Below are 121,896 nucleotides of genomic sequence, written 5' to 3'. Positions count from 1 at the left end.
GACAGAGGGATTGTGTGGATCACAGGAAGCACTGGTGCTGACTTTATTACACCATGAATTCTATTACAGGAGATGCTAGCAATTAATATTCATATATGACCTTAATTTCTAAAAAGTGTTCTTTGAATAGACTTTAGAGAGCTTGTGTAAATTCATATAAATTTGGAGTACTGGGGCTTACATCTGTTACCAACAGAGAGAAGCAAATTGACTTGTTCCATATTTAAATCAAGTTTGTCATCCACTTAGAAGCTTTAGAGGCTAACACGATCATCGCATTAGAGCCACCTCCACCTGAGTTATATGCATCGGTTCTGGAGCAAATATTACAAGAAGTTAGGTAACAAATGGCTTTGTTTTAAATGGCAGGTCATTATATTGTGACTCTCACAGGAAACTACTGGTTTCAAAGAAAAGCTGCTGCCCCCAAATTAGACTCTTATGGAAAGAGAGACTATTAGATACTAGAAAAGCACCTGCTCTCTGGGGAGGGGAGAATGTTAACAATCTGTTTCATATTATGATGATACTCCTCCATTGAGCTTCTTAGGATGGTTAGGTGGGCTTTTCCCCTTTTCTTTGAAAACGAATTAAACTTTTAATGTAATATAACAGATGTCAAAAGCTTGTTTTTAAGCTTGGCTTTGCCTGCAGCTGTCTGTAGAATATCTGAGTGGTTAGAGTTTTGGAATGCATTTAAGTATGTTCTCTAGTGTTTCCATTTGCTTATACAATCCACAAGTACCTATTTTGAATACTAGTGCGCTTTTTGCTGATTTGAATTCCGAGAATACAATGGTGGATAAATGAGACAGAGCCCTTTGTCTTTAAGGTGCTTACACTCAATTTTATCATCAAGCTGAGACGATAAAAAGGTAGCCATTCTAAAATCCGATGAAAGGGCTCTTCACAAGGAACAGACAGGAGGCCGGAAGCCCTGCTGCAAGAACAAGTTTGGAATGTTCAGTGGAATATGGTGTCGAACGGTGTACAGGTGTGTGGTGTGGGGAATGGAGGAGTAAGTAGGTCATGTGTACTGCTGGACTTTAAGACAGCTTAGTTGGGTATTATTGAACAGTAAACTTCCTGTATTGGTTTCCTCTCTCCTGCTTCTGGCCGTCTTTAGTTTGTAGACTTTTTCTTTTGATTTTCACATGGTATTCTCCCATTTATGTCTGTGTCTAACTTTTCCCCAAACACATCAATAGGGGCCTGTTCTATTCCAATTATGACTTAGTCTTAATTGAAATCTGATATATTAGAATTAGAATTTCATAGAAGAATGGTGGAGTTATGCAACCGAAACTGCATATATTTAAAGTGCACAACTCAGTGAGATGGATACATCCTGTGAGTCATCTTAAATCAAGATAACAAGTTTATCTTTCTAATGGCTCTCTTTCCCGTAGCCACCTTTCTCCAACCCTAGGCAATCATTAATTTTCTTCCTGCTTATATTTATTATTATCGGAATGAGAAAGCACATACTTACTCTTGGATCTGGCTTTTTTCACATACAGTAACTAGTTTAAAATGCATTGACCTCATAACTGTGCTAATGACTATTCCTATTTATTATTGACAACTATTCCGTTATATGTGCCATGACTTGTCACTGTGGACCACTGTTGTGTTGTTTCTAATTTTAGTTCATTACAAACAAAGGCTTTGTGAATGTTGGCATACAAGTGTATGTGTGCAAACACATGGTTATGTTTCCCTTGAATAAATGCTTAGTAGTGGAATGGCTGAGTTGTTTTGTGTGTGTATATGTGCTATCATGTTAAATATGATGCAAGAATAACAAAGGAAGGAGGTGGGAAAATGAGAAAATGCAAAAAATCAAGGTTAAGTAAATGAAAAGAAGAGAGGGATTTAAGAAGATTCTTACAGAAGTAAAATAACAAGAGATTAGAAAAAAGGGAAAAAAAACAAGAAGTGATTCCCAATTATGAGAAAATTCAAATGAAAATTAGATAACCATAGAAAGGGGAATAAAATAACATTTCTTTAAACAACAGCAGTAATAACAAATGCTACTAACAATACAGTAGAGGAGGGAAAGGGCAAAGCACAGAAGGCTTCTATGAAAGAAACAAACGGAAGGAAAATAATGAAGATTATCTGATAATAATAATTAAATAAAATTAGACAAATGTAAGAAGAATAAAATGTAATAATGTATAGTTGGAAGGAAACTTAGTATGTGTGTGGGGTGGGGGTTGATGGGTGAGAAACCTAAAAAATGAAGAGAGGGCAGAGGCAGCTTCTTTCTGGATTTTCAGATGTAGACTGCTGGTTATGTGCAGGGAGACGGGGAGGGTGAGTGGTCTGTAGATGGCTGTCTTTGCTGTTGCTTATCCTGACGCTGAGCCTCTTAGACAAGTGTCCGTGTCTAGAGCTGTGTTCACTTTAGTAGCTTCTCCTTTTTGCCCACAAGGGACCTCTGATGGCCATTCTTAGCTTTGCAGTCTGAGGGCTGGGCAAGTTCCCTCTCCCTTGAAACTCTCCTTGAAACGCCACAGATAAATTCCCTGAATGGCTACTGTCCTTAAGGAAGAGGAGTTAGCTTCCAATGGAAGGAGAAAGTGAGGAACAGTCAGAGCACTGAGATCTGTACAAGGGGAGGACCTGCCTTTGTGTTTTCAAACTCTTTTGTGGTATCAGTCACTGAGCTGGAGAGATGCCATAGAGGATAGCAACCAAATGCACCTGCGCTTCGGCTCTGGAACTCCACAGTGGTGGGTGGTGGGTGGATGAGATGAGGCCCGAGGCTTGTCTTCAAGGCAATACTCCTGGCCTTTCACGAGGGCCACCTGGTGGGAGGAGTCTTCTGCTTTCCTGAATAGCCAATTACCTTTCAAAGGTGCTTGACTAATAGTGAGACTATCTTCCTTATACTTAAACGCCTGCTTACCCTTCAGTCCGCAGTGGGCAGCTTGACTTACAGTCTGGTACAGGCCCACTGTGGTAAATTCTTTCCAAGTTTGCAAAACTGTATCCCCTACATGTCACCCCTTCTCTTCACTTTTGAAGGATGATTTCCAATGACTGAAGAATTTTTGAGGACTTCAGTTTATTATAGAATTTAATTTAGTGTCTTAGAATCATGACATATTCCTGAATTTGTCAAACCTTAGTTACCTTTTCAAATCGTTTTCACTGTGTCTCATTTAGAATTGCTTATATTAAATATCTTCAGCTTTATTAATCTTTTCCTTTGCAGTGTCTAATCTGTTACATATAGTCTATCTGTTACAGCATATTTTTTATGAGAACATTGTTGCTTTCATCTTTAGGAGTTAAGTTTTGTCTTTTATGCCTCTACTTAATCTTTCCTCTAATTACTTGAATTTATGGAAATTGGTTATAAAGTAATGCCTAGCTTATTGTTACATATTAATTCTTTTATGTATACCAGTTCTGGATCAATTCCAATTAGTCATTTTCCCTTCATTATGAATTGTACATTTTTGCTTCTTTGGATTCTTAGAGTTCATCTTTTTTAATTGATGCCCCATATTGTAGCTTGTTCCTTGTTGGGTGCATTCTGCGTGAGCTATGAGATTGCCACTGTGGCAGGCTGTCGAGGATACCGTGCTTCATCTCTCCCTATCCCTCTCCCTCTTTTTCTCTCACTCTCTGGTTAGCTATGTATAAAAATATACTAGAAACTAAGTTCTTGAATTAATGTTTTATGCGACAGAGGTACAAATCCCATAAGAAACAGCTAATTAATACTCCTCTTGTTACTATTCTTTTGTATTAGTGAATTACCTGGAATCACTCAAGCAAGATTTCTGGCATCTGACTTATATTTTTCCTACTTTCATAGTTATGTTCCTGCATAGTAACTTGTATTTCTTCTTCTTTTTTTAATTTTTGAGATAATAATTATAACATTTCTCACTCCCATTTCCTCTCCAAACACTCCCACATACCTCTCCTTGTTCTTCAAATTCATGACCTCTTTTTTTCCTGCTAATTGTTATTACATGCATATATGTATATGTCTATATATTTCTAAATATAACCTGTTCAGTCTGCAAAATGTTACTTGTATATGTTTATGGCTGACCATTTGACACTGAACAACTAACTGGTGTGCTTTCCCCTGGGGAGGACCACCTGGAGGACCACCTCTTCTACTAGCAGCCTAGGTGCCTATAATTCTATATGGGGATGAGGCTTTTTGGACTCTCCTCATCCACTTTGTAATCCTTAATGCACCATGAGGATGCAACATGTCCATGTTCAACTCATCTTTGGGCAGTCCTGTTGCTGAGACTGGCTATAGTTCCTAATGTTACCCAGAAACATGAGCTCAGGACTAACTGCTCCATCTTCTGGGTCCTACCATCTTTCTGCCCCCTCTTCCTCAATGTTCTCTGAGCCTTAGGTTAAGAGATTGTTTTGTAGATGTGTTTATTTGGACTGGGCTTCACAGCTCTGCATTTTGATCACTTGTGGTTTTCTGTTGTGGCTTCCATCTCTTGCAAAGAGAAGTTTCCTTGATTAGGGGCCAAGGTTGCTTTGTCTTTGTATATTTGTATAAGGACAAATGCTTAGACTGTTGTTAGGTAGTGTGCTGATTTAGTAACTTGACAGTTATAGATTCTTCTTCAGCATGGAGTAGTTAGCTTTCTAGTACAAGACAAGGCATAGAAATTAATATGTAGTTGATGTTTTTTGAAAAAATGTAGTCCCTGAACTGAATATTCTTGCTTTATAGCTGTCAAACTATATATCATTTGTGAATACATCCAGGCTGAGTCCTCCTTAATGAACTGCAACCAAATTTATTATGCACACTAGCTGAAAACCCAATTTAGTACAGTTGGAGGCAAATAGCTGTCTTAGTCAAATAGCTATCAGTCCTTATCAATCATGAGCAGCCGACTGGTCAGAACACACTCATGTAAGCTCCACTCTGGACAGCACCCATCAGACTGTTTCTGCGCCTTGCTCTGCTCTCTGTCCACAGATGCTCTGGCGTCTGGCGTCGCTGAGCTCCCCTTAGCTTTGTTTTCACAGGGCTGTCTGACTTGTGGATCTTTCTTCAGTTGAACTCCTTTAAATGTGTTTCCTGTAAGGTTTGCCATCATCCTTCAGGGAGAAGTCATATTTTGTCTCTAACTTACATTAATAATAAAGGTTAAAGTAAGTGAAGACAAACAGGATTTTCAATAACCCCTAAGAATATCTAGAATTTTACTCAACATCTACCAGATGCCAGGGGTTCTATATATCTAATACTCTTAGAACTCCTAATCATCGGAAAAGCCTTGAATAATCAGAGAAGGTTTTGCAAAAGTGGTGTTTTCTGAGATAAGCCATGAAAGATGAACAGGAGTTACCTGAGATGAGACATGGGATGAAGCCCTGGGCAGGTGTTCCAATAGAGGGAACAGAATAGTCCCAAACGGAAAGGAAAAATGAGACTCACTTGAGAAACTCAGTGCAGCTTGTCTAAAACCACAGGAAGCAGAGAAAGTGTGTAGCTTGGAAATCTAGGGAGAAGTGGGGGTTGGGTAGGCTAAGGGATACCAGAGAGTCAGAATACAGCATGAAGTCTGAACTTTTTTCTTTTTTTCCATTTATTTATTTTTTATTAGATATTTTCTTTATATACATCTCAAATGCTATCCCAAAATTTCCCTATACCCTCCCTCTGCCCTGCTCCCCTACCCATCCACTTCTGCTTCTTGGCCCTGGCATTCCCCTGTACTGGGGCATATAAAGTTTGCAAGACCAAGGGGTCTCTCTTCTCAGTGATGGCCGACTAGGCCATCTTCTGCTACATATGCAGCTAGAGACACGAGCTCTGGGGGTACTGGTTAGTTCATATTGTTGTTCAACCTATAGGGTTGCAGACCCCTTCAGCTCCTTGGGTGCTTTCTCTAGCTTCTCCATTGGGGGCCCTGTGTTCCATCTTATAGAAGACTGTGAGCATCCACCTCTGTATTTGTCAGGCACTGGCATAGCCTCATACGAGACAGCTATAACAGGGTCCCTTCAGCAAAATCTTTCTGGCATTGTGTAATAATGTCTGGGTTTGGTGGCTGATTATGGGATGGATCCCCGGGTGGGGTAGTCTCTGGATAGTCCATCCTTTCGTCTTAGCTCCAAACTTTGTCTTAGTAACTCCTTTCGTGGGTGTTTTGTTCCCTACTCTAAGGAGGAATGAAGTATCCACTCATTGGTCTTCCCTCTTCTTGATTTCTTGTGTTTTGCAAATTGTATCTTGGTTTGAACTTTTTTTCTGAGAGCAATTTAGAAAAGCAAGTTTTGGGCATGTTTAGTTACAGTGTGGTAAAAAGTGGGTTAAATGAGTAAAACATTGGTATAAAGACTAAGAAAAAGTGTATATTAGTTCCAAATTTTGAGTAATTATCTACACTTCCCCAGCCATTTATTCATTTAATGAATATATTGGCTAAATGTTGATCAAATATTTTTGTGTTATTGTCAATTGTTTCTTATGGAGTCCTTGTTATGTGTCAGGTACTGTAGATAAACAGTGATCTTCATTTTTCTCTGAGACAGGACCTGGGCTATATCTGAGACAGATATAGCCCATTCAGGCCTCAAACTCTCCACTCCTCTGCTTCCTGAGTTCTAGGAATAAAGACACCCACCAGCATGCCTTTTGATAGGTGAGGGAACTAAAATAAGCAGAACTCACGAGTGCTGACGTTACTAGTGAAGGGCCAAGACAGAATTTGATCTCAGGTCAGTTTGACATCCTGACAGATTTAGCCATGTCATTCAAAGAAACATTTCACACTAAGTTATGTTAACATACTCTAAAATTCAAGAAAAAAAAACAAATAAAAATTTTGAACTAAAATGTTTTTATTGTCATACATGGTTCAGTTGGCCTAGATTTCCAGAAAGAGGTTTCCTTTGCTTTATAGATGAATATGTACGAATCTCTACATGAGCAGGCAGACTGGAACACTCAGGCCCCAAATAAATTTGACATCTCAGGACTTTTTCCACTTCTTCTTCCAATTTAATGGCCTATCCTTTATAAATATGAGCAAATATTAATGTCTGTTATTAACATTACAGATATTAATAAAAGATATGTTTCAAATAGAAGAGAGGAAGATGCATGCTATAATAATGTCAGAGTTTCCAGGGAGAGGATATAGTGAACCTGTTTGTCTAAACAAGTTTTATTTGGGGTTCAGTATGAATTTTCAATAGATGCTTTTCAGATAAGAAAGCAGCAATTCGAATGCAATTATATAAACAAGAAGATCAGAGGGGAATTATCCTGAAGGGTATAAAATGAACGGAGAGTGGGTCATCACAGCAGTAACTCACTCATGCAAAGTAAGGTAGGTGTCTACCCTGTGCAGAACCTGTAAGATGAAGTGCCTTTATTACCATTTCACTGTGTTTGAACAATTGTAGCATTTATTTAAAAATTGCAAATGCAGAGATAGAATTTTCTCTGATGGGCTCTAAAGTTTTTAATTATTGCTCCAGATCCTGCAGTAGTGGGTGGAGAAGAGTGAGCGCATACGAGTGGAGAGGTGAGATTCCGTTGACTTAAAGGATAGAAGCAGCCCGTCCATTTCCTGATGAGGGATGAACAGTTACGTGACTTTCTCCTACCTACATTCCAACTTAAATGTCTTATCACCTGAATAACCTGTGTGCTTAACCCATGTGATTACTAATGAGCATCTTTGAGGAAAATATATTTTAGGGGTGTTTTAGAGTAAATTCAGTTTTGAGTATGTGCACGGGTACCAGCATTGTAAGTACTTTCAGGGACATTCCATGTTACAAGATATTTTTAATTATTTAATAGTGAAACTCTCTTGGATAGTATCCAATACCTATAACTTATTAATATAATGCATTTTTTTCTTTCTAGAAAAATATTCTGCTTCAGTGAAGAGCTGGGGTTGTTCAAAGGTGGAGAAAATTATTCTTTTCATTGTATAGTAATTAATTCAAGTAGAAAAAAAGAGGTAATAGATATTAGCAGAGCAGAGAGAAATGTGTTTAACAACGAAAATATTAAGAGCAGAAAGAAACTATGGGAAAAAAAGTAAAGGAAAGAACCCAGGAAAAATGTGGGGAAAGGGGCTGCATCAACACTGGATTATAGCCAAGGAAATCCTATGGAGTACTCACAGGATTACTTTACTGTTTTTAGGATTTTAGGAAAGAGTATACACAAATTAAAGACCCAAAGATATGGACCTGATCAATTAGATACAATCACAATTGAATCTGAGATCAGAGTTATAGATTGCTAATTCTTAGGGCAGGGGTCTGATGGTCACGGAACTCAGGTTATTTGTGCTATGAACACTTTCCTAATCTTTTGATGTTAAACTTTCCTTTTATAGATGAGGAAATTGAGGGCTAGGAAGGTTATGTGGGCAAAATTCTATTATTTATAATGAAGTAAAAAAGGAACCATTCGCTCCCAATGGAGGAGCTAGAGAAAGTACCCAAGGAGCTAAAGGGATCTTCAACCCTATAGGTGGAACAACATTATGAACTAACCAGTACCCCTGAGCTCTTGACTCTAGCTGCATATGTATCAAAAGATGGCCTAGTCGGCCATCACTGGAAAGAGAGGCCCATTGGACACGCAGACTTTGTGTGCCCCGGTACAGGGGAACGCCAGGGCCAAAGGGGGGGAGTGGGTGGGTAGGGGAGTGGGGGTGGGTGGGTAAGGGGGACTTTTGGTATAGCATTGGAAATGTAAATGAGCTAAATACCTAATTAAAAAAAAAATAAAAAAAAAAATAGTAAAAAAAAAAAAAAAAAGGAACCATTCATATCCTGTGTCTTCGCAGCGTTCTAGAAGAACCGTGGCTGGTGATCAAGTCGGCTTTAATGCTTTGCGTTTGTTAGCTTAAACTTCTGTAATTATAAAAGGAAGTCTTCCAACAGTGTCACTCTTGACTAGGACAACAATGAGAAAAATTACCATACAATTTCTATCATTAAAAAATTTAAAGGAGATTTTATTACTTTAAAAATGGGTATGCATGTGTGTGTGTTGTTGTGTTGTGTCTGAGGGTGCCTGTGTAGGCCAGAAGCATCCACCCCCAACCCCTGGAGCTGGAGACATACGGGACTGTGAGCTGCCTGACGTGGGTGTTGGGAACTGCACTCAGATCCTTGTAAGAGCAGCACTTGATCTTAGGCCTGAGCCATTCTTGGAGCCCAGTCTTACAAGGTTTCAAAGGGTCAGATATGTTCATCTGTTTTTATCCTGCAGGTGGGTAAATAAGATTACATGCGTTTACCCATTTCCCATGGGAGATTTCTGTTCCTTATGTTCCGAGCCAATATTCTGACTATAGGTACCACATATGCTATTTCACATAGAATTGTGGATCTAGAAGTTGTTTTCTGTGGTGAAAACCAGTGGACATCTGTGAAGCCAACGGGGGAGTAAATGAGCAGCAAGGGCCAGTGTTCTCGCGCACTTACCTGGTTGCTATTTTCAAGATTCTTCAGAGAATCCTCTAGACTTGCATCATTAAAGTAACAGAACCAACTGAATGCTATAGAGGGAGCTTGTATTTTATGAAACACTTGACCAAAATCAGATTCCCTGAGAAAGGAATTCCTATGATTTCAGCAGGGAAAGTGTGTCCTAGTTGTAGAGCTGAATCTGGGGCTCTGTGTGTGTGAGTCTCGGTTCCAGCCCCTGTGGGAGCATAAAACAAGATAACCAGGAATTCTTAGGCTTTCCCTTCTAATGCAAACGTTTAAAAAATACTGCAAGGGATGCTTACAAATGTAATGCCTTCTTAACAGAGTTTTCTATCAAATACATTTTCCTATACGGTTACTTCACTTCCTTGTCTATGACGTAACAAATGTAAGGAAATCTTTGCTAGCTGGGGGGTATCAGAGTCATGGCTTGAACTTTCAGAGAACTTAGAACAACCTGAAGTTTTACATCTGTGCTTATCAGGCTCCTCCTGAACTGGAAGGACTATATCAATACAATGTCCAGTGCTTACTCCAGAGGCTCAGTACATACATGTGTATCCAATTTCGGCACTTCTGGTGCTAGGAATAGGAGATTGGTTGAAATAGCTATAGAAGTAGACATTTAGAATTCATCCTTAGTAACTTATGTAAATAATTTTTGTTTATATATTTATTGGAAACAAAATTCTGGTTACCTGAGACAGACTGCACAAGGCTTCAGTAAGTAGAGAATTTAAAGCACGCAGCTTAAAACTGTTGCTGACACAACCGGCAGATTGAACCTTGATACTTCTTTGATAATTAAATAAAATGCTTTTTTCCCCCATTTATTTGGGGAGAGCACTGTAGCATGCATGAAGAGGTCAGAGGACGACTTCCAGGGAGGAGTCTGTTCTCTCCGTCTGTCACGTATGTCCAGGAATTGAACTCAGGCTATCAGGCAGAGCTGCAAGTGCTTTTACTTCTGAGCCTTCTTGCCAGCCAGCGAATAGTGATCATTTAATAAAATAAACAAACAGCCATATGCTTATAGATATCAATATTGCTTCAGTGGTGGATATATATATATATATATATATATGTTATACATTTATATATTTACTAACAATGATAGTTGAGAAGAAAAACAATCCAAACATACCTAGCTAGTTGAACAATATTAGTAAAAGGGAGTCAAAAGTCTCCTTCATCTTAATGGTGATCAGCCTACATCTAAAAGTCTGAAATTTGATTACCCTCTATCACCAAAATAAGTCATAACATCCCCAGATCATTACAATGCTTAACTGATACGGAACAGCTTCTGTATCAGACAGGCTCTCTGAGCTGCCGGGACTGCTCAGCGGGCCCTCTGCTGCCTCCCATACAGCCCGCTGCTAATGAATCGAACAACCCACGAAGGAGCTGAATTCTTGCCTGGATTACTCTAAATGTGTCACACTAATTTTCCCAGCTCTCTCTATGTTTTTAAATAATGAATGCCATACAACTTCTGTATAAAATGATCTTTTGTTTCAATGTGAAAATTTAAAAACTCTAACAGAATATCCTAAGGATTCAGAAAAGACCGTGTAGCTCGTGTTATTAGTTCACACCAGTCACAATTTTAACTTAAGTTTTCAGCCTCCTTGACAATCAACAGGTAGAGTTATAGAGAAAATCATATTTGCTGGGTGGTAGCAAAGTTTGCTTATGATTTTTTTGGTTTCTTTCCCTCTTTAATTATATGAACCAACTGAGTTATTGATTGAACCAAAATTTTTAGGAACTTTGATTTCTGGGAAAGTCCTTCCTAAAGAATACTAATTAATTTACTTCTTATAAAGACAAGTCCTTTTATTATAGCTCTGTTGGATGAATTATTTCACACTTAGTTAGCAGAAAGCTGTCAGTTTTCTGAGTGATGTTGCAGATTCGCCTGTCACTTCCCAGGGGAGCCCAATGGCATGTGTAGGCAGACTTCTAAGATGTGAGCTCCTGTATTATGGGTGTACACGGTCGTAGCTGCATCTGATCGTATATGAGGAGGTTTGAGAGGACTGGATATGCAAAAGCACCTTACGCAGGGCCCAGGGATAAGTAACCAGTCAGTATATTTTACCTGTTCTTGTTATTGGCTGTGTGTTTACATATGCACAGACATGCCTCTGAGCGTGGAGAGGACACTGTACTGAGCTCTTTGATGTTTCTCTCTGATTCAGCATGAGTGCTGCCGTCCTCCTCTCCGTGCTTTTTGCTCTTGCTTGTGGGCAAGCAGCATCCTTTTGTATTCCCACTGAGTATACAATGTACGTGGATAGGAGAGAGTGTGCCTACTGCCTGACCATCAACACCACCATCTGTGCTGGGTATTGTATGACACGGGTATGTTGTTCAATGCATTTCTTTTAGCTGTAAATTATATAGGCCTAAAGTTGTCTGTTAATATTTAGAAAGGAAGTGGGGATAAATCATAATGTCCTCTTTGGGAAGCCAAACACTGTTTTCAGAATTATAATGGTGTGACTCTACTCAGAAAGGAAAGTACAGGTGCATTTGTAACAGTCTACTCTGAAGAGTTTGTCCTCATCAAAGGCAGATGAGAACAAAGTGGCTTTTGTTTTTTTTTTTTTGTTTTGTTTTGTTTTTTGTATCTGATGGGTTAATTGTAGATGTGTGGGTAACAGAGCTCAGGAGTCCTTTATTGATCATCACTGATACAAAGGGATATCAGTAAGTTGTGGTCTTTCTATTACACTATCTAAAGTTGTGTGGAGTTTATCATGTTAAGATCTCTTTTCTTTCCACAGGATATCAATGGCAAACTGTTTCTTCCCAAATATGCACTCTCTCAGGATGTCTGTACATACAGAGACTTCATCTACAGAACGGTGGAAATACCAGGATGCCCGCACCATGTTACTCCTTATTTCTCCTTCCCTGTCGCCATAAGCTGCAAGTGTGGCAAGTGTAATACTGACAACAGTGACTGCATACACGAGGCTGTCAGAACCAACTACTGCACCAAGCCGCAGTCTTTCTATCTGGGGGGATTTTCTGTTTAACTTCAATAGCAGTGCAATCTGGTTAAATGTGTTTACCTGGAATAGAACGAATAAAATACCATTGAGACGTCTTGCCTGCCATTTAATCCATAGGTACAGCCGCACAGGCATTAGAGAGCTTACGAAGCTTTAGAAGCAGAGGTGTATGGAAGAGGCTGTCATGGTTTCCACACAGGGCAGAGCAGAGCAGAGCAGAGCAGAGCAGAGCAGAGCAGAGCAGAGCAGAGCAGAGCAGAGCAGAGCAGAAGTAAAATGGAAAGCAGAAACACTAGCTGCTGCTGCAAGCCAGCCCTGAGATCTCCTTACAGACAATAGGGGGTCTGTCTTGACCTAGAAAGCAAATGTGAGACTACTGCAGAGTTCCAGGAAGAAAGGACTGTCATCAGAAGCTGGAGGAACAATGGCATCAGGGTACTAGAAACATTGTCCCTTCAGAGGCTAGCATCAGGGCTGGAGTGCAGTGGTGAGACAAGGACAACATATGAAATCTGGCACAGAAAACTTTATCTTCGTCACTCAAGCCCTCTTCATAAAACTCCGCCAAAACTCAGCTGAGAGCATGGGCTCCGACGCTCTCTTTAATTTAATTACTTCGGTGGGCCAACTGACCGGTGAAAGGTATACCCCAGAAGGTCAGCGTATAAAGCCTCGAAAAGAGGCCACGATCATTTTACATGTGGAAGCCTAAATCCTTTATAGTCCCTCAAGTAATAAGAGATACTTTCCAGCATTTATACTGAAAGCAACTTGTGCTCTGGGGCTTTGGCTATCACGAAACGCTAGTACAATCACCACAGGTCTTGGGGTAGAAGAGAGAGGGCTAAGAGATCCAACGGAGTGGATTGCATTGTTTTAACCTTTGCCCTCATTCATAGTGAGGCATTGCTTTGGGTAAATAGGCTTAGCAGTGGGTTATTTTTCTTTTCCATCCTTAGGTGTTCCTTCTCAAGAGCTGAACTTTAAGTATGTCCTGTGGGCTCAACCTCAAAAAGACTATCTTTTATTCGGCCATGAATTGTCACCCCGAAGTTGAAAACTACTTGTAGGTCGGGCCATTTAGAGTGGCTGTGCTGCATAGCCATTGGTCAAGCTCAGCTGGGTGTTTTGTGAGTGCCTGCAGGCTGACAGAGCGACAGGGGAGGCGGTGGTGGTGGTGGTGCAGATAGAGTAGAGCCAAACCTACGCTTTGCCAAGGATGAGGGAATAACTGTGCACTTCCTTACAGGAGCCAGGAATCTACACTACTTTTACCTTACAATCTAAAGCTGACACTTGCAGGACCATTAAGCCTTAGGCCAGGACCCAGTGTTCTCATGTCACCAATAAGCACATTATTATTTAAGATTGTTTATCAAATATAGGCCCTTGACAGATGTGTAAAAATTTTAAAGTTCAAACCTAGCTGGCATTACCCTCAAATGATTCTCAGGCATGCTGAAGGTGGCTTTTGTCAGAAGATGTGAGCTTTAGAACGACGAAGTTGCTTAGAGACAGCCCAGCTTTGGCAGATTCTAGTTTAAGTTTTTTGAATTACTTTAATAAATTTCCTGAATCTGCAGGGATGGGGGCCAGCTCAGAACATGGTATAGCCAGCCTGCACTGTCACCAGCACAAGAGCCTCGAGGGGCTGCATGAGAGAAATCACTGAAGGAAGTCTATTGGGAGATGCACACGTGAAAGTGGGGCAGTCGAAAACACAAAACCCGTTAGGCTGGAGCTCAGGGGTTGAGCTGCGGAACAATTCACCTTAGCTGAGTCCATACACTTGACAATATGGGAGCTCTGTCTTGAGGGACCTTTGTGTCCTTTTGGGTTAACACAAGGAGAATGCATAGAGAGGCTCCAAAGTGGGAAGAGGAAGAATCATGGCTTGCAATGTGGGAGAAAGGTAAACACAGGAACGGTCCTCAGGTGTAGTCATTAAATCCCCTGCAAAGTTGAAAGGAGTCCGTTCTCACCAAGGAACTTTGAAACTCAGTGCTCCAAGAGGAAAAAAAAAAAGACCTTTCTTACTTGCCTGGAATATAAAGAGCTCTTTCATAACTCAAGGATTTGGGGTCACAGCTGCAGCAGTCTTTAATGGTCAAATTCGTTGAGAATAAGTAGAATGTACCAGAATGAATGTATTGCAGGTTAACAGCATAGCATGGTACTATTAATAATAGGAAATCCTAAATATATATATATATATATATGTAAAAGTGTCTTTAAAATGTAAGAGTAGCAAGTCTAAACTGAACACAAAGATTGAGGTAACTTCCTCTCTAGCCTATTTTTCCAATGATGTTTCTTTCTTGTGTGCTGTAGTTAATTTCTCCTTTTCTGTCTTTTAAGACAATCTGGAGTCAGTTTCTTCAGCTCTCCTTTATCCACTGTCATGGCTGCTTAGTAAACACGTCCCTCCTTCTGGTAGGTGAATGCCGATTCTCTCCTGGTCTCAGTGCTCTGCGTGGGGCTGATGGAGTTGGGCGTGGTAGTCAGGTTATGAGCTGGCCATATAGTTGACTACAATCCCTCCCCTTAGGAGTCATTCCCAGATCTTGATTTCACTTGTTAGAAAGGATTGCTTGGTTTTGGGGTTGGTAGATTGGGAGTTTGAAACTATTAGTGGCCATCTTTGGCATCTCTGAGAAACAGACAACATGTGAGAAAAGAGCCAGGCCAGAGGGGAATAAGAAAGCCCAAAGGGGAGAAACAGACTCCCTGATTACACATGAGTTTAATCTGAAGCCAGCATCACCCTTAAAGAAGCCCTACTATCCTCTCTAGACACTTGTACTTGAAAAGCTTTGGCTGGCTCAGTGGCTCAAGTTTCAGTCGGTCCCAATACCACCCCTCAGGTGGGCATCTTTTCTTGCTGCTTCTCATGCGTTTTTCCCTCGTCTTTGATTCTTCTTAGTGGGAAGCATCTATGATCTTCCTCACACACCTTGAGTTTTTTTTTTAAAGTCCACCATAGCAGCCACGAACTCGTTTACTTCACATTCTCTTGGTTTCTGCTCCTGTTCTCCTTTGAAGCAGTTTCAGTTAGGGTGATGGTGGCTAGTTACTGCTCCAACATACAGACAACTCTTGTCTTGACCTCTGTGCTTCCAAAGGGCTGTACAGAGCTACAACATTTATAATTTCTCATGTTGAGGATGAAACCAACTTCTTTCCATTTTACTTTGAGATGAAGCCTCAGTCTAGGCTGGCCTTGAACATGCTATGTAGCCCAGCTGGCTTCAAGATTGTGGTCCTCTTGTCTTTGCCTCCCAAGTGCTGAGATGACAGGTGTGTACCACGATGCTTAACCCAGTTTTTTTTTTTAAATGCATTTTCGTTTGAATCTTCTTTCTCAAAGATGACTCAAAATCTATGTTATAGTCGTTAACTGGTGATAGTAATGTAGGTTTGAACTGTTTTTTGGGGGGAAATTAAAGCTGCTATAGGTATGAAGATTCTAAACTTTGAAGAAAAGACTGATCTATAGTGGCTTTATATGTCTGTCCTGTTGGTTCTTTGGACACTGCTAAGTAAAAGCTTGCGTTTGTATTGATTGGTCCTTGGATGTATCCATTTCCGTTATCTGAAGCTGGCTTCTCCTTTAAGGAAATTGTAGCTTCCCTTTACTGTCAAACTAGAGGTGAGGTTAAATGTCAGTTGTCAGCTACTGAAGGAACACAGGTAGCGCAGAGAGTATTGATTTGCAAGTCTGAGGTTAAGAAATATGTGGGCAACTAAATGACTCTTGCAGGATTTTAACTTACTAGCATAGAGATCTCTAGTTTAAAAAATTTAGATTTATTTATTTTATGTGAATAAATGTATATGCAGCATGTATATGCCTGGTACCCACAGGTCAGAAGAAGGCATTGGATCTCTTGATTGTGATCCACCATGTTGAACCAAATCTGGGTCCTCTGTAGGAGCAACAAGTGCTCTAATTTCTTAAACTTAACTTTCTCAATGAAGATTAAAAAAAAAAACAAAATAAAAAGGGTTATTCTCTCTCTCTCTCTCTCTCCCCTCCCCCTCCCTCCTCTCCTCTCTTGGTGTGTGTGCTCCATGATGTATTTGTGGAGGTCAGAGGACAACTTGTGGAGTCTAGTCTCTCCTTCTACTACATGGGGTTTAGGGTTGAACTCAGGCTTGGTAATAAGTACTTTTTTTTTTTTTTTTATCTGCTGAGTCTCCAGCTTCAGATTTCCTCTTGATGTCCTGTAGGCATCTCCGCTCACACTGTTACCATCTGCTTCTCCTCCTGTGTATCTCTCTCGCAGCCACCAGGTCAGAAGCCTGGGTATTCGTCCAGGTTCTTCTCTCATGCTTCACTTCCTATCTCTGTTGTGACACCCTGTGAGGGTGTGAGTCTATCGCATCAGTTAAAAACTTTATGACTAGCCTTTGTCATCTAATCTCATTCTTCATCCTAGTTATCTTTAAAAGTCTTAATACTTGAAAGTTTAGTTAATAACTCACTGTTTAAAATTTTCTTCATTACTTTAGGACAAAAACAAAACTTGTATAAAACACGGATTACCAGTTACCAGGGTTCTCGTTAATTGTTAGTTTGAGACAGGCCCTCCTAAAATGTTCTCATGTGCTATTTCAGAGTCTTCTTGTGTGTTTTCCTTAGAACACAAAACCACACTTTTTATTTTCTCTCTACCTTGGCCAGTGTGTAAGATTTTTTTTTTTTCAGGATTCAGGTCAGAATTGCCAACATCAAGGAAGTCTCTCTCCTGACTACTCTTTCCAGTTTGAGTGGGCCCACTCTTGGCTAATGATTAGCATTTGCTTATAGCAATAGAGGCCTGCTTTCCCAAACTCCACTTGTCAGGTCAATATTATCCTAAGGGCTCATCAAATCACTAAGACAGTAGCCTCAAACAGTAAAAAATTAAACAAACAAATACAATCTCTGACACTATGTAGAATACATATTATGAAGAGCAGGCACAGAGAAAAATATACTGATGTCAGTTGTGAGTACTATATAGCTTTTGAATAAGACAGAATCGGGGAATGTATTGAAGGTTATTAATGAGTTCAACAAATGTTTTTAAAGCTAATTGGGATCATGTGGAACAATCTTCAGTTTTGCATGATTTTTGGAAAATGATTTATCCCAGAGACCTCTTTGTCAGAGTATCAACATAATTATAACAGCTAATATTCAGTAGTTCCTCTGTATTGTAAGTACTTATATATTGGTTATTGACTTATTTAATAATTAACATGCAATTTAAATTTCTTTAACTAATTTTTTTTTGTTGTTTAATAGGAGTAAAAGAAATCACAAAATATACAGGATAAACACCACAAAACACACAAAAAGGTTCCTGTTGTATTAACTCCACATTTCTGCAGCCAAGCTCTGGGAAGCACAGGGCATGTTACTTGTACTTGCTGTGTCTTCCCTGTTTCCAGGGGGCAGCGTCTGAACTGTGAATCCCTTGCTTGTTATAAGGACACCAAACAATAACATTTTGTATTGCTGTAGTATTTTCACTTTTAAAAGACATCTATATACAAAATACCTTTTATAGTAAAAAAAAAGGGGGGGGAGGATATTTAAAGAAAGTAGGAAATCTTTAGTCTTTAAAATCCACACAAAAACCAACTTGATTCAGATGAGCTTACGCTGGTTCTACCCTCAAGAGACATAAATTGCTCTTTCCTGGGTGTGGGGAAACGGGCTTGGTGTTCAAGAGCATGCCAGTGGGGCCTTGAAAGCTGGGCTGTGGGGAGTACTAGTGGCTTGCCTCTGGGCCATAGAAACCACCTTCACCTATGACAAGAGAGCAAATACCCTTTGAATATTCAGAAAACTTATTTCAGAAGGGAGAACATGCTATCTTCTTTATTGATTATTATTGAGATTATTATCATCTTTCTCTGGGTCTCATTCTCACCCAGCTACATCGGTTAGATTCCTCAGAGGGAAACGATGGCTGTTGGTACAGGAGAACCACACTGGACCCAGGATTAACTCGAAAGGCTAAGCCATAGGTAACCAAGTTTTTCTGGAGGAAGGAGAAACAATTTGGGTGAACTGGTGTTAGCTGAAACGCAACTATATGTAATTAGAACCCTAGGGGTGTTGCTTTTGAACCCACTGCACAACAACAGCATGAAAGGATTACCAGTTTGTTTTTACTATACTGTTTGGGTAAATTGGTAGGTAACACATTTAAATAAGAAAATGTGAACTTGTTAAGAAGATACACTAAGATTTTAAGATAACTCAAGCAGTGTAAGTACATAGAAAATTTAATTTAAAATAACTTAAAATGTTTGGGTCTGATCTCAAATTAGTTCAGGTAAACAGAAATAACTGTAAATGTATATACATGTACATGTGTATGTATACAAACATTTATCTCCATAGTTTCAAACGGGTACACATGTATTAAATTACATATCTCTTTAGCCTTAAGAGATATGTATTTAAGATATGTATAAGTTCAGGACATAGGGGTTATATATCTCTATAGATATAGCTTTATCCATTCACATAAAGATATATATCCATCTTTACTCAAAGATGGAATTCTCTAATTTTACCCAGCACATTCTTTGGAAAGCTTCACCCTCAGAGAGGTAATCACACAGGACATGGGTTTCTAGACTTATTCTTCTGCATTAAAAAATTATTTTACTCTTCTGTCTATAGTTACTGTGGTTTTCCTTAAACTTATTCACTCACCCAGGGAATGAAACTCACTTCTGAGGAACGGGAAATAACTCTGAGCTGGAGGAACCTGAGTACACACTTGAGCCTGTTCTCTGTCTTCAGGAAGACAGATAAACTAAAGCTATAAGAAGGACTGATCACTCTTTGTTTGCTTAAAAAGCTGGCATTTGTCAACCACTGGGGTATAAACATCACAGAGTGATTTTTTTTAAATACTTTTGCATACATAGGTAAAGTAGTCATACACAGTTATACTTTTAACTCCCTCAGTTTTTTTCTCCAAAGCTAGTAGCAGTAGCAAGAATATCTGAAAAAGAGAGAGGTGGCGCTCTGTGGGTGAGACATCCCAGGAGTTGTGTGTCCTCAGCAAAACACTTGGTAAAAGTTTCCTGAAGCATGGCACTTTGTTCTAGCACATACCAAAGTCTTAGGTTCTTAGCGGACATAGAAGCTAGCCTGACGGTTTCCAGAATTCCTCATGCCTTCACTTTTATGTGGTCAATATAATCCTAAGACTCCTTTATACGCTGTTCCATTATGACAAATACATCAATTTCGACCCTGCTGTGGGGTTTCCCACTTGCTGCCAAAAGGCCGAGCAGTGCCTGGGTTTCCCCACTTAAAATCAATCACTCAGGCTCCCAAAGAACCTGAGCATCTATTCATCCCCACAGGGGTTCGCTGAGAAAGAATATAGTTGTGCTGCAGCTGTATGCACGAAAGTACTTTTGATCCATTAACTTGCCTTTGTTGTGTGCATACATATTGAAGAAGGTGTTTATATTGGTTTAGACAGGGTACTCATAACATAATATCTGAGTTATGGGGCGATTTATTTATTTTAAAGAATAAAACTATGTTCTTAATCTATAAAGAATTCTCTGCACAGATAAATAAGAAAAATGGAAAAATATTAGGAAAGTATGTAAACTCAAGTCATGAGGTATTCCAGAGGTACAGACAGTGCCAGCCAGAGTCCCCCACTGTCACGCTGCACAGTGCCTGCTTTCCTCTGTCACCACATCTGAAAAAAACAGTAAGGAGGGTGAAGGAAAGGCCTTGTGGGAAGGCGAGGCCTTCACTAGTTCAAAGCAGAGTTGGCAGAGAAGAGGGAGAAAACAACGTTTGCATGTCATCCTATAGCAGTGTTTCTCCCCCTTCAAAGTTGTTAGTTTTAGTCTTTAAAGCACTCACTTTTCTGGGGCACATGCTTGTCTGTCTGCGTGACTTCTCTTTCCAGAGAGAGGCTTTCTGTTTTTAAATGCTAAGAAAACATGACTTTTTTGAATTAGATTTTTCCATGCTATATTTACTTTTACAGATGTGTTTAGTTCTAAAACTGTGGTTTACTGGATTCTGGGGAGAATATATGTATATATATATATATATTTCAAGAAATCTTTACACTCAACTCAGACACAGTCAATCTATGGCCCTTCAATTCTTCTATCTTATTGCTTCCATTAACTAGAAATCCTGCATTCTCTTTATGTATCTAATTTTCATGGCTAAAATCTGAGAAATGGACCCATTATTACATTTCCTGAATAGCCGAGTTTTAAAAATCTCTCATTGCTTTTTTTCTGGTACTTAAATAGGTTATTCTTGCATACAAGAACTAGGGTTTCCCAGGAAACAGATATCAGTATGTGCAATGCATATACCAGAAACAGACATTCACTCAAGGGGCAAATCAGTAATGAGTCAGACTTACATACATGTGCAAATATACAGTTGACAGAAAATTATTTTAGCTTCTAATATCCTGAATATTAAAAACGAGCCGAGAGAGCTCTTGTGATAATTAGCACGACAACTCTAGATTGCAATTTTCCTGATGAAGTATCATCAGATCACATCGCGTGAGTTCCGTATTGCACAGCAAAGCACCATGCTGAATATCATGCCAAAGATCTGCAACAGAAAGAACCGCTCATTAGCAACTTTCACATGTGGATTCGATAAAAATCAGCACACTGTGGCACTGCTTAGTTCAAGTTACTGACCAACAACACTGGCTGTAAATGACATTTTCATATGTTTCTTAAGGATGGCAACTAAGCAAGACGTCTGTGTCCGCTTTGCCGAGCTCCTATGTTACCTTCCTAACAGACACGTCTGTCTGTCTGTCTGTTTCTGGCTTATGGTTCTTAACAGTTATGAAAGACTGATATGTTTCTGGTTTTTGAATTTTACATTTAAGATGAATCTCAGATCTATTTTACTCACTCAGAAAATAGTTCTTAATTTCTTACGTAAAAGTGCTTATGGTCTAAGTGTCAGAAAAGCTTTCATTCCTATAGCCATGGAGCCCTGTCAAACAGTTTCCCTTCATTCTTGGTCCATTCCTACACAAATGATATGTGGCTGTTTAACTCAATAGTTCTGCCGGTCAGTGGTGATGCACGCCTTTAATCCCAGCACTTGGGAGGCAGAGGCAGGTAGATTTCTGAGTTTGAGGTCAGCCTGGTCTACAGAGTGAGTTCCAAGAAAACCAGGGCTACACAGAGAAACCCTGTCTCGAAAAACCAAAAACCAACCAACCAAACAAGCCAAAACCAAAACCAAAACCAAAACAAAGCAGAAAAATCCAAAAAACAAAAAACAAAAACAAAAACAAAAAACTGCCAGTAGTTCTAAAAGCGATTGAGCTATAATATTCCTGACTTCTTCTGTCTCTTGGATAGTTCTTTGAGATGCCGAGTACCTGGATGGAACCACTGTCCCTGTGGTTTGAAGAGAATACCAGAAGGTTCCCAGTCACCTCTACAAGCCCACAGCCAGAGGAGCCCTGTCTGTGATTTCTCAATAATGACTGGTAATGTGTGCTTTGAGAATGTGGTGCCATGCCTCTGGATCTCTCCTCAGCCCCGTCTAAGAGAGCTGAGGAGCTGAGGATGTTTGATGCATCAAGGCAGGAGTTATTCTAGGAGGGCAGAGGCAGATGGAGATATGGACTCAGCCAGCAAGGATGTCAGGCCGTCAGCCCCTGATCCCAATAGCAGTGTGTGGCAGGGAGATACCCAGTGGGCCTTCGGGTAAGTGATTACACTGCAGTCTCACCTTATGGAGCAAGACCTCTGGAGGAAACTCCTGGAGGAACTCAAGACTCAAGACAGACAAGCAAGAGCAGTTCTCCTTTTCCATGGCAACAGGTTCGCATGCCCCCCACCCATCCTGGGTATAGTCTGAGGGGTTCCTTCTGAGAGACTCCTTCACTCTCAGATCGCTGTGGTCATGAGTCAGGGCTGGCTGCTTCCATGCTATACAACTGTTAGTACAGTCTACTTGATACCTCCATTTTGTGGAATGTTTTCAAATTGCTGTGCTGACTAGTTTTATGTCATCTTGACACAAGCTAGGGTCATCTGAAAGGAAGGAGCCTCAATTGAGAAAATGGCCCCATAAGATATGGCTGTAGGTCATTTTCTTAATTAGTGGTTGATAGAGGAAGGCCCAGACTATTATGGGTAGTGCTATCCCTGGGGGATATAAGAAAGCAGGCTGAGCAAGCCACGATAAGCCAGCCAGGAGGCAGCACCCCTCCATGGCTCTGCGTCAGCTCCAGACTCAGGTTCCTACCCTGTTTGAGTTCTCCTGATTTCCTTCAAGGATGAATAGTGATGTGGAAGTGTAAGCCAAATAAACCCTTCCCTTTCCAAGTAGCTTTGGCCATGGTGCTTTGTCACAGCAATAGTAACTCTGACTAAGATGCTACTTCGGGCTCATCACTAGAGAGCTGTAGAATTGCGCTGAGGTTAGCCCCAGAGCTTGTTGGGGAGGGTCTGTGAGATATCCCTGAATTTGGAGGGCCCAGCATAGTATTTCTGTCATTGCCACACCCTGTGTTCTGGATATAAAGAATGGGAAAAGTCCTTGGGTATTCCCTAAGAACTACCAGTTGTAGATTTCTTCAAAATCCTTGTAGCCCTGCCTTTTAGACTATGAGATAATCCACACATAGACTAGCAAGAAAATTCTATCTTAACACTAGCTACCATTGCTCAAATTCAGTAGTCATTTCTTCGCTAGGCTCTGGCTTCACTCTCATCTCTTTCTAATCTTTCCTCATCCATTCTGCATCACAGGTCCTTCAGGCCTAGAAGATGCCTTTGGTGGTTTGAATAGGTTTGGCCCTCACATATTCATGTGTTTGAATGCTTGCCCATAAGAAGTGGCACTATTAGGAGGTGTGGCCGTGTTGGAGGAAGTGCATCACTATGTAGGCAGGTTTTGAGGTCTCAAATATGCTCAAGCTACACCCAATATGGTACCCAGTTTCCTGCTGTCTGCAGATCAAGATGTAGAACTCTCTCCTTCTCCAGCACCATGACTGCCTGCTTACTGCTGTGCTTCTGACCATGATGATAATGGACTAAGCCTCTGAAACTGTAAGCCAGCCCCAATTAAATGTTGTCCTTTATAAGAGTTATCATGGTCATGGTGTTTCTTCACAGCAAGAGAACCCTAACAAACACAGTGCCTGATATTCTGCCTCTCAGAAGAGCACAACAAACCTTCAATTATGTGGACCTGATGGCCTTCCTTGCCATTCTCACCGTACCTGTCCAGGGCTACCAATTCTTCCCATATGCATTTATTTTTATTTTTATATTTTTTAAAACAAGGTCTCATGCAGCAAGCCCAGGCATGTCTCAAACTTACTACATAGCAGGAGATGACCTTAAACTTCTGATCCTTTTGCCACCATCTCCTAAGTGGCTGGACCACAGGTGTGTGCAGTACTGGGAACTGAGTCAAGGACTTTGTAAATGCCAGGAAAGCACTCTAACAGCAGCTTTGTCCCCAGTCTCTCTCCCATACTCTCTTCTTTTGTGCTGTTAAAGGACTGAGCCACCAACGGCTGATGCTAGAGCATGCTTCTCTCCTTTACAGGTGATAACTCCCTTTGCTTGAATTCCAGGTTTGCCCAGAATAAAAGTATAGAGAAAGATGGTACTTATTAAATGCAACACATTCAGATTTTATGCCAATTAATTTGTAACAATAGGTTATAGGCAGTATCCCACTTGACCTTCATAATCCTGTAAGGCTGGTATGTTTAAAATTTATATTCTACAACTATAGAAGCTTAGGGGAAATTAAGACGCTCTCCTTCAACCCCAGGGCTTATAAGAAAGTAGTGGAGCCAGGAGGTGAATCCAGTTTGTGTGATACCAGTGCTTGCCCTATGCAGCCTGCCAGTGCTCAGATGAAGAGACTTGCTGTTCTGTTACTGTGAATTGAGATTACTTACCAAGGTTATGGCGGCAGGCTTACATGGGAAGTTGTTTCAGTGACAAATTCAAGGTCATAATTGGGTGGATACTGGAATTTGTGTCATATTTTATATAGTTACTACTGATGTATGTCATTAACTTTGTTCTTAGGAGATGTACTGTGAACAAAAGTCTTTACCCATTATGAGATACAGCCATCTCCAATTGGAAGAGAAATACTATGTAAGGGTTTACTGCTTCTTAGAAGGTAAAAAAAAAGAAGACATTCTAGAACTTTCTTACCGTGAGACCCGCAATCCCAATACCAACAATTCCAATGAGCTGCAGTTTAGCACTGATTACGGTTTCAATTTTGTCGATGCAATTCTGTTTAGAAAAAAAAAAAAAGCCATCCATAAAAACTGATTGTGTGACACATCCCATGACCCAATCCTTCCCTTTGCTATCTGGGTCTGTAAGTTAATGAGTGTAAGCTTCTGCTCACGTGCAAACCATCCCTCATGGGTAACGTCAGCCTGACAGCTGTGAAGCAGAAACACAGTGTCGGGCAAACACAAGTCTCTCTTTTTGGGTAAGATTATCTATTTAGGCCAAAGGTCTGCTTCAGAGCTCTGAAGTATGGTGCTACAAAACTTTCTAGTCAACTCCCCCCCCCCACCCCGACCCCCTCGGCATTCCAAAACTTAAGCCTTTTCTTACTTTCAGTAAAGAAAGATAAAATGCGATATTCTCTAAATTATAACCTCCTCTTTGTCATTTACAATTTAAAAGGAATTTTATACACTTGATGTATTTGACTATGTAAGGTATGCATAACTTATTAAGAGACTAAAAGTCTGCATGGGGTCAAATTAAATTAGGGAAAACCAATCCTTAGGAAAACCAGGTCTTGGGAGTCAGAAGAGCATTTCCTCCAGTGTCAGCTGGGCTGTGGTTCCAACCTTTGACCCTTAGGAAATCTGTGAATCAGGGGTTGGAAGAACATTCAGGGATTGGGGAGGCGGGGAAGGGTAGGAAGGTGAGGTAAGCTGGGCAGGAGGCAGAGGGGACTGTCTGTAACCATTACTAGCTTCCCAGTGACAAACACTTCCACTTGGAGACTTCCTACACAGAGGTACTCTCAGCCCAGATGCATCCTCAGGGCACACAAATCTTTAGCATCCTCTGACATCCGCATATGTTAGTTAGCAAATGGTAACCACTCTCATGCCTCCCCTTATATTTAGTGATTCTGCAGATCTCATCTAAGCCACTGGAGTGCGTTGGTGGGTGTGGAGCAGTAAGATATAGCTTCCTCTGCTCTCAGGGGCCTGGTGGAGAGGATGCAGACCCCCAGAGGAACGATAATGCATTCTGCTGAGAGCCTGGAGCACTGCTGGAGACAGCAGTTCCTGGCATGCCAAAGAAAGCCACAGTCCATCCGCAGCCCTTCCAGCCTTTCCCCCTTCACCAGGACTCGGGACTGCCTTCCCTCTGTGCCAGGCTCTGTTGAAGGTAGTGAGAGAGTGTGAAAAGGTACAAGAATCCCTTTCCAACTTCCTCTCCTCAGAGCCAAAGCATCGGTCTGCTCTGTGGAAGGTTAGCTCCTTCTCTGGCTCTGGGTCTCACTCTCTCAGGAAGCCTGCCAGCCACCCTCTTCCCTTCCTTCCCATGCACTCAGCCGTGTTATCTCCATTAACGTTTCCAAGTGACACCAGGCTCACTAGCTCACTCAGTATTTTCAATCTAAAGCAAGCAAAGCAACCTGTCTCCTGCTGCTGCCCCGCCTCCAGCTCTGCCAGCAGCCTGTCTTTCCATTCACAGACGGCTTCTTTTGTGAAAAACAAATTATAAAACATGTACTGGCTTTCCTTATTCACAAGGGAATGCAGAGTCATTGAGATTTGGAAAATAGACATTAATAACAAGAAAATAAGAAACATCTGTCCTCTGCTACGATCAAAACTAATACTGTTGATGATTCTTTGTGCATAAAAGGACCGACCCCCCACACTCGGTTCACTTTCATAGTGATCTGTGTGCTCTCACACTTAACAGAAGAGACTAAAAATATGGCCTTATATTAAATACTTCTGAAATTGGGATTCCTAGTGGCCATAAAACATATTCTATGAAAGGATCATAATTTAAGCAATATCCTGCTGTTGCCTGTTAGGAAATCAGTATTTGGTCATTAATGTATATGTCTTGTAATAAATACCACTGCACAAAAATTTCTATCTGCATTTTCCTCCATTTTTTTCCTTTGTGTGTATGTTTGCCACAGGGGCTGCCAATCTTGTCTTTTGATACTTGGTCTCTCACGGAACTTGGGGTTCACCAATTAGGGTAGGATGGCTGACCATCGAGCCCCAGTGATCATTTGCCTTCACTTTCCCAGCACTGGAATCGCAGGCAGTTCTACCACACCCAGATTTCTCTGCGGTACAAAGGATTAAACCCAGGTCCTCATGCTAGTGTGGTAAACAGTTTATCAGCTGAGCTATCTCCCCAGCTCCTGCACACATTAAAAAATTCCCTTTCTTTAGAATAAACTCTGAGTTTCTAGATGAAAGAGCCTGAGTTCATTTAAGGCTCTGGGTTACATGATTGCACTAATCTTTAGGACCATTATGCCAGCTTTTATAAAATGCTCATTTCACATCTTTCTCACCCATATTGTGTTATTAGTAAAAGGCCAATGTTAAACAATGGGGTCTTGTCATTTAAAGTTGCTTTCATTTCAGATAGCTTCTGATTGCCCATGCTTTTCACGCGTTTAATAGTCATCTGCATTTCATATTTTGTGAACTCATTTTTCTTGTACTTGGCTGACACTCCACAATTACTGCTCAGGGTGGTGGTGGCAGATGCAGCTGAGCTGTCATCCACACCATACTCTGTCTCTACCCCACAACCCTTTGGCTGGTGTCCCCTCCATGCCTCTCCTGGGCTCTTGGAGCACCACGCAAACTCTGTCCATACCCCCACTGTGCACTGTGTCAACGCTAGTGTTTCCATCTCCCATTAGACAGTAGGTTCCTTGTTGGTGGGACCTTGACTCATTCATCTTTGTATCCACAGTGCCTGACAGGCAGAATCAGTAAACACTTAGCCAGTCTCCTCTGCAGCTCTTCCCTCGAGTCTGACTCCTCCTCCTCCTCCCAGTGTCTCTGTTTGCCTGCTCCCCCTTTTGTCCAGTCTTAAATGGCATTGTTTCTTAGACTTTTATTCACGTTTTCTTTTCTTCAGAATCTCCTGAGTCAAATGCACATCCCCAGCTCTAAGAAGCCATCGATACTCTTAATGTCTCTCTTAAGCCACATGTCGGATTTTCCAAACCACAACGTTGAAAACACTGAATTAGGAGCTAGAGAAAGGCCCCTGGTTAAGAGTAGCAGACCTGAGTCTGGTTCCCAGCACCCTTGTCAGGCAGTGCACAGCTGCCTGTAGTTACAGTTTCAGGGGAATCTGACTTCTCTGGCCTCCTTGGGTAGCTACATCCATAGCACATCTACATCTTTCTTCTCCATATATGTGTAATTAAAACAGACCCTTTAAGACACTCAAAAAGCCCACATAGTGTTTCTTTTCTCTGTAACTGGTTATCTGTCCTCCAATCATTAATTCAGTGAACGACACCGTCTTCTGTGCAGGTGGAGAAGCCAGAACCCAGTGATGGCTTCTCATGGTCTCTGATCTCCAATGCTGCCTTCTCTTCTCCACTCCGTCCAACTTTCTCAGTTAACATCATGTGGGTGGCAAGGAGTAGCGAAGTCTTTTCAAAGGGGTCACCTCAACTTCAGGATATTCATCATCCATCAATCTTTCTCATTGCCATCACAGAAAACTCGATAAAATGAAAATCCAACCCCTTTCCATGGCTCTCTAAGCTAACAGCACAAAGGCCAGACTTTTGGTTTCACAGGAGTATCTAAGGCCCTTAGCTACACCTCAGAATTGAAAGAGTCCCTCCTGGAGAGAGGATTTTTTTCAAGGCAAACGCCATATTGCTTCTCAGTCTGCTGAGAGTGATGGCTTTCTCAAACCTCCAGCTTGTCTTTCCCAGAAACGTTAGTTCCTCTGGGTTCCTGTTCTCCCACAGCATGACCTTCTCCCGGCTGCCTTCTTGACCTCCCTTTGTCAAGGACTCATATCCTTCCACACAAGCTTTCCTAATTCTGCTGTATCTCCGTGTTTCCCTGGACAGACTTTTTGCATATTACCAGCTATGAAGCCACTGAGGGAGGGACTCTCTTGTCTCTTTCACTTATAGAATCCCCGACAGAGTTAAATTTATCAGTGCTGTGCTGTCCCAGAAAGATGTGAAGAACACAGAACTCTTGTCCTGGTGAACTCACTTCATATACCTTCAGCACATGGCATAGTCACTGGCAGGTGACCCATCATTCCCAGAGTATGAGGAACCTGCCAGAGTTGCTGTTTATTTCGTATGGCATGGGTAAGGCTCAGGGTCCACTGGGAAGCGGTGGGACCTCCTAGAATCCCTGGGAAGAAGGCCTGAGCCTCCCTGCCTCTACTAACATTCAAAAACCTCCGTCAGGTAGGGGCTGGGGAAGGGACCCTGGAACAAACAGCTTACCTTGTGGCCTGGGAGCTCCTTTGGACACGTGGGCTGGACTTGCTCAGAGCTTTCTTTTCCACAGCACTGAAACTAGAGAGCAAGAAGAGGTTTTAGGACACAGGAGGCAGGAGTGCTAGCCCCAGGGCTCTGTGTCATTGCTGGCTGGCAGTGCCAAAGCCGCAGAGCAGCTCTGAGGCCCAAACTGCTATTTCTGGAGAGCAAAGGAAGAATCACAGGATTGTGCTAGCAACCCAGAAACACGACTTCTCCAAAGCTGCAACAGTTTTATGCTATGAAGTGACTTGGGGCAGGGTAGGGCAAGGAGCTAACTGATGGTGCCCACCATGAAGAGCTGGGAGGTAGGAGCAGGACCTCCCATGCCAGCTCTATCACACTGAAGTCCAGAAACCTGCTGACGAGCAAAAGCTTTATGAGTTTTGGGAAGGGCTCATTAGCCAGGGACTATCTGAGATGAGAGGATGGGAGCCATGGGAAAGCCAAGGCCAGAAGAGCAGGCATGACTGCTGGCTGACAAATAGGCACCCTGCCTCAGGGCTGGCTGCTTAGGACAAAGGGATCTTTGTGCTGCTTGCCCTCTCTGGGGAACCTTCTAAGACACTCTTGTCATATAGAGCCAGGTACCGGGAAACATGTGGCCCAGAAGTTCAAAGTGACTTCTCCAAAATGCAGTGCTTAAGAAAACAGAACGACCTTGGTCTGGCTCATTTCCTCTATAAGCCTTTCTTGACTATATGTAGCTCTAAGCACAGTACTCTAGCACATTCCCATGGAACACTCTAGAAGGAAATATAGTTGTCTCCCAATGACCTCCATTTTATAGATGAGGAGTGAACTAAGAGATATCAGAGAGGTCTGACTAACTCACTCAGTGTCACAAAGCTGCTAAGAGACATCCTGGAGCTGAGGTTTCCTGGCTTGAAGATCACTGCGGTGGTTTGAATATGCTTGGCCCAGCAAGTGGCACTATTAGGAGGTGTGGCTTTGTTGGAGTAGGTGTGACTTTGTTGGAAGAAGTGTGTCACTGTGGGGGCGGGCTTTGAGACCCTCCTCCTGTCTTTCTAGAAGTCAGTCTTCTCCTGTTTGCCTTCAGAACAAGATGCAGAACTTTTAGCTCCTCCAGTACCATGTCTGCCTTGCTTTCTGCCATGATGATAATGGATTGAACCTCAGAACCTGTAAACCAGCCCAAATTAAATATTGTCCTTTATAAGAATTGACTTGGTCATGGTGTCTCTTCACAGCAATGGAAACCCTAACTAAGACAGTCACCATGCTTGCTTCTGTCTCACCACAATGTCACCTCTGAGAAGAATGGACACACATTTGGGTGGCTTTCTCAGTGTCCTGCTCATGCTTTTTGGTCTCTTGTGAATCTGTAGAAGGCCTCTTTCTAGCCAAAGGTCTACACAAAGCACAAACTATGGCTCTCATCAGAGTTAAAATCAAAGGCTACTGTTTCCATTTATTTTATTTATTTTTATTTTAATGTAGGTGATTAGAGAGCCTGGCTCATGCATAGCCAATAGAAAATGTGATGCCAGAGAAGAAGTTACTCACTGCTGAGTGGAAGGTAATGAGAGTTCCATTTCCTCTTGCCCTGTCTTTAAGGTAGTCGCTGTAGGCCTCCTCATACATGCTCTGTACATGTCGTATAGCCTGGAAAAACACCAGGGCACGGTGAGTGGGAAGTTGCAGACATTTTCATCTTACAAAGAAACTCCCCTCCTCTGTGTCCTTTGGCAACGCTGATTCCCCGCACACTCCTCTGTATTTTAAAAGGCCTCTGCACATATAGAGCAAAACACAAATTCAAGAGGTCCTGAGATGCTTCTGAAAATGGAAGGATAAACTGACCAAGAATGTTTTATAACATTAGAGCCACCTTTTGGAGTGGTTATTTGTAGGAGGGCTTCACTGTCAACTAGGCCCATGTAGGAGATCCTGGTGAGCCACATGAGGTGGACTCCATGACCACACGGTTCCCTGCCAACTCGCAGGCATGTGTCTACTGTCAAGGAAGATGTTCTGCATTTAGATGTCCCACACGGCTTAGTGGATGCTTTTTCCAGTGCAAAGACATATGACCCCTAAATCCACAGGCTTGAGCTCTATGTGGAGCTAACCTGAGACTTGTAACCTCTGGGTACAAGGAGCTGTGTTAAGAATGTCCCATAGAGTGCAGTCACTCAGTTTTCATGCTTATCAGTTTTACACTTAAGCTCACACACCCAGTATAGACAGCACATGAGTTCACTGGAAATATGACCCTCTCAAGGCTCTGCCCCCCAACCTTCTTATCCTTCCAAAAGGTCTCAACGCCCTGTGGACTCTCCTCATGACCTCTTCTGGGTTCTGAGGACTGCTACGTGCATGCAGCAGTCCAGGATTTAGCTTCTCATAACAGGGCAGGCCCTGCCTAGGCCAAGGATGAGAAGGTGGGTTCTTTTTCCTTCTTCTTTGCCCCATTCTTTTGTCTGTAACCTAGTGCCTGCCTCATTTTGAACTAGGAACAATCTTAAACTGGAAATCCTAAACAAACAAACATAGACTAGTTTATACATGAACTAGAAACTGCTAATATACGTTATGAGCTCTGTACACTACCAGGTTCAAGGTTCCACTTACATAACTTGGGGGGTTATTTTGTTTCTTAACATTTTGGGATGGGTATTCTATATCATTTGCCATAAGAAAGCTGCCTTAATAACCACAAAAACTTCTAGGTTTTACTTACTACATCCTTGCCTATAAATGCAAATACTCCAGTGGTTACTTCAGCAGCAAATATCACCAACAGACAGGTAAAAAACTGTGGAGAGAAAACACTACTGTCATTAATTTAGTACCCTTTCAATTTATTTAGCCCATTTGCACCCTCAGCTCTGTGATAAAACAAACTCAGCTCTGTGGTACACAAGACAGCTTTTTCAGCTTTATTTAGAGAAAGAAAGAACATCTGGGAGAGGAAACAGACATTTCACACAGCCATAGATGAGAAGCATCAGACAGACACGGAGAACCCAAAGACTGCTGGGAATGGGAAATGAGAGGGTCAGAACACCCTGCTTCAGGCCCCCTGTGAGAAGTCCAGAGCCATCTCTCTGATGCCCCTCACCTCCTTGAGTGTTTAGAGCATCATCCGAGCAGCAGGTAGCAGAGACTGCTTTTGTTGTTGCATTTTCAAACAGAAGCTGGGGGTTAAAATAAGGCACCAGAGGGATGTTTGGCTAAGTCATTGATCTTAACCAGAAATGCTTTCCTTGTAGATAACAGTTCTTTCCTGGCTGTGAGGATCTTTAAGCTGCCCCATCCACAGTGAAATATTATTTCTTAAGGAACAATCAATTCTGAAGCACTCTTCCCCAAATGTCTTTCCTCTGATGACCTCATTGTTTTCACATTTTCCATACGAGGCAGGAACAAAGATAATATTATTCTCATGCAGGAGATGGAGAAAACAGACACCAGAGAGGATCCAGTGCCAAGGCTTTATGTCCTAGAGGAGCTGGGTCTCCTGGCTCCTTCCAGGGAAGTCTGCCAATCCACCCCGTGCCCACCCTGTAAACCCTACTTACTGATCCGAGCACACACTGTGACTCACGCATGGCTCCACAGCACCCGAAGAAACCCACAGTCATCATCAGGGCCCCAGCACCAACCAGCACATACAGCCCTGTGGATGAGAGGCCAGGGAGAGCATTCAGAGCCTGACTGAAGACAGGGCAACCAAGCCCCGTGCAGCAGCCCACACCAGCTAGGCTCTGGCTTTCATCTCTGTAGAACACTCTGCTGCCACCCATACTGGTGACACTTATTGTCTACACTTCATACATACCCGCTCACCCAGCAAAGTAATCCTATCTACTTTCATAACAGTAGACATATCAGGAAACTGAACCTGAAGGAAGCCAGGCAACCTGTCTGAGAACACAGTCAGTGAGGGGAAGAGGCCGCCTCTACCTGCTGCTCAGAGCTGTTGCAATGAATGGCTGCCACCTGCCTCCTCAAGTCCAAACACTTCATCCTGGGCTGTGCACCTTTGTGCAGAGGAAGCACTACCATCCCCACATAGCCAATGATACTGCATCCAGGATAATCAGAAGCTGGCCTCACAGCTGGGACACAAGCCCAAGCCTTTTCTTGAGCCCCAGAACCCGTTGTCCTCTGGACCTAAGGGTTATCCCCACCACTGAAGGACTTGAACCCAAGGGTGTGGGAGGCAAGAGTGGCTGCTGGGTAACAGGGGAGGGAGTGGAGGGGAGGGGACAGAGCCAGGATGTGGGTAAGGACAGGAGCATAGGACACACTATCATCAGTTTGGTGTGAATTTTTTCCTCCTTTTGAGGGCAGTGCCACAGATATTGGACACACAGGAGGGCATGTTACAAAACAAAAATCAAAATCAACAACCCACGGGGGAGAACAATAAGGTAATAGACACCCACAATATCATCAGCAGTAACATGTTTGAACCAGGAGTTAGCTATCCTTGTGAGAATTTTAATACAATTGCTACGTGTGGGACAGGCTGGTCCTGTCAGGCGCTGTTACAGTCACCAAGGGCAGGTTTATTGGAGCAGCTCTCAAGATAGCTGTGAAGTACTGAACCACACTGTTACCTTCTTTTGTAGACAGAGGCACTGGGCCCCAGAGAATCAAGTTATTGTCCCAAGGCCACAAGTTGCTGCTCCCCCCAAGAAGCTGTTCTGCCCCCTAAGCAACAGCAAGAGCCTTACTTTAGGTTTTGGAGCTCTCACTTCCTAAGTCAAGCCCCAGGAGGATTTTCCTCACAGAGGAATGATGGCAATCTGGGAGGCCTGGGCCAGGCCTCCTGATTTCCTTCTCCCATCCTGAGATAAGAGGTTAGCACAATGCTAGGGTTGGGCCTGGCACTTGACTCACTGGGAGTAAGGCTAATGGTCTCTGTTTTTTTTTTTTTTTTCCTTTTGCATTTTAGTCAGATGAGTCACCCAGAAACCATTTTTATTCACCCGGAAGTGGTGGTGGTGGGGCACTTGGGTCCCACCCCTGTGGGGAACCCCTGACTCTGGCATTCAGGCACTTCCTGGGGGCTCCTCTGGGTTGCTCACAGCTGGTTTGTGGGCAGGTCTATCTGTGAACAGACCTAGATGGGGCTGCAAGCTATCAACACTGCTTCCTGCACCATTCAGTCCAGTCAGCCCAGACCAAAAGGGCCTCAAGCTACCTGTGGGTTCCTAAGTGGGGAAGGGTTGGCTGTGCAGTCTGGAGGGACCCCACATTTCCTGCCATTTCAGCTCCATCAATCCCTTTCTCTAAGAGGATCATTTCATGGGGAATGGATGTGGTTACAAGAGAACTGATACCATTTAACTACAACAGTGTTGTTGGCTCCACTGCCTGAACACCATCTTGTCCAATGTTGTCAGTTTTCAAAGCTCTTTCGTTTCTATCATCTCCTTGGTTCCTCAAAGCAGCCTGGTTGGGTAAAGAGGACATCCCTGCGATTTTACACGAGGTCAGAGGCAAGAGTCCTGATTCCCACCCTATACTCCTTACAGAGGTAGTTGAATAAGGGGTGGTAGTAGCAATAGAGGCAGCAGCAATAACAACATCCTATCAGCACTTTTCCATAACGTCTCAAGGGAGAGCCATGTTAACACACTGACTTCTTGATTACAATGTCATTGCCTCCGGTCACTACTACTACAACTGCTGTTGGATCCAGTGTGAAGAAAGAGTTGGGGTCACAGCCTATGGACCAGCTCCCTAAATTCTCATCTATTATATACTACACTCCAGGCAGCTGGTGACCATGCCTTGTTCTAGTGTGAATTGGACCTTTGTAGGTTCCTATAGTTTTCTGAAGACTGCAGGTCTACAAATCTTCAGGTGAGAACCTCCAGTCAGTATATATTTCTCCAGTGGTCAGTGAAATAAATTCAAAGTCCCAGAGTGACTGCCTCATCCCTCCACAGGCTTAGACACACAGCCTGAGGTCCCATTGCAATGAACATGTATTAGGCTGTGCTCCCCAATGTCAGCCAAGTGGGATGTGGCCTCATATCCCAAGAAGGTCTGAGATAGGAAAGGGATGTTGTGAAAAGACAGGCTCGCAGGGTATAGGGGCCCGAGAACTTAGGTCAGAGGGTCTCTCCAGTGGGTACAGTTCACTAGGTCTCTCTGGCAACAATCAGGAGATGTGCTCACTCAAACACTACGCAACACCCCAGTATGGACAAAACAACCTAAGCATCTCAGCAGCTCCTGCTCCTGAGGCCTCTCCGTAGCAAGCCTCTGTTTGCATGAAAGGATGCGCCCGTCCTCTGGGTTCAAAATGAGACTCTCTGTGGAGCTGGAGAGAATCACAGGAAACTTCGACATGTAACGAATTCCCTGGGCTTGCCAAATCTGGCTGTCTGAATCTGTACAGTGTAAGCCCCAAGGCTTCCAAGGATACCTTATTTAAAGTCTGGTTTTAAAAAGAGCTGCTGATGGATCAATTAGCTTATAACTACATTTTAATTCCAAAATGGCTTCCATAGAGTCCTCTCTCCCAAAGAGCACACAAGACAAACATGTGACCTACTTAATAAGTCTCTTATGTTTTCTAAGTCCCTATTTTTCTTGATTTGAAAACGGAGAGTCCTTTGAAATTGGGTTTTATTGTTAATGACTGGGCTTGGTGAAGCCAGTGAGATGCTACCAGCAGCAGCTTACCCAGGGATGCCTACTTCCCTAATGAGTCCATCTCTCCTCCTCCTCAGAGTTCAGACCCTTCTAGAGGCATTGCTTCAGCTAACAAATGATCAGGAGGGCCTGTTCAAGGCTCATCAGCACAAACTCTTCTAAAATCCTTCTTGGGAGTGGATATATTGGCATGTTCGCCACTGCCAGTGATCTTGACAGCAGATGGTCTTATGTAACCTGCTAATGATTGGTTTTTCATCTAATTTTTTTTTGATATGTGTGTGTGTGTGTGTGTGTGTGTGTGTGCAGAAGTTTTCCTTCCAGTTTCCCTTGGACGCACATAATTACAGCCATCATCACTCAGTCTCCATGGGGTTTAGTCCCAGGACCCCTCACATACTAACCAGTGGATGCATGGAGCCACTCATGAAATGCATCATATTTACACATAATTCACCCACAACCCCCTACATCCTCTAAATCATCTCTGGATTACTTACCATATCTAGCACAACACAAATGTTCTAGAGTTGTTGGGCTTACTATTTAGGGATTAATGGCATGAAAAGGTCTGTCCATGTTCAGAAGAGATGCATTAAAAAAAAAAAAAACTTTGACCTGGGGTTTCTTGGATTTGTAGATGCTGAACCAATGGATGTGAACCAATTCTATGGGTTGGCTGTATCTATGTGTTTAGGAGAATCTATATGAGTCTGAGCTCATGGGAAAGGGTTAGATGCTTTCTAAATAACAGCCGCAGGAGCTACCAGATAGCAGTTAGTATTCCAGGTGCGTTACGTGTCTCATTCCATCCATGTCACTGGTGGGAAGTACCACTTCCTGATGGCCTAGCCCTCTCCAGGTGATGCCTGTACTCTGCACTTGACACGGGTCAAGAACCCACTTGATGGAAGGTCCGTGTGATAGCTGGTCTAAGCCCATCCCAACTGCTCCTCTCGCATGCTGTCTTCCCTCATGAGATGGCTTTTCCTCAGCATCCCCTCGGTCCGTGAGTACTGAGAGTTAGTATTTGTTCATAACTCACCTCTAGCTGAGTTGGCCCTGCACTTATGCACGTTCACAGTCCACATCTAAAGAACCAGAGGCGCAGCTAATGAAAGCTGCAAAGCTATAACAGGTAAACTGGAATCCAGCCAAAGTGTGAACTGGAATCCAGCCAAAGTGTGAACCCCAAACTCCCAGGCTACATTTCCAGTAGAGACACAGAACAGTGAGTTTCTTACCTAGAAATCTGCCATGTATAAATGGTAGAAGAGTTCCTGAGATTTCTAAAATTGCTGCTTCCTGGGTGTTTCCCATAAAAGAACAGGCTAGGGTCCAGAGCTCTGGGCTGCTGAGACTGGGTATGGTTAAGTCCCCTCTCTCCTTCAGGGTTGTGATCTGCAATTCTGGCATAATTACCTATTCTGATTCTTGTAGAATGGCTTTGGAGAAACTGTCCAGACATGGTAGTCTCTGTTATCCAGCTAGCATGGTATCAGATATGAAGTTAAAAAAATATTACCAGAGTGAGTCAGAGTGTTTATAAAGGCAAGCCAGCCCCTGAATGGTTAGCAACGGAACACTTTCCTTCCACACAACCTCAGCCACAATCAAAGTCAGACTCCGGGACTCTGAATCGAAGAGGGAAAGGCAGATGTAGCCAGGCTGGGACTGCAGAGCCAAGTGGCTCCTGTTTGTGTGGGCACCCCCAGTGGAGAAACCTGCTCACATCCTCGGCTCACAGACATGAGCTCATGTGCTCCAGCTTCCTGAGGCAGAGAGGACCATTCCCCACTCTATGATCCTGGAAGACCCCGAGGCATTCACCCTTCCAAAACATGGGGAGGGGCCAGGACAGGTAATCAGAGGGGCAGGTTGTTGGAATTAGGAAGGAGCAGGGGCTTGAGTTCCCTGAGAGAAACTGGAACGGAGAAGGTCTAGGAAACTCCAAGTAACCCAGGTTTTCTCCCTGCCAGCCCCGCTCTTGCCAGCCTCTTCCTTCCTCACCTAGGCAACCAAGGGACACAGAGACCCTGGGTCAGCTGCTAGGCCTTGGCCTTGACCCAGAGGGACACAAATGGAGGCAGCAGGCAGCAGTTGGTCTGACTACCTCCTTCCATGTCCTCATTTCCCCGCATTCGTGTCTCCCTGCTTTGGCTAATGCCTACCACTCTGTCTGCCTTGGACACTTGGTACAGAGCATTGAGACAGAGAGAAACTCCATTATCATGGAGGGAAAAGAAGAATTCGAAAAGGGAGAGCATCTTTGCAAACATGGGTCAATCCCCAAAAGCCTGCCTGCTGCCTCCCCAGAGCTATGCTCTGTGTCTTTCTGGAGGCTTCCTCGCTCTAGGCTGAGTGGATGGCTCCCCCTCTCTTCTTCCCTTGCCTGCGATCCTCCTTGATTCCCAAGAAGCTGGGGCCACGGGCAGGTACCATTGCACTTGGCTGTGGCTTGGTGTCTTGAAGAACCACTTGAGCATGCTAAGCCTGTTTAGGACATCTTTAACCGAAGGGCAATGGGTATGAGCTGATGACTCAGAAACACATTCTAAAGAAAAATACACAGAACATTTAGGCTTAGTGGCCCACACCTGAGAGCCTAGTGCTTCAGAAGTGGAGGCAGGAGGATCAAGGGTTTAGCTATTAAGTTCCATTCCAGCCTGGTCTACATGAGACTGTTTCCCTCTTCAGGTCAGATCAGTGAGCTAAGGAGCCTCCCACCCAGTGGGAGGGAGGGTGGTCCTACAGGGCTGGAGAGGCAAGAGATCCAGGAGTAGCTCCATCTGTGTTGCTGGTTTGAGGTGTAAGTAAAGTTTCACAGGTACAGTTTTGGATTTAACCTAAAAATACCTTGTGATCTCTTAAGTCAGAAATGTTGAACAAACTTAGTCAAGCTAAAGTGTTCTGTTGGTATTTGACCACTGTGCCGAAAGCCAGGGCTGGGTGTTTACCAATCGCAGAGCTCCCTGTGGTGAGCAGGAGGGTCAGCTGCTCTACTCTAACATTCCGGCTTTGCTCTCTAAGCTAAGCCAAGTGGATGGACAGGGCCTGAGACACAGAGACGCCTTTTCATGTTATGTTTGTGACATGTTTGTCAGGAATCTTTCTATGGTGACCATCCATAGAAACCCACTCCACCGGACTTGAATCTAATGGAAATTTAGTGAGACACATGACTGAAAATCCAGGCTAGTACTCATCGAAGAGACTACAGTGATGCTGTCAGAATCCAGTCCGTGGCCATCTTCGCTCATCTTTCTTTCTGTCTCCTCCCTGCTATGATTAAATGGCTGCCAGAAGCTGTAGGCTTCTAACTCCAGTAAAACATGCTTCTTTCATTTCTACCGACCCCCTTACACTTCCCAGCCTAATGCTAGTGCCAGGCATCAAACTGCTTGTGTAGCCCGCAGCTTGTTGGCCTAAACACCCTTAAGCTAAGCAGACTGAGAATGGATGAGTTACCTAGCAGAGCAAAACCAGTAAAAGAGTCCACAAGTAGAGCCTGAATCCTTCTTCTCGGTGCTGTGGCATGAGTGTGGGTGTACCCGGCCTTGGTTCCTCAGCAACATCTCCCCTTGCTGTTAGCCCATGGCCAGTGATTGTAAACACAACATGGACACAGTCAGTGCTCAGAAGTTGGAGGACAGGGTTTTTGTAGGAACAAAGCACCAGGCACAAGGAAACTAAGGGCCAAGAATTAGAGCTATAGCCTTTGCTGTCTCTTCTCTTAGGCATAAATATACAATGCAAGTCTGGTCAATAGGCTGCAACAGGAGACTTCCGGAAGAGGACTGGTGAAGTGGAATTTCTGTTTCCTCCTTTGGATTGTACTGATGAAGACAGTGCTAGAACCACCATAGGAGAGCAGGGCAGGGTTAATAGAGGGACCGAAGCCCCTGAGAACAGCGCCAGCTTTATCTATGTCACCCTATTTCTTGGCAGAAGGTATGGCTGCTGCCGCTCTGCCTGTTCCCCTTCTCCAGGGACAAGTCTCTCCTGTCCCCATGATGGGAGTCTTCCCTTCTCTCAGAAGTCTTTACTGACAGAAGTTTTGAGATTAGCACCCCAAAACTTTGAAGTTATTTCTTCATTTTGAGTTGTTTCCATGTTAAAACATCAGATCACAAAGTAAAATAATGACTTATTGGGGGTCCCCCACGACAGCTTGAATGGACTGATGAACCACTCCAGGAAGGAAGGGTGTTCCCTAACCCTTTAAGATAAACTTTAGTTACATTTCCTTGATACCTCTTTAAATAAACAAATCAGTTTTCCTGGGGCCTTCTTCTATCCTGGAGAGAGGAGGAAGGGGCCACAGAGGCACATCCCCCAATACCAGTAGAAGTGTATAGGTCCAGAGACTTAGACAGTGGCTTTTGCCTTTCTCCTGTCCCTCATACCCAACCTTTAGGGAAACTGAAGTCACTCACCCACATAGAAATACTCTGGGGACTTGTCCTCTGATGATAAATCCTTCATGGTACCTCCAAATCGAAACCATAGTCCAAATGCAATAACGGCTGATCCGGCTAGCTGGAAGATAAACAGCAGAGTTGACTATGGAGGGGGATGTGTACATAGGCTGGATGGAAGCTGCAGGTATGCAATGCCCAGGCTGAGAGGGTTGCCCCCCTCTTGCCTACTCTTCATATCTTGCCAGGAAAGAAAGCAGGCTTAGAGGTAAAAGCATGAACTCGGTGCCCCTCGGGGGCACTAATATGACTGACCAGCTCTGGGATATCCTGAGTCCAATCACAGGTTTGCTGTGCCCTTGGGGTTTCCTGTGGTTATTTGGTACCCATGGAATGAAAGTTCTCCCCCGGCCCCCATCTCGTGTGTGTGTGTGTGTGTGTGTGTGTGTGTGTGTGTGTGAAAATCACTGTTCCAACATTCTCCCTGCCAGGCATCTACCCCTTTCATTATTGTCTCTTGCTGGGTATATTCTGGATTTCCTCACCAACATCTTAGTGAGTGGCCACTGTCTCAGGGAAGTCACCAAGAGCAAGATGAACTCTAAGACCTGGGGGAAGCCACCTTCTAAATTAGAAAAACAAACAAACCTGCACCAGCCTTGGGGGCCCACCTACACTTGCTGATGCAATTCCCAATTATGCATTTATATGCATGCAAATATCCATGATGCAATCCCAAGTCTGCTCAGAAACTCCTGTGACCCCCTCTTCTTGATTGCTACATGGTAACCAATACCCTGCCCCTGACCAAGCATGGTTTTGCAGGCAGGGAAGGAGGGTTTTTTTTTTTTTTTTTTTTTTTTTTTCGTTGTTGTTGTTGTTGCTATTTTGAGTTTCCATGGAAAGTGAAAACGGAAAAAATATGTTTCTGAAAAGGCCTGGTCTGTGTGCTGTGTGGCTCATGGAGAGGCTGAGTGGCTGGCGCAGGCAGTGGCTAGGCAGGCTGGCGGCTGGAAGAGTCATCACTGGGCTTCCTCTCCTGAGGCTGAAGGCTGTTACAGGCTTCATGTCTAAGCTGACATGTCTAAGTATGTCAGTCACAGGACTGTCCTAACCACAGGCCCACAGACCCACAGGCCCATAGGCCCCAGCCAAGGTGCTCTCCCCACAAACACCACTCGGATGGATATCACTGTATCAGTCAATTAACACTTATTTACAGGGTACTTTGTGAGTGCAAAGCACTATGGGAAAATCAGCGGAGATGAAGAAAATACCACCCCGCTTCTGCCAACTCTTCCAGTTACTGTGGGGCAGCCCTAGCCTTTTACCAGACAGTGAGGATCTGCTCTTATCTGTGAAGAGGAGAGCACCCACCCTGGCAGCCAGAAGCCAAGGAGGAAATGCAGACCAGAGGTGTAAGAAGGGAAAATGCACTCAGGGTTAGGGCAGCTTGTGAGAGACCCGGTGCTGACCTTGGAAGGTTACCTGGCTGTATGTATGAGGACTTTCCACCTCTTCATTTCGTTTCCCAAGGCCAATTCCCTGTGTGGTTGGCTTCTTCAGAACTATGCAGGCCTGCCTTTGGTGAGGGGGAGTGGGTGGCTGAGTTCTACCAGCTGGCTACTCCCAAGGGGAATAACTAAAGGTTTCCAGTCCTCAGAGAGGACACTAATTGGATAATTCATGGGGCAGCTAAAAAAAAAAAAAAAAAAAGACAGGCTCAGCTGTCTTTTGAAAGACTTTTTACATTTTTTTTTTAAAAAAAGAGCAGGCTGGCATGGAAACCTGAGATGAAATCATGCTACGGCATAATAGTATTTATCTTTGAAGGATGGAATTACAGGTGACGTTTTTTCTTCTGTCTTCTAAGGGCTCTACATTAATTATGCATTCATCTTCTAGGCTTAAGAACCATCGCTTTTGAGAAGGCATTGCATACTGGGCATTGCATACTGGTTTTTATGTCCCATATGGAAAATGGGGAATCTTCTTGTTCTGTGCTTAATTCGGGAAGGTGCCAGCTTTGGGGCTCTGGCTGCTGTGTACAGAGAGGAGTGATGTCTTTGGTCACACTTGTCCCTAGGAACGCCTGGGCTGCCCGGGATGAGGCTGCGCAGTGAACCTCACAAGCTTCCCTGCTTCCCCGTCTCTCTGGTGCCTTAATGGAAAGACACAAATGTTTCCAAACACAAAGCAAGATCTATTGACAGAGGCCCTGGGCCCAAACCAGGAGCCACCACACAGACTATGGAGGAGGTGACTGGTGTCAGGGACACCCTACCACGAGACCACATTTTTGGAATCTCTGAACACAAACTCTAATTTATTGCTGTCTGGATCATCCTCCCAGACAGAATCCATCCATCCAGTTCTGGCACACATGTGTTTGAGGCATAATGGAAAATGAAAAGAGAGGTTGCAATTTAGAGCCACTGGGCAATGGGGGAAAAAAAATCCACGCTTGCTCATCCATTCCCCCAACCCCAAACCACACATACACGGCTTTCCTCTCTGGGTCAAGGAAACTACGGCTTAGCTGAATGTCATCACTGTGTGGCAGGGAATCCTCCCAGAATGCTGTGGGCATGTTAGGGATGTGTGGGTGAGGAGCTTTCCAGGGCCAGAACAGTCTCTGCTTTGGAAGGAGGCGTGGCAGCCACCGTGTAGCTCTTTGGCCCTTCTGAAAACTCAAGGCCTCTCAGGCTCATGAGACGCCATGTTGGCTGTCCTTGTGGTTGGTGAGCTGCACACTGGAAACTGCTCAAGGGGGTGAGAAAATCACACTAACTAACCCCATTCCAGTGAGAGCAGAGGAAGGAAGCCCCCTGCCAGGCATGTGGTTCTCGGTTACTGTGCGCATTCCCTACAGCAGGAGATGCTTGCCCCAGCACTCAGGGCCTCTTTAGACCTAAGCTTTAACTCAGTAGGCACTATGTCCCCTATGCCACAATGCTTTTAATTTCGACCCAGTTTGTACTTAGCCATTCTGTATCTATACTCAGGGAAAACTGAAATAAGCAAGAAATGAGAAAGTGCCCCTTCTTCATTCCCTTCTTGCCCCCACTTTTATCTCTCTTCACTTCTTTCTCTTCTTCCATGCACATTTAGTAACAACCAACCATAGTCCGAGCCAGGCCAGGTACTGTGCTCCATGTGGGAGACTTGGAAGACAATCACCTAAAGTGAGGCATGCGATAAGATGCAGGAAGTGTGCCGAAGGGAAGGAGCGCGCATTACCAAGGGAGGGCACAGGGCACTGGTGGGTGGCGGTCATCCCCATTCTGATATATGCCTTGAAGAATGAGTTGAATTTCATGGAGCAGCAAAGAATTTCATGGGATGGGAAAGCTTGAGGCAGAAGGAACTGCACAGGGGAAAGAGCCACCCCTTACCTTTGTGCTATGCTGAGAAAGAGGCCAGTGTTGGGGAGCACATTACATCATCATCACAGGAGTGTGGGGGCAGCCATGGCTCGTGGCTTCTGCTTAGCCTGAATCATCATGGGAATCCTACTTCAGGCCCCGAGGGAGGGGAGACAGGAACTCAACTCTCTGGATGGGAGTGAGCAGGAGCTGAATGCTGCTTGGCAGCCAGATACAGTGAGCAGCCACAGATGGATGCTCAGGAGAACCTCAGAGAGGATGCTAAGGAGCAGCAAGGAGACCCGGAAGGGCAGTGAGAATCACAGTAGCGAGGGACACTGCCGAGGGCCGCTCTGCTTCTAGGGCAGGTATTGCTTGCCGTGTCCCTAGCAGAATGGTAAGAAAAACACCATCACTTCTGCAGAAATGGACTTTTCTTCTTATAGTCCTTTGCTCATTTTGTATGGGTGGAGAACATGCACATACCACAGCACGTGTCAGACGTCAAAGGACAATGTGTAGACAAAGGAGTCTATAGTCTCCTGCCACCGTGTGGTCCCTGGGACTGAACTCAGATCATGAGACTTGGCAGCAAACATCCTCACCTGCTGTGGCACCTCACTGGCCCTGGGATGGAATTCTCATGCAATGGAGTGACTGAGCCTCCCTGGTAATTACTAAGAACAAATTAATTAAGAACACTAAAACCAACCAAGGTGGTGGTGGCGCACACCATTAATGTCAGCACATGGGAAGCAGAGGCAGAGGCAGGGGGACCTCTGTGAGTAAGAAACCAGCCTGGTCTACAGAGTGAATTCTGGACCAGCTAGAGCTGCATAGTGAGACTCTGTCTTAGATGGGAACAAGAAAATCAAAAGGAAGGAAGAAAATGTTATAAGATAGGGAAGGTTTGAGGAACACAAGTGAACCAATGGCATCAATATGCATAAATCAAAAGGGGGAAGGGGACTGGAACACCGCAAGGACAGATGGGGCCCAGAAGCTATCACCGAACAGGACAGCCACAGACATTTGTGGGCAAGTTATTTCAACAGCTACCAATGATCTAGAGAGTTTGCTGGATACAGAAAACTATCCAGATGTCTTCAGAGAAGAAGTTTATGGTCTCAAACTCAGGGGCAAAAGGGATGGAAGACAGATTCACTGTATTTTGAAGCAAAGCAGATAGACAGAAAGTTTCTCTCAGATAACATCTCTCTGCAGAACACAAGTCCTTCAGCTTGAGGCAAAGCAGCTCGTGCATTTCCATTGTATTTTACTGCCCTGGTTGACTTCTCTCTCTCTCTCTCTCTCTCTCTCTCTCTCTCTCTCTCTCTCTCTCTCCCTCCCCCCCCCGTTATGAATTGCAAACCAGAAAGGTTCATCCAGCTGCCGTAGTGCTGAGATGCAGAACACAGACACTTCTCCCTATGCAGGTTTCCCAGCATGCCCCGCCTTCCCTTCCTGGACACAGTCCCCAGCATGACAAGAAGCCTATGTGTGACCCTACTCAGCTCTGCTGATGAGCCCCAGTAGAGAGAATGCTTTCTTGGCCATAAGAATCCCCAGCAGGAGTTCAAGCCAAGCACGAGTGCTTACACCCAGGTGGGAGACAATGAAGAGGCCTGGAGTGCCTGAGTCAGGCTCCCTGTCTTTCCTCATGTGGGGACATCTGTTTTTTCTGTTTCATGAGCCAGAACGCTCTTCTTCTGTGTGCGCTGCCCACAGAAGGCTGACTCCTCCTCCCTCTCAGCTCTCAGGTCACTTCCTTGGGGAAGCCTGTCCTGGCCTAGATATGCGTGTCGTTTCATAGCTCACATAGCTATTGCTATTTAAATATTTCTGGGTTTTAAAGGCCTGAGCTCTGTGAGAGCAGCAACAACTTGCAGTTGTTGACTGCTAAGGGTTTCCCTCTGCCTCTCAGAGCCTGCTAAGGTGGGGCAGGGGGAGCAGAGATGCCACTCATTCAGCTGTGGAAAGAATGGGTTTCTTCTTAAACCCACGTTCTAAAGGCTACCGTCAGTATGACAGTTCTTGGACCAAGCTAGGACTCTTGGTGGGTATGTGTGTGTTGGTAATCAGCACTAGGAAACTAGGTTGGAGGTGCTCAGCAAACACTACCCCACAGAAAAAGAAAGCACCACACCTGCATGGGCTATCAGGTTTCCTAAGCCTCAGGGATGTGTGTCGAGAACCACCCATGGTCACAAAGAGTAAATCTGCTGCACCTTTACCTGGGCAAGGTTGTCACACTTCGGATGGCTACAACAACTCAGATAGACATGCTGCCCTTCAGTGAAAGACAAACAAAACCAGCCCTATGTCCTTGCGTCACCACAGCGAAGGCTGTGCACACACAAACCCAGCTCATTTCAAGTCTCCATTTTGGGATGAAGCCACACAAAGTTGAAAATGAGGCTTCTATTCTGGAGCCTCTGTTAAATGCATTCGAGCTAATACTTGCTCACGGTGGCAACGCACGTCCTAGATGGACTCATAATGAGCCCTCATGATTCCTGATCTGATTGAGGCCCCATTATGCCTCAGCTTTGTGGCAGGCAGATGTCACAAGCTCATTTGCTTTGGAAGATGACACTAATTTGCTCAAAGTGGAAAACCGGCTCCCAAGACTTTCATTGCATTACATAGAGAAAGCAAGGCCAGGATTCAGATGGTAACTTTGTCAAGAGCAAGGATTGTTTTTTTAACCAGAAAAAACTACAAGGGCTGAATAGCATATGGCATTCATACCAAACGGCCTCACAGGGACCCAGTTACCCTGTCCTTGGTATTAGGACCAGGTGGAGACTAGGAGGAAGGACTGCTGTGACAACAGATGCTGATAAGGCTGTTTGGAAGTGGCTGTGGCTTCTGCTTCGCCAGTGTGATTTGCCTTCTATTCCTTCATAAGGATGTTTGTGCTTCCTTCAGGTGAGAGCATATTTTTATCCTCCCCCCCCCCCATTCATTTACTTGGTGTGCATGTGTGTACGTATGGGCACATGTGTGCACTGCATATGGTGGGGAGAGCTGGCTCTCATCTTCCCCCATGTGGGAGTCTGGGATGGAGCTTAGTAGCAAGCCTCTTTGCCCACTGAGCCACCCTGTGAGCTTGCTTCATGGTGACTCAGTGTTTATTCTCCGTGCTGCAATTCAAACTTTGATAGGATGAGAAGTGTTTTGTTCTCTGGAAAGAACACTTGACTGTGTATTTGTGACAAGCACGCCTTTTTCTGTGTGTTGAAGTTGTTCTGAAGTGAAGTCCTGCGAGCCAGCTGAGCTTGTTGGGAGGTGGATTACAAGTGCTGGGGCTGGGGGAGCGGGGGGGGGGGGGGCTGGAGTTTCAGGGCAAGAGAAGAACGTGGGGAAAGAAGCTGGGTGGAAAAGAGGGCGCTGAGAACATAGTAAATCTGTGGACAGTGTGGGCTGCGCGTGTTTATTCAGTGCACGGACACAATGCCTTCTGGTAGAAAGTACAGGGGAAGAGGAGATTAGGGAGGAGCAAGAATTTGGAGAAAGAAGATGGCTTCCCAGCTTTCCCTATCCAGCAAAACAAAGTCACAGGCCTCCAGCTAATGCCAGGGAACAGAAGGCTTTATCAGTGAAGATCACAGAGCCCCAGAAGGAAAGCCTAACTCTAGCCAGCTGCAGCCTTGAGTTAAACCCACCACCCACTGGCTGCCTTTTCTCACCCAGGGGTAAGCTGTCTTTTCTAAGTCTCTGGATTTCCTCCCTGGAGCTGGGCCTGCACCTCTTGTCTTGCCCTCTGCATGCACAAACTGATCTTAGGAACCCTGGTGACGGATGTCATATCTCGACTATATTGAGCTTTATATAGGCTGAGGGGAGACATTAAATTATATTAACTGATTCTTATGTGTTCATATTCAAGGAGGTTGAGAGGATGACATTGGAAAAATAAGTAGGATTGTTTTTTTTTAAGATCTATGTAATTTTTAACTGTGTATGTCTGTTTGTATATGTGTACACGTGAGCACACGCTCTAGTATGAATATGTGCTCTTGTGCACACGAGTGCAGGTAGGTGCCCACAGAGGCCAGAAGTGAGTGTCAGACTGGAATTCCAAGCAGTCATGACTTTACTACAGTGGACATTGGGAACCAGAGGGCCGTCTGTAAGAACATCGTGCTCTTTTCACTGTTGAGCCATCCCCCTAGTTTCAATAACCAGGACCCTTCAATAGCGACCAGTGTTAGTACTCTTTACCCACTTTCCCATGGTGCTAGTGAGAAATGGTAGCTGAAAGTAAATGTTGTGTGTAGATTCATACCGGGACAAGCAGACACACTTCGTTGCCAGGAAGTCCCCTTGGATGAACTATACTGGACACCACAAGACCTCGGTTGTCATTCTCTAGACATTTTCTTAATATTAATATTCTTACAACCTGCTTTGAGATTACTAAGGATTATCCAGGATGAAGGATGCATCATGAAGTTTTCCACACAACCTTCCCTGTCTCTTGCCCCACAGCTTACGGCTGTCACCTCCTATTCAATACCAGGTGTGCAGCACTCACACACACACACACGGGGGCGGGGTGTTCTCAGTGTTATAGACATTTGCCATCTGTGCTGTCCTGTATTGTAGCCACTCAGTACTAATGGCTACTGAATACTTGAAATTTGGTAGGTGGTATTGAGGGCAAGAATATTTCATTTTATTTCATTTTAAGCCTAGACAGCTCTGTGTATTCAGTAGCATGGCCACCATGTTGGATGAGCAGGTGTAGAAGTCACTTACAGGTTCATCCCAGCTCCCTGTTAGTCTGGGGACTCAGAAAGGCTAAGGACAAAGATGCTGAGCCTTGACTGGAGACCCAGCTCTGCTGCTGGCCACTTTTGTGGCCTGGACAAGTCTCTGTGTCTCCCTTTTCTTGGTGGAACTTGGGGGAGAGCAGTTACTGCTTCCCAGGGCTGTGGTGAGGGCTGAAGGGCTGACACGAGGCTGTGTTGACAGGAGCAGTACCGTACTGCTAGGCTTACACTTGGGCAAGGTCATTGTCCTTCAAGCTTCTGATCCTGAAATTAATTTTTAAAATGGTTTCTTGAAAAAAACAAAACAAAACCCTCACCTCTCTCAATTTCTTTCTTATTTTCACCTGCCTTAAGTGGGTCAGTCACGGTCCTTACCTTTCTCCTGTTTCAGCCTCAGGTTGGAGTGTTTTATGCACCTTTTTGTTCCAGTATTTCTAGAATGCTTCAAGACTGAACCTGACACTGGCTACAAGCTAATCATAGGCGATGTATTTTTCACGCCAGCAGAAGTTTGGTTTGGTTTTGTTTAGAAAGGGTCTTACTTAACCACGAACTAGGTAATCCTTCTGCCTCAGCCTTCTACATGCTAGGGTTATAGGTAGGAGTCTGAGTCTAGTGGGTTTTCATTTCTTTTGGTGTGTGTATGTGAATGTGTGTATGTGAATGCATGTGTACCTGGTGCCTATACATGCCAAGGTCAAAGGATCACATAGGTGTGCTATTATTTCTGTCTTATTCCTCTGAGGCAAAGCCTCTCATAGAATCTGGAGCTAGGACAGCAGCTTGGAAGCTCCAGTGATCTCCCTGTCTCTACCCCACACAGTGCTGGGTTCCTGGAGCATGCTCAGCTTTTAACAGAGGCACTGGGGATTGGAGCTTGGGTTCTTATGCATATGCAGCAACTGCTCTGACCCACTGAGCCATCTCCCCATCCTCTGATAGATTTCCTTATAAGTTGTACTCCACATCCCAATACATTGATAATGTGAAAACGTGGGAAAGGAGAAAACCTTGGGCATTCTAGCTACTGCACCTTTCAGCTTCCATGCTTGTAAAATGGGGCTAATTAAATTATTGTGAAAATTAAAAATATAAAGACTGTGAAGACAGAGGCCACTAACGATTCATTATCAGATGAGATCATGTATGTGGAAGCATTTTGTAAACCAAAACTTCATATGCATGTTAATTTGCCTTGTTGATTTCTCTCATACTGAAAGCTGGAGATGGTGAGAAAGGCAGGCCAACATCCTCCCATACATCTGTAAAGTTTGCTCCCGCCTGCTGGACACTCCTGCCGCATTTCCACCTTTGCTTTAACAAGGAGAACAAGCCTGTTGTGAAGGTTCTGTCAGTGTGAAGACCAGAGGATAGAGGTTTTCCAGAGATACTCCAGACAGGGTGGTCTAGAATAACACTATGAGATGCATCTTGTGACAGTGATTCTAGGACTACCAAGGATTAGTGTAGAAGAATCCTTAAGACAATAATGATAATATGGTAACTAGAAGAGTCACCCTGCCATCTTGAAACAAGGGTCTTTGAGCTCTTGAGACTGCATCTCAGACAAGGGTCCTCAAAGTGTCTTTAGAGCACCTGTGCCAGCCTCACCAGGCAGCTTGTTATAGGTACAGACCTAGACCTACTTAGTCTGAATAGATAATTGAATAGGGTCTCATGTATTAACATTCACATTATACTAGGAGAGGCCCAGACCATCAAAGCCTGTGCCATCTCCTTCCCTTGGTAGCACAGAAGCATGGCAGGCACCTAGCAGTTCTCCATGTGAACTTTTATCTAGAACCCTGTTGAATCTTTCAGATGCTAAGGGACCAGAAGAGAGGATGCCAGCTTATAACAGTCAATGCCTTCGAAGGGCAAAGACCAGACAGGAGATGAGCTATTATCAAAGACAACATGGTGGCTAGGTAAAGGGATTTTTAATCTTTCAACCACAGTTCAGGAAGTCAGGCTATAGCAAGCACCTAGCACTTGCTGGCTGAGTGAATGGATCATAGAGGGAACACTCCATGACTTTCAGAAGCCATAAGACTAGTTATTTTGACTGGCTGAATGTAGGGCACATGTTTGTTCCCTGTTTCCTTGAGGAGCCTCCTGAATTATAAGTCCTGTCTTCCCGCCTGCGTCTCTATTGTTTGAACTCCACCATCACTAACAGAACTTAGATTATTAAGCATATGCTTTGTGCACACTGGATTCTGACTGTACATGTATTGGCGGGCTTTATGTACATAAAGCTCACAAGGTGACTTGCATACTACTTTACTATGCTCATTTTACAAAAGAGAAGATGCAGGCTCAAAGAGGCCAAACAGCTGAACCCAGTCCCCAGGGTTGTGAGACCTACAGAACTGGGAATAAACTCCGGCAGGTTGGTACCACAATCCAACGTTCACTCTTTAGTTTTCTAGGTTTGAATGGCCGTACTGCATACACGAGCCTGGGGTCAACCACAACACTAAGACTACAGCTCTGGCCTCTCCAGACTGGCCATGCTGTGCACTCTGCTCTGCCCACCGTCTCTAGGTCCTTCTGGTGCACAGTAGGAGAGGCTGCCAAAGCATCTGTCTTCCCACTTCAATAGAAATCAGCAGAGCAGGTTATGAATGGACAAGCAGGCTGTCCTAGAGACGCCAGAGGCTCTTCCCCCTCCTCCTGCACCATCTTTTCTAACAAGTGGCTGCTCTGCCACTTTTGAAATGTTTGAAATGTGTGGGGCAGAGCAGGAACCATAAGCTGTGAGCCAAATAGCATTCGCTCTCCAGCCAAAGAGGCAAGTCTTTTCAGAATCACCTAGTAGGCACCACCAAGTGAAAACCCAACATTGCATTAATCATGGTGAGGAAGAAAGGACAGCACCTTCCCACATGCCATATATGGCATGTAACTTTCAAGCAGGAACAGCCTTGCTTCCTGTTGGAGGCAACCCTGAGCAGCCCAGAGAGCACAATGATAGGAAAACGCTGAGCAGACAACAACAAATCAAGGAATAAACAGTGCCTAAGCTTTTCTTCCAACCAACATATGTGTCTGGGTGGGTTGTAGTGTTTTGTTTATATTGCTATGCAACAGAGGGGAAGGAAAAACAGGTGATTTCAACGCAGTCGGGACTATACCGAGTATTGTGATGGTAGATCCTGAAGTCAGACCTGGCAGACACAGGGCAGACGCCCTCCATTAATACAGTAAGGCTAAGGACTGGGCTTTACTTTAGGTTTTAAAGCATTCATAACCCGAGGTGAGTCCAGCTTGGCTTCCTGTGCTGGTTCTCAAAGGTCTGATTGACGGTTTGGAAAACCAGAGGCGCAGCTGAGAGGACTGGCAAGCCAACTGCCAGGATGAGGTTCCAAATCTGACTCTCAGACCACAAAACACACTCTACAGCCTCCGTGCCTGCCTCCTGGCCAACTTCTGGCAGGACAGGAAGGACTGTCACTGGGGGGGGCGGGGACCCTAGACCTCAAAAGGGAAGACATCTATGGGTTTGTGAAGATACTCAAGTCCCAGCTGAGGGCTTCCTTCCTGGGAAAGCTCCCCAATCAGAAAAAAAGCAAGCAAAATAAAACAAAACCTGTTAGAAACCAGGGCAGAGCCTCTGTGGAACTGGATTCTATATGAATAATTCTCCCATACGATCCACTTCCCCAAGCTGGTAGCTCTCAGGTTCAGTTTGTCCCTTCACTTTATCAGGAAAGCGGAGTATACCTGCTGCCCATCCACGGCCCACCTTCTCTCAGGGAGCCGCTGGGTCCTCCTAGCTCTCCTGGACTCAGTCTATGAGAGCAAAGTTCAACATCTCCACAATGAACAGGCACAGGCATGTCAGCTCTCCTGATAAAGTTGACAGCTGATGTCTGAAAGTCAAGAAAGCTGTTTAAATCCAGGTATCTAACCTGAGGATTCATTAATCCACTATAGAGAGTTAGTTACTCAGTACCTGTGTTGGGCACCATTCTAGGGGCCAGGGAAATGAATGTAAAAATAACAGAAAAAAAAATCCCTGCTCTCAGGGAGTGGGCAATGTTAGTGGGGGAAAAAAGCCAAGTCTGAGTTGAGAGGATAGTGTATAGCTGTCCACCAAAGAAGTCACATGCAAGTCACTTGGCATACACAGATACTGTTTGCCAACAGTCAGGACACCAGGAGAAAGACAGATACTAGTTACTGAACACTTCCTGTATGCCAGACAGTTAATAACAAGAATAACAAATAACTTCAAGCCCCTACTATATAAGGCTGGCTTAGGATACATCACACACGTCCTCAGCACAACTCTGTCCATCTAATTGAACAGATGGGAAGGCAATCCTGGAGGGAAAGCACGCTGGCTCTGGCATGGAGGGAGAGCACACTGACTCTGGCATGGAGGGAGAGCACACTGACTCTGGCAAGCCCCCTCATCTAAGCACACCATGCTTTGGATCTCTGCCCTCAGACCCCCCCTGGCTTTGCCTCTCGGATGGCTCACAATCCTTTGCTCTGCTCCTCATCTGGTGGCTTCCCTCTGCCCACCTCCGTTCTCCCAGGTTGAGCTCCGATATCTCTCAGATGAAGTTGTTTAGGGTCCTCGCTGGTACTGGGATTGCTTTTCTGAACTCTGTACTTAGATCACATATAGAAAAGGCCATCTCCAATCTCAGTGACAGGCACTCAGACTTCACTGGAGTGCTACTTCATCCCTGCGCTTGTGACCCGGGTGTGAAGCTTGTCACTTGGTCACCCTGCCTTACTTTGTTTTTGTTGTTCTCTGTGGGCTGTTCTCTTAGCTGTAGTAGCAGCTTTGGGAACAGCATCTATCTAGTAGTTGTTTGATGGTGATTCTGAAACATGCCCGTGGGTTCAGATTACCTGGATGCCTTCTAGAATAGCTTGCTGGGCTCCTCCCCAACACTGTCTGATTCAGCGAGCCGGGCTGAGTGAAAATATATGTTTCTGAAAATTCCCCAGGGAGCCCTGATGCTGTTGACCCAGGAGCCACATTCTGAGGACAGCTGGGTGACTGAACCTCCCACAGGATGAAGATGGAGGAGGCAGCCTTTGAGTCCTGTCTCTGCCACTCAACAGCTGTGGGACCTATCTGATCCCCCACGTCTTCGTCTATGAAGATGGGGATGCCCTGCTTGCACATGCGCACTGTCCCTAACCCACTGCAAAGGTTTGATAAGTCTGGAGAAGCTGGCACAAAATAAGCACTAAACCCAGCCTGAGAGACTTCCCTCCCTGGCTCACACAAAGTATGTTGTAAGCAGTGAGAGTAACGGGTGTCACTGCAACATGGCACCTATAATTAACAGCCTTCGAAATTAAGCCAGACTTATAAACAAACAAACAAACAAACAAACAAACAAACAATACAGCACAAGGGCGCTCAGAAAGTCTTCTTCCTGGAGTGTGATGGGTGTAAAAGCCAAGTTGTACAAAGTCTATATGTATTTTTAAAATACAGGGGATGTCCCCAGGTACTGCCTCCAGACTGTCCATTGCTAGCCAGTGTTGGTCATGGCCACGCAGTCTCTGAAGAGCTTAGAGTTGCTGGAGTCACCCAGGCTTCAGGGCTGATGGGTTGGTAGTCACAAGTGAGGCCCATCGTTCAATAATTTATTACTTATCGTCCATCCAGCCTCCTCAGAGCAGATGGGACAACCATCGCGGCCAGTCCAGTGGTTTCAAAGCATCCCAAAGCATCTCTGCTCCTGCAGTTACCCACATCCCCTGAAGCGAGACTCGTGTCTTCCCTCAGGGTCTATCTGAGCAGCTACACTGGCTGGCATTCTGTTACTGGAAGGCCAATAGGGACTGTGCAGAATGGGCCTCTGACCGTTTTCCAGGGCTCGGGAGAGAGTATTCCAGGGATGGTACACCTCTAACTATGCCCTGCTAACACAGTAGACTGGGGCCATGGCACTCTCTCTGGCTGTCTCTATGCATCTCTACCCAGGGAATGCTGCCAGGTCTACACCACCCTGCAAAGTTGAATGAGATCATTTCAAGAGTACTGGTTGTACGCAGGGACCCTAGGGGGATGTTGCTGCTCTTCCAAAATCCCTCCATTTTCCAACCCCTCGTAAAAGAGCACCCACCACTGCCCACCCAGAAGACCCCCCCCCCCGCCAATGCCCAAGAAAAGGACGATCTTCCCCACTCTTTCAATTTTCTCTACTGTCCGTTATTTTCCCAACAAACCACCAGAGCCAGGCGGCGTGTCCGCACACTCTTGGTTGGGGCGCCACCCCAGGCAGCCCTACGGTAGGGATTTCCCTCCCAGAGCCTTGGCCCGGCCGCCGGGTTCCCCAGAGAAGGCAGCGCGAGAAGTGGGTGTGTGTACACAGCAGGATGCAGGGAGCACGGGCCGCCAGGCCCCCAGCCCTCGGAATATTGGGGCCCGCTAGATCCCCGCACCTGGCGCCACCCGCCGGGCGATGCCGCCGAAGATGATGGCTTCTTTCGGGGGAGCATCGCACCGTGTCTCCTCTTCTCATCACCTCTGGTAGCTCAAGCTTCTCTATGTCCTATCCCCCTCCATATGTCCCCTCCCTCTTTGTCTGCTTAGCGCCTCTGAACATCCTGCCCTCTCCTATGGCCCAACTCTATTGCGGTCACCTCCCCGGGGACCCTGGCCCCCTAACCGGCCCGCCGGTTCGGGTCTCACCCAGAACAGCAGGTTGAAGCCGAGCAGCAGATACTTGATGCACCGCAGGCCCCCGCGAAAACGCCCCATGCTGCGACCCCGGCGGCGGGCTCCCGATTCCCCAGGCCCGCGCCGAGCCCCGGGAGCGGCGGGCGCCGGTGGAGGGGCGGGGCGGGTTGGGAGGGGCGTGACCTGTGGGCGTGGTCTGCGGGCGGGGATTTGGTCGCGAGCGGCCAGCTGGCTGTGGCTGGGGCGCCCTGGGGTGGAGATCCCGGTCCCACGCACCCGCTCCGGCCCTTGGAGGTAGCACCACCTTCGTCCACGCTGGTGGGCTTGGGCTCCTGTAGCTATCCGAGCATATGTGCGCCCACCCGGAACGCGGGGTCCATTTAATCAGTGCCGGGTGCCCAGACTCCCTTGAGGCCCTCGATGATGGTTGAAGTTATCCTGCGTGTCTATGGAAACCTAGGGAGGTGACTTCAGATGGTAAAGCTAATAGGATCGGTGAAGCCGGTAGAGACTCTGTGGTGAGGCGCCAGGCAGAGTGTCCAGGGCTGCAGTTAAGCAGAGTCCTGCAAGCGCCCAGGCCGCGGGCGGAGGCCGCTGCTGGGGACCCTCCCTCCTGCCGCTGCGTTCCTAGAGGACTGTTACCTTAATAGGCAAGAACTGGGAGTAGGCGCGCCAGGCGGAGGCCCTGGGCCCTGACACTGCTTCCCACCCTGCCCAGTCCAGCCCACCAGATCAGGGAAAGGGAGTCAGACCTCTCACTCACATCCTGCTAGGTTTGATAGATCGGGGGCCTTGAAAGAAGTCCAGATTCTTAGGGTCTAGACTGAGATGTGTAGATCAGGGAAAGGGAGCGAGTTCTGTTTTGCTTTGTTTTTATTAAGCTAGGCGACTGGTGAAGAATCGGGCATTCACTTCAGTTGACTAAGTGTCTACAATATGTGGTGTCAGACGGCACGGGGGAGACAGGAAAGTGTAAAATCAGGGAGCTTGTGCATTAATTTAGCAACACTCTAAGTGCCAATTATAGGCCAGGCATAGTAGCAAGCCCTGGGGACACCAGAAGAATGCCAGGCTTGCTATCACATCTTTACTGGAGGGCACAGATCTGTAAGCAAATTTTTGGAACAAGGTGAGGTGGGTGGGCTAGGAGCTGGGCAAGAGACTGCTTCTGCCTTGACTAAGGAAGGCTTTTCAAGAAGACTGGACCTGATCCTAATTTGTAAAATAGGTGTCAGTAGCTGGGCAGTGGTTGTTCACGCCTTTAATCCCAGCTCTTGGGAGGCAGAGGCAGGCAGATTTCTGAGTTTGAGGCCAGCCTGGTCTACAGAGTGAGTTCCAGGATAGCCAGGGCTATACAGAGAAACCCTGTCTCAAAAAACCAAAACCAAACAAACAAAAAGGTGCCAGTAGAGAGAGCAGGGGGTCAGGGGAGGAAGCAGAGGAAGTACAACCTAGCCTGGGAGCAGGAGTCAGAGAGATGGCCAAGGTGAGGGGAGTCAGGAGCTCACCAGAACAAATCACAGAGGGCAGGCACTTGACTAATGTGACACATTACCCCATTATCTTGGGGCCTCTCTTTCCCATCTCAGTATGGAGATTGTACAACCTGCTTCAAAAGAGTTGTGAAGATTAAGGAGTTAATATATGTACAGTGAGATCAGTGAGGCACATGAGATTATGATATAAGGTAGCCAGGACCTCACCAACCATTCATTCAATTTCTTCCGTGTTACAGTCAGGCATATTTCCATCTTTGAAAAGCTAGTGAATTTTATTTATGAAACTGAGAAGGCAAATGAAAGTGCTGCTTCTGGTAGTAACAGTGAACTGGAGACAAAGATGAAGTCATTAAGTATGCGGAGGCGAAGCCCTGGTTTCAGTTACACTTATAGCTCTCTCTCACCTTGGTTTTGCTTTGAAAGAGGAACTAAATTAATAAGTGGTCTCTACTATCCAGTAGGCATTCAGTAAATCAACTGAGGGAACAGTAATATTATACTGTTGTGTTACATTGTTGAATTTTATGTCTGTAATATTTACAGATTATATATTCTGTAGTCTCTGGAAACAGAATTCCTATTATGATATATAATAAATCCATTGTTCTCTCATCCTGTAACCCTTGTGCATTTACTAGAAATGTTTCATTGCATGCCTAACGTGACACTTTTAGATCTGCAGTATGTACTGAACCCTTAGCTTAGTAACTTTTCCTGTTGCTGTGATAAAGCAGCAAAGGAGGAACCAGCTCACAGTTCAAGCGATGGAAGTTACCGTTACCGCAGCAGGAACTTGAGCTGGCCACATTGTATTCAATGTCAAGAATCAGAGAGTTATAAATGCTTGGTTTTGGAGCAGGATTTCAACCTAGGGAATGGTGCCACCTGCAGTGGGCAGGTCTCACCCCAATTAACCTAACCAAGCTACCTCACTTGTGTCTCCCAGCTGATTCTAGAGCTCATCAAATTTTTGATTGAAATTAATCATAAAAGTTCCCCTTCACAAAGTTAGGTCTTAGGCTGCTTTGCAGGGCTGGCTTAAGATAAGGGTGAGCCACTACTCCCCAACTTAAGGCAATCCTTTACCCTTGTAGTTCAGAAAATAAGCAGACAGGTGTTGAAGCTAATGGGATGGGAGCGGTGGCTCCTGGGAACCTGTTGCTCTCTCTTCTCATTGTTGTTGGGCATAGACTTTTGCTTGAAGTTGTATCCTTGATACCAGGCTAGGACAGACCCAACACTGAGGACAACAAAGCAGGATGTTGAAAAAACTCTAGGCTATAGATGACATTACTCCAATTCCGAAGCTACTGTTGACTCTAGTTTTTAGACCACCCCCCCCACCCTCGTGTGAGTGTGAGTGCGTGTGTGTGTGTGTGTGTGTGTGTGTGTGTGTGTGTGTGTGTGTGCAGGTAGCCACAGAGGCTGGAAGAGACTGTCAGATCCTCAAAAGCTGGAGTTATAGGTGCTTGGAAGTCACCTGATAAGATGGTAGGAACAGAATCCAGGTCCAGTGGAAGTGCAGGAAGCATGTTTCTTAACCACCCGCCACTTCTCCAGATCGACTTCAGATTTTAGTATGTGTGTGTATCCTATGTCATCATGGCTAAGAGCATCCTACCTAATTTTAAGATACATTATTATATTCAAGTAATGGATACATTAAATGTCACAACAAGGACATTAACCTTTAAACTGATTGCCAGCGCTACTGTGCTACAGCACTACATGTACAAAAAAATGATTATGGAAAATATTTTCTCTTCTTCGTCCCCTGCAACATTTTATTATTAGTATTTCTAGATATAAAACAAGCTCAAAATATCAGGCAGCAAACACCATATCACCATCATGTAGATTTCCCAATAAACATCCTGTTTTCGTCTCCTTACTTATATGTACAGCTGTTCGACTGTGTTTCTAGTTTTTGTTTGTTTCAAGACAGGGTTTCTCTGTGTAGCCCTGGTTGTCTAGGAACTCTGTAGACCACACTGGCCTTCAACTCACAGAGATCTGCTTGTCTCTGCCTCCCTAGTTCTGGGGTTAAATGTGTGTGCCACCACTGTCTGGCTAGCTGTCCTGCTTGTAAACCTCTTATTCATTTTGCTTTACAAGTGTTTTACCCCAATCTTTTTAGCATAGGTGACATTAAAGTCCAAATATTTGCTTATGTTTTTTTTCCCCCGTTAAAATAAGTCTTTGAAAATATGTAGATTTTAGGTCTACCATTTGACAGCGTTTGGGAACTAGCCAAACCCTGCTGAGGTTAGGAGGGTAATGCCAGGCATGGAAGGAAGGTGCTGTGCTTCCTTATAGGCAGTCTGGCCCCACATTGGAGGGCAACCTTGCTCTCACATAATTGACATTGTACGGCATTTATCCTCACACATTCAAATGGATATGAAAAATCATTTCTTCTAAGTTTGGACATTTTTTAATGTCACTTTTGGTGACATCAAATATTAAATGTCTTAAAGAAAATTGTTACAATGCTCGCTTCAATACTTGCAGTAGAAACTGCTTGCCAGTGTGATCTGCCACCCACTGTCATCTTTCTGAAAGCACACGAACAAGCTCTTCTTGAACAGGAGGAGTTTTACAGTTTTCCCTCTTCTCCTTAAACACATATTTTCAGGTAAATCTAAAATAAAGCATTTTCATGCTTCAAAGATTTTTTTCTCTGAACTTTCTTTTTATAACTTTTTAACTTTCTTTTTCATTTTGTCTGGACAAAAATGACTGCATGGCGGTCAAAATGAATTACTTTTTTTCTCTTGAGATCTGTAAGACTCCAAGTGTTAATTAGCTTCTTAGGGACCGAGATATCCTCAAAATTATTTTTAGAGTACCATTGACTAAAATAGCATATAGTTTTAAATGAACAACCATTAAACATCAAGGTAAGATGCTACTGACAATTCCTCTCTTTTGATATAACACAGATCTACTTTTGTTGATTTAACAGTGGGTTTCAGCATGGTGTCTTCATACATTTTGTGTCAATATACTTTGTTCTTATTCTTTCCCTCCTCTGTCATCCTCGCTCTGCCCCCCTTCCAAATGGCTCCCTTTATTCTTTTTTGTCCTCTAAGTCTTTCTTTCTGCTTTCTTATTAATATATTCCATTACCTAGTTCTCACTTCCCCTAGATTCTTTGTTTTCCTCTAATGAGTCCTTTGCTAGTTTGATGACCGACACTCACATATAAACACACACACATACACACACACATACACACACACACACACACACATCACCCCCCCCCAAACCACACACACCACACACCACACACACACACACCCACCACACACACACACACACACACACACACCACATACACACACATCCCACACCACACACACACACATCCCACACCACACACACACACACACACACACACACACTCACCACATACATACACATCCCACACCACACACACACACACACACACATCCCACACCACACACACACATCACCCCCCTACACAATCACACACATACACACACACACACCCCACACCACATACACACATCACACATATCACCTTCCACACACATCACACACCACACACACACACACACACACATCACACCACACACACACACACTCATATATGCATACACTTACTCTTAAATCTAGGCTCCACATACGAAGGAAAACATGGCATTTATCTCTTTGAATCTGGCCTATTTTGCTTTACACAACGTTTTCCAGATACAATTATTTTTCTGCAAATGTCATGATTTCATTTTTTTCCTATGGCTGCAAAATTTCATAGAATTCGTGTTCATGTAAAGCACATTTCTTTATCCATTCATATGCTGGTAAACATCTAGGCTGCTTCCACTTCTTGGCTGTTGGGAATAGTGCAGTATTAAATATGAACACGCAGGTACTTCTGGAGTATGTTGACCTGCCTGGTTCACAATAGCAGCACAAAAGTGCTCCCTTCCCCCACATCCTCGCCAGCATTTGTTGTCATGCGTTTCCTTGATGACAGTCACTCTGATTAGGGTTGAGATGCAATCTTGAAGACGCTTTCATTTCCATTTCCCTGCTGGCTAAGGATGCTGAACACCTTCTCCATTATTTATTGTATTATTCTAAGTGTTTATTGGCCATTTCTAGTTCTTGTTTTTTAACAGTCTAGTCAGTTCATTGGCTCACTTCCTAATGAAGTGATTTGGGGTTTCTTTTGTTTAATTTTTGGAATTCTTTGAGTATTCTAGCTATAACTCTCCAATCTGGTGGAAAGATAAATATTTTCCTATTCTGAAGGTTCCATCTTCATTCTGGTTTCCACTTTCTTTGCTGTGCAGGATCTTTTTAGTTGTGTTTAATCCTATTTGTCAAATAGAACTATGAAAATTCTTCCCTTGTTGGGATTGGAAGGGTTAGTATTTTCTTTTATGAGTTTATGCATTTATGAATATAAGTTATATATTGCCAGCCATACAACAGAGAGTTCAGCATAAATCCTCTTAATATTTTGGTAGTGTTTTTTGTTTGTTTGTTTGTTTGTTTGCTTGTTGGACAGGGTCTTATGACATGATCCTACTTGGCCATGAACTTGTGATCACCTGCTCTCACAGAGGACTAGAATTACAGATGTGCACCACTCTGCGATTCTCTAAACTCCCGAATTAAACGTCTCATTCACAGATTTATCTATTTTTAAACGTATTTATTATTATATTGTTTAAAGATTATTATATTTTGTTTCTTCTTCTTCTTCTTCTTCTTCTTCTTCTTCTTCTTCTTCTTCTTCTTCTTCTTCTTCTTCTTCTTCTTCTTCTGACAGAGTCTCCCTCTGTGGCCCTGACTGGTGTGGTGAAACTTGCTTTGTAGACCAAACTGGTCTTAAAATCACAGGTGCCTGCCTCTGTGTCCCAAGTGCTGGGATTAAAGGTGAATGTCACCTTGTTCAATAAAAAGTATTTTTAATGATTAATCTAATCGGTCACCTTTCTTCAATCTTATTGAAAACATAGGGTTGTCACCTTTTTAACATACAGGAATGTTTATTATTCACATTGTAGTTTTTCTCTCAACATCTACAAGTTACTGTTTTGCAAGTTGGTGGTCCAGAGAGTTTTACACCCGTGGAAAATACACCACAAATTAGGATGAGCAAGTGATAGATCCTTAAAGAAGGCAGGTCCTTAGGGGCACAGTGTCAATTGTGTAGGAAGAAATACAGCTCAGATGGAGTTTAGAACAGCATCCTGAGTGGGTGAAGAGACACCTCTAGTAAGATTTACATCACTATACCAGATGCCTGTGGTAAGCAACTAATAAAGAGAATGGGTTTTTTTATTAGATATTTTCTCCATTTACATTTCAAATGCTATCTGCGGAGCCCCCATACTCTCCCCCAGCCCTGCTCCCCAATCCACCCACTCCTGCTTCCTGGCCCTGGCATTCCCCTGTACTGGGACATATGATCTTCGCAAGACCAAGGGCCTCTCTTCCCATTGATGGCTGACTAGGCCATCCTCTGCTACATATGCAACTAGAGACACATCTCTGGGGGGTACTGGTTAGTTCATATTGTTGTTGTTCCTATAGGGCTGCAAACCCCTTTAGCTCCTTGGGTACTTTTTCTAGCTCCTTCATTAGGGGCCCTGTGTTCCATCCAATAGATGACTGTGGGCATCCACTTCTGTATTTGCCAGGCACTGGCATAGTCTAACAAGAGACAGCTATATCAGGGTCCTGTCAGCAAAATCTTGCTGGCATATGCAATAGTGTCTGGGTTTGGTGGTTGTATATGGGATGGATCCCCGGGTGGGGCAGTCTCTGGATGGTCCATCCTTCTGTCTTATCTCCAAACTTTGTCTCTGTAACTCCTTCCATGGGTATTTTGTTCCTTGAGAATGGTTTGTTTTGTCTAACAGTGTTGATGCTTCCTTGACTAGCAGGTCCCATTGCTTTGGGCCTGTGGTAAAGCTTGTCTTGGTGAAAGCCTATGATAGAGGAAGATTATTCACTTCACTCAAGGAAGGACAGGAAGAAGGGAAGAGATAGGGGTCTCATTATCCCTTTCCAGGCAGATCTGAAGACCCTCAGTAAATTCCACCTCCCAGTAGCCCTGAGCATAGGAACAAGCCTTTCCAAGTGAATCTTGAGGGAATGTGATGGTCACTGCTACTTGTCAACCTGACAGGATCTGGAATCACCTAAGAGACAACTTCTGTGAGGGCTTCTCTAGGCTCTGGGCATGCGTTTGTAGGATTGGCTTGCCTAGGTGAATTGATAAAGGAAGACCCATCTTAACCTTGGGCAGAACCATTCCCTGTGCAGGGAGGGGTCCTGGGATGTACAGATTGGAGAAAGCGAACTGAGGAGTGGCAGCCATCTTTGCTTCCCGGCTGTCTGTAACCTGAGCTACCTTAGGCTCATTCCTTCTCAGTCCTAATGAATTGTACTCCTGAACTGTGAGCCAAAACCAACCCTGTCTTCTTTCGGGTGTGTTTGTCAGGGTGTTGTATTTGGTTGAAGGAAAAGAAACTAAGACAGAGGACGTCCATATAAACCATAGCAAACACTTAAAGAAGCATGGGAGGAAGTGATCAAAAAGGTAAGAGGAAACTTAGAAGAAAGCTGTAGGAATAATGTTTCTGTACACTATGTATAGTTTACCCTTGTGTTATTCAAATGCTGATTTCTCTGCCATCATATCTGGTTTCAATCCAAGCAAGGCATTGTAATGCTTATACTAAGAATCTCCTGTCTGAAGTTTCTGTAAACAGTTCTTACCATTTATTCTCTACCTTGTCAATAAATGCTGATCACCCAATGGTTGGGTAGAATAAACAACAGGGCAGGATGTCCAGCAACCAGAGGAAGGAGAGAGGAAGAGAGGGAGGATCATCAAGGAGGATGGAGGATTTGGAGCCATAAGGAAGGGGTCTATAGAGAAATCATGGGAACACACCTGAAGCCCAAAGAGCCAGATCAATAACATGGATCATGGATTGGGACTGGGAGTCAGCCAGAGGAGCATAGAAGTCTAAGGTAGATAATTTAACTGCTCAGCTATTGAGGTACAGTTTTAAGCAAATACTGATTTATCTTTGTAATTATTGTGGACTAATGAAAGGTAAAGATATACAGCTACCAGATCAATTTACTGCTACATATATATTAAGAATAATTTATTTACAGAAAGCTGTGCCCCAGAGACAGAGAATTTCTGGAGAGAATTTCTGGAGGAGGACCTCACATTGCTTAGTGCCTCAGCAATAGTTGGTAAGTAGCAGTTCACTGGGTTTGGTGACCTGGTTGCTCGGGCACTAACGCCTGGGTTAGGACCTTTTTAGAAGGGCTGGGGAGGGCCCAGTGGATGGCAGGAAGTCACAGTGATTGACTTTCAAGAAGGTTGGCTGGGAGAGTGGTGGAGCAGAGGGTGGGACTGTTTATTTCCTTCTTTGTGAGTAAGGTAAAGATGTGCTTCCAGTCCCTGGGAAAAAGAAGAAAATCAGGAAGATGGGCCAATGAAGACTGACAGCAGCTGAGACAGGGCACTGCCAGCTCAACCGAAACGGGAAGGAGCAGGCAGAGGTGGACTTCCGGTGTCTCCTAACTGTAACCCCTGAGCCCTGGTCATCTGCTTTGTCACCTGTGAAGTTTTCTGCCTATAGTTTTGGTGCCTTGTACTTTGTATAGTGTGTGATTTATTGTTGCGTCTGGCCAGTAGATCACAACCTGGGTTCTAGCCTGGAAAGGCATTTTGGAAACCTGGAAGAGAAGAGGGGCTAGGCGGTGAGAGAAAGAAATGCAGCTAAGACAGGCATTCTGATCAAAGCTCAATTTTACTGTTCCACACGCAGTTATAAAGCAGGGGAAGGGGCCCGATTCCCGCCAATTAATCTTGGAGTCCAATAGCAGGGTGACCACGTGCACGGCTCCGAACAGCAAAGAGGCAGGTTCCAGCAGTGGGCGTGGCAGAACGATTGAGCGGGAAGCTCCACCCCTGAGCAAGCAGGTTTCAGGCTGAGGGAGGGGAGACTACAATTTATTACTTACTTTAAATTTTTGTTACATTTGTCTGTCTGTTTAATGTGAGTTTGTATCAGTGTGGCACATCACCATACATAGGTGGAGTCCAGAGGCCAGCTTGTGAGTGTGGCTTCTCTCCTCCACCATGTGGGTCCTTGGGGTAGATTGTCATACTTGGCACCATCTGTACTGGCCCTACTGTGTGGTGTAAAACATTAATTAAGAAACAAGGTAATGTTGCTCGATTTCCCAGTAGGTTGTAAGACAGTTCTGAGTTCTCAGCTGGAGTTTTGTTCCCCCGTGGGGATGTCCCTGGCCTTCTGCAGATCATCTCTAGACACTGGCACCTCGCTGATTCAGACAGCATAGCCACTAGCCTGTGATCGTGTTCCTGGGAAGATTCCCTTCACACCCACACCAAATTAAACACAGGTGTTTCCTTGCCCTCTTTTGCACAGTGAGTTTATTTCGAATCTTGAGACTATAGCTCCTGGGATGGGGCAGGTTTGGGTGGGGCATCCTAACAGACTATTTTAGTCTAGGGTTTCAGGCTTAACGTCACAAACCCCAAGCCATGGAAACTGTTAACAGAAACTCTGGGCAGAGGGGTGGCTTGGCCATCTGCTGACTTTCCAAGGTTCATGTTTTCACTTCGTTTTGACCTTCTTTTCTTTTTGTGGTAGCTCAGCAGTGTGTGTGTGTGTGTGTGTGTGTGTGTGTACACCTATTGCATTTATGTGTTTGTACATGTGCATGCATGGCATGTATGTATGTGTACACCTACTTGTATTTGTGTTTGTACATGTATGTACCCACATTTATGTATAACTATTTGCATTCATGTATTTGTGCATGTGTGTGCATGTGCATGCATGGCATGTATGTACCCATATGTGTGTGTTTATGTGTACCAATTTACATATATGTGTTTGTGCGTGTGTGTACATGTGCATGCATGGCATGTATGTACCCATATAAATATGTGTATGTGTGTGAAGTGCTGATGTATTTCACACAGCATTTTGGATTTAATGGAGAAGGTAGCTCAGATGTCAAGTGTGCCCTCCTGTCAGGAGAGGAAGCCTGATGTGCCTGCTGTCATAACTCTGGTTTTGATAAATACAGCACGAGTGATTTTTGGCTGTTGGGTTTGCCGTGTATGGATCTGGTTGCTATGTAGCTGCTGGAAAACAGTCTGTGGGCTCAGGGTTTCTAAACCAACCATTTTATGGATGCCCAGAGAAGGAAGGAAAGCAAGGGCTTGGGTTTGCTGATTATACACTGTCGCCATGGTCACCAGTGGCAGGGCTCTTCTCTTGCGATCTTTTTCCAGTGGCACCAGACAGCAATAGCTTCCTTTTCTTTTTTTCCCTTTCTTTCTTTTTTTTTTTAAGCTTCTGGTATTTGCTTCTGAGAAGAAAGGGTTGTTTGTATGCTTTGGGGACAGGTGGTTCAAAAGATGGGGCAAAGACCCAGAGAAGAGAGTTCACAGGAAAACAAACCGATCCTGTGGCTTAGACAGAGGGTTTTGAAACAACTGGCCTGCTTTAGTTTCACTTTTGCAGGGGTCAGATGGCAGAGGACCAGAACTGGCCCAGGTCCAGGTGGGAGCACTAAATCTAAATGTTTATCCTGCCTCATAGGTGACTCCCACAGGAATCCTGTGAATTAGAAAAGGCTCCTTTAAAAATTACAGAATATGAGGCAGGGAGACGGCTCTGTGAACAGAGGCACTTGCTGCCAAATGTGATTTTAGTCCCTCAGGGCCCACATGGTGGGAAGAGAGAAATGACTCCCTTGAGGTCCTCTGACCTCCACAGATTCTTCCTCTCATTGAATACATCTAAAAACAGCATGGACCAAGACTATAGCATAGTTTTAGCATGATTCCCTTCTCATTTATGTGTTTCAATGAGCTCCAAAGACCAAGACAGAAATGATCAGTATCTAAGTCCTTCTAGGTTCTAGAGAAGACCTGTGAGCGTTCACCATTGTGTATTTATGCAGGAGATCCACTGTAGAGAATTGGCTCCCATGGTTATGAAAGATGGAAGACTGCAGTTGATTTGTTGAACCAGGAGAGCCCAAGGTGTAGATTGACTTCTAACGAAGTGGCCTGAGACACAGGAGACCTGATTACATAAGCTTTGAACTGAAAGCTGGGAGGTCTGAGACCCACAGGAGCACAGCGCCCCAGTGAAACTCCCCTAACCACGCACAGCACTCCCCAACCCAGCCAGGCATGGGTGAGCTAAACCTGCATAAGCTGAGCTCTTGAGTGAGAAGAATTTTGTTCTCAGTAACTGATTGGGTGGAGCTGTTGGGTGACAATAGCCAACATACTGAACGCTATTCAGGAAAAGGTCTATATAACTTCCTAGTTTATCTTGGCCAAAAGTCTGAGAAATGATTCTAAGTTCCTAATAGGAAAATAGGTGTCATACGTGCGTCACAAATTGTTCACATGCTTTAAAGAGCCATGCTAAGATGATGAGCCTTTCATGTACATAAGATATTGACCGACTAAATCATATAATTACAAAAGGGAAGGGGGTATTTATAATTACTCAACTATAGATAATAAAATCCTTGCCCAGTTCCCACACAGTCAAAAAATAAATAAATAAAATAAAAATGCAGAAAGCAGACACTGTGCCCACGACTGTATCTGTGGATATAACCAATTGTACATCAAATGCATTTTTTAAAAAGTTGTGTCTGTGCTGGACAGATACAGACACAGCATGATGGCTTCTGTATAGCACCTACTTATATTTAAATACACTTATGTTTAGGTGGTGCAAATAAAGGAGAGATGGTTTGAAGTGCATGGGAGGATGTGTGTAGATTATATACAAATGTGCCATTTCCCACAAGGATTCGGGCATGTGTGGATTTGGATATCTGCAAGAGGCTGAGAGATCTTGATACCCTGGGTACTGGATACACTTGATACACTGAGTGGAAATTATCTCCAGTATATTTTAAACATTCCTACACAGAAATTGAAGGCAAGTAACTCCATATTAAAGGAGTGGAAAGACCTCAGAAGCACTTGGTAAAAGGGAAATTAAAACAGACAACAGTTGCATGTTTTCTCCATCTCAGAAAGCAGAGAGACTGACATCAAAATTCTAGTTGCAAGGTGGCAGGCAGACTAAGGCTCAAAAATAAACTGTTGCTTGTGAGAACATCCCAGTCTCAAGGTTAGCCCAGAAACTTAAGGAAAACGATACACAAGGCTAGCCCAGAAACTCAAGAAACAGATGCCTGACGTGAGTTACCAAACGTGCTGAGATGTGCGGTGTCTTAGCCTTCTCCCAGTTACAGGGTGGCCCCCATACCTAGGGCCAGTCTTGTTTTCTCGGCATGCGGAGGGAAGGCCTCATTCTAGGGCTAGTGTAAGGCACAGAGAACATTGCAAGAGGTAAGGGGCTGAACAGAACGTGGGAACTCAAGTGCAGTATGAAAATACTGGCAGCTTCTACTCGGGCTTTCCTTCAGTTTTATGATGTGGTAGCCATGTTTAAGGGGAAGGCTGCCTCCACCCACCTGCAGGGATAGAATGTAGCAGGCCTGAGGGGGCCATGGGCCACAGTCCCACATCACTGGCCACAGAGGGAACAGACAGGCTTCTGGTCTGTAAATTCAACCAACTGGGAATAAATGTGTTGGGGGAAAAGTAGCACCTGCATCTAATAAGTAAAGATGTTTTCTTGTCATTCTCTAAAGAGTATCACAGCTTGTTACATAGTATCACAGCTAGTTACATAGTATATAGTATATAATAGTATCAAACAGCTGGTTACATAGCATGGACGTGCATTAGGTTACATAGCATGGACGTGTGTTAGGTTACATAGCATGGACGTGCGTTAGGTATTATACAGAATCAGAATGATTTCAAACATATGGCTATATGCAAATACTATGCTATTTTATTAAACACCTGTAGATTTATTTCTTTTCTAAAAGATGTATTTTCTATTTTATGTTAATGAATGCTTTGCCTACATGTATGAATGTACCACATGTATGTCTGGTGCCCTCAGATACTAGGAGAGGGAGCTGGAGCCCCTGGACCTAGAGTTTCAGATGATATTGAGCTGCCATGGGGGTACTGGGAATTGAACCCTGGTCCTCTTAGCCACTGGGTCATCTTCACAGACCCACATCAGCAAATTTCTATACCTCAGGGTCCTGGAACCTCACCCTGTAGACATGAATGCAGACAACAAGATTTGTTTATACATGGAGATCAAGTTATGGTTTCTTAGTTAGCTGTTTATGGCAATGTACATGGGATATATTTGAAGAATATTGATAATATTGCTTTTGATGAAGAAAATTGAAAGAAAATAACTGAGTCAATCAATATTCAGGAGACAATCATAGAGATGGCACCGGAATATGACAGAAGTCGTCAGCAGGATGGGTGTTACCGTTCCATGGGGAGGGGGTTCACTTTAAGAGGGTCTGTACAGACTTTCCTTCATGTTCTTAGCATACACTCAGTTCTTCTTTCTTTAACCTTGTGCATGTGTGTGTGTGTGTGTGTGTGTGTGTGACTATGCACACACACACATATGCACAGGTCCCTGCACTCACATGCCCATACACGTGAGAAGACAAAGGGAAGATGTCAGGAGCCCTGCTCAGTCACACTCCACGTGGTTCCTTTGAGTCAGTGTCTCTCACTGAATTTGGAGCTATGCTGCCAGCCAGCAAACCTGCATGGTCTTCCTGTCTTTCTCTCCCTGACCAATGAATGGCTCGGGAGTTACAGACATGGTTGTGGATGCCCCGGTTTTTACATGGGTTCTGGAGACTTGAACTTGGGTCTGCCCAGCATACTCTTACCCACGGAACCATCTCTCAGTCCACACTTGCTTGGTTCTCATTGTAAATTCATCAGCATGTTTCACATGGGAGTGACATATTTGTAAATGACATACGTTCTGAAAAAAACAGACAGTTCTTGATTCTGGCATTGATGATTTGAGTATTTGACGCATTACATATCAGTCTCATCTATCTTTAGAGTCAGACATCCTTACTGTACCAAAAAGTTTTCATTTAAATGCATTGAAGGAAGTCTCCATGAAAGTGAATAGGGCTTTTTTTTTTCAGGAACTGTTAAGCTGGGGCCCCAAACCTGCAGAACAACACCCGAGCTGTGCTCCAGGGGATGAGGGCACCAGCCCAGAAGCACATGGAGATGCCTGTCTCACCCTGATGCCCAGCTCCTCAGCATGTTTTTCCTTCAGAGCTTGTCTACTTTCTTTGAAGCATTGTGGGTTTCTTAAAACATTGCAATCTGCATTAAAATGTTCTTCTTGTGAAAACTACATGTTGAATTAGCAAATTTTGGGCAAAGCTTGCCAATTCAGGAAGGAAATTGCTATCCCATTCCAGCAGATAGATCTCCTGCAGAGACGGGGTTCTGGCTCATCTTGGGTACTTTTTTCCTCTGGGCTTATTTGAAGACCCCACAATTGGGTTTCCCTGGCATGTTGTCCTTCCTGCACACCCAGAATCTCATCTATAGCCAGAAGAGACACCTTCGTTCTCACTAAAAACACTTCTGGGTCAGCCTTCCTCCTTGGATGAATAGGCCTACCTGTAGTTTTGGTGTCATGGTGGGTTTTCTATCCAGTCCCTCCTGCTGTTTCTCACTGTATCTGGTGGCTCGTGTATTTCATGGTGGTTTCTCTCTCTTTGAAAGTTACAGATGAGTCAGAGAACAGAGCCTAGGGAGGAGCTTTTATGATGTGTGACCTCATTTAAGGTGCCACCTGGAAGCTTCTTTCTCTGTTTTTCTCCCAAACTTCCAGATGGCTTGTCCCCTTGGCAAGTTGCTGCTAGAAAGAGGTTGTTTCCTTGGTAAGCCCTTTGGAACCTCTAGTCTGAATTTAACGACCCTACAGCTTTTTCTTTAGAATCTGCAGTAGACATTGACGGTGTTGTTGTTTGTTTTTTTTCCATTGAGGTGCTGAGGTTAGAAGTCAAAGTGATCAGCATGCTAGCAAGTAAGTGTTGTACCTCAGAGCCACACTACAAGCTCCTGATGGATTCGTTTTTCTCTAGAATTAGTCTTTGGAACTGTTACCTAGCTTCTTTGTGACTTTCCCTCTTGGAAGCTGTTTTACTGAGAACCCGTCGGGCTAACCGTGTTGTCTGGCCACAGTGAAGTGGGCTGGCAGGGCAAGCTCGCTCTGTGCCTTCAGGTCTGCCCCCGAAAACTGGAATTTGGAGAGGAGTGACTGAGGACTGGAGTGCTATTCATTCTGTCAAGAGTGGATCATTCCTGTCTGTCTGAGGCTATGGCACAGCCTCTGCCCCCTGCTCTTCTCCAGTCCTTCTCTCTGAAGTGAGCTGTCTTCTTCTAATATGCTAGCTTTATATTGAAGACAGACAGGTTCTGTTATTGTTACTTATAGCCAAAGAACCCCAAACAAGCTGCCTCCAATTCTCTATTCTCAGTCCATTCCTAGGCTCTGTCTCCATTAAGGCTCTTTAATGGCACTGAAGGTCATTAAAGAACCATGATCCAGATAGCTCGTAAACAACAACAGTCATTGCCCACATTTCTAGAGCAGCAGTTCTCAACCCGTGGGTTTTGACCCCCATGTGGGGGTTGAATGACCCTTTCACAGGAATCAGATAGCATATATTCACATTATAATTCATAATAGTAGCAAAATTAAAGTTTTGAAGTAGCAAGGAAATAATTTTATGGTTGAGGTCACCACAACATGAAGAACTGCATTAAAGGGTCGCAGCATTAGGGAGGTTGAGAACCACTGTTCGAGAGGCTTGTAGAGGAAGACCAAGATTGAGCACCCAATAGATTGGTATCTAGTGAGGCTCTTGTCTCATAGTGGCACTTTCCAGCTGCGGCTTAACACAGTGGAAGGAATGGCCACCCTGTTGAGTTCCCTTATGAGGGCATGGATGGCATTCGTGAGGGACTCTCATCTATGACCCAGTCACCTCCCAAGGTCTCCTGTAATAGAAGCAATCTAAGCTTATCCCCGACTAGCTTACAAGTAAATGAGACTCAGACTATGGTTATTCTATTTTTATTTTGTCTTTGACAATTGCTGGGGGCTCTCCCCTAATCTACTCTGCTAACTGCTGGCCTGGCTACCTCCACAGTGGTGTACCCCAGATATTTGCTGTTTCTCCTGGCCACGTGCTCACTGTCCATCTCTCCCCCTGGCAGCTTCCTCCTCTCCCTCAAATTTTCTTCCTCCTCCTCTTGGTCTCTCCTCATTCCTTCCTCTCCCATCCCCCCCCCCAAGCAGATAACTCCAAACCCACCTACCTCTAATCCCTCCAGTGATTGACTATAACCAATTTTATTTAACCAATAGTTTTAAACCAAGGAACAAGATTTGCACAACAAAAGCTTGTAAACCGGAGAATTCACTCCTAGGCCAAGACCTTCCACAGAATTTAGCATTACAATACACAGCAACAGACCAAACCTCAACTGTCTCTCACAACACTCACACTGCTGGTTAGTTTTCAGCATCTGCACTTTTTAAAAAAAATCAGAACCCAACCACAGCCTGCAAGGCCCAAACTAGTTGTCTCTCCACCACACCTTCCCACCACCCTCCTCCATGTCTCCTGAGACTTCTGAAAGTATAATGTAAAAACAAAATTCTAGGCCTTTAGGCCCAGGCTTGGGAATGTGACCTCTGTGATCCATTGCTCCAAGGTATGCTAATCATAAAACAAATAGCGACATTCCTCCACCCACTGCTTCCTGGGTTCAAAGAGTGTTCATTCAAAGAAAGTCATCCAGACCATTGCTGGAACCCGCTATGCAAATGTGCTATTGTTAGGGGCTCTTAGAAACTGTCTTGAGAGATACCCTGCACAATTACCAGGTATTCCTTGTGACTCTTGTGACTTTGCACTTCCTTGGGACTCTTAATCAACAATGCACTCCCCACTTCCTTGAGTTGAGGTTTCTTCCTTTAAATACCCCCTTACCCAGCTACTCGGCATGCCACGGTCCTCTACCCCTGCGTGGTGTATGACCCTGGGCCTGAGAGAGCTCTTGAATAAAAAAAAAATCCTCTTGCAGTTTGCAGCAAGACCGTTTCTTGTGAGTGATTTTGGGTGTCGCCTCTCCTGAGTCAGAACGTGGGGGAGTCCTCACATTGTGGGTCTTTCACTTTTTGCCCATTTCCCCTTCCTTGGGCTCTGCATGCTTTATGCTGGGTTTTTGCATGTGCTTGCTCATGCCTGCAGTGTGCTTTGGGGTCTGCAAATGTTCCTCCCAGCTATTGGCCAGATTTCAGGGTTGTAAGTTTTCCTGGAACACACCTGATACATCTATCACAACACATACCAGTTTGTAATTACAGTCAGCCTCCTTCCTGTGTGCATTGATTTTATACTCATGGGTTCAAGCAATGATGGATTGCAAACATTTGACTAAAAACCTGTGTCCTGAAAGGACATATTTTCTTTTTGTGTCATTATTCCCAAACCCCTGCCCCAGAAAAGAATAATAAATATTGACACAACATTCTCAGTATATTAGGTGAGAAGATGATTTGGAGTGTCTGGGAGAATGTGTATAGTTATGAAAACACCGTAGCATCTTCCATGTGAGAGTTGAGTACCTGCAGACTGGGCAGGATCCTGGGTCCCGTGGATGCTAAAGGAGGACTTTGTGTGTCTCTGGGTGAATTATCTGTTCATTGTTCACCTGCCTGCTGGTTGCTAAGCTGCACAAAGGTTCGACTCTGTGACTGGATTCTTGTGTCTGACATAGCACCCAGCCTGCACAAAACATTTTGCTGGGGTAAATGTGTTTATAAGGTTCATAATTCATCTGAGGTATGAGCCTGTGGTACCAGCTTTCTTCTCTCATGAAGAGAGCCAAGTGCCGTCTGTTCTCTTTGGGGCTTTTGCCTGTAGTGGACAGTGAAGGCTGCTGGCTTGATCAAACACGTACCATGGTTCTAGCAAACATGCTTCCCCCTTCCCGGTTGTGCCCTTGTTTGACTTCATTCTATACAACTTGATTAGGGTCTCCTCTTAAGTCCCATCTCATGATAGTATTATTATTATATCCTTGAAGGTAGTAATTAGAGTTATGAAGAGTCGTTTTTTCCTGGTTCTTTTCCTGAGTGGCTGGACTTTAGCTAATTCATTTAATCTCCTTGAATCTTAGTATTTTCATCCTTTAAATGATAGTGAAGTGTGTCTTGCTGAATATTACCTGTTTCTGGTAAATGTGCAAAGAAATGACTGTCAAAGCAAGCAGAAAACTGCTAAATGAGCATAAAATCCAAAAAAATTTATCATTTTATGACTTTTGAAATTCATTATAATGCCTGACACTTTGCAGGCACCAGCCAACTGGTGCGCCTCCATCTATTATTTAATGTGGTGAGGGGATATGCTATCACTTGTCACCACTAAGGACCCACTAAATCTCATCTCATTCCATCCCCCCACTTCTCGTTTGATGAAGAGGAACCTGAGGCTAGGAAAGGTTAAGCAACACATTCAAGGTCACACAGCTAAGAGCCTGTGCTCTCACGGGGTTCCCACATTTGCCTTCCTCTGGTCCCAGAACAGGGACAGCTTCTGGTCATGCTAAGAGGTAAAGGATTCAGCCAGCTCTATGAAGGTATTAAAGGCAGAGCTGGGACCAGCGCGAGGCCTGTCGGCTGTCGGTCCAGTGCTCAGCTCCGGCTCCCTTTCTGGCAGAGGTGGACACCTGAGATAGAAGGAGGCTCTCGTAGCTTCTTCTGTTCTCACCTCTTGGAGGCGTGCCTCTCACGGTCCAGGTTTCTTTTTTGTCATCGAATATATTTATATTTATATTCCTTTCACAAAGGAGAAAATGGGAGCATAGAGAGATCGCCTGAGCTTTTCTCTTCCAGGTAGAACACTTCCACATACTGCAGTAAGAGGAGAAAGCCGGATGGTTGGAATTTGAATATGAGGAGACACGTTAGTGACAAGCAGTAAGGCTGAACTGGAAGAAGCCAGCCAATCCCCTTCCACTTCCTTCCTGAGGTCTTTGCCTCTTCTGAGCTTGGCTTAGCCCTGACCGGAGTGAGCTCAGACACGACAGAAAGAAAGAGGAAATAGATTGTGTTTGTCTGTGGTGCTAGAGTAAGATACGGAGCAACAGTCACCCTAAAGGCCAGCCTGGACTTCCCCAGCTGACATTTGCTTTACTCGGGGGATCGATAATCTTGGCCGCAACACCTACAAAACCTGGGCCTGAGCTGCCTCCATTTCCAGCCTGCTTGGGTTTCAGTTCTTTCCAAGGTATCATTTCCTGGTTGTTTCTTTGGCAGTTTCTTCTGCACCGGCAAGGTTTAGTGTGCCCGGGCGTTTACCAGGTGTTGGCTCCCCCCTGCTGTCAGAAAGAAGCATTGCAAGGACTTGACAAGTTGCGTGTATCTCATGAACTCAAGAACTCATTGTCTGGGAGTGCTTGTCTCACGTCTCCTCAACAAGACATTGACTGTCCACGCGAGTGGGTCCAAGATCGGTAGCCATCAGTGCTCAGTTCACACTGCTGTTTATGCATTAAGGGAGTCGGTTTATGGAGCAATCAACGTGGTTTAGCACGCAATGCTTTCTAATTTCTGAGAACTTGGGCCTTTTGTTAAGGCCACTCCCAGCCTTCCTGGCCTCCTCTGAGCAGGCAGCATGGATACTTCTGATCGCGGTGGGAGCTGAATCCACCTTAGGTGCCTTGACACTCTCAGGCTTTTTACAGCAGGTCACCAGAGACTGGAGTCCCTTCAGGGCTGAGGAAGTGGAAGGGTTTCATCAGTCTACTGAGAGCTACCGGCCACTTGAGGTCCTCAGGGTTGGAGAGGCTAAGTTTCCTTCTTATTTACATTGCTGAACTGTCCTAGAGCAGTGGTCCTGGGCTCCTGTTACCAGCTTCAGAGGCTTGTCTCAGCCCTTAGGGCAGGGGCTCTCAGCCTTTGAATAGAGACTCAACCCCTTTCGCAGGGTCGCAGAAGACCATGGGAAGACGTAGAAATTTACATTACAATTCATAAAGATAGCAAAATTAAAGTCATAAAGTAGCAATAAAATAATTTTATGGCTGGGGGTCACCACACCACGAGGAACTGTATTAAAGGGTCACAGCATCAGGAAGGCTGAGAGCCACCGCCTTAGGAGGCGTCTACATCTTCAGCTCATGCTCCGTCTCTTGTCTGGGCTTCTTGTTTTCCTTGCCTTTCAGGTTCCCATGTTCTTAAAGTCCTAGAGGTCATAGGTTCCCCAAAGCTTCTTTCCAAAGAATAAAGGCCACCGCCCACTACTCTATATTGTAAGCACGCACTGTCTCTTGGGTTCCTCCTCATTTGTGTGACTCAAGCCTTTCTTACCCCCATAGGTACTACTCGGGACTCTCTCCCAGGGTGCATTGCTTCTGCTCCAGCTAGAATATAAATAGCTGGCTGCCAGTCCCTGGGCCGTCCCCTCAATACTTCAAACTGTGTGTGCCAGGGAGGGATTCAGCCAGGAGCGCACAGAGATGGCTCAGAGACTCCGGCTTTCCAATGGCCTGTGTCACTCAGCAGGCCCCGAGCATCTGTAGATTCTAAGCAAACATTTTATTTTGTCTTTGTCTGCATTATGACATGGTTTGTGATCCCCCCCCCCCACTTATCACATCTGCAGTGTGTTGGGTGTCTACAGTGTTGGAGATGAGGCTGGGGCTGACGCTGTATTCTGGACGATGTTTCCCACAGGTGATTTGTGCTTTACCCAGCACAAGGGCAGCTTCTGGTCAGGCAGAGAGGTAAAGGATTCAGGCAGCTCCATGAAGGTATTAAAGGCAGAGCTGGGACCAGCGTGAGGCCTGTCGGTCCAGTGCTCAGCTCTGGGCTCCCTTCCTGGCAGAGGTGGACCCCTGGGTCAGAAGGAGGTTCATGAAAGCCCCTCTCATCGAAGATGACAGAAAGTTTCAAAGGCAAATAAATATTCACTGGAGGCAAAGTGTGAACACTTCAAAGGAGAGTCACTGAAACATTCCCTTCGGGGGAGGGAGAGGGGGGGATGACACTTAGAGTTCAGAAATCCCAGAGGGTAGTGTGTCTGGCCAATCTCGGTAAGATGGGCAGGTACTTTCTCTTATTAATGTTTTGAAATCCCTCCTTTTTTTTTTTTCTTCTTTTACAAAGGGGAAAAAATGTTATCCTCAGGTCATGAAGCTGATGTGGGCTCAGGAAGCCTGTGATCACACACACACACACACACACACACACACACACACACACACACAAAGAGAGAGAGAGAGAGAGAGAGAGAGAGAGAGAGAGAGAGAGAGAGAGAGAGAGAGAGAGAGAATCAATGCTTCTTGATTTTATCCAGCTCCCAACCTTTTGTCCCTCTCAGCTATCCATCTGCTCCTCTCCCCTCATCCTTGGGAGCCTCTGCAGAGGTGCAGGTGACAGCAAAAGCTCTTCCTCAGAGGTGTGAGCTCACCTAAGTCCCCTGCCCCCACAGGACCCTCCTGAGACCCTTCCCTTTCTTTCAAAGCACCTTCTCTATTTCAGCCTTGCGTCTCCCCTCCCCCATTATCATCACCCTCTCTGTTATGATTTCAACCCCCCAAGACCTCTGTTGGGACTTGCTCACATTCTCCTGACTCTCAGGGGGTCTTCCTGCTGGTTGGTATTTCTCAACATCAGCCCCTTCCCTTGGGCTTCCCCACCCCTTTGCCCACTTGACAGCTGCCGTGGGGATTAATGATAGAATCTCTCATCCAGGTGCTGGCGGGCAGGAGTGGGAAGGGGCTACATGAAAGTGAGGGGTCCTGGATCTGCGAGTGGGTGGGCTTGTTTCTTCAGAAGGGACCCCCAAGGTCGTTTAGAATACCTTGAATTTAATATATGGATCCTTTTGTGGTCAACAAAGTAAGTTTAAAATATTTTTGTTGAAAGTAACTTACAGAAAGGACACCTTCCCCCACTCCATCCCCAATACACACAGCATTGGTGCCCTGGCAGGAGACTGCCTTTAAGACATAGCAAGAATTTACAAAAATACTAATCGCATTAAATGAAAGGGATTCTGTTTATTAGACATCTTAAAGATGAGTGGCATACTGAGAGAAGGTATTTTGGCTGTAAACTACTTGCAAAAAACCAACCAACCAACCAACCAACCAAACAAACAAACAAACAAACAAACAAAAACCCACAAAACAGGCCATGCTGTACATATAGAGCTCCCATAATTCATGTACAAGAGCTGATGTGGGAAGGGCTTCAGAGAGAAGGAACATGAGAAAATACAAAGAAGTATCGGCTGCATTATCAAGTGGTTACGCAAAACAGCCAGAGAGGGATGAATTGACGCTTGTGCACTAGGAAACAGTCACAGCCTGATACAATAGGAGCTGAGATGATCCAGACAGTCGCTTATTATTCGGTAAAAATGGATTAAGCCTGACTTTGCATTAGATAATCTTCCAGGTGCTTGAAACATAACAGGGACCAAGAAAACAAAGCCACCAGTTCTTGTGCTGGCTTATGTTCTCCTGAGAGATGGGAAGTACAACCTCGATGTGATGATTAGCTAGAATAATCAAGAGGAGGGTATAGAAGGGAAAACAAAGAATATCAGGAAGGTTACGGTAACTGAGGTGGAGCACTCACAGGCTATCTTATCACGGCCGTACTGGAGAAAGATGTGAAGGATGGAGGGACTCAATTGTGCAGCTTTCCCCTAGGACCTTCAGCTCATAGGGTGTGAAGTAACAGACCCCAAAGAGTCCCTGGGCCACGCTTATTCTGAAATCTCTTCAGGCTATAGGTGTTGTAAGATTGGGCTGTTTTTTCAGAAAGATACTTTGTTCTCTGGATCCGTTCCTTTCTTGATTTTAGTCGTTTTACTAAAGGTCTCCTGTTTTCAGTTGAGTGGCTTTCCAACCCTATGTCTGCAGGGTAAAGTTTTGGTTCAAAAGCTGCTGTCTCTTATCTTTAACCCAAGATGGCGTAATTTTTTTTTTAACTTTGTGGATTTTTATTTATTAACTTATAAGCTATTAGTTAAGAACCATCCTGACAATGATCTTTAAAGTAAGGCTTTAATGACCTTAATGTTTTAAGGTTCTGCCCTCTCCCCTGCCAAGTCTTACTATGCAACCCTAGGTGGTCTAGGACTCATGAAGATTTTTCTCTTTCTCTCCCCAGTGCTAGGGTTAAAAGTGTACATCCCCCAAACAACTAAAATCTCTATTTTTAAATAGAATAGATCTGCATGTCACAGGGGAGACATACCTTCACACTCTTAGAGGGGAGACATATCTTCCCCCTTAAAGGGGAGACATACCTTCATTCCCTTATTGGGAGATATACCTTCCCCCTTATGGGGATATACAGCTTCACCCCTTATGGGGAGATATACCTCCACACTTTTACAGGGAACACATCTTCACACCCATACAGGGGCGACACACCCTCATACTCACAGGGGACACACCTTCACACCCTTACAGGGCAGGATACACTAGGAATGTCAGAGACAGGGACCCCTGAAAATCCATTTCTCTCTCAAAGAAACCAGACCTCTGGCAAAATGGACATAATTGATGTTTTCAGAATTCTGTAAATTTATCCAAAGGTTTGCAATGGTCTAAGAAATGTTCACTAAGGAAAAATGAGTGAAACTTTTCAAGAAAACAAGGTCACTTATCTTAACTCCATGGTAGCCTGGTGTTCCATTTTCGTTTCTATTGTTGTGATAAATTACACCCCCCGGGGGGGGGGAAGCCCACCAAAGATATCGGGGGAAAGGGCGTCTTTCAGTTTATAATCCCAGGTAATAATCCATAACAGTGTAGAAGCCAAGACACCAGGAACTTAAAGCAGCTAGTCACAGCACATGCAGTCAAGAGCAGTCAGACATGGATTTGTGAACACATATCTGCTTGTCTGCTATGTTCAGCATGATGTCTCCACGTTTATATAGTTCAGGATTCCTTGCCTAGGGATTGGTGCTGCTCATAGTGGGCTTGGGCATATCCACATTAACTGACTTAATTAATGCAGTCACCCAGACATGTCCACATGTCAACCCAACGTAGACAATCTTACTGACACCCTCTTCCTGGGTAAGTTTAGCTTGGGTCAAGCTGATAATTAAAACTAACACTCACACCTTGAAAGCCTGATGCGTGTGAAGGCCGTCAGTCCAGCACCCACTGGAGGGGCTTGAGTACCTCTCAAGCTCTTTCTCCAGAGCACCGTCAGCGTTTGACTCCATGAAAAAGCTCTCCAGCCCCTGGATTTATCTTTATTTCACTCAGTTAGGAAAGTCCCACTCCTAGGCATTTTCCAAAACCAGTTCACCGAACTCACTTAAGCCACATGAGAAAGAGATTCCCCTGGGGTAAGAAGCTGGCCAGAAATCTGAGAATGATATGTCAATAGGGGACTCCACTAAGCTGTCACTTATTCTTGTGGATCCAGGAAGCCAGCCATGGCTGTGGGATATGCATAGGCCCAGGAAAACCCCAAGAGAGCCATGGACTCTCATCTCCAGCTAGTGCTGCGATGGTTCCCCAGGGAAAAAAGGTGAAGACATAATTGTAAGCTATTGGCATACTGAAGACATGGTGTGCATGGTGTGAGCGCATGGCACAGGACAAGAGTGGTCTGTTACTCCAGGGCATTTACAGTTAAGTCTCTGTCTGTTGATGGCAGTATGGGAGAGACAGTCAACTGTTTTAAGGATGTGGTGCCCTGTCGATCCATCCAGCACCAGGGCATGGTCCCACACAGGGCATGGCCCCACACAGGGCATGGCCCCACACCTGTGAGTATATAAGCAGTACAAACAAGGCCATCTTAAAACCAAATCAAATCAAAGCAAACCAGGGACGAGGCTGGAGAGATAGCTTAGTGGTTAGGAGCACTGACTACTCTCTCAGAGGACCCAGGTTCAATCCCCAGCATCCACGTGGCAGCTCACAGCTGTATGTAAATTCAGTATCAGGGAATCCAATGATCTTTGTCCTCCATGGGCACCAGGAGCACATGCAGGCAACCACCCTCATAAATAAATAAATAAATAAATAATAACAGGAAGATTTGAAGTTGAGAGGGCATTGGGAAGTAGGTGGAGATCTGGGAGGAGTTAGGGAGCAGATGTGATCAAAATACATTGTATGCATGTGTGAAATTCTCAAAATATTAATACAAATATATTTAAATAAAAATGAATTCTGTCTAATTATTGGCTAACTTTTAAGATAGCTAAGTAGAAACTGTCAGGTCCAGAAGAAATTTCATTTCCCCAAATTCCAAAAGACAGAAGGGACAAGTGACAATTGTGGAGCCTATTAGCATCCCAAAGTGCATGCTGGCCTCCAGGACCCCACAGTACCTGTTGCACATTTCAAAGTCCATGCTAGCATCTAGCTCTCTTCACCCCAACCCCACCCCACCCCCTCCAGCTCCAGGACATCCCTCCCTCCACCCTCTCCTTCTTACAACCTTGCTGCTTCTCCTCCTTCTTTCTTTTTCTTTTCTTTTTTTAAACCTCAGCTCTCTTTGTCTTCCTCTCCCCCTCTCTGTTCTCTGGTGCTCTCCTCTCTGTGTTGATCCCTCCCAATCCTGTTCTGCTCCGGCTTCTGTCACAGGGCCAGGTCGAGTCTGCTGGTCACATCAGTCTTCTACGTTGTCTCTGCTCCGGACTCTTCCAGATGCTGTTCTCTCGCTCATATCTACAATAAAAACCTCCCTTGAACCACGGAGTGGTCATGTCGTCAGCTTATACAAAAACTTCAGTGACTGCATGTGACAAAGGCGACAGAGGGCATAGAATCATCCCAGGACACAAACAGGGCTACTTATTGTACTGAACAAACGTCCCTAGCAGTGGTGGCAGCCATGGCAGGACAATGTGGACAGTACAGCTGTGAGAAAGGCCACTTAAAAAAGTACTGTTCTCAACCAAAAGTTGGAATATGAACAACCATGTTATTTTGCTGTAATCACAGAAAAAAGAAAAAAGAAAAAAAGAAAAAAGAAAAAGAAAGAAAGAAAGAAAGAAAAAAAAAGAAAAAAAGAAAAAAGAAAAAAGAAAAGAAAAGAAAGCAGATGCATTCTCCCAGGGTGAGAAGCCTGTATGTTGTATTTGGTAGACAAAGGCTTCAAATTGGCATTTGTCAATTTGTTCAAAGAAAAGAAAACTCTGGCCCAAGATTAAGGGTAAATATGGCAACAATGTCTCACTATAGAGAGTATATTAACAAAACACTGAAGAGAGACACAGAGAAAATCTGGAACTAGAAAATTTAGTAAGTGATGTGGACTAGTCACTCTGACTCAAATCAAATCAAATTTGGTCAGACAGAAGCATCAGCTGACTCAAAGACACGGAGCTGAACTGGGCTTGAGGAGCACTTCTTTGATGGAAGCACACAGGAGGCAGAAGCAGGCAGATCTTTGTGAGTTCTAGGCCAGTCTGGTCTTCATAGTGAGTTTCCAGGACAGCCAAGGCTACATAGTGAGATCTTGTGTCAGAACAAACCAAGATAGTCAGACAGACAGAAAGGTGTGCTAGAATTACCAGTCTCAGGATCACAGATGAATAAGAAGTAAGTAAACTTCTGAGACTTGTGCTTCTTTATTAAGCATATAGACATATAATGATGCTCACAGGAGAATTAAGAAATAAGAAAAAAATTTTAAGGAATGTAAAAAAATAAACCTTAGCAAACTCCAAGTAGAATCAATCCAAGGGGATTTAATCATAACCACAATGCTTCAAAGTCCAAGACAAAGAGAGAATATTGAAAGTGGCGACGTAACCCAGCTTATCATATGTGAGCTCTTCCCTAAGATTAGCAGCTAAAAACATCAGGAGTCGTTGGCATCAGAAGACGGGGAGATGCCAAACTGCTGAGAGAATTAGGCTGTCAAGAAAGAGCTTTCCATATTAAGTGCAGTATTGTTTAAAAAACTAACAAGAACTTAAAATGCCAAGATAAAAAAATTAATGAAAACTGGCTTAGTGTAAGAATTTTCCTCTAAGAAATACTAGCAAGAGTTCATTCCAGCTTAAAGGAAGGGTGGCTGGTGGTGGCTTGTCCCCACATGGGGAAGAAAGGCTTCATTGTGAAGGGCAGCTAAATGGGCAAAGGGAAAAGAGAGCACACATAGATTTCTGCCTGTACATTGTTTGTTTTCTTTCTTTCTTTCTTTCTTTCTCTTTCTTTCTTTCTTTCTTTCTTTCTTTCTTTCTTTCTTTCTTTCTTTCTCTTTTTCTTTCTTTCTTTCTCTTTCTCTCTCTCTCTTTCTTTAAAGAAAATTTACAAAACAATAGTAATTTTATTTTATTTTATTTTATTTTATTTTTTTGAGACAGGGTCTTGTGTAGCCCAGCCTGGCCTTAAACTCACTATGGCACTGAGTACAAACTCTTCATCCTCCTGCTTCAGCTTTCTCGGGATTACAGGCCTGGCTTGAAGCAATGGCTATCCAACAACTGGTAGCTTTACAACATGTGAAGATTCTTGAAAGAAATTGACTTTATGGAACACAAGGCCAGGTACGGGGAAGCCATACTCACAATTTAAAAAGAAAATGTCTACTTGACCCTAAAGGTGTCGGTAATAGGGGAACAAGGGGATGGCATAGACAACAGAAGATGGCTAGTGACCTGGTGGGTGTAAGGTTTACCACCTCAGTAAGTGAATGAGGTGGGAGGAAGGTGTAAGGCTTACAGCATCAGTAATTGAATAAAGTGGGAATGGATTAAAACACCCAAGGCAGAAACCAGCAAATAGATTCACATTCAGATATTTATTACAAAAGACAAATATTAGATTCAATGACATACATAAGTTCTAAGAGAAAGGACAGGGAAGGATTTACTGGGTAGTAAACGTAAGAAAGCTGGAACAGTATGTTAACATCAGGCGAAGCAGGCTTTAGGGCAAAAAGTATTACTAGAGAAAAACACATTTTATAGTGATGGAAATATCAATACACCAGGAAGAAATAATTATATGCATCTATGTGTCTAATTCACCAATTCACCATTAATAATTAGAATCATCAATATTACAGTTTCTTGGATGTATGTTATTATGGTTGTATGTACATGTGTGTAAGTGTGTGCTGTGCCTGCAGAGGTCAGAGGACAATGTTAAGTGTCCTGCTCTGTTACTCTGGGCCTTACTCCCTTGAGACAGGATCTCTCAGTGAATCTGGGGCTGGGCTGGCTTGGCTGACAGCCAGCACACCTCAGCCATCCTCCTGCCTCCGCCTTACACCGAGGTAGGGTTATAGGCTTGTATGCAGCCACCCCTGGCTGTTTACATGGCTTCTGGGATCAGACTCAGGTTGTCATGCTTGACCAGCAAATACTCTTATCCACGGAGCCATTTGTCCATCCCCACTACCACTCTTTCAGCAGTGGGTAGACCAACTAGACCAAAGACTAAGGGGAAGGCAGATCTGCCGATGATTAACCCTGCCCCCCTAACAGGGACTCACAGGGCACACCTCTCCCCCACAACCACTGGCTACCGTCTTCTCAGCTGCACATGGAGATACTCCAGAATGAGTCCTTAGGCCAGAGATAAGCTTTAATAGGCTTAAAGAGGTTAAAACTATACAAAATCTGTCTTCTGAACACAACAGAATTAATTAGAAGTCAGTATTAGAAAAAAATATGAGAAACTAAGGAATAATGAGAAATTAAACAACATATTCATACACGACTCTTGAGTGGAGACAACAGAGACATCAGAAACAGTATAAAATGAGTAAAGACAAAATCACAACGTGGCCAACCTTATGGGCAAAGCAGTAGCTCGGTGACAGTTATGTGGAGTTATAAGAGCAATAAAGATCCCAAATCCATAACTTGACCTTCTGCTTAGTGAAAGTAGAAGAAGGACAATCTAGTCAAAGGAAGCACAAATAAGGAAAGAATAACAGCAAAAGGTTTGTGTGTGTGTGTGTGTGTGTGTGTGTGTGTGTGTAGAATGCAAGAGTTATGTTTCTGAAGCCTGCAGTGAGAGACAAGGCATCACTACCGACCTCACAGCAATGAAAAGGACTATCAGGAAATGCTTGTGTGCCAAGAGATTAGATAGCATAATGGAAGAATCCCTGGGAAGACACAGCTACTTCACCTGACTCAAGCATAGAGCTTATGAGTCAGTCTATAATAAACACTCCAGCCTTAACATGTGTGCCCCTCACATTCACATACTGAGGCCCTAGTTCCCAGTGTGATGGGATGGTACCTGGCCATGTGGCCTTTGGGAGATAACTAGTTTTAGATGAGGCCATGGGGTGGAGCCTCTTCTAGTGTAAGAAGAGGAAGGTACCAACATTCTCTCCGCCATGCAGAGGTTCAGCAAGAAGGCATCTGTCTGCAAACTGAGAAGAAATCTGGATTTCATTAGCAGACCAGTAAGTACCTTGATCTTAGATTTCCTGCCTTCAGCTGTGAGAGACGAGACATAGACTACTGTGGTTGAAGCCATTCCGTCTGTGGTACCTTTATGATAGCAGCCTGAACCGACCAAGCCAACCTGATACCGATATTAGCAGGATACATCTCTTCTTCTGCCTGCTGCTCTCAGAGCTGGCTCCCAGGGACAGCACTCAGAGCAAGCTCACTGAGTTTCTTTGGCTCCTAACAAGAATACATAGATAGACTACAGTGATCTTTTGGCCTGGCCTTGGGAGTCACACAACATGAAGTGTGTCATACTCTGCTGAGGGAGGCAGTCTTCAAGATCTGTGAGGGCTCAGGGAGAGGACACAGGGCCCTCCACACCCCTTAGAACTATCAAAGGTGAGCCCATCAATCACAACAACACACTTCTGTGAACTGCACTTCAGAGGGTATAGCTCCTTTAGATGCAGAAGGACTGGGTGGGAAGGGACACAAGTGTTTTGATTTAGTAATCTGGCTCCAGGACAGTGACGAGCACGGTGATCTAGGATGGCTATGCAGGGCTGGATTTTCAACAACTCCAGAAGCACGGTGACTTCCAGAGACACTAGATTTCCCTGGGTGACATGATGTGGCCACCTAGATGGATTCACAGATGTCAATTGTATTAGAATATAAAGTGACATTTTCAAACAACAAGCAACATCGAATAAAATGCAAAAGGGGAGATGGGGAAAGAAGGCTAATGTAAGCTTTGGTCAATGAGATGGTGAGCTGAGAACTGTTTCCTAGCAACGGTTCTGAACTGGCAGTCTCTCTGGAGAGGCTAATGCCTCACATAGTAGATGGTGCCAGAGTACTGCTTACTTGCGATGGATCCATTTTCCTTTCCTGGGGCTGGGAGGGGTGGGCTCTGGGAACTTCATTTGTGCTTCATGATTTGGGCCTCTCAGCAGACCCACAGGGAGGGGCTTCTGACTCATTCAGGCCTGTTGGCTCGTTGTCAAATATTTCCAGGCTGGATTGAAGGAGGAGATGCACCGTCTTTGTGGCTGTGAGTGTCAGGAGCTGTGAAGCTCAGAAGCCTTGGCCACTAGACTAGGAAGCCAGCTGTCTGAGGGAGAGAGAGAAGCAGGAAGCAGCTCTGTTCCCTTCCTTTGCCTACAGGATCCCAACATGCTTCTAGTGACTCCCTTTTTTCTTCTTTGGCCTCTCCTGGTTAGGTTAATGCTGGTATGCTGGCACAATCCTAGATGCCAACACTGGAGAAGTGGAAGCAGAAGACCAAAAGTCAAGGGCAACAACACAAATCAAACAAGGACTGTGAGGTGAAGAAATCACAGAGGGGACTGGAGGGATGGCTCAGTGGTAAGAACACTTGTTGTTTTTCCATAGGACCAGGAGTTAATTCTGAGCACCCACTTGGTAGCTCATGACTACCAAGTCCCCAGTTCCAGGGGACCAGATGCCCTCTTCTGGCCTCTGAGGGTACCAGGCACAAATGTGGTGTACAGACACACATTCAGGCAAAATACTGAGATGCATAAGACAAAAATCAATAAACATTAAAAAAACAGAAAGAAAAAAAAAACCCAGCCTAGGAGAGACTAAGGATGGCTTTAGTGGCCGTGCTGTATCAAGGCTTTATTAGCCAGTGCTGCTGTTCCAAGCAGGGCTATAAACAGCTGATAGTCATCTGGGAGGCTTGAGTGCTCTTCGTTCCTTCAGTCAACATCTACTGAGCAACAACTCTCTGCCTGCCAGGCTTCTCAAACTGAGCCCAGAGTATTTAGAGGTGGACAGACCAGCCAGGACCCTGACCCTCAAGAAGCTTAGGTCTGGTGGAAGGGCAGGCATGAAGCAAAACCAGCCCCCATGTCAGTGTGCAGTTAGACATTCCGACAAACACACCAGAGGAAAGGGAGACGTTATGAGAGGTCACAGTCCACAGTGCTTAAAACTGTGTGACCTTGGAAAGGGTTCTTAACTTCTCTGTGCCTTGGTTGCCAATGCCGGGAAAAAAAAAAAAAAAAAGACCCCATAACAGGAGTTAGCTGGGAGGGAGGGCTGAGCTGGGCACACTGTCTCCACCCCTGTTGGTCCCCATCTGCTCCTTCGGCGGAGCAAAATACATCACTTCACTCTTACCTCACAGATTTCTTCCCCATCTGGGTTTCAGTTCAAGTGTCCTTACCTCAGAAGGGTCTTCCAGCTCTACCCTGTTCCATCTTCTCACTCTGAGGCAAGAGCTGCCTGGTGGTAACAAGGAAGATGAGGGGAGGGCCTGGAGCGTCTCCCTGTCTAATAAGGAGTCACAATTTTGTTCTATGTGTCACAAGGAGTAATCGAAGGTATGTAATCAGAAGCACCCAATATATGTGCTAAAAGGTCATTGGTGAACTTAAAAATGATCAGATTTTATGATTATAAAATATAAATCTGCTCACTTGGAAAATGCAGAAAAGCACCATGTAGAATTTATTATTTTTTAAAATCTCAAGTTGGGGTGCTCAAAAGCATCACTAATAATCTGGAATATGGCCTCCCACTCATTGACCAATATTCGTATTTAATAGCATACTTGGAATGACTATACTGCACACACTGTCCAATACACCAGCACTTAAGGAAACATTGTGTTGTATGACGGTTTTATTCCAAGGTTTTGCAGGAAGAGGCAGGCACTGGTGGGAAGGAGGGTGGAAAGTGGCTGGCTGCCCCAGCCAATCAGCTCAACAGGAAGTTGGGTCCTGTCCAGGGCACATTTGGAGTCTGCTTCTGAGTCCCAAGTGGCCTCCCTAGAGCTTCCAGTTTCTCTGAGTTCTCCAGGAGTAGGCCTATGCTAGAACCTCTTCTTCCCCTGTACACCTGACCACCTAAAGGTGGCTGTCCCGTGTGGCCCACAGCTGGGGATTGGTCCTTTGGTGCTGTTCTGGGTGCCTCTTGAATCTTCATCCTTTTTCCTTCACAAGTCAAGTCAGGATGGAGACGAGGCCTGGCGCCCCCTGGTGTTCATAATTATGATAAACAGCTTTGTGTCCACCTTCCTCATACAGACGAATCCTACCCACCATCCTCTGGGGCAAGTAGAATAGCTTGCTGAGGCTCAGAAACTAGTAGGTGTTAGCGCCACCTATTGCAAGAATGTCAGAGCCAAATTCCAGAGGTTAGCTGGGTCTTCATACAGCCGAGGCCACCTCTATGATATCTTAACACCCTGTTCTGTTTGGGGCAGAAGTGTACTTTCTTGAGATAGCTCCCTTACCTGACTGGACCCACCCTCAAAGAACAACCATAGGCTAGAGAAGAGGCTGGTGGGGCCCAGTGCCCAGTGTGCTTATGATCTGCAAATGATGGGCAGGTAAAGATCTACCATTGCAGGTTCCTCCAGGAGAGGAAGTGGAGTTTGGGAGTAGGACCCTCAGGAGATCAAGGTTGCCTGTACTCACACACCTATCAGGAACCCTGGGCACAGCTCGGTCTGGTTTCAGGAACTTCCCCAGATCTGGCTGGAAAAACCTTCAGAATGCCAGGCCACCAGGCAGCCTTCTTGGGAAAGCCAATCTCATGATGACCCCTCCCTCCTATTCACGGAAAAGTACAGGCAGATCGGGGGCCCTCCAAGCCTGCAGGCAGATGCCTGGCTGCCCTCTGGACTCTCCAACTGTGGAGGCTGACTAGCTTGTCCTTGGGCCAGGCCTAGAGTTAAATAGTTTCCCCAAATAAGCAGTTTAAAAAAAATCTGGAAAATGTCCACAATCTAAGTGGGGTGGGATGTCTTCTCGACTGGCTTGCATTGCAGCTGAGGACTCTGTGGTCCTCCAGCAAAGAGGCAGGGAAGGAATGTGAAACCCTACCCCCCAAAGAGAGAAGGGTTGTTCCCCCCCACCCCCCCCCAGTTTTTGATAGGGTTGTGAATGTAGAGCCTGCTGGGAACTGGGTCTCCTGGAGGCTGCTTCTCAAGCCTGTGGGACATCAGTGGGCAAGTCAGGGCACCTGGCTGAGTGTGCCAGGGGCTCAGCTAGGTCTCCCGGTTCTCCCTCCTCTCCAGCCCTCCCTCCCTCTCCCTTCCCCTGGGTAGTGCGATTCAGTTTTATTGCAAACCCCACTAGATCCCCTAGAACCTAGCCTTGGCAGAGCAGTGCTTGGTTGGTACCACAGAGAGAACGAGTGACCCACGAGAGTCCCTTCAAGCAGCAGTGTATGAGCCCTGACATCTCGGTGCCCTCGGCTTTGAATGCTTTGGAGGGCTCTGCGTGTCCACCAAGTCCTAATTTTCTAGCCTGTGCTGGTAAAACCGCTCCCTTCCACACAGTCCATCCACCTCACTTTCCAGCGCAAGGTCTGCCAAGACCTTTCCAAACAGTCAAGGCCAAGGCCTGCTCTTCCCTGCGTCTTTACACAGTCCAGGCTGAGGTGCTCACATTGAACACATTGCAAGCTCAGCCCTGGGGTGCCAGTGTGTGTGTGTGTTTGTGTGTGTGTGTGTCTGTGTGTCTGTGTGTCTGTGAGTAAAATTCAGGGTCTCAGTGTTAGTGTCAAGGGTGAGGTATTTGGAGTGTGGATCATAGTGAATGGCCCAGGAAGACCTAGTGAAGGGTGGACAGAGGGAACACTGTAGCGATTCTCCCTTAGGCCAAACATCTTGATTGGAAATGAATGGTTTGGGGATGCATTTCTTTTTTTCTGAACCAGGTGGCTCCTGTTCTGTGAACTGTGAGCATTGTAACATTGTAACAACTCTATCCCTGAGCACTGGTGGCCTGCAAGGATGTGAGGGCTTGGCTTCTTCCCTCCCGGCTGGCGAAGGCAGAGTGTCAGCAGAATTGTCTATGTGCCTGGCTAGACTTGGTCTGGTGGTGCTGGTTGCGTGGGGAAGAGTCTGTTGAGGTGACTTGGGAGACAGAAAGATCTTGGCAGTGGGAGAAGGGTGGGCTTGTATCTTTGTCTTCTGTGTGTGACAAGAGAGGGGATGTTAGAGGTGGAGGTGTGGCTCCAGGCTCTCCCACCCCCACCATGTGCAAAACCCAGTTTATTGAATTTACAGTAAAGGTTTTATGGGGCTTTCCTGGAAGCATCTCATTATGGAAACTCTTGTGCTGGCTGTTTGGTGGCTGGTGTCTGGTTTGCTTGGGAGAGGTTGAGTCAGGCCCTGTCTCGATGGAAACTTCCTTTGCCTGGGTCACCCAAGGGGAGGAACTGGGGGCTTCCCTTGAGGAGATGGGCCATCTTGCAGCTTGGTCTTCACTGGCACTAAGTTGATGCTTCTATGACCCTTTTTCCTGGGTTCCAGACCTCTGCTCTTCAGTGGAAGTGTGTGGGAAAGACCACTCCTGTGATTCGAGACATCGTCATAATCTCTCACCTCACGGGATGGTCCACAGAGCAAAGCAACCCATCTCTACTAGAAAGGACTTGTTGATTACCAGGGACTTGGAGGAAATAGGCCACATCTAGATTAGAGTCCCTTGGCCCTGAGGTGCCTCCAGAATGCCATTTGGAAACTCATTTCTTGGCTCTCCCAGCATCTGCCCGACTCCTCTGTGGTTTCCTCATCGCTAGGGTGAATTCTGACTGCAGGATGGCTGACTTCTTTAGGGATTGTCTCTAGGATCTTTGAAGGGGTCAGAACCACTGATTAGGAATGTGGGTGATTCAAGATACAATTTGCAAAACACAAGAAAATCAAGAAGAGGGAAGATTAATGGGTGGATACTTCATTCCTCCTTAGAATAGGGAACAAAATACCCATGAAAGGAGTTACAGAGACAAAGTTTGTAGCTAAGATGAAAGGATGGACTATCCAGAGACTACCCCACCCGGGGATCCATCCCATAATCAGCCACCAAACCCAGACACTATTGCATATGCCAGAAAGATTTTGCTGAAGGGACCCTGTTATAGCTGTCTTGTATGAGGCTTTGCCAGTGCCTGGCAAATACAGAAGTGGATGCTCATAGAAATCTATAAGATGGAACACAGGGCCCCCAATGGAGAAGCTAGAGAAAGCACCCTAGGAGCTGAAGGGGTCTGCAATCCTATAGGTGAAACATCAATATGAACTAACCAGTACCCCGGAGCTCTTGACTCTAGCTGCATATGTATCAGAAGATGGCCGAGTCGGCCATCACTGGGAAGAGAGGCCCCTTGGTCTTGCAAACTTTATATGCCCCAGTACAGGGGAATGCCAGGGCCAAGAAACGGGAGTGGTGGGTAGGGGAGCAGGGTGGAGGAAGGGTATAGGGAACTTTCGGGTAGCATTTGAAATGTATATAAAGAAAAAAATCTAATAATAAAAAAGGAATGTGACTGATTATGACACATGGAGACCTTGAAGCTCATTCGGAAGCTCCTCAGACTCCTAGCTGTCATTTCCTGTAGGAAAAGTCACTGGGTCTGTCCCACGTACTTGCTTCAGTATGTATGTGAAGGATGTTGATATCTTTCAAACTCAGGAACATTCAGGAACCAGACCAGGCAGGCAACTGTGAAGTTGGGTTTCTCAGGTTCCCCCAGACACTTGTGTGCTGTGCTCCCTCTCTGTGAGGATGTCAACTATAGTGTCAGAGTCCCACTTTCTTGGGTGGTAAATCTGGACCTTCTTAGAGCTAGGGAACCTTCCTGTCAGTCCCTAGTGTTCAGGTACCACCCACATGGAGGTTGGTGTCACTGGAGACACCCAGCTGGGTTTTCTACTACCATCCTGAGAGTATTGGCCTGGTTAGCCTGAGATTGCTGCTCTGAGGAGCTTTTGGGAGCACAGACCAGTGTGAGCAAGCTTCAGTGTTCACACCCCCGGTTTCCTCCTCTGCAGAAGGGAGTGTAATACTATCTCAGCAGGTTGCTGAGTGAACCAAACTCACCAAGAGCATCTGGAAGTAGCATGGCTCTAGCTGTAGTCACCACCCCCTCACTTCTCCAAGTGTGGGGACCCCAGACAAGTCTGTCTGAGAACAAACCACTGCTTCGTTTCATTGGATACACACTGTGTATATACCACAGCACAGTCTGGCTAGTTTCCATTTCTCCCAGGTCTGTTTCCGACATGTAGGTCTGAACCTGTCTGACTGAGGCAATGAGCCCCTGGGGGTAGGGTGGGTGCTCTAAGCTGCACTAGGCTCAACTGTCTGCCTACTGTTGACAACAGTGACAATAACAGCACCCATCTTATGGCTGCCATATCTTGTGATTTGCACAGCACCCCTGGGAGATAGCAAGGACCGGAGAGGAATGGCTAGACAAGAGAGCAGAAGGACATCCAGGTGGCTGTGGTGATAGAACATGGCCTGTCTGCGCACTGAGGTGGAGTTGTTGCACACTTATGCATATGCAAAGACCGGAAGTCAGTGTTGGGTTTTTTCTTCTGTTGCTTCTCACCTGATTTGTTTTGAGACAAGGTTCTGTCCCTGAATCTGGAGCCTGCCACTTCACTGTGCTGGCCAGCAGTGAGCTCTGGGGGACCTGGTTGATCTCTGGCTCCCAGCACTGGGATCTCAGGTGTGTACCACCAGCTTTTTATGTGGGCTCTGGGAATTCACACTCAGGTCCTCACGCTCATGCAGCAAACATTTTATTGGCTGTTTCTTTCCACAGACTAGACATTTTAATCACAATATGCTCTCGGCCCCTGTTGTTTTACTGGGTGTGGCTTGAGTGCAAGTAGCCAAATTAGATGGCTGAGTTTCCACTTGGCGTAATGGTGCTTTCTGAATATATGAAAGGCTTTGTCCTGGAACTCTGCGGGTTTGTGACCTAGGGAAGATGAGGGCTCAGTCATGATGCTCAGGGGAGGCAGAGCCATGAGCTATGGCTCTGCCCCTATTTCTGCATCCCTGAGGACAGAGCAGGGGACAGAACCATGTCTAGTGTGGCTGGTGGTATTATCCATGTGCTTGCAGGTCTGTCTTGTGTTGAACAGTGATGGGGAGCCAGTCACTCTTCTCCCTGAACTAGTTACATGCTACATGCTCTCTCACAAATGCTTCTGGCCTTCCTGACATGTTGCATCTAGTAACTTATCATAGACAGGGAAAATGGTAGCTTCTCTGCCTGTGAGGGTTTTGTAATCTAGTTGATGAGTTAACAAGACAATGGAAGTAGGCAAATTAATGTTCCAGAGAGTAACACAGACACAGAGACACATATGTGAACACACACAGACACTCTCATATACACACAGACATATAGAGACAGACAGACACACACACACATACAGAGTCACAAACAAACACAGACACACAGAGACAGACAGAAGACAGACAGACAGACACACACACAGAGAGAAAGAGAGAGAGAGAGAGAGAGAGAGAGAGAGAGAGAGAGAGAGAGAGAAAGAGAATATCAAAGCCAGAATAAGGTCTAGATTTTGGCTGAATGTAGGAAGCAGGGGTTCATCTGACAGGCTACCAGGAATTGCAGGTGTGAAGTAGGAAGCGCGTGCCCCCAGGCCATCATGGAGGGACAGGAAAGACAAGTCTGAACACAGGGAGTGGGTGTCACTGTGGTTCTACCCAACTTCCCTCCTAGCTCCAGGCTCTGGCAAACAGCCTTTTTGATTTTCCTACAAGACCATTCCTTGATTGGGAGGGTATCTGACCTAACTGTAATTAAACTGTAGGCTTGGGTAGGTGTGGCTTGTGTGAAAAGGTGATCTAAGGCAGCTTGGTTTCCCCTGGAATGGTTCTGAACTGGAAGACACAGAGAAAAGGGGGCAGTGGTGGATGGGAGTGTGGGCCAATTTTCTCATGGCTACGAGAAAATCCCCTACAAATACAATTAAGGAAGGAAAGTTTATTTGACTCGTGAGTGTGCATCATGGTGGGGAGGCCTGGGAGTGACGCGTAGGGCAGCTGGCCTTGTGTTGTCTGCAGCCAGGAAGGAGAGGTGATCAGCTTACCTCTGCCTTTTAGCAAATTATTACAGGGAGCTGAGGAGCTGGGTCAACAGTTGAACTCCACGTGATAGGAGAGAGCTGAGTCTCACAAGCTGTTCTCTGAGTTCCACACATGTACTACACACATGCACATTCACTGTAAAAGGAAAGAAATGTTAAAATTGTAAATAAGTATTTATTTTATTTTATGTGTATGAATGTTTTGCCCACATACATGTATATGTGCTCGGTGCCCACCGAGGTCAGAAGAGGGCATCAGACCCCCTGAAACTGGAATTATGAGTGGCTGTGAGCCACCTCATAGGTACTGGGAACCAAACACTGGTATGGGGGGGGGGAGTCTTCCTGTAGAGTCCACTTGGCAGAACTCTTGGTTGTAGCAGGAGAAATGTTCATTTCGCTTTCCTCCAGAACATACGCACCATTTGAGATCAAGTTATCTCTTCACAGTTAGTCTGATTAACTGAAGAATGGCAATGCTGCTCTTAGGGCCTGAGGAGGGGCAACATGATGAAGGTTAAGGGTGGAAGAGAATAGTCCAGAGGGGACCAACTCCCCTGCTGCCCTGAAGCCCAGAACTAGGTGGAGGGTATCTGTTCTCTCCCCGAGATTCCAGGGTGGCTGGCCCTTCTCCTCCATGGTTCTTCAGATGCATTTAGCACATGGTCTTGGTCCACGTCCTCCTGGCATCCACCATCTACTGTTTGGGCTATAGTCTGTGTTTGTGTCTAAGGGTGAGGGTGGTAGAGTGTTTTCCATTCCTGGACCCTGGATCTACAGTCAGGGTCTCATCTTTGGCATTGTGCTGGACACCTTTACCAAGTCATTGGCATCTCCATGCCTCTGTTTCTCTCATGTGAACATGGAAACCATGCCATTGGCTGGCCAGTCGCAATGCCAGCCTCTCTTCTAGAGGTAGAGGCAAAATGGCTGTTATTGGAAGAGCTTTGTTAGTGGAGCATGGTGCCAAGTGAGAAGGCTTTCTCCTTGTAAGGACTGTCCTTCACCATACTCCCTGCTCTTTCTCAGAGCTGGGCCAAAGCGACATTAGTACACTGCAGAGCAGACAGGGGGAGGTCAACAAATAGCTGTTGAATGTGATCATCTCCTGCTCCCGCTGACTCTTTGTTAACACTTGTCTGGGGCCTCTGCAGGACTAGCCTGTGCTAGTGACGGAGCCACTCAGGGTGTACGTGACCACGGAAGGCTTCAGAGCCTTGCCAGGAGAGTATGATGAACCCCAGCCATGCCCCAAAGTTCAGTGTATTTTGGAGGCATGGAAACAGGGTGAGTGAATGACTGAGGTGAGCTAGTGGCTCCTGGGACCCACCTCACTAATTGGACAGAGGTAGGGTAGGGCAAAGGAAACTTACTGGTTTCTTCTAAGAACCTCCAGAGGAAGTAGCTTCCAGGAACAGGTGAGCTGAGGGTGGGCTAGGCTTGCCGAGAAGGCGGTCACAGAACATTACAGACACCTGAGGGTTAGTTGTTTCTGACGCTGAGGTGGCCAAATGCCTTCAGGGTGGTTCATTTCCCTTGATGACAGATCAGTTAGAGGTGTTTATTTATGTACTACACACAAAAGGGAGACATTTTAGAGAAACCCTAAGTAGAGATTTCTGTACCTTGCATCTGATAGAGATGCCCAGCCTTATTTTTTTTTTGGACCTGGAACTTAGAAATGGGGAAGAGGTGGGGGCAGGACAGAGAGAGCAGGCATCGTGATCCAACGTAGCTCAGTTTAGAATTGAGTTCAGCTGCAGCTCATTTCCTTTCGGCGGATGGTCCACTGCCCAAACTGAGCTCCCATTTGCTTGCTATTATTGTGGATAACTGTCATGCTCCCAATACTTCCACTTGGCCTCAGCTTCAGAAGTGACTGCAGCGAGTGTCAGGCATCCAACCACTGATCTAACTTCTCAGTATACCCATCTACTGGGAGTGAGGGGCAAGGGCTGCACCTTCCTGCCATTTAACTGGACAGCCAGTGTGGGCCTTCACATCCTCCTTCAGCTCCAGAAGCCTCCAACATGACCCTAATAGGAGGAAGGAAGGGAGGTACTGAACCCTTTAGTCCCATTTCCCAGTGGAAAACTGAGGCACTTATAGAACCGAGGGGGGGGGGAACCCTGAGATTTGGCAAAGAGTGGCTGCCATCTTCTGTGTGTGTGTGCATGCTTGTGGGTGTGTGTGTGTGTATCTCTCTGTGTGTGTGTCTGTGTGTGTGTGTTCCTATTCCTTCCTCACTCCCCAAGAGGGACAGCCTAGAGATGACATGATTTAAAGAGGCCCCCCCCTTTTTTGAGGAGTATTAGGCACCTTTCATAGTGTTTCTTCTTCTTCTTCTTATTACGTATTTTCCTCAATTACATTTCCAATGCTATCCCAAAAGTCCCCCATACCCTCCCCCCCAACTTCCCTACCCATCCATTCCCATTTTTTTGGCCCTGGCATTCCCCTGTACTGGGGCATATAAAGTTTGTGTGTCCAATGGGCCTCTCTTTCCAGTGATGGCCAACTAGGCCATCTTTTGATACATATGCAGCTAGAGTCAAGAGCTCCGGGGTACTGGTTAGTTCATTAATCTGATGTGCTTATCTATAAATAGGAAATGCCAGTCATCTCTATCTTTCAGCCTTGTTGGGCGTCAGGGGAGGTCATTGAGGTTACTGGGATCTAAATGTCAGAATCTGTTCCTAAACTTCAGTGAACACAGAAGACATCAGTCAACAGTGCCCACTCGGTGGAGAGCACACATGAGGTACTGACCCAGACCCCTCACTGTTCCCATCAGTGGGAGGAGCCACATCCATTATCCTTCACACAAGCTGATCTACTGTGGGTCGGGGCTCTGTTACATTGAATTTCCTAGCCACGTTACTACAGTAGGGGAGGGAGCTAGCTGTGCGTGCCTACCGCATGCTGAGTTTGTTACATGACTCTTAATCTTCATGGTTCCAAGAGGATTGTTAACCGCTAAGGAGTTGCCTACCTGGCTCTCTTTCTCAGTTATTCTCAGCTCTCAGGGCATCTGCCTCCACTCTGAACAGAGAGCTTTGCCTCAGAGCCTGCCCGCAGCTGTTCTCTTTCTATGGTGGCTGCTCCCTTGGAAGGCCATTTCCCTTCCCATGCCATACACTGCTGCCAACCCTTAGATCAATTCCCCAGGCTGCAGACTAAACAGTCAATTACCAATTACCTCCCAGAATTTTCCTCTTAGCCACATCCAATTCCCCATATTCAAAATAGAACTTACCGTCTTCCTCATATACGTTCTCCCCATCCCTGGTTTAATGAGTAACACACCATCAAGCTCGCCCCCTCCCCACAAGCTGGAGCTGGGACTTGATTGAGAATTTCCCATTCCTGCCTCCTCGCCACACCCACTCTGTAAGCAAGTCCTGCTGACCTGCTCTCTACCACATCTCTTCCTCCATTCGGCTTCTTGTCCTGGTTCTAATTTAGACCCTCATTTTCTGTTGGCCTTCAGTCTTGTTTCCCTGAGGATCAACTTCTGTTCCCTTTCCATCAGAGTAATGCATTCGTGAATCTGTAAAATAGCTCGCTGCTTGTCTAGCTTCCTGTCATGTTTAAAGGAATGAGAAACCATAGGCTTATCCTCTCAGCCTTTTCTGGCTTTTCACCTTCTCTCTCCCCAGATGGGTCAGAGCATCTTTAGCCCCAGCTGTCTTGACTGACACACCTATAGTCCACTTGCCTGTCAACTAAACGTCTTCTCAGCTTGAGGGTCACATCTGTCGGGCAGATCCTCCTGATTCACCACCTCTGCACAGCCTCACAATAGACACACATACAGGCATACATGCACACACATGCACACGTACACGCACACATTCACATTTACACATGCACACTTACACTCACACACAAACACACACATACACACATGCATGCGCAAGTGCACACACACGCTTACTTACATTCACATATGTGCACACATGCATGCATGCACTCATACATACACATACAGGGACACACACACATGCATGCACCCCTCCCAGGAGTTGTCCAATCTCCTCACCTGGTTGAAACTCTCTTGGGAGTGATGGTCAAGTCTTAGTGATATGTTTCCCTGGCGTTCATCGTGGCGTTTAGCACACAAAGAGAATTCAACCCGTGCCTACTGAATAAGTGAGTGAAGAAGTTACAGAAAATGTAAACCCAGGCTAAACCCAGAGCAGAGGGGAGCCAAACTCTGGGTCCTTCCACTAGAGGGCACTCTCGCCGTGCTCTTCCTAGGCTCCTCAACCAGCTGTGAGAGAGGCTGGCAGAGGCACTCAGGATCTGGCAGCCTGGCTTCTTGCTGGTCTCCTGTCAGTCTCTTCAGATGCATCCTTTTTTCTCTATGTACTCTTCTCTCACGCCATGCTTGACACACATAATGTTTGGCTACAGCAAATACAGACCCTTTCTCACTTCTTAGTTCTGACCAGAAATGGTTTAAATCATCAGTGAATATTAATTATTGACAAGCTTTGAGGGTTCCAGCCTTCCTGCTGCTTTAATGTTTCTGAGCAACATGAGGCATTACTTTGCTATGTTAGTGGACATATGCTTTTGGTAGGAGGGTTGGGGTTGCCTGAGAGACCCTCAAATTGAACATGTTCCCAGGGTTGCCAGGCAATGCTTAGCCTTGACCAGGGCACATATCCATCAGTGCACATCTCGCGGCACACGCCTAGATGTGAAATAAGTGTCACTTGTAGTCTTCAGCCTCATTCGTAACGGCCCCTCTTCATGGTCCATGGGCCCAGCTGGGAAACTACACTTACATTCTTGCGTTCAGTACTGTGTGCTTCTCTTTAGAGACATTGGGGATTATGCAAAGGGCCATTCTCAGAATGATCCAGGTGGTGGGAGTGGGCAACTGGGACATCAGTGTCAGCAAAGGGGCTGCAGAGGAAAGATGCTGTGTTGGGGGCTTTGTCTCTCTTCACCTCATGACGCGGGGTTAAAGTTTATGATTTAATTCCAAGGGCATTCCTAGAACTTGTTTGTAGGGCAGAGACAGGGAAGTGGGAGACTAAAGGAAGTTTAAAAGCCATGAACTAAGTAAGATTAGTGTTTTTGTTGTTTGTTTTTCCTTTTTGTTTTAAATCAGGAGGCTGGTGGGGTGGGTATTGTGGAGAGGGGTCCAGCCTGCTAGGCTGGAAACAGCCAAAGAGAGAGTTTTAGGAGGAGGCTCTACCTTGGTCAAAGGGAAACATGGGAAAAGAAGATTATAAAAATACCTATGGTTTATTATTTGATTGCTTTTTAATAATCTTAAAAAAATCCCAGAACATTTTGATTGTCTCCCATTCTTGGTTGTTAGAGTCTTGTTTAAGTGAGACTTTATTGAGTCAGGAGCACAGGGAACTCTGGGATTGTATGGGTTAAGTGAGGAACATGGTGTAACAACTATCCAGTTGTTCAAGGGTGCCTGGTCACCCTTGAACAATCCCCACTGTCTCCAAAAAGATATTCAGAATGAAACATGAGAATTTAAGTGTAGTTTCCCAGCAGGAAGCCCCATGGAGCACTGTGAAGGGTAGCTGTTATGAATGAGGCTAAATGTTCACATAGTATTCTTTAAAAAATAACAGTGAAGCCCATTTCACAAGGGCAGGATGCCTCCTTTATGACGTGAAAGCCACTGAGTTTGACTGAGCATCTCTGGAGGAGATCCTGTGGCTTCTACAATCCCTTTCGATCCTGAAGTCTGTGGCTTCCTTAAAACGGCAGGTTACCAGGCCAGCGGGGTGTTTTACCTGCTGCATCCGGAGACCAACGTTAGTGTGTGCCAAGGAGGGGTGCACAAGGAGATGGTGGGCTTCTGGTCTGCCTGATGGGGAATCCTTTCTAGTAGCTAAGTTAACTCCAGGATCCTGTCACCCTTCCTCCTGACCACTAAGGGGTCATCCTGCATCACCTGCGTAGAATCAGAACCGTTTTAGCTTCACAAACATCTGCTGAAAACATCCTATGTTTTGCAACAGAGTCGGTGCTGCCAGTGTTTCTGAAGCACAGTGACTTAAGTTCAACTCTGTGAGAGGCAGAGCTGTGGAAGCAAATGGCTGTCAAGATGTCTGTGAATGGCTGGAAATATGCACCGGAAGGCAGTGATAACAGGCAAGGGGATGCTTTGCTGAAAAGCCTGTGTGTGTGTGTGTGTGTGTGTGTGTGTGTGTGTGTGTGTGTGTGTGTGTGTGTGTCTGTGTTTGAATGTTCCTGCATGTGTGTACATATGGAAGTTAGTGGACAATCTCAGGTGTCATCCTTAGGAATACTACCCACCTTCTTGGAGACATGGCCTTTCATTGACCTGGAGTTCACCATTAGACTAGGCTGGCCAGAGGGCCTTAAGGATCTCCCTGCCTCTGCCTCCCCAGCACAGGGATTCCAACTGTGCACCATCACACCCAGCATTTTTGCCTGGGCTCTGGGAATTGACTTGGGCCAAGTATTTTCCAGCCGTGTTCAGTAAAGAGCGAGTGGGGCTTCCCAAGCCAAGAAAGACAGGGAAAGGGCACGCTACAGAATAAAGACCAACTGTGCAAGGCCAGGTAATGACTGAATGGGAGATCTAGAGCCAAGGAGGAGTTAGGAGCATCCTGGCATCCTTAAATCTCAGTGCTCTTTGTTGGATCTACTGCGCCATTCTTGATGTTTTTATTTTATGGGGCTGATGTTGGTGTTCTGATCAGAAATGCATTAGGGCTGTGTGTGCACATGTGAGTGTGTGTGTATATGTATGTGTGTGGATGTATGAGTGTGTGTGCATGGGTGTGTGTGCATGGGTGTGTGTGCATGTGTGTGCATATATGTGTGTATGCATATGTGAGTGTGTGTGTGTGTGTGTGTGTGTGTGTGTGTGTGTGTGTGTGTGCTTGCGTGTGTTTTCATTGATGGTACAGTGAAAGTGGTAGCTATGGACTCACTGCCCCTCTGTCTCCTCTGTGTGGGTTCACTCTGGGATGTTCTCTTCCTCTGGACACATTCTGTTGGACACATTCAATTTGGGATTTTAAAAGGTTACTAGGTTAAAGCTGTTCTTACGGTTTAGATTTGTTTCGGGTCTTTGGATAGAAAAATTCCCTTGCTATTTGTTTTTCAAATTTCTCCCTTCTCCCTCTCAGATTCCATGCTTGTTTAATCTTGTTTAAACAATTAGAGTCACTTTGAGGAAGCCACAGTTGGAGCACTTTGGGGAGGGGGCTGGGGCTGACATCGAACTGTTCTCGCTTCTTCTAGGGCCTTTCCCACACTTTGCTCTTCTGCCAGCTGATTATCACACGTGAGAAGGCACCAGGTGACACAGCTCCTCTCCAAGGGCCAGCTCCTTCTGGATGCTGGGTGGCAAAGGCTTGCCCTTCCCATGTGCGAGAAGAGGAGTGTTTTTGTTTTGTTGTTGTCTTTTTTTTTTTCTTTCTTCACACATTTAATTAAAACTCTTGGGCCTGATTTAGGCAAGACTGTGAGAGAGGCAATGTGAGGCCTGGGCAGATGACAGCTGAGAGAGTCTCTGTTCCATCCTGTTTCCTCCAGGGCGCAGCTGGGTCTAGCCTGGGCAGAGACCCTTTGGTTTAAGGCATGCAGACACCTTCTTCCTCCCCTGCTTCACGTCTGCTGGGGCCTCAGCTTCTTGGAGTTGGTCTGTGACTCCTGATGGCTGGGTGGTGGGGGCAGGAGCTTCCACACACCACTGATACCAAGGGCTGGTAAGGCAGTTTCCTGGAGCCTGGTGGAGCCTGAGGGCTGAAGTTTAGGATGCTTGCAGTAGGAGTGTGAAACCCAGTGATTCATGGGCAGGTGTGAGAAATTGGGCCAGGCGTGTTTAAAATGTGGCTTGCTTAGTTCTTGTGATAAGGATCATCAGTACCTTCCTTTCACTGGCTACATTACGCCCATCCTCAGGAGGTTGAAACTGAGGCTTGAGCAGTCTCCTTAGTTAAAGAAATGGCTTTGGTTCCTGGAGTGATAGCCGGCTAAGTTTAAAACCTCGTGCTATTCCATAACCATTTACATGGGTAGAGTGGAGGTAATGGCTTGAAAGTCACAACGATTTTCCAGCCCACCGTCAAATGCAATCTACTGAATTTCCTCAAACGAACAAGGAACAGTCCTCTTCCAGCAAACATACGACTGCAGTCTATTCATGCAACATGAAACCACAAACACAAGCATCCTGGGTCATGAAAAGCAGCTGCTGGAAGACACAGGCTCCGTCTGGGGTTTTCCCATTAATCGTTTCTACCCATTCATTTATTTTGGGTTAGGCTAGTTCTGGCTAACAGACAAGTGCTAACAGGCACCAAGGTGGAGCAAAAATGTACGAGAGTCTCCAGCTGAGAAAAGTCTGTATGTTCACATATTTTTAGTTTACTGGGAAGGATGGTGCTATTTATTTTAAACAGTGCACCCCCACCCCCCAAGGCATACTTCCTCAGCAACAGCCTCTAAGAATCTTCAACTTGGAGCCACACTGGGCATGAATAGGGGAAGCAGGTGTGTGCAAAGGAGGGCTTGTCCCAAAGTGTGGATCTTGCTTCTGAGCCCTGGGTGAAGTTGCATACCGTCTCATAGCCAATCAATCTTCTATGTCCTTTCTGCTCAGGTTATCGTCAAAATGAGCTGCAATGTTCAAGTACACCGATCGGCTTATGACTTTGGCCTGAGAGTGCCAGGGCAGGGTATAGGTAGGCAGACACTATCTTTCTAGAATTTTAGAACTGGTTGGGGAGGTAATGCCTCAAGTGGATTTCCTAGAAGATTGTCCTTTTCCTAGAAAGTTCTAGAACAGTCACAGACTCACACACTGTCTTACTCCTGTCTTGGTCACATTCTTGTTGCTGTGATAAAACACCATGACCAAAGCAACTTATAAAAAAATAAGTATTGAATTGGCTTACAGCTTAAGAGGATTCAGCATCCACCATGGCGAGGCAGTAGAGGAAGTAGCAGGCATGTTGGCTACAGCAGCTGAAATCTCACATCCTTGGTCTACAATCAGGAGGCAGAGGGCACACTGGGAATGTTGAAAGCGTTGCAAACCTCAAAGCCTGCGTCCAGGGACATGCATCTTCCAACAAGGCTCACTCTTTCCCAACAGCTTTACCAACTGGAGACCAAGTATTTTAACATAGGAGCCTGTGGGAGCCAGTTGTATTCAAACCACACACTCCGCTCCCTGGCCTTCACAGGCTTGCGATCAGGGCACAGTACAAAATACTTTCAGTGACTTCAGAAGTCCCCAGAGTCTTCCAGTCTCAACACTGTTTAAAAGTTCAAAGTTCAAAGTCTCTTCTGAGACTCAAGACTCTTAGTTACCCCCCCCACCCCCGGTAAAAATGAAAAGCAAGTTATAGAGGCACTGGCTGCATGTGAAGGAGGACTGGGAACCTTCCGAACATCCTCCTCACCGGTACACCAGGGGTTAGAAAAACTACAGTAGGCAAAGAACTTGCATGAAGATCAGGCCTGAAGTATATTAATGTCAGAGATCTAGCTGGAGAAGTCTGATCACCGGTCATCAAGGAGTCTGGCAAGATGGCGTCTCCCAAGAGCATGCCGAAAGATGCACAGATGATGCCACAAATCCTGAAGGATATGGGGATTAAAAAATGTGAGCCAAGAGTCATGAACCAGCTGCTGGAGTTTGACTTCTAATATGTGAGCACAATTCTAGATGATGCTAAAATCTATTCCAGCCATGCTAAGAAAGCTACTGTTGATGCAGATGACGAACGCTTGGCAATCCAGTGCCGTGCTGACCAGTCTTTCACTTCTCCTCCCCCAGGAGATCTTTTATTAGATATTGCAAGGCAAGAAAATCAACCCCTTTTGCCATTGATCAAGCCGTTTTCGGGTCTTAGATTGTCACCTTATAGATATTGCTTAACTGCTCCAAACTACAAAAAAAAAAAAAAAAAAAAAAAAAAAAGGCACCTACTCCTGCAGGAAGAATAACAGTTCCAAGGTTAAGTGTTGGTTCAGTTTCTAGCAGACCAAGAAGTACTCCCACAGTAGGCACACCAACTCCACACACCATGTCTGTTTCAACTAAAGTAGGCATTTCAATGCTCCCCCCCCCCAAGGCAGAGGTTTACCGTACAGATGCCTGCTTCTCTGTCCCCTGATGTAAAAGCTTCCATTCCTGCAACATCAGCAGCTCTGAATGTTCTTATTAATCCATTGTTAATTGGGTCCAATACCATTCTTATTACTACTAATGTAGTATCACAAAATACAGCCAAGTCAGCAAATGCACTGGAAAGAAAACTGACGATGATGGCGATGATGATGACAATTGGTAGTCTAGCCTTGATGCATGTAACCTGTATTCTTGGTCTTTGATCCATTGTACTGAAATTTAAAAATGGTTAGATGGCTTACACTAGGCTTACATTAGGAAGTGGTATTTAATAAGTGTACTTACTATGCTTTTTGATTAAAATGCTCAGTTTTACTAGGAAAAAAAGCAAGTTATGTACTTCCAATATGCAATGGTACAGAATATATATTACCATTCCAAAAGGGACAAATCAGAGAAGAGTGAGGAAATATTTGACCAAAGCAAGATGGGAACCCAGCAGAGCAAACATATTATAGTCTTACATTATAGTTCCACGTCTAGAGTCATGGCTCTTCCTGTCCAGCCTTGCTGCCTACGGCACACTTCTCTCTTGGGCTGGTTCCATTCCCTGTGTTCCCTGTGTGCAGCTTTCCTTGGCTGGAATCCCACAAATCTGTCACCTCCAACATCCTGGGGCCTCCAATGCAACCTAGGCTTCACTGTCACCACTGCAGCCAATGGCGGCTCGGGGCCTCCGTGTCCCAGGGACTCCACTGTCACATACCTGACCTCATAGTCTTTCCTTACTCATGTGTCCTTCATGATTCTAAAGCCAGACCCGCGTGAGAACACTGCCCAGTGCAGCTGCTCCCTTGGATGGAGCCTTGTCATTCTTGAATCACGTTTCAGAAGCCTTTGCTTGCCGTTGCTTTTAGGAACAGAAAATTCCTTTTCAAAACCTGGGAGTCTACCTGGGTAGATTCTTTCCCTAAGGTCACCTTTCATTTATTCCAGTTTGGATCAAGCCTCTCTTAATTCTCCTAAGGTTAAGTTTCTTGGTGCTCTTTTTCAAACTTTGCTTTTTTTTTTTTTAATTGCTTTCTTCCCCATTTTCTCTTTCTCATTGCACATCTTAATAAGAGTGATTACTATCCATCACAGACTACTAACCTGGACCCTTGGGGCTCTCAGAGACTGAACCACCAACCAAAGAACATGCACAGGCTAGACCCAGGCTTCCCTGCATGTAGCAGATGTGTAGCTTGGTCTTTATGTGGGTCCCGAACAACTGGATCCAGGGCTATCCCAAAACCGGTGGTCTGTCCATGGGATATATTTTTCTAGCTGGGCTGCTTTGTCTGTTCTCAGTGGGAGAGGATGCCCCTAGCCTCACAGAGACTTGATGTGCCAGGATTGGGGGAATACCCATCAGGTCCCCACCTGCTCAGAGAATAAGGGGAGGTAGGATGGGGGAAGGATTGTGGGAGAGGGTGACCAGCAGGGGGACAGTAAGCAGAGTATAAAGTGAATAATTAGAAAAAAAGAGTGATTACTTACTAATAAACAGGGACAGAGTCAATATTAGGATGCATTGAAATCTCCTTGGCCAAAGCAATCAGTTCATTACCTTTTAATCATAAGCAAGTCCGTAGGACAAGGATAGAAAGCAGCTACATTGTTTCCTAAAACATTGCAAGGACGATCTCTAGCCTAGCTGCTAATATCATTTCCCACTGAAATCTTTTGAGCTTGGCCTCCATAGTCCACATGGTTCTCAGCACTATCCTCCAGGGTCTTGCTAGCATGACCTGTTAAATTCTGTCTATAGTGTCCAACCACTTTTCTAGGTCAAAGTCCCAAAGTCTTCTACATTCCTCTAAAACTCAGCATGGTCAAGCTTATTATAGCAATATCCTACTTCTTGGTGTCCACTTGTGACTTAGTTACTTTTTTATTGTTGTGAAGAGACATCATGACCAAAGAAAATTATAACAGTGAAGCTCACATCTTAATGTGCAGGCAATGATGTGAGCCTTTTGAAACCTCAACCCCCTTCCCCATTGCCTCACCCCCAAGATACAACCTCCTTCAACAAGACCACACCTGATAATCCTTCCCAAACAGGTCTACCAACTGGGGAACAAGTATTTAAACATACCAGCCTAAGGAGGTCCATTCTCTCTACATTGCAAATGTCTCCCTGAGAGTGCATGAGCATTCTGGAGAGTCTTATCTACTTCGTCCAGGCTCATGAAGGCTCCCCCGTGCTCACACCGCTCAGAAGGAGCTGGAATCTCTCTGCTTTAGTTGCACTAACAGTTATGTGTTGTCATGCAACACATTCATTCTATCAGAAAAATCCCACGAGGGTCCCCTGTTGCTCTCCCTCTCTCTTTGGAAGATAAGGGTGGGTGCGTAGCTTGGGTGGAGGAATGACACCAAAGTCACAGCTATGTAATGCAGCCCTCTGAGTCATCTTTGGTATCTGAGTGTGCAGGGGTGGGCTCCAGAGGAGAGAGCATTAGTAAATGATCGTGCTGCTCTTTGCCCTTGTAAAAACGAACAAATGTTAAACAACAACAACAATAATAGTAGTGTGATTTGGTTTGGAGAGGAGGCGTCGGGATTTCCGAGATGGAACACATATGGAATGCATTTGTGGCTCTGTATAATGCCCTATAAAATGATTGGGCTCAGATGAGAAACATTTGTCAGTGACGTTCCCATTACTGGGTGTGGTGGGGTCTGGTTTGGGCTCTTATTGTGGGGGGGGGCTGCTTTAGAAGAGGAGATGCTATTGTTAGCTGTAGTGGTGGGGAAGGCTCTTCGGGGAATTCTTATCTCCAGGAACACACTAAGCCTGAGATTCTTGAAAGGTTGAAGCTGTCAGTCTGCTGTACAGAAGGTGGAGCCAACAGGGAATGAGAAGCACCCAGGAGGGGCTCTGTTAAAGTCGTACATCACGAGAATTTCATATTTCAGGTTTACCCTTCCCCGAAAGAGGGGTACAGTGCTTTCTTGCCAGGAATGAGCTATGAAATTTACCAAAGTTGCTGCAGGTTTGGGTAGTCCAGGCGATACCTACAGTGGGTTTCATACTCTGGTGGTTGGTTGTGGTGAACTGCTATTGTTGGGTGCAGTGTATGTAGCAATGGAGCCCTGGCCAGGCACTTTTTGATGATTAAAAAAGAATTGGCATGCGGCATGTGACTCCATAGATTTTGCTCTGGAAAGGAGGGAGTGGAAGACTTCCCCAGAGGCCGCTGTCCCCTGGAGTTTCCAGCTCCACTGTGGTTTGGCTTCCCCACTTGGGTGGCCCTGGTGGGCTGCTGTTCTTATCCCATTTCCTTGCTTCTATTTTCATCACCATTGCCACCGGTCATTGTTGGATGTTCTCGTGGAAATTCTACAAATATTTAAGAAACGAAATTGAGTTAGAGGTTTATGAAATAGAGAAGTCTGCACATTTAAGGGATTCCAACATACGCAGATGGTTTACAGAGGCCAAGGCTTAAGTGCCTTTCTCTTCTGTGACATAGATTTCTTTTTAAGCTTTGTTTGATAAAACTCAGCTTTAGCAAGAGGTTGTTAGGACTATGGGTAGATAGGATAGCTTCCGGGAGACTGGAGGCGAGGGGCCCTGGGAGAGAAGGCAACAGCTGGGAAAAGGACGACTGCTTGAGGGAGCTGTTGAATGATTGATGGAATGGCCACCCTTGCCCTCCAAAAGTTATTCTCGTGTGCTCATAGATGCCACTGGTAGAGACATGGTAGTGATGGATATGCCCAGATCTAGGGAATGAAGCTCTGAGATAGATCATAAAAGATGGTGGTTCAGGGAGCTTCCTGGAGGAGAAGGGACTTTGGAATTCTGGGTAGGAAAATGCTGGCGGTAAAGATAACAAGGGCAAGGCCTCTCTGTAGGTTGACAGGTTTGCTCTTCTCTAATTTTTCCTGTTTTCATAGTTTTGCTACTCCATGGTTAAGTTCAGGTATTCCAGAGTGGCAGGGAGGTCTTAGCAGAGGATTTGCTGATGGCTGACTAGGCAAGCTCTCCCTCCTCAGTTCTAGCCACTGTCTCTTAAGAGTGTTGCCCTCTTCCTTCTGCCAGAGGCAAACTAGTGCATTCCACCACTCTGGAGTGCCTCCACCAGCTTGTCCAGATGCTCAGAGTTGAAATGGGCAAAAAAAAAACAACAACAACAACAACAAAACAACAACAACAACAACAACAACAAAAACAAGACAAAACAAAACAAAAACAAAAACAAACAAAAAACACCAAAAAACCAAAACAAAAAACAACAACAAAAACTTTTAAAAAATCCTCCTTTATTTTTCCTCCTGATATCCAATTTTACCCTGAAATATATCTCACATTCTTCCTATAACGTTCATCACTACCACCAGCAGCAGCAGCAGCGTAATCTTCTTGGGGGACCAAATTACATCATAAGCACATTCATGCTTCCCAGTGCCCTGTCCAAGTCTAGATTTTCTTCCTTGTCTGATGCTTGAAAACTTCCCCTTCATCGTCAAGTCTAATAGAAGTTGACCGCATGCTTACATTACGTACAGATTTAACACTTGCAGGCCCCCAGTAGAAGTAGCCTAGGTTACATACGATAGAATAACATTGGAGACACATTTCATTTCTATTTTGAAGACAAATACAAAAGTAACTGAATCAAAGAAAGAAAACAACAAAAAAAAGGAGATCAACCATTCTAGGCTACAGAGGTAGGCCATGTACTGCCATGGGAGGACCTGAGTACTGCTAGGCAATGATAGACTTGTAGTCAAACACAATCTCACACGCTCATTACAGGAGCTTGGGCAGTGCACTTGCCAGCTCTGAGTCTTCTCTTCTGTAGTGTGAGACTTAAGAAGTAGATCACTGCCAGGTTCCTTTTGAGGGACAATTTGACTCATCTGTTCACTGGCCTTTGGTCACTTTCCAGTTCTGCCCAAAGGCTCAGGGTTGATGTGATAATGGTTTCATTCTGAGAATAAGCAACTCAACCAACCTACGTGGGTCCTGGAAACAGTAAGACATGAGCTTGCAGACTGATGAGAGAGCCACACTTTCCTGCAGGACTGGAATCTGCCCTTCCTGGGGATGATGCTCTTGTTATGACTAGCCATCAAGGTGGGGATGTCTGCAGGACCTCTGACACGGAGAGAAGCATGGCTAGCCACATTCTCATGCTCCTGTAAGAGATCATACCCCTCCCCCCCCCCCCATTCTCTTAGCCTCAGAGTCTTACTGCAGTCCTTTTTAATTCCGTTTTGAGCAGTTCTTCGGAAGGTTGAGAACAGCATTCCACCAGCCGTCAGAGAGCACCCGGAATCTGGATAGTTGAAATTACAAAACTGGGACCTAGAGCAGCTGATCTTACACTGAGCAAAGTCTTCTGGCAGTCTGCTTCCACAGGGTGCTGAACTCAAGTGTCATGGCAGAAATTACAAGATCAAAACATCGCCAACATTAAATATTACTTAGAGTTTTTAAAATTTGTTAATGTTGAGTTCATGACCCAATTTCTCTGGTTTATTAAATGCCAAAATATTAGTTTTGAGGAGTAGCAGTGGGTCTGGGAATCATCTCAGGACGAATACATCATATGCTTTTAAATTTTTTCTAAACCTGGGAAGACTTATTGTCATCCAGGATAATAAATTTCATCAGACTAACAATTCTAAAGAAAGATTAATTTTGGACCTGGGAGAAGATTAATAGAAGGAAGTCATTTGCTTCATGAATGTTTTGCTCCTCCAGCCAAGCTGGTTTGCTCTCTGCATCTTCTCTCTGTGTGTAGCTTTCTCCTTCACCTCGGTCAGGATTCAAGCTGTACCTTCTCTCCACAGAAATGTGTCATCGGTACCTTCCAAAACCCACTCCTTCTGGCAGTTTCCATGGATAAGAAACCCAACTGGAAACTCATACACACGTGTGATAGTGAGCACATGTGTGATTGTGAGCAAGCACATGTGTGATGGTGAGCAAGCACATGTGTGATGGTGAGCAAGCACATGTGTGATGGTGAGCAAGCACATGTGTGATGGTGGGTAAGCACATGTGTGATGGTGAGCAAGCACATGTGTGATGGTGGGAACATGTGTGATGGTGAGTAGAATTCTCAACCCCTATGGCACATTGCACACTCAGTCTTCAAAGGATGTGCTAGACAGTTAAGGGACCATCTAGCTCTCTGTGTTCTAGATAGCTCAAGGTGTGAACATTTGCATACACATCTCTTCTCTGTAAGAACTAGGTTACAGATTTAGGGTCTTTTTGGCTCTGTGGGAGTTGCAACATAACATAGAAGTCACATTTCTATCCCTGTCTAGAAGTCTGGTACTCTGATACAGATGATAACATTATATCTATCCTGGAGGGAGATATTCATTTTGCTTCTTACCATTCCTTAAGCCTCCATCAATCCTATGGTCATGACGCCATGGTCTGAAACCTGTTATTTGGCTGACCACATGGAAGAGTCTTACTTTTATAGGGCAAAGTTGCCCATGGAGGCAGTTTCCTGTGGTTAGTCTAATACAAAAGCCTTTTCTGAGGCTACTTCTTCAGTCTTGCAGTTTTGTCTTTTGTTTGTTTGTTTTGTTTACTTTTCTCTCTCTCCCCACCACATCCCTTTGAGCACTTTTACTCTCCTGAGCAGTCCTGCTCTTCCTGTGTGCTGCATGAGATCAGGGCCCCAGAAGAAAGTAGATGGCAGACTTGAGCCAAGGTATTAAGGAGGGTTTCATGAGGGTACCATTTATAAAGATGAGTTCAAACTGAAGGGAAACTGACACGAGGCCTTGAAGTCTTTGTGGAGACAGCAATAGAAAATGGTCCCTGTGTACCCCAAGTCCTGAAGGAGACAGCAATAGAAAGTGGTCCCTGTGTACCCCAAGTCCTGAAGGAGACAGCAATAGAAAGTGGTCCCTGTGTACCCCAAGTCCTGAAGGAGACAGCAATAGAAAGTGGTCCCTGTGTACCCCAAGTCCTGAAGGAGACAGCAATAGAAAGTGGTCCCTGTGTACCCCAAGTCCTGAAGGAGACAGCAATAGAAAGTGGTCCCTGTGTACCCCAAGTCCTGAAGGAGACAGCAATAGAAAGTGGTCCCTGTGTACCCCAAGTCCTGAAGGAGACAGAGAAAGGAGGGATCACTACCAAGCTGAGGACCACAGTAGAACGGAGGAGAGTCCCACACACTGGAGATGTAGTAAAATGTAGCCTTTTCCAGTTCCAAGGTCAGCAGGGAGGAATCTTTTCCTTCTTCCTGTGCTTGTCTCTCTGCTGGTATTTCCCACAGGCCAGCCCCAGCCAGAGCCAACAGGCCTGGCCAGAGCAGGAGGGAGGAGACCCTGCTACAGAGATCAGAGTGGCTACAGTGTCAGGAACTGGCTGGAGGAGTTGGTGACCTTCCTATTAGTTTTTGTTTATTGTAAATTTCCACTTGGCCAGACTGGACATTTTATCTTTTGTGAGTGAGGCAAAAGCCTGGAGAACATTTAGAGAATTATTTACACCTATTATATTTTAAACTGGACAGTACCTCAGCAGCTCAGCAGTGATGCAATCGATACTCAATGTTCTTACCACAAGCTTAACCAAATGTTAATATTCTACCAGATTTAGTTCAAATATTTATTTAAGGAAATAAAGTGTTGCAAATTCAGCTATAACCATCTCCCCTAACCCTAACCTCCCACCTTGTAGCCATTTACCCCCTGAAGTGTCACCTTCTGTAACACTGTGATATATTCACAAACAACACACAGTAGGTATGTTTATTTTTAAGTGGTTAAAACCGAAATCCCATTTTTTTCAACTTAGCTTTCTTTAAACTTAACTATATATTTTTTTGAGATTTATTCGTGTTAATAAGTCACTTGTAGTTCATTCATTGTATTCTTTTTTTGTATGTAGAATATGTGTCATGCACATGTTATGTACATGACAGGGTGTTTGTACATACGTGTGGAGGTAAGGAGTTGACATTGGGTATTGACCTCCATCATTCTCCACCGTAGCTTCAAACCAGGTTTCTCACTGAACCTGGAGCTCGCTGATGCGGCTGGCTAATGAGCCTCAGCGATGTTTGTGTCTTTATTTTTTCCAGGGCTAGGTTATAGGTATAAGCCACCACTCCTGGCTTTTCTCACGGGTGCTGGAGATCTGAATTCAAGGGCCCACACTGATTTGAAGGCCTCATGGTCAGACAGCAAGCGCTTCTCCCCAGCCCCACCAACAGCTCCTCATAAGACCACACTACGCTTTAGTGCACGCCTGTGTTGGTGGATGTTTTGGTTGTTCCAGGTCTCTTCATTTTTCTCTCTTGACCCCCCCTTCCTTTCCTCTTCCATTCTAAATTCCATCATTATTGTTACAGATTCTATGTTAGGCATCCTCAGATCGGATTACATCGCTTCTGAGATTCACACCTGGAAGAGGAACGCCCATCTTCAACTCTACTAAGAATGCTACTTCATCCCCTAGACGGGTTGTACCAATTTACAAAGTCTGCATAAGCCAGGGATATCGAAAGCCTTTTTGTGTCTGCTCCAAAGGGAGTCGAACCTCAAAGGCACTGATTCAGGGGTCCAGGGAGGCTGTAGTGAAAGATCCCTGTTTACTGTTACTGAGACTTCAACGACAGAGAGCACCGATTTTTTGTTCAGGCAGAAATGTTCCAATTCACCTTTCCCCTGGTGGTATATCACTGTATTCATGCTGAATCCACCCAGGGCTGCTATGCAAAGAGGAGAGGAGACTTGCCTGTCCCAGCTCCCTGCAGGGCTGAGGCTGACAAGCCAGCTGGTGCTGTGTGCCAAGCAGCTTGGCAGTGAGCAATTCAGCTGGTTCCTGGGACAGGAGGCAGCAGTGACTGATCACAGAACTGAACATCTTCAGAGCTCTTTTACTCTATAAATATAGTCTTTGCAGAAAGCAGTGAAGATGGCGAAGCTTCCGGCCAACAGCAAACACAGCAAGAGAGGCTAGGGTGTGGCGTGTGAGCTTCGGAGTCAGGAGTTGATCAGGGGGGCTGGTCACCTGTGACGTCATTCTCCAGATTGCAACTCTGTGTGAACAAACACTTCAGTTTGTGTTACAGTTTGGGGGAGTGTTTGTTTTTTAAGAGACAGAGCACAAAATTATGAATTCTAAACTAGGGTCTTGGTAAACTGTCTCTGCTTTGGTGACTCTGAGGGAGGGACAAGAGGCTCAGGGTGTCTGGGAGGGCACTGTCAGTGTCTCCTCAATGGCTGGGCACTATGAATTCAGTGTTGTAGAAGAGTGAGAGTGGAGATAGAAGCTGGGTACTAGAGATGCCCAAAACCAATGAGAGGATGTGTGTTGGAGGGTGTTTGTGTACGTGCACAAAGGAGGGAAACAGGGTAGTGAGAAGCTTGGCAGCCAGTGGTGTAAAGATGAGAAGAACTAGGAACGGTGTTGGGGAGGTGGTTTTGGAGATGGTCCCATAGACTCCACTAGATGCTCAGCCCCTAGTTAGAACTAATTACTAGCTGCTGCTGGTCAGTGATGGATGGGGCAGAGGTGTACTGCGGGTTAGGAAGGACGGGTACGTGCATAACCCCGTGCTCTCTCCCCTGCTTTACACAGGGATGAGTTTAACTGACGAGTGACTGAAACAAACCATGTACCTCTTAAACATCAGTGTGTCTGCATAGAAGACGTCAGGCACTTAGAGAATAAAGTGTTAAAGGATCAAGGTCCTCCCTCACCCTCGGGAACTGGGGGTAGGGGGTTGTCAACAAACTGTCCCTATGAGTTGCAGTAAATAAGGGGGGGAGGAAAAGGGCCTTCTGGAAACCTACTTCAAAGGACAGAGCCATCTTCCAGATGGGCAGTTCCATGGGTCGAACTTGCCTTCCAATCAGAGAGGGGCCCTTGCTTTCAGAATCAAAGTCGGGGACATAGTCTAACACGGTAACAGAATACTTGAAACGCCAGCTTTCCAGGAGCACCGGATTCTGAGTCGGGAGGTCGCTGTGGGGAGGTTGAGTCTCTTCAGAAAACATTGAAGAGGAACAGAAGAAGCGGCTTTCTGGAGAAGCTCGGCTGAGCACATTGATAGACACATTTCTAGTTTCCTCTTGGAACCATTTGGGGTGGCCTGCTTATTCTCATTTTATAGAGGTTACATCCAACAGCTGGGCAGTTTTAACCATTTCTCAGTTACCCAGTTAGTCTATGGTGGGGCCTCTGTTCTTCAGTGGCCTAGATTCTTCTCCAGCTCTGAGGAAATGAGGGCAGTGGTGAGAGTCCTTTCGCAGGCTGTCGATGTGCTGAAGGGCTTTGCTTCTGGTCCATTCCATTGTCTATCACCTCCATCCAGGGAGGATATGCAAGGCAGCATCTGCCACGACAACCTGGAATGTTTCTTGTCCTTGTTGGAGCACTGTGGGTGAGAGGGTGCTGAGTGTGGCCACGCCCTTGTGAGAATTCACACCTGCGAGACCTGTCATGCATACATTTATGTTCAGTTCTTACTGTTGTTATACACACACAGAGAAAGGCTTATCATAAACAAATACCGTCAATTAGTTATATCCAAGAAGTACCTGTGTAACGTCCGTTCACTTGGATGAGGAAAGAGACCAGTTTCCAGAATCTTTTCTCATGACCACTCCTCCATCTCCAAAAGGTAAGCTTCCTTAAAGTCAAGCTTTAAAAAAAATTTTTTTTATTAAAGACAACAACAAACTTCTAATGCTGCAATTGATTTTCCTATCCTCATTTTGACCTTGAACTCAGCCATATGGTATTTCCCTTTACTATCAGTTTCCTTTTTCATGTTGTCAAGTATAGTTTACATATTTCCATGTTGGCATAATGTTCCATTGCACTTGGAGCCCACAACTTAGTGTAGATTTTCCAGTTCATGGGCATTTGGGTTCTCTGCAGTTTTGGCTGTAGAAAAAAGCCACTGTGAACGCTCTGTAGGTCTTTTGGTGATCATATGCATGGGCTTCTGCCGCATAAATCCCAGGGTTATAGGATAAAACTCAATGCCAAACTATTTTCCAAAGAAGCTTCATCGGTTTGTATCAGCAGCACGTGAGAGTGCCTGTCATAGCAAATGCCATTATTTTTTGGGAAAGGTGGTATTAGCCATCTTATGAGGGGTTTGCTATTTTCATTTCCTTACACTAATGAGATCGAACAATTTTTCCTACCTATTAGCCATTTAGGTAATTATCCGTGCCCTGCCCAGAACTTGCTTTTTGAACAGAAATACTTCACATCAGACAATTTATTAATTGTCTCATCAGTGAAGTTATATTGTGGGCTTTGTGTCTGACTTTTTCAATTCAGCATGTATTTTGAAACTGACTTACAATGTGTGTACACCAGAAGTTTACAAAAAATTTTTTTTTATTGCTGAATCGTATTTAATTGTATGGGTGCATCACATCTGTGTTTTTCTTGTTGACAAGATACTTGTTTTGGGCTTCTTTTTTGTATTTTTGTACAAATCTTGCATGGACACACATCTTCAAATGAAAATCGCTTGGAGAAATGCCTAGAAGTATCTTTCAGAAATCAGGAGACTTAGTTTCAGGGTTGGTAGCCAGTCTAGTCCTTCCTCCAGGGGACCCTCAGGTCCTACTTGTTACACAGGTTTTGGGATTTATTAAAACTCTTCATTTTTTGTCTTAGATGGAGACACTGCTGCATGTGTAGATTGCAAAGATCTTCTAGTGTCTTTTAGATGCTTTAGAGTTTTATTTTTCATATTTAGGTATATGATCCACCTATAATTAACTTTAATTATGGGGTTGGTTTTCTTTCCATAGGCACCTTTTCCAGTCTCTCCGTTAGATTTTCTCTTCCTCACATGACAGCTTTGATGTGCTGGCAAAACACCAACGGATCATATGACACAGGCTTGGGTTTTTTTTTTTTTTTGTTTCCACTTACTGCTTTGATCTATGTGTCCATGTTTATGGCTTAACTGGGGGTGGGGAGTTTTCTTCATGGTCACTGGGTGGCCATGGCTGGGCCTTCTACACCTTAAGGAGGCATGCCTGGAAGGTGGCACAAGACATGATAGCCACATTTCCTGAATGGGAGATCTGAGAAGGGAGAAACCACAGCGCAGCAGCATAGTTTCCAAATCAGAGTGACACATTGTTATGTCTATCGGACCCTATTGTCTCACAGACAAACCTAAAAACAGTAGGGGAGCCGTCTATACAAGGATGTGTAAGCCGGGAAGTTGGAGTCATTCTGGAACATTCTGGAACGTGGGTAGCATGGTATATCTTTCACTTATTAATAATTCACATTCTGTACCCATGCACAATACCACCCCAATCCCTGAAAGATGTCATTCCATTATAACATCGGCTCACAGTTCAGAATCTTTCCTTCAAACCAGCTCCGCAGTTTCAGTCATCATTTCTCCAGCCCAGCTGTAAGTATGACTCTTCTCAGTTTGTGGACCATGAAACTAAGTTATCTGTCCTTGGACACCTGTGCAGCAGAGACGTAGATGCAAGATCACTAAAATAGATACTTCTGTTTCAAAAGATAGAGACCCGGGCTTATGTAAACTCATTGGCTCACAGATTCTGAAACCCAGCCAGGCAAATGTAATTGCTTGTTCAGAAATCAGCCCACCCCCACCCAGAGATATCCCCTGAAGTTCTTACCCTGTCTGAAGCATCCTCTCTCTTTTAGGGAAGGTGTCACGTGTTTGCATTGAAAGGTTTTGGTTTTCTAGCCTGTTTCTGCTTGTAGGAGTTTGGGATTTTAAAGGTCTCTGCTCCTTTTGTACTGTCTGTCACATTTGCTGACCATTGTCAGCAGTCTGATGATAACAGCAGTCTGACAATGGTTGAGAGACAATGACCTTTTAAAGCTCTTATCATTTTATTCTTTTAGATGTGGCATCAGAGATCTTTAAACTCAATAATAGAGTCTGAGCATGCAGACCTTTCTGAGTTGATGCCGAGAACCACCTCTTTCTCTACCTTTCTGAGATCTTTAACAGAGGAGGTGACAGCCTGGCCTGGCTCCCCCTTGGATCATTGTGCTCTAGGGTTCTCAGTTGGAAATATATAAATGTATTATTTATCTCAGAACCTTAAAACCCAGACCAACCCTGTCTTTCTCAGCTCCTCTTTCTTCCAGGTGGTACCTCAAAGACTTCTGGAGAGTGTCTTAGGTAAATTAGCTAGTCCATTAGATACATTGCAGGGGACAATGTTGGCCAAGTTCTTCTGTGACATAGAGAGATTCTTCTCTTCACAATCCCAGCAAGGCGATGCTCACTTCCCAAGAACTCACTGTCCCCCTGAGCAGTCGGACTTTACTGATCAGCTGAGCCGTGAAGTCCAAGTTTGCTTTGTCTCTTCCTTAAAGTTCTTACAGTCATTCAAGTTCTACCCGGGGACTGGTTCCAACTCTACTCCTGCAGTTTAGGTTTTGTTAAGGCAACACCTTGTTTTTCAGACTTCCAGAATTGTGTCTGTAGATACAGTAGAAAGTGCGCATTTTTAGATCTTTCAGTGTTGGCCCATCTGACTCAACAGGACCTATGGGATAAGGTAACAGTGCTTCTTTCAATGGAGGTGCCATCTGGGTGTACCTGGAGTCCCAGAATTATGTCAGTGCTGAGCAGTTAAAAAAATGCACACACACACACACACACACACACACACACACACACACACACTTGCAGACAAAAATCTAGTATGGCAGAAGTAGCCACAGCCCTAAAGTCGTCCTTTTAACTGTCTTTATAGGGCTCCTTCCAGGCACCAAGTGAGCCCTGTAAAGGCTTTGCCCTGTGCCTCCAGCCCAGTGTTTCCAACCTGAGAGACCTGAGGAGCATTGATGGGAAGAATTCTGCGCAGGCCCCTGGGGTTTCTGCCAGAGCTGTGTTGTTATTCTTTGTAGTGAGCTGACATCTTCAAAGATCAAAGAGCAGAGGCTTAGCTCTGTCCCTCCTGCTCCCATCTTTTCTTTTGTTTTTGGAGAGAATGAAGCAGGGATCTTTGAACACCATTTTTATTTATTGTATTTATTGGGGAGTGGAGGGTACTTCTTTCACTGGGATTGAAGTTTCCAGCCCATGTTGAAAATGGCGGAAGTTGCATGTGGGCTTACCTGTCCCTGTGGAGGATTGGGCAGCAACACCATCAGACATGGAACTTCAGGAACAGATTCCAGTCGGCCTGGACTTCAGGACCCTGGCCACAGAGTCTCTGTGTTCCTACCCCACCATTGCCTTTCTCAAACTGCTCACTGTCCTTAGTTAACAAAAAGCTCAAAGACATTCTGAGCTGTCCTTTAGATAAACTTTAATTTTCTCCTTTGCCAGAAACCAAATACTTCAGGTATACTTCAGAAAATATCTGTTGAATGTGCCTTTTGTTTCTAAGAGATTTACACTGCTACCACCCTACCTATAGTTTGTTTACTCATTCTTCGAAATGGCACTCACTCTGTGCTCACACCACCTCAGGCATTCTGGGCGGGGCTGGGGCATGAAGGAGCATAAGACATGGCACTGCCCACAAAGGACTTCTCTGCACCAGGTTTGGGAAGGAGATGCAAACAGAACAAAGATCTAGAGTGAAATGTCTGGCTATTGACCTCCAGCAGTCTGCCATTTCCTCCTGATCCATTCTCTTCAGGGATAATAAAAGCACTTTTCTAAACTGCAGAATCAGTCATGATCATTGTCTCCCTGCTCCCTAAAGAATGGGCCGAGTTTCCAGGGTGCCATTTAAAACCTTCACAGGTTGGTCCCCATCTGCCCTTCCCCCTCCCAGACCCCTGGTGTCTACCTTTGAACTCCAGCTTTAGTGGATTAGATTAGAAGATGTTTCGACCCTCCTCCTGTAGATCCATTCTTCCATGCCCCTCCTGGTTCATCTTGCTTTGACTGTCCACTGGACTTCACTCATCATCTGGCTTATCTTTCCACTGTTACTCATCACCCAAGACTCACCAGCCTTAACTCTCCCACCCCGGGGCAGAATGAACTGCATTCCTTTCAACATAGTACTATTAAGAAGTTGACTTCAGTGCCATAGCTAATTCATAGCTTAGATGCCATGAAAGGGAATGCAGCATCCAGAATACCACAATAACGTCCTTGTCGAATGACTAAAAAATAAAGTGTAAAATCTTTGAACTATGCTGTGCGCTATTGTAAAGTGTGTTGTTGTACTTTTTACTGGTAACAGTGCTATGAAAAAGAAAAACTTTGCAGAGTCCCCAAGTGCCTGGCCAGGATAATCAAAATTCCAGCATTTGGAATCAAAGGCCGCTTCCTTGTCTGTTTTTCATCTTCTTTCTTTCATGTAAAGTTTGTGGGTCTGGGTTGAGACACTGTTGTAGGTTATCTGGAGTTGTTGACATCGTATAAGATAGGACTAAATGGCCTGGGGTTCATGCGGGAAGTTGGAATACTGGGGAGAGATGGAGGAGGAGGAGAGAGGAAATGAGCCTCTGGGAATGCTGGAGGCCAGGAGAAAGCCCCTCTTTCACCTCGTGGCTATCGCTGAAGTTCTTTGCTGTCTCATGGTGAAGTTGCATGGATGTGTGTGGAGTAATACTTGTAGATAATTTGGAACTTAGACATGAGATGGCTTAGACGTGATTCACCAGCGGCTGTCAGTCTATCTTCCCCAACAGCTTTCTGAGTAAGTGACAAGCTCTCCGGCTTCAACTCCTTACTCCTGCTAAACCTAGTGTTAAGAATACAAACAAGATACTTCAGAAAAGAATCTGCCTCACGTCCAGTTGGATAAAGATTTCTCATACGTTTGGGAAAAAAAAAATCACTAAAAACTTTTAGCCTTGCTTGCAGATAAATCTCCAGCATTTCATTTCACAGTAATGACCACTATTTCAAAACACTTCCCACAGGGAATCCTATCAATGGATAGGAAGTCTCCAGAAGGTTACAGATAAGGACTGGAATGTTTCCTTTATTTGAAGAGTGAAATAACTGAAAACTAACCCGCTTGGTCTTCAGAGCTGGCTTCGTGTTCTCTGTTTGCAGGAACTTGCAATGTTGGTGCTGCAGGGACATGAGGGAATCTGGTTTAGCCCCTTGCTTGGCATATGGAGTGAGGGAAGTTAGTTTAAGGTCACATAGCTTGTCAGGATGGAGCTGGAAGCAAGACCCAGCTCCCTGAAGATTGGTCCAAGTTTCTTCCCTCTATGCTAATTAGCCATGTGGTAAAGTGCTTGATGGAAAAATTTTAAAGAATAAATGTAGAAGTGTATTTACTTTTTTACATCTGCTTGCCTGCCTGTCTGCCTGCATGTCTGTCTGTCTGTCTATGTACATACGTGTGTATGTATGTATGTATGCATTATCTATCTATCTATCTATCTATCTATCTATCTATCTATCTGTGATTGTTTGTGGGGTCATTTGGTTCTCTCCTTCCACCACGTGGGTTCTGGGGATTAAACTCAGGTCATTAGATTTAGTGGTGTATTATTTTGCTGAAGCCCCAAGACAGAAGATAACTTGGGGAGGGAAGGATTTAGCTCATGTACAGTTCCACAGTACATACAGTACAACACTGAGAGAACTTGGGGCAGAAACACAGACAAGGCTGGAACCTAGATGCTGGTACTTAAACAGAGACCATGGAGGAGTGCTGCTTACCGGCTGGCTCAGCCTGCCTTCTTATAGACCTCAGGACCATCTGCCCAGGGGTGACACTGCTCACAGTGGCCCAAGCCTTTGTCTTAGTTTGAGTATCCATTGCTGCAAGGACGCATCATAACCATGGCAACTCTTATAAAGAAAAACATTTAATTGGGGCTGGCTTATAGTTTCAGAGGTTTAGTCCATTATCATCATGGTGGGAAGCATGGCAGCATGCAGGCAGACATGGTGCTGGAGACAGAGCTGACAGTTCTATATCTTGATCCAAAGGCTGCCAGGAGGAGAGACTATGTCACACTCAGTGTAGCTTGGGCATATATGAGTTTTCAAAGCCTGCCTCCATGGTGACACATTCCTCTAAGAAGGCCACACCTCCTGATTCCCTATAGGCCAAGCATTCAAGCATGTGAGCCTATGGGGATCACACTGATTCAAAGCCCCACAGCCCTCCTACATCAAATACAAAAAGAAAACGCAATGATTGGCCAATCTGGTGAGGGAGTTTACTCAACTTATGTTCCCTCTTCCCAAATGACTTTAGCTTGTGTCAAGTTAACATAAACTAGCCAGCACTTTAATGGGTTCTGTTTGCCACTGTTTGCCACAGGAAAACAGCATGCCAGTGTTTTCCTGAAATCTGCAGTCATCTGGAGACAGTCTTGGAGGAGGCTTGGGCTTTTGGCTCTAAGTACTCAAATGAGTTGCTGTTGTTGAAGCTACTGATGAATCATGCTCAGCTGGAGTTTGAAGACTGGTCAAGTCAATGAACTTACCCGCTACCACTGTGCTCTCGCCAAGCCAACAGGAACCTCTGACCTCTGGCTCATCCGTAGCCCTCAGCCTCCTCTACCTCTGCCATTGAAAAGTGCCTCTGGCTTCCTTATGGTTGAGTCTGCCTCACCCCACCCAGGACACACTTGCTTCCCTCTGGAGTTTCTCACCAAGCATAGTAGAACCCTTGTTCTGGTGAGATAGACTCCTCTTGGTTCTCCAAGCCTCTCTTCTTTCTCACCAAGCCAGAAGCTCACATGTCCCCTGAAGATTTTCTGGCAGCTTCGACACAGTCTCCTTCTCCTTTGGAGGGTCTAAGGCAGTGGCAGAGTAGACTCCTCCCCCGGCCTCCAGACAGCACTCCTGAGCCATCCTCAGGTCCTCTGACTCTGGGGACCTTTATTATCGTTTCATATATACTTCTGACTCACCAAAGCTTCCTTAAAAGGTTTACTGATTCTGAGCCTTTCCTCCCTCTTCTAACCCTGACCAGCAGTTCCATTTCCCCAGACTTTGAAAATGGCTTGTGTTTGTCTCTCAGTGAACACCAATGCTTTTCCTTCTTTCTTAAAGGCAAACCCAAATCTAAAACATCTGTTTTTTTTCTCTCAGTTCAGAGAAAGAAGTCCAAGTGT

General features: G+C 45.0%; 2 protein-coding genes, 2 long non-coding RNA genes and 1 pseudogene across 10 annotated transcripts; 3 read left to right on the top strand and 2 right to left on the bottom strand.

The window, feature by feature from the left end:
• The first annotated feature begins 911 nt into the window (after positions 1-911).
• Positions 912-12,596, top strand: Tshb (thyroid stimulating hormone, beta subunit). 6 transcript variants are annotated; one of them, XM_006501304.4, is made up of 5 exons: positions 912-994; positions 7,498-7,544; positions 7,892-7,932; positions 11,682-11,844; positions 12,270-12,596. In XM_006501304.4, the coding sequence occupies exons 4-5, from the start codon at positions 11,683-11,685 to the stop codon at positions 12,522-12,524; spliced, it is 417 nt and encodes a 138-aa protein (XP_006501367.1). In that variant the 5' UTR covers positions 912-994; positions 7,498-7,544; positions 7,892-7,932; position 11,682; the 3' UTR covers positions 12,525-12,596. The 6 variants fall into 6 exon arrangements, with proteins under 6 accessions (XP_006501367.1, XP_006501368.1, NP_033458.2 ...); NM_009432.2 differs by lacking the exon at positions 912-994 and adding an exon at positions 7,280-7,346; XM_006501305.4 differs by lacking the exon at positions 7,892-7,932.
• Positions 12,597-17,683: 5,087 nt separating this feature from the next.
• Tspan2 (tetraspanin 2) lies at positions 17,684-55,224 on the bottom strand. Of its 2 annotated transcripts, none has more exons than NM_027533.3 (8): positions 54,929-55,224; positions 40,134-40,236; positions 32,604-32,701; positions 31,763-31,837; positions 30,586-30,684; positions 29,026-29,097; positions 24,726-24,809; positions 17,684-21,117 (listed from the first exon to the last, which is right to left on the bottom strand). In NM_027533.3, the coding sequence occupies exons 1-8, from the start codon at positions 54,995-54,997 to the stop codon at positions 21,052-21,054; spliced, it is 666 nt and encodes a 221-aa protein (NP_081809.2). In that variant the 5' UTR covers positions 54,998-55,224; the 3' UTR covers positions 17,684-21,051. The 2 variants fall into 2 exon arrangements, with proteins under 2 accessions (NP_081809.2, NP_001230061.1); NM_001243132.1 differs by lacking the exon at positions 54,929-55,224 and adding an exon at positions 54,679-54,779.
• Tspan2os (tetraspanin 2, opposite strand) lies at positions 54,577-69,763 on the top strand. Its single transcript, NR_040588.1, has 4 exons — positions 54,577-54,766; positions 62,897-62,995; positions 63,583-63,666; positions 69,547-69,763. It is a non-coding gene; the product is annotated as a tetraspanin 2, opposite strand (long non-coding RNA).
• Positions 69,764-93,539: 23,776 nt separating this feature from the next.
• On the bottom strand, positions 93,540-95,681 carry Gm40112. Its single transcript, XR_867534.3, has 3 exons — positions 95,368-95,681; positions 95,116-95,277; positions 93,540-93,878 (listed from the first exon to the last, which is right to left on the bottom strand). It is a non-coding gene; the product is annotated as a predicted gene, 40112 (long non-coding RNA).
• Positions 103,110-104,216, top strand: Gm19202 (predicted gene, 19202; annotated as a pseudogene).

Source organism: Mus musculus, chromosome 3 (assembly GCF_000001635.26).
Source record: "Mus musculus strain C57BL/6J chromosome 3, GRCm38.p6 C57BL/6J".
In the NCBI taxonomy this organism is placed as follows: Eukaryota; Metazoa; Chordata; class Mammalia; order Rodentia; family Muridae; genus Mus; species Mus musculus.
Note: the sequence above shows the minus strand (reverse complement) of the source record. Positions and strands in the feature narration are given on the sequence as shown.

Bases quoted from the DNA above. Each gene is read 5' to 3' on its own strand.
- Tshb (XM_006501305.4), top strand. From the start codon at position 11,683: ATGAGTGCTGCCGTCCTCCTCTCCGTGCTTTTTGCTCTTGCTTGTGGG. The intron at 11,845-12,269 runs GTATGTTGTTCA...TTCTTTCCACAG, and splicing joins CTGGGTATTGTATGACACGG to GATATCAATGGCAAACTGTT.
- Tspan2 (NM_027533.3), bottom strand. From the start codon at position 54,997: ATGGGGCGTTTTCGCGGGGGCCTGCGGTGCATCAAGTATCTGCTGCTC. The intron at 32,702-40,133 runs GTGAGTGACTTC...TCTCATCCACAG, and splicing joins CCCAGAGTATTTCTATGTGG to GGCTGTATGTGCTGGTTGGT. The intron at 31,838-32,603 runs GTAAGTAGGGTT...TTCTCTCCACAG, and splicing joins CACAGTGTGTGCTCGGATCA to TTTTTTACCTGTCTGTTGGT.